At 37.8% G+C, this 125,199-nt stretch overlaps 1 protein-coding gene across 3 annotated transcripts; it reads right to left on the reverse strand.

Annotated features, from left to right (window-relative positions):
- Positions 1–23,756: 23,756 nt before the first annotated feature.
- FAT1 (FAT atypical cadherin 1) lies at positions 23,757–119,843 on the reverse strand. Of its 3 annotated transcripts, XM_009864642.1 has the most exons (28): positions 116,576–119,843; positions 89,452–89,766; positions 75,150–75,211; positions 69,313–69,642; positions 68,575–68,785; positions 64,276–64,415; positions 57,760–58,035; positions 57,330–57,540; positions 50,733–54,800; positions 49,904–50,100; positions 48,331–48,484; positions 46,538–46,771; positions 44,827–45,216; positions 43,798–44,012; positions 43,249–43,386; positions 42,813–42,956; positions 40,488–40,685; positions 35,405–36,206; positions 34,543–34,674; positions 34,271–34,428; positions 33,221–33,683; positions 32,579–32,732; positions 32,224–32,334; positions 31,384–32,024; positions 31,003–31,134; positions 28,917–28,976; positions 26,177–26,212; positions 23,757–25,238 (listed from the first exon to the last, which is right to left on the reverse strand). In XM_009864642.1, exons 1-28 carry the CDS (start codon positions 119,841–119,843, stop codon positions 24,613–24,615), a joined length of 13,866 nt encoding a protein of 4,621 aa, XP_009862944.1. In that variant the 3' UTR covers positions 23,757–24,612. The 3 variants fall into 3 exon arrangements, with proteins under 3 accessions (XP_009862944.1, XP_009862959.1, XP_009862951.1); XM_009864657.1 differs by lacking the exons at positions 26,177–26,212; positions 28,917–28,976 and having other exon boundaries at positions 31,003–31,140; positions 31,393–32,024; XM_009864649.1 differs by lacking the exons at positions 26,177–26,212; positions 28,917–28,976 and having other exon boundaries at positions 31,003–31,140; positions 31,393–32,024; positions 34,271–34,434.
- Positions 119,844–125,199: the final 5,356 nt, after the last annotated feature.

Consider the following 125,199-nt stretch of genomic DNA (forward strand, 5'->3'; position numbering starts at 1 on the left):
TGTTATTTGTTTTGAATAGCAAAGTCTTTCATGATATTTCTATGTACATTTATTTATAATCTCTACCAGCATCTTGCAGTGCTGTTAACCAGCCCTTCTGTTATTGTCTGGCAGTTTTCAGGTGCTGTGGTGGATTTTTTTGTGAGAAAATGGACTGACAGGTTGACCTGCCATACAGAAATATATCTGTCACTGCTGCCTGGCTTATAGTTTTGTTACTTATGAAGAACATGCTCTCCTAGCATACAAGATGAGTTGTTTGTTTGTATCTCTTGCTTTGATTCTTTTCAGAATTTGGCATTCAAGCCCTGGTCTCAGCGGTATTACTTGGAATCAGCCTGTGCTTTATGATGACTTTTGTTGTCTCAGAGTTCCCGGATAAGAAAATGAACAAAAAAAATAAGTCTGTTGTAATTACCTCTAGCTGTCAGTAGAGAGAAAAGTAACTGTCAGTATAGAGAGAAGATCCATAGTTATTAAAACGATGCTCTCTTTTTTGTCTTATTGTTTGACACGCTGAAATAAATTATTACCAATTGAAGGTACCAATTTTTTCTGTATATATTCTTGCTAAGATACAACAACATCCACTGAGTTAGGGGCCGAGATTTTTCTGTTATTTATTAATGTGCCTTAATTTGGTATAGCTCTGTGGCATCCAAATAAAACAAGTGTCAGCCTTAGTTCACTGTGCATTTGTCTTACGCGCTGTTAGTAATCTTTTTGTCAGTGCTACTAAGGTCTCAGGAATCACTAAGAAAATTTGCTGTATAGCACTGAGATATCTTAGCATAGAAACTGTAAGATCTTGTGATATTTAGAACTTTTTAAGGAGTAAAACAATGAAACAGTGGAAAAAGAGTTGTAATTTGGATGAGAGACTCAAAATCCTTGTGGATTTTGGCACAGTTACAGATACATTGGCTAAATAAGTGTATGTTTTTTGAGTGATTATGGGTATATTGAGAGTAGCAGAAAATTAAATGCAGTTGGTGTTGCAGTGTTATTCTTATTTAAATCATTTTTGTAATCTACAATTTGATTTGTTCAGACGAAAATTTCTTTCCAGATTTTGCTGTCACCCTTTCAGTGGCTACTGGAATCATTTTCAGATGTATCTTTCCCGTTGTCATGCTTTTACTTACAGACAGATAAAACTGGAGGCAGTAGTGGAAGAAAGGAGGACATTCTTATTTAAATATTCTTGAATCTGGAAGCTTCAGGTAAACTTAATCTCCATTTCCAATCTCGTGAAGTCTGCACATAAAATACCAATAAATCTGATGGAATTGGTCACTGTGTCACAGAACTGGGGCTAAAATATGGGTGGTTCTTGAGGGAGAGTGGAGACTTTTTCCTCCACCACCTTCTCCGTGCAGTTTCTGGCAGCAGTGGCAATCATGAAGTGTAAGGTGTCCTGCTATGCAGAAAGAGCAAATGGAAAACTCTTGAAACGACAGTTAGGGCAAAATTGCTATATCTTCCTCATAGATATACCCATTACTAGTAAGTCCATGGCGTATCCAAAGAGATAGCCTAGATTTAGGGGAACATCTAGGGATGTCATGAGCATATTTTCCCAGTATCCTTAGGTGTATTCTAATGCTTCTTGTTGAAGTTCCACCCTTGAAAAGGAAAAGTTAGTTTTTCTCAGAGTCACCAGCTGTTTAATGTCTCTCCTCTGTGTGACTGTTCAGATTCACCTGTATTTGCATGACCATATTGGGTGTATATGTGTCATTGCCTTTAATGAGTGTGCATTGTATGCTCTAGTTGCACAATTGGCTTATTTCAGGGACAAGTTGGAGGAAGCAGCCCAGAAAATGTTGTCACTGAAGCGTAAGGTGAACTTCAGTGTAGCGGAATCAAAACTTATAATGAAGATGATAATACGTATTTCCAGTCTGTTGAGAAAAATAAGGAATACGTAACATACTGTCTGCAATGGGTAATACAGAAGGCTGGGGGAGGAAGGGATTTTTATTGTTTTGTATATGGTTGTTTTCTCCACATTCCACTCTGAATTTATTCAAAAAGCCTACCGCATACAACTGAGTATTGGATGTATATGTAGACTTGCAAGCAGAAGGGAACCCCAGGATTGTGCAGAGCAGGATATGGAGCCTGGCCTTTGGAGACCTGGGTAGGAGGAGTTATTGTGGGAAAGGAGGTGAGAAGATGCGGGACTGTGCAAAATGAACTTCTTACTCTGTGCACTAGAAATGGATGAAACAATACAGGTGCAATGGGTTGCACCTACTGCTGTTTTTCCTTTCTTTTTGTCTCACCATATATATGCTATCTTGTTTTCTGCTATTGACTTCGGAACCTGTTCTGCTCTTCTTCTCACTATATATACTCTGATTAGTTTTTTTTTCTCCTGTCTTCATTTATTTCTCATCATCGATGTTCTCATGGTAATTTAATTTGGTTTGAAAAGATTGATATATTTTCTTTTCCTTTTTTCTTCAATATATCCCCATACTTCAGAATTACACATTTCTTCTCTACAGCCAGTGAATTTACCCACTTCTTATTTAGTACTGTATTGCTCTTTACCTCCAAAACTGGAAACTCTTCACCCTTCCTTTCTTTCTCTTCCCAGCTTCTTGGAAATATTGCTATGGAGATGTTTTTCAAGGGTAACACTTTTTTTTTTTTTGGTTTGTTTTTTTTTTTGGTATAAACCTCAAAGGGAAGACATGGCATCAGAACTGTCATTTTGGAGATCCAGCAACATAAATGCACAGTATCTTCTTTTTGGCATTGCAGGTGAGAACTGAGTACTGTGTATTGAGTGTAACAGAATGTATAGAGAATAGTAAATGAGATTTGAAAACACATGTTGGGTATTAGTCTCTAAATCTTACTATGGGGGAAAAAAGGAAAATAACTTATACATAGAGCCAAGAGTTTCTTGCTTTCCATCTCAAAATCTTAACAATCCAGTCAAAACACGATGAGGATATTATTAGTCCAATAATAATAGCATTATCAGAATAATGGTGAACTCTGACTACTTTATTCCAGAAAGGTCTCATTAATAATAATTTATGCTAGAAAACTTACTAATACTAGCCCCTTTTCTCTGGTGGTGTGTTCATCCTTGCAATGAAACTTTGTGTCCTACAGTTGATGGTGCCAGTAACTTTGAAGTAGAGAGGGTGGGTATGTCAAAGCAAATCATCTTTGCTGAAGTTCATTGTCTCAAGGAAAAGTTTGACATGGGATGTGGGGAATTATTTCCTCCTGAGTCTTGGAGTCTGCTGGGGTTCTCAGGCCTTTGGCACATGGGGTTCTCAAGCCAAAATGGGTCAGGCAACAGTCACTGACCAATGCAAAACTGTTAAACCTAGTTACAACCACCTCTGGTCAAGGCACAGACAATCCTGAGACTCTGCGCTTGCAGGTTAGTGTAAAGCTTGACACCTGCCCTGAGTAATGGGGAAAATTGTGCTTATGGGGATACCTACGGAAGTTGTGGGATTGCATGGGGATTCTGTAAGACCCTGAAGTCCACAATCCCATCCTTGCTGTGATGGGTGGCTCAGGGCCTGTACTGAACCCAAAGCCTCCCCATTCTATGTAGGGATATCTGAGTTCAGTGTTAAGATTTTGTGAGCAGTGCATGGTTTTGCTCTTAAGAAATAAGTAAAATCTTTGGTGAAAGCAAAGAACCTGTATTTTGTGCTTCTGGGGAAGGTCTGTTCCTGTGGAAAACCTAGCTGCCAGAGCCTAGCAGTTTTGCTTGAGTCTTACTATTTTGCTGTATGAAGTTGCCTTGGTTGATGAGGACTGGATTAGGGATCAGTTAGGCAATCTGAACATCTGCAAATCCACGGGCTCTGATGGGATGCACCTGTGGGTGCTAAGGGAGATGGTGGAAGTCGTTGCTAGGTGGTTCTGCATCATTTTTGGTAAGTCATGGGCAATAGGAGAGCTGCTGGAGGAAAGCAAATGTCACTCCAGTCTTCAAAAAAAGCAAGAAGGAGGACCCAGGTAACTATGGACCAGTCAGCCTCACCTGGAAAGGTGATGGCACAACTTACCCTTGGTGGTGTCTCTGGGCATATCAAAGATAAGAGGGTCGGCATGGCTTTGCAAAGGGGAAGTCATGTTTGACCAACCTGATAGCCTTTTATGAGGACATAACCAGGTAGATAGGTGATGGCAGTGCAGTGTCCATGGTTTATCTGGATTTCCATAAAGCATTTGATACCTTCTCCCACAGAATTCTTGTAGCTAAACTGAGGAAGTGTGGTCTGGATGACTGAGTAGTGAGGTGGATTGTGAACTGGTTGAAGGGAAGAAATCAGAGAGTTGTGGTCAATGAGACAGAGTCTAGTTGGAGGCCTGTGTCTAGTGGAGTCCCTCAGGGGTCAGTACTGGGGCCAGTGCTGTTCAATATATTCATCAGTGACTTGGACGAGGGATTAGAGAGCAGTCAGCAAATTTGCTGATGACACAAAACTGGGAGGAGTGGTTGACACATCAGAAGGCTGTGCTGCCATTCAGAGAGACCTAGACAGGCTGGAGGGCTGGGTGGGGAGAAATCTTATGAAATACAGCAAGGGGAAGTGTAGAGTCTTGCACCTGGGAAAAAACCAAGGCCTTGTACCAGTATAGGTTGGGGACTGACCTGTTGGAGAGCAGTGTAGGGGAAAGGGACCTGGGGGTCCTGGTGGACAGCAGGATGACCATGAACCAGCACTGTGCCCTTGTGGCCAAGAAGGCCAATGGCATCCTGGGGTGTATTAGAAGAGGGGTAGCTGGTATGTCGAGAGAGGTCCTCCTGCTCCTCTACTGTGCCCTGGTGAGGCCACATCTGGAATATTGTGTCCAGTTCTGGGCTCCTCAGTTCAAGAAGGATGGAAAGAGTCGGGCACAGAGCCCTAAAGATGATGAAGGGAGTGGAACATCTCCCTTATGAGGAAAGGCTGAAGGAGCTGGGTCTCTTTAGCTTGGAGAAGAGGAGGCTGAGGGGTGACCTAATTAATTTTTATAAAGATGTAAAGGATGAGTGTCAGGAGGTCAGAGCCAGGCTCTTCTTAGCGATGTCCAATGATAGGACAAGGAGCAATGGGTGCAAGCTGTAGCACAGGAGGTTCCATAAAAATGTTAGCAACAACTTTTTCACTGTGAGGGTGATGGAGCACTGGAACAGGCTGCCTAGAGAGGTTGTGGAGTTTCTTTCTCTGGAGACATTCAAAACCCACCTGGGCACATTCCTGTGTGGCTGCCCTAGGGGATCCTGCTCTGGCAGGGGGGCTGGACTAGATGAACTTTCGAGGTCCCTTCCAACATCTGACATTCTGTAATCCTGTAAATCTTTGATTTATGATTCTGTGTGACGGATGAAGTAGCTCAGGTGAGGCATGTTCTCTTTTTTTAAGATTCTTTCTTTTTGTCTGGAGTCTGTCTGGAGTGGCAGATTGAAAAATCTGGAAAAGCTTTCTTCTCACATGTTCCTTGTCCTTTATCATGTGTCTTTTGTCTCCATTTGAAATCACTTTGACATACAGTAATTTTCTTTTGAGAGACACCTTTTCAAATGTGTGAGGAAAAGACAGTGCTCAATCACTTAACAAACTCCTTTGTCAGTGGCTGGACAAGATCCACCTCTCTTTTCCTTCCCTGTCTTACTCATTTCTGATTACTGCAGCATCTTTAGCCTTAGCAACTGTGGTGTTTGTTGCTGCTGTGCTTGAATGAGCTCTACATATGCGTGTAAAGCTATGCTCAATAAAAGCAGGTACAAAACCCCAAGAAGTAAGATGATTTAGGTGACTGGACTTTAAGGTGACTTTTCTGTGGTCATTACTGCTGGGAGGACCTGCTCTAGAGGGAAAGGGGCCAGATCTACCCTTGGAAACGTGCAGTTCCTGTCATGCTGCAAAAGGTAGGATCTGCTTGATTGGAAGAGATCTGCGAGACCCCAGCACAACTCCGTCAGGAGATCTATTGTATTGACGTGAACGTTGCAAAGGAAGAAGTGCAATGAGGTAGAAGAAGAGAGTTAAGCCCTGGATAGGTGTCATGTCCTTTTTGGTGTTTATGCCTCTTCTGTCACATTGTTCCAAACACCTATCCTGTTGCTTTTCTTAATAGCAAATGGAGTAGTGATACAGTTAATAGTTAATCTTCTATGTGGAAATTTATGGTTTTAATAGCAATAAAAAGGTCTTGTTAGCAGTAAGAGTCTTATTATGGCTCTTCCTCAGAGGGCTATTTATGTCCTGCTTTTGACTAGAAGGAAGGATTCTTCAAATGAATTTTAGATGTGTGGCATGTGGATGCTCTGGGACCATGCAACTTGCACTCCTCTAAAGCCCCTCTTGCACCATGGGAACTGAAAATCAAAGAGGTGGTTATCTGAGTTGGAAAAGAATATCCTGTGCTGTATGAAAGGCAGTTTAAATACCAGAGATGTTTATGCATCTAGCTCTGGACAGCTATTGTATTTAGACATTTCTTAAGTCCTGGGAAAATAAAAAATAAAGTGGATGAATCGAGGAAAGCTGCTTAAACTCAAGTAAACAGTAAAATCAGGGAGATTAAGCTGGTATAAAGATATGTATTTAATTAATAAGACAGGCTTTTCCCATTTCTTATTACTCTGTATGTTATTAGCCTTGTATTTTCCTCCAGGACTCCAGAGGAAATGTTAAAGTAAACAAAATGAACCTTAAAACTTAGATCAATATGCTTAAGAAAAATCTTTCAGCTTTAACTTTATTGTGACGAGTACTAGAAGAAACACTGTTTCTGTTGGAAAGATTGTTTGTATGTTTCTCTTAAAATGCATTTTGTGTAATATGATGGATAATATTATAGGCTACCTGTTAACATGAATACTTTGTGGTCATAGGTATATTATGAATTGGACTATGCCAGCACACTTTTATTTTCAGTCTGCTTGTAGAACAAATGCAGCCTCAACATTTATGAATGACAGCTTGTAGTTATAAGAAGACAAGTAAGACCTTAGTTTTTAAATCCTGTTATCAGGGAAATAAGATTTTGTCCTCTGGTGAATGCTCTTGCCACAAAATAAACAGCTCTCAGAACACAAAAGAAGAAAAATCATCCTAAATATTTATAAAACATTGTACTATTTAATTTATCTTGTAAAACAGAGTTCCTTATGATACCTTCCAGAATTTGTAGCTCTCTGCAAAGCAGATGTAAGCCAATGTGAATTTACAATGAGAGGTGTTAACGTCCAGGTAGCAGAGCGGTAGTGAGTCTTAGGAGGGAAGGGTATCCAGGTCAGGTGCTTCTCGGTCAGAAGTATTAAATGCAGCCAGTACACACCTGAGTCCTGAGGGGTCAATGTGGTTATTGTAACTGCTGCCCAGGTGGAGGATCCATATGTCTAAGAAGATGGGCTAAGTGGGCAGTAGTAGCGGTGGAAGGAGCTTGGTGAGGAAGAAAAGGCTGTGCATGGGCATGCCTGTGTGCTGCAAGGAAAGAGGCCTGTAGGAAGCATCCAGGCTATTTGTGTAGAGTGCCCTAATGTCTTACTATAGTTAAGTTTCTGCATTAATGGAGCCTCATGTCACAGGAGAGGCATCTGTTAGCTTTCAAAGAGAGTTTAGGTGAAGTCAGGTTTGACCATGATTAAGCAACTCCTGATTTGCAGCTGTTGTGTTCAAGGAGGAAGAGGTTATCTTCTTCCACAGTAGAAAAGGCCTCTCATGAGTTACAAGGAGTGTTTCACATAGTGTAAGATGGAGAAGAGCATGTATCTCTACTGATTAGACACCTATTAAAGGTAGGATAAATGCTTCTAAAATCTTTGTGAGTTACAGGATGATAGTAATGCCTCACTGGTTGAGAGACTACCACAAAAACAATTATGTTCTTTATAAGAAAAAAGGAGAATTCACTTCTTGTCCTCTGAACATGCGTGTTCTTTTAGCCCTGTCTATCCCTCTGCAGCTAACTATCAAACTGGCTTAGAAAACAGAGTACTTTTTGTTGTTGTTAAGTTCAATTGCTGTCTCACATGAACTTCTTGGTTTGGTTTGATGCAACGCTGAAGGCTGTGCAAGCACAAGGCAGTAGAGAGATGGGGAGTTGGATTTAGTGTGGGAGGTGAGGGGAAGTTCAGGAGAGACAGTTTGTTCTGGCTGGGACTGGCTGTGGTGCTCTAGCTGAGAATGTTTGGTGGTGGTGTTCTTGTTTGCATCTTCTGACCACATCCAGAGTTGGATTTGTCTTTTTTTTTTTTTTTAATGAGATTTTCTTGGTGGCTTTGAGGTGTCTCTGAAAATTTAGTATCCAGGTATCTTGTGAGATTGTCTCAGGAAGCTTTCCTAGCATAGGTCTGTGTCCTTTCTCATAGAGAAAGCTTGTTAGGCACGATTTAACTGCGAAAAAGTTACATAATAGCCAAAAGTTTTAGAAAAGGACTCTTTTCCCCTAATTGATGCAGTTGTCTGTTTCAACTACATGTTATCAAGAGTTAGACCTCTAGAAATGTTACCCCTTTTTTCTCTTACTCATTTAATTTTCTTCTTAGGAGATTCTCTTATTACTGCAGCCTTTGCTCCACCTCCATCTTTATATTTGCTCTTCAAGGTAATATCCTCTCTCTAAACATGTATTCTCTGTGCACCCTTAAGGGTCCTATTACAATACAGTAAACAGTTTTCCTTCATGATGGTGCAGAATACTAACAATTACAGCAAAGGGCCAATGAAAGCCTGAGATGCCTTTCACCTCTCATGAGCAATGCAGCAAGTTTAAAAACAAAACATGGACAAGGAAGCTATTACAGACCAAAGAAATGGCATTATACACAAAATACGTACTTATGGGCAGGGAAAAAAACCCCCAGAGTGCATATTGTACAAATACTAGGTTGTTTACAACTGTTAGATTGCTATTTCAGGAAAACTGTTCTACATTTGGTGTCATGTGGAACTGTGCAACATATCTAGTGTGAAAGGAAATGTGTTGTTAAAACCAATGAACTGTATGTTTTAGAAGCTGAATCAGTCACAAGGGGGTTGATGTCGAGATTTCTGAGGCTTATTTGCTGGCTGACAGAACGGGAAAATAGTGAACTTTCAACCTGATCAGTTGAGTCAATATATATGGTGATGAGTAAATAAGGACAAATACGAATAATTTAAGAAAGGAAATTCTAAACAAACAAACATATGTGTAATTTGAAAAATGTTGTTATTGTTGACCTCAATTCATATGAAGTAAATCTAGAAAGAGATTTTTTTTGTTTTTAAGAATCTAGATGAGCCTAATCAGGGGGAAGAGGATGAATCTTTAAGGACAATGTGTTTCTGCTTGTTGTGCTGTGAAGGCTGCAAATACACAAGGGCAAGAAGCATGTTTTCAACCTGGATATTAGACAAAGTGAGAATTTGAACAGTGGGATAGTGGTTGAAGGAAAAACATAGAGGCTTTAGGCAAACTGCAGCACATATGTTTGGAAGGGACTTAATCTGTTCCATTCTGACATCAACTTCTGTCTGTTTAGGTGACTAATAAAGCAGAGGACTACACTTTAAGCTGGAAGTTGCTTCTGTGCTGCTTGTGAACCATCCTAATAGTAAAATGCCTGTTACTTCTTCACTTTTAGACCTTTGTAACTCAAGCTGCAAAACCCTGAAGTCTTGTTTGTCTCCTCCCTAACCCCCAGCCCTCATTGCCATGTGGACTTACTTCAGATCCCTGCTGAAAACTTTCTTCTATGAAGCTTTGCATTAAATGCTGCATGTTGGTATGAAGGGCTTAAAAGGAGTGGGTGTCCTCAGTGCCCTGGGCTGCACCTGAGTGTTGGGTAGGATTAAGGCTATGAGACACAGGTGTGGAGAAGGTTGGCAGCTTTCATTTGGAGGAGAGAAGTTTTGCTGGGGTTAACTCTTCCAGCAGAGGTGAGCTGCAAAAGGACTGCTTGTCTTGCTGGAGTTGTGTGGGAAATGGGAGTCCTGCACAGAGCTGAGCTGCTTTGGGGGCTAACTTGAAGAAGGGTGAGGTGAACCAGCAGCTACAGGCACCTTGAGAGGCCAGACAGACAAAAGGGGTGAAATTTCTGTGTTTTCTAGTTCATTTTTCTGAAGAGGATGTGCAGAAGGATGTGTGTGTAAGCATGGTGAAGGAATGGATATCAGTCCACATTTCTCAGTGCCACTTGCTCTTATTACTGTCCAGAAGAAGATATGTCATAATGTTTAGTGATATTTAATGAAGCAGATTCTGAACAGGCTACTGTTCCTTCTAACACCCACCTCCCATCAGTCTATGCGGCAGTCAGAACTGTGTGTGGCAGTTTTATGGCAAGCCTTTATAAATTTGTTTTCCTGTTTAAAACCTTGTTATGTCAATGGAATACGGTGGTCACTGTTTCACCCTTACCAACACCTGATTCTCAAATGGGAGGAGGGACCCCTCTCTGCAGCTGGACCAACATTTTAGTGGTGTGTGAGCAGCTACACGCACTGAAGTTCAAAGAGAGCGTTGTTCTCTAATTCTAGCTTTAATTAGTGTGTTGCTCCTACTGAAGCACACATGAGAGCACAATGAGACTTATATTCTAAAAGGCTGAGTGTAGCTCCTTCAGCCTAAGAGGCTGTCAACTCAGCTGGACTGGTTCCTAACTTGATGGTAAAAACAAACTAGTAGAGCTATCTTTGAATTGATACTTTAAGCAAAAGGAAACAGTCTGGTGTTGTGATCACAAGCTGAAGGAGAAATTGCAGTCACTTTGAAACTATTCATATATTAATTCTCAGTAGGAATAAACACTTTTTAAATGCTTCTGAGAATGTTTATGATTTGGCTTCAGACTGCAGTTCCCTTCTGTCATGCTGCTTTGGTAAGATAAACAATCATAAAGGTAGAATCACTCAAGGTGTGTCAGACCAGCTATATGCACTGCTGGGTGGTGAGTTCTCAGCTGTGCAGTCCCAAGATCTCAAACACAGTGGGCCCTTGGGTGTCTTTCATCTGTCCGGTGCCATTCAGTGTCAGTTTCTGTGGTTTTTTATCTATGACTGCAACTCTTATGCACATTACTTCTTGTTTTAAGTCTTTATGTGTTTGTTTTCCCCGGGGAAGAGTTTTCCTTGCTAATTTGTGTACCAGGCAACCAGGACAGTCTTGCTGTATAACATCCAGTTTCACTAATGCAGGCTGGCATGCCATCTGCACTATCTAAAGGTCAGTTCAAATGTTACTTGTAATTTTGTGGTTTCTTAATAAGCAGCATAGTAGTGGTACACTGATTCTTGTTCCCTGATAACAGTAGCAGTAATCCAAATCCTGTGCCAAAAAAAAAGAAATAAAAATGCACCTTTCGCCTGTAAAAAATCTGCATGTCTTGTAGCTCAGGAGCTCCTACTGCATTTCTGAACACTCAATTTCATTGCTCTGATCTTATGAATTCTGCTTGATGTTGACGCATCCAGTGCTTTCCAAAGCCTCTGGCCATGATTATAACAGCAGCGGCCTCTTGTGATCGCAAAAGCTTTTGGCATTCGGGGTTTCCTTATAAGCAGCACTGAGTAAACCATCTCTTGAGCTGCTGCTGCTGCTGAATGGAAGATGGCTCTGCAAAGGAAGATAGAAGAAAGAATGGAAGGAAGATGGCTCAAAAACTCTGGGACATGGCTCGGCTTTCTACCTACGAGATCTACAGCTGCATTAGGCGCACCAGCATTAGTCAGAGTCAACAGTGGAAGGGATGAAAGGAGTAACTACAGAGGGAATCTCAGAAATCTCTCTGGCTGCAATGCCAGACCACTGGCATCTCCCCTGCATGCTGAGCTCCTGCTGGGATGTACCCTAGAAAAGACCCTAAAGGCAGAGGGAAGTGAAGTACCTAAATGAGAGACAGAACTGGGCTTCTGGAGGAGAGAAATATGAGCTGTTATCTAGTCTCATAAAGAGAAATGGTTGAGAAAGAAAGCGACGGGCCAGCAGTGAGTGCTGCTTTGGGGCACTGGCATCTCCCAGAGTGTGCATGTTAGGTGTCAGAACTAGACCTGAACCCTTGAAAAATTACCAAAATTCCTGGTTTTTTGTTGTTTAATTGGTCCAGTGGTATACTTTGAAGGAGGGGCTCTGCGTAGTGGTGAGGTCTAACTTACTATCAAAGGAAGATGATGTTTGAGAAATGTCCCATCTCAGCAAGTGTAATAAATATTTCCACACGCTATGACGGTGCCTGTCCATTTTGGGCTGTATGAGTTGATTGAGATTCTCAGGAGGAAGCACCAGCAGTAGATCATGAAAGAAGTGGAATCTGAAAAGTTTGGAAGGTCTTTGGGCTTGAGTGTCAGTGTCGTTGTTGCCAGCATTTTCCAGACCTGTGGTGTCAGTACTGTTTCATTGCCCTGTGTTGCTGTTGGGTGCTGATCTGTATCTGTCACATCTTTCCTTTGAATAAATGTGGAGTGAAATGTAAAAATATTGGTGGATTAAATCTTGTCAAGTCTTAATTGTATCTAACATAATATTTATTATTAGCTGAATATATATTTGGCTTTGCAAATCCTAATGAAAAGTCACTTCACTGAGTTTGGATTAATTTCTACTGTATAGTAATCCAAATGCTTAGAAGGAATATTAGGTGGAAGCAAATGCTTCCTTTAAACTATTATGTTCCCTGAAAGGGAAAACAACTATAATTCAGTCATATTTTATGGGTTCTTAAAGACTATATACTTTGAGATGCTGCATTACTACCTTCAGGCTATAGAGTTTGATATCATCCTTACTTGTTTTATTGGCCTTCGTAATGGTTTATATTTAAAGTTAGCTGAAGGATGGATAGAAGAAGGGATGATTGGAGTTAATGGCTGAAATGGAAACAGGTTTTAAATTACAGCTGCTACTTTGCCTGTGACTTTTATCTTTTAAGATTTGAAACTGCAAATGAATATATTGATAGAACTATGCAAGAGTGTTCCTGTAGCAGTGATTTTGGCAAAGCTTTATTTCTAGTGGAGGAAATAACATTTCTTCAGTGTCGTGTTGCTTTAGGAAAGCATAGAAGGAACCCCATTGTAGGACATAGCTGACACTGCTGCCATACAGTAACAGATTGTCATGTGTTTGAGTATGGTGGGTTTTTTTGTAAAAGCGGGGGTAGACTTATGTGAAACTTTGAGCCTCCCCCACCCCTAGGTAGGAGTTGGACCTGCCTCTGTCCAGGACCAGGCTAATCAGTGCCTCTGCCACCAAGGTATTTAAGAGGCGACCCCAGTATTCTTTCCCTCTCTCCTGGTTTTGTCTTATTTTGAGTTGTCCTGCCTTCAGTGTTGGGGAGTTTTTCTGTTGGAGGAGGGGGGAGGTGAGAGGAGAACAAAGGAACATTGCCATGAGAAGAAAGAGGGGGGCAAGAATCCCAGAGGAGGAGGAGATGGAGAAGGCTGCTGGAGCAGGACCTTTCCATGAAGCCCTGTGGTGGGCTGAGATGGCAGGAAGGTGACTGCCTGCCAGCTGAGGAACTGACGGCGGAAAAAACATCCAGGATGTGTTGGTACGTGCAGAGTCCCATACCAGAGGGGAGAGAGACTGAGCATCAGCAGAGGGCTCTGCCAAAGTGACCCATGGCCCTGAGGGACTCACAGGGGGGAAGAGGATTGCCTCCTGTGAGGTGGACACCACGCAGCAGGAAGGAGAGACTGCGAGGAGCCCTCTTTCTCCAGGAGGATGGAGTAATGAGTAATGGAGGATGGATGATGAGTAATTCCCAGATGGACTGCATCCCCCTGCCCCCCTTGCACTGATGGGGAGAAGGAGGTAGCTGGGAAGATGGGAGGGGTGGGTGTGAAGTGTATTTAAGATCAGATCATATTTATCGATGTATTCCTCTCACTATCCTACTTCATAAATGGTGGTGGTGGTGAATTAAATCCATGTTTTTCTTACCAAGTCGCTTTGGTTCTTTACCTGTCATCTTAAATGGTAGATTATTACTCTCCCTATCTTTAATATCAAACCTTTGAGTCTCTTCTAAGTGAACTAAGTGAATTATCTATCTACACATCTCTGTTGAAATGGGGGTGGAGGGAGGAGTGAGCTAGAGAACGTGTGGTTCCTTGTCCCAGTTGGCTTGAACTGCAACACAGATATGAAAAGCAATTTCTGAAACAGGGCAGTAAAAATAACTTCTCCCTGGTTCAGACACCAGAATGAAAACTTCATTCAGTATGGCTGTATTTAAGCTCCTGTATCTTGCTGAAGTAAATGTTAAAAAAAAATCCTAAAACACCCTTTGGCCAAGTGAGCCTTCGGTTCGTCTTGAGAGGAAAGAATGTTATTTCTTTTATTTCACAAAAATGCGAAGGAACAGAACTGAAATAACTCTCAAATTGGGAGAAGGCACTAGTGCATGGGACGCTTCTACACCTTTATTCACTGCCCCAAACTGCTGAAAGAGTTGTCTGTTTTGTGGGAAACCTTCATAAAAATGCTGCGTTACATAAAAGACTCTGGGGTTTTTTTCCACTTTGAAGTTTCAAAGTCAGAGCTGACTGCATTAATATATATTTCAGGAAATACTCATCTGGTTATCTTTGGTTAGTAATTCTAACTAATATTTTTATGTGAACATGAATTTCTGTCTTTGTCCTGTAGTTATCTGAGTGAAAGCAGAAATGTGTAGCTCTTGGCCCTTGATGTTGACTCTGCTCTTAATGTCACAGTGCCCATGTGTGATCTGGTTTTGCATTAGATAAGACTAAACTGTTTGGATGAATGTCTTTGATAATGGTCGTGTTGGCAAGTGGTCTTTTGTCTCTTGAGTACATGAGAAAAAGAACACATGAAAGGATCGTACAGAGAATCAGCATGTGCCCAGGCTGGCGCTATGTGATTTGAGTCTGTTCTTGTTTCACGAGCAGTGGACCAGACTGTCTGGTTTGACAATCTCCATTTACTGGTTTGCTGCTGCTGTTAATATTTACATTCATTCTCTAATGCTGCATCCATGGTGAGCTGATACTTGGTTCATCTTGCTTGGTGTCCTGTCTTTGTCAGTGGCTAGTCTTGTGGTCCTGAGGTGGATTTAGCTGGTTCTGCACCAGATAACATGGGCCTCTGATCTGTAAGGACTTTTGAAGCGTTGAGTCAATGCCATATTGTCTTTGATGCCATTTATTCTCATTCATTAATACCCTTTTATAGTGTGATTTTTCATGGTAAGACATTGGAAAGCAGTGAAACTTTTCCCACAGTGGATACTGATGTACTGGGGAAAATATCTACTAGTCTTGAATGCTCAAAGGTTCCTATTACACTGTTATCTGCTAGTTTTATATTTATAGATTCTCCCAGAAATTTTCTGCTTTTAATGTGTTTTAAAACAAACTTTAATTTTTGATGTCTCCAAAATTTTCCTCAAACATTTCTGGATAATCTTATTCTGCACTGTACTTGCCAAAGTTTATTTCTTCTTATTTTCCTCACTTCTGTACAATTTCAACCTCCTTCAACAAGTTCATAGACTTCCTTGATTTACTGTTATGCCACGCCAGTCTCCTTTTTGTCTTTCAATTCAAGTCGTGTTGAGATAAAAGGTACAAGCTTGCCAATACAACAACTTTGTGCAATCTGTGCTCCATGCTAAGAATTGCCTTTTAGCTGCCTCTCTTAGCTCTCTTTAAAAAAACTTGCTCGCTTCTATGGTTGAATGTTTTTGATCATGGTACTAAGAAGTTTTGGCTTTTGATGCTTCTGCAAAGTTTTAAAATTAAGCTATTCTGTTAAATACTATGTTTTCAACAGTATTATTACTTCTCATTGGGTACTATGTATTGCAAAGGCCAAGTTCAAGATCTGCTTTTGCTCTTAGGGGCTCATGGTGTGTTTTGTGCAGTGAAGGAGTCACTAACAGGACTGAGGTTGAAAGATGCTGTACATTGTGCAGGTGCACAGGAGGTGCCAACACAAATGGGGATCAGGAAGAGAATGAGTACCCTACCTATCTTGGAGCAAGATACTGTAGAGTTAACATTGTGGTAAATGAACAGTACGTTAGAAACATGGGTAATTAAGACATGAATTGTGAATTAATCTGAAATGCTCTGTTCAAGAGAGGTTTCCTTCTTAAATTTTTTGCTCCCCTTTGACAACTTGTAGGGGGTTTTTTTAATGGCAAAGCCCACTGTCTTGGTTTGAGCATTCCAGGATAAAAATTTTCCAGGTGTGCCTAGCACATGTGGCAGTTACAGTAGGGGGCAATCATAGAATGGTAAAGGTTGGAAGGGACCTGAAAATCATCTAGTTCCAACTCCCCTGCTGTGGGCAGGGACACCTCTCTACCACTAAACCAGGCTACTCAAAGCCCCTTCCAGCCTGGCCTTGAACACTTCCAGTGATAGGACATCTACAGTCTCTTTGAGCAACCTCTTCCAGTGCTTCACGACTCTTGTGGTGAAATCTAAATCTACCCTCTTGCAGTCTCAGGCCATTGCCCTTTGTCCTATCACTACAGGCCCTTGTAAAAACCCCTTCTGCAGCTTTCCTGTAGGCCCCTTTCATGTATTGGAAGGCCGCTGTTAGGTCACTCTGGAGCCTTCTCTTCTCTAAGCTGAATAACCCCCCAGCCTGTCCTCATAGCAGAGGTGCTCCAGCCCTTTAATTGTCTTTGTGGCCCTCCTCTAGACTTGCTCTGGCAGATCCATGTCCTTTTTGTACTATGGGCTCAAGAACTGGACGCAGTACTCCAGGTGGGACCTCACCAGAGCGGAGTAGAGGGGGAGAATTACCTACCTCAACCTGCTGGTCACACTCCTCTTGATGCAGCCCAGGACACAGTTCGCTTTTTGGGCTGTAAGTGCACACCACTGGCTCATGTTGAGCCTCTTGTCAACTAACACACCCAAGTCCTCCTCAGGGCTGCTCCCAATCTGCTCAGCCTGTATTTGTCCTTGGGATTGCCTGGACCCAGGTGCAGGACCTTAGACTTGGCCTTGTAGGAGGAGGGCTAGCTGTGCCTTTGGGGAGGACAGGATGGGTCAAATGGACCAATCACAGTATTCCTTCCCATGGTGCTCAGTATAAAAAAGTCCCTCAGAAGAGCCCAGTGGCTTTTGGTGGTTGGTGTATTGGATGGATTGCCATCTGCTGTTTGTCATATTTCCCAGCGTTGCTGGTGTTCCTGCCTCCTATGTACATGCTATAGAGGAGCATCACGAGTGCGTCGAGACAGGTTGCCGTCCTCTGCTTCCCTGGGTGGGAGTGGTGCAGCTGCTCCAATGTTGGTTTGTTTTTTGTGGACTATCGTCAGGACTCTGGGCTCAAGTGCTGAGTTCAGTCTGGGACTTCTTTGGCCAGGACCTAGTTGCTATCTGGAAGGCATGGGTTCTGTATTAGCATACTCAGTTTTATCTTTGAATATATTTATGTACTGGTAAATATCTGTATATAACATCTTTATTGTTATCGTTAGTATTATTTTCTGTTTCATTAAACAGGTTCGAGTTGTTTTTTCCAACTTTAAAGTCTCTCTCCCTGGTTCCCCTGTTATCTCACCTGGGAGGGTGGTGAGGGGATTAAAGAGAGCATCTGTCAGAGTTTAGAGACTGACCCAGCCCTAAACCTGAACACCTACGTAAGCACAGTATAGACACATTTTCAGCCTTGTACACTAGTCCCAGAACATGGACTGAACTGTTCTATATACTCTCCATACTTAGAGCATCCTCTTTTACTGACTCTGGAGAGAGAGAGAGAGAGAAAACTTGCTTGTACAAGCTTTCCTTAAAACTCTAACCCTGTTGTGAGAGATCAGCCAAGCTGGACGCTTGTGAGTTTTGTTGTGGGATTTGTGTTTTTTAGTTTGTTTGTTTGCTTTGTGTAACTGAAGACCTTTATTTTTTTTTCTATGGGGTCCTAAAATGGATTGATTTAAAGAAGTTTCTGGCAGAGTGGTTAAATTGAATATGGGGGAATATATTTCTGCCTTTTCCCATGAAAACTTACAAGTTTACAGCCAAAAAGAAAAAAAAAAAACCAAAACCAAAACCCAACCTTAAGATCAAAGCGGCTTAAAATAACGTTTCACTCCAGATAGAGGGAAATAATCTCTGGCATTTAAAGTACAGCATAACTGTACATTTTGCTTGTTTGAGGGTTGACTCAGTAATATCTGAATCCAGATGCAGTCTGAGCTGAATGTCAGTCCCTTAACACAAGAACTTTTCTTCACTTGTTTTAACAGTAAGTGTGAATGCCTTAACCTTCTGGGAATATAAATTCAGCCCTCCCTCCTGCGAAGTTAAGAGGGGAGTGACTTTAGCTGATCTGCAAAGTAGCTGTAGACTGTTTAGCAGGGGTTTGGCAACAGGATTTATTAACCTCAACTAGAACTGAGGAAGTAGAGAGGAAATGAACTGCTGTCCCCATGGGATAGGGGAGGCTTAATCTTCAGCTTGCCTCCCTTCCTCATAATGTTAAAATACCAATTGTGGCATTTTTAGGGTGGGCAATGGGAAAGTCATGCCAGCAATTCAGTGATACATGTGGATTCTAGTAGTCCTGTTAAGAGGAAATTCTTTTCCTCCTTAGGAAGGCTATCAAGGGCAGCCCAGAAAGGTTTGTTATCCCCAAAGTAAGATGGGACTTGAAGGATGTAACTGCATCTAGCTCTCAGAAAGCTTGCACACTGAGCAAGAATTAGCTCACATTAAATCAGAAGAAGCGTCTACAAATGTGTGTAAAATACTGAAGACATGGCCTGCTAAAATACTTTGAAACTGTCATTAGGACATGCTTGCTCGGACTTAAAGGAAAACCTTCATCTGCCTCAGCTGCTCTCAACTTTCAGTAGCTGTCTTTCTCTGACTTTCAAAATTCCTCACATTTTGCTTCTGTGCATGCCTAGCTCTGAGCTGATAGGTTTGGGGTTTTGCTGTTGTTGTTGGATGCGTGCGTGGGTTGGTGATTATTATTTTTTTTTTGTCTTTTCCGTCACCCTTGTTTTGTTTCTTGTTTTCTTGGGACACAAGCTGCATCTCTTGTCTATATCTTCTTGTTGCCCAGATTATGTGGCATTTTGGCTTCCTCTGCAGGAGCTCTCTGGATAGTCGTTGGGAAATGTGGGTTTAAACATTTTAATTGTCTAACTTGAGCAAAGTAAGCTTTGTTCTCCTGTTTTCTAGGTGTTTCTGAACAGCTACACTGAGGTTTTTGGAGGTGAATTCTGTGTAATTTCAGTGGAACAGAATGGTGTTTGGCTTTAATACAAAAAAACCTCAATACATAAAATCAAGCTCAAGTTACCAGGCTAATCATATTTTTATTCTTTTTCTCTCAAAGTTGATATCTTCCCCTCACCCCAGTGAAACTCAGAGCAGAAGTTCCTATTATTTATATGGCTGTTGTAAAGTTTTAGTTGTTTAAACAGAATGTATTTGGGCTTTTATGCTATAAATTACTCTCAGTGCTCTAGAAAAAGATATAAAATTAGAAACCAGAAACTTTTTGATGCAGCAGTACAAGCTTTTGCTATGTATTTCTTCAAAGTTAAATGCAAGCTCTGAAAGCAATTCATCCGGCTTAGCGTGTTTTCCAGTTGGTACTCTGGGGATTAATGCTAGTATGACTCATTCACATAATTGGGCTTCTTGGTGCATTTCCTCACACTGGAGGTTTCTATTCCAAATGTATAAGAAACTGAGAAATGATTGTCTGCAGCAAAAAGTTTAGAAAGGCGTATGGCTCAGGTTTGATAACTTTAAATGAAACCATTTCCTCTTGTAACAATCATAAGGTCACGTTCTTACTAGTAGCCTTGGCTCCTGTGTGACTGCTGCAAATGCTCGTTTTGTGTGTGAAGTTTCTAAATTTGTGCTATGTTTGGAATGCATCCATGGATCAGATTTAGCAATGGACATGGGTAATCAATAAGCTTTTGATTATCAGCGAGTTCAGAAATTTATTTGCCTTACATGAAAGAAAAATAATTCTAATAAGTTTTCTCTTAAACTTCTGTCTCCAAGATCAAAGAGCTCATTTTCTTGCTTTGCAGCTGTACTGTGTATTGCACTGTCCTCTAGTTTTTCTCCCTCACTCCAGCTGTGGCAGAATGAGAAATACAGCCAAAATTTAGGTCTGCTTCAGTGTGCTTGGTTTAATGGGGACTTCATCTTTTTAGTATTTTTACGAAGACTTGCATGGGCTTGAAAGCCGTTTCATGTTAAAAATTGGCAAGAGCTGACAAGAGGCTGAGGCACCCACCTCTTGGCTGTCTGACTTCTGTGTGTGGAGTGTGTGCAGAGCTTTGCTGTGAAGCTCTTTGGAGGCTTTGGGAACTGTGGCATGGCCGAGTTTTGGTGTGCAGGGCTGTGATCTGGACAGAACTGGTGAACACAAAGTCAGGAGTCAGCCTGGGCACTTCGGTGAACTGCACCTATTCCACAACAGTCTCTGCAGATGGGTGTCAGCCATAACCCCTGACAGAGCATGGACTAATCCTCACAACCGTCTTCAAGGGCTTTACAGGTATATTCAAGGCAGAGGTGGTGCATTCTTTCTTCCTCTTACTCCCCAATAAAAGTGTAGATCTTGTGTCTTGCAGTTAGAGACTGATTTAACACCTCGTTTGGCTTGAGTGGATTCAGATTTGTATACCTTGGACAGTGCAGGAGGTCTCCTTAGACTTGGTTGTTGGGACAGTACTTGTTCCATGGAGGCAATGGATAGAGCAGGGAACAGTGGAGAAACAATCTGAGTAAATATCTTGGGGAAGGGGCCAAATCCTGGTACTCTCTGGCCATGTTTTTTTTACTGCGAGTGTATGCCTCTATCTTGGAGTCTTCAAGTGTGAGTGTTTTAAATATTGACTGAAATAAATTTTACAGGACTGTCTGTTGTTTCTACTTCAAACACTATTAATCAGGTAGAATTGCAGTTTGTTCTTTGCTCCAAGGCAAAATGACATTTTATGCACTCCACATAAAATGTAGGTTGGACAGAACAGTGATGAATTTGACTCAAATTGCTCAATAAAACTTTGAATTCTACCAGCTCGTACATATTTTAAAACAGAAAAAAAGTCATTTCCACATTCTGCTGTACAAGAAAGACAGAGTTAGCTAGAGTCCAGCAAAGAGTCAGTTGAGCATAGCGCTAACAATGCTAAGGTCGCGGGTTCGATTCCCGTTCGGTCCCCATGTGTTGCCTGATCTAGTCGAGAGGTGGTGTCCCTGGCAACAGGGAGGCTGGATTAAAATGATCTCTGAGGTCCCTTCCAGCTTAGGCCATTCTATGTATTATAATTAAGATGAGTATTATAATTAAGATGATTAAGGGACTGGAGCCTCTTTCATGTGAGAGGCTAAGAGAATCGAGACTGTTCAGTCCAGAAAAGAAAAGCTCAGTGGGGGAATTTAGTAATGTTTATAAATGCCTGATGAGAAGATGTAAAGAAAACAGAGAGAGGCTCTTCAGTGGTGCCCTGCACCAGGACAACAAGCAATGGGCACAAAATGAAACACATGAAACCACATCTGAACATAAAACTCTTACTGTGAGGACAGGTGAACGCTGGAATATGTTGTCTGGACAGGTTTTAGTCTCCATCCTTGGAGATGGTCACGAGATGCCTTCCAACCTCAACTATTCTGTGATTATGGGTGTTGCTTTAAAACTGTGTTAATGCACGTGCCAACTACCCCAAAACTGAGAGATGAAGTCTTTAGACACTTAATCTGCATAAGGAGTTAGGTAAAACATATTTAACAGGAACTATCAGAACTTGTATGTATGAATTCACTGAAAATCCCTATTTTAAAGTGTTTAACTCCTAAAATAAATCACCTGGCTAATGCTTTTGAATGTCTTGGACTACTATTGAGTCAGAGAGCATTGTTCTGCTGTATCAGTGTTATAACTAGGTTAAAAACGTCACCAGCTTGGTCTTGTATATTGTTGTAGCTCTGTGTGGGGTAACAGGTTTAATTGCACTTACTGGACTTGAATTAGATACTTCCACAAAGGGAGCATTTGTTTAACATGGTCTTGCTTTATTCGCCAGCTGCAAAGTTGTTGTGGAGTTGAACTGCCTGTATTTCCACAAGTGACAGCTGCTGTCTTCTGCTGTGAAGTATAACCTGGGTGTTGCATGTTGCCTAGCAGCATAGCTCTTGAGAAAAAAAAAAAAGGATATTCTGATACTTTCAACATTAGGTTTTCTTAAGCTGGCTTAGAGAGTTTTTGCAGAGTAATAAGACAGTGTTCCTTTTTAGCATGATGTTCCACATTACCCTGTAGTTCATAGCACTATGAATAAAAGGCTACGCAAATATTGATATTCCTGTTCTTGACACTTTTCAGTTTAAAAAATCTGTTTACAGACCTTTCTGCTGTAAACGATTAACTTAAGAAAAGGTATTGGTAGGGCAGGCTTTCACCTTTATGAGGAGTCCTTATCAACTGAGAAATTATGCAAGTCTGTGTAGTGTCTTCCTCTCGCTGACTTTTGAAGTTCATTCCTACTGAGAAGCAGATATTAAGAAATCTTGAGCAGAACTGCCACTAAGCTTAACCTTTGTAGCTCAAGATGGGCCTCAAGCAGTGATCCTAACTACTGCAGAGTGCATGTGATACTCTTCACTCACAGTTCTGTAAGATTCTATTAAAGCTATCGAGTAAGAAAATGCTAATGCTGGGCCTAATGTAAAAAACCCTTTTAATTATCAGGGTTAATATTGCAGCTTACAGCTAGAATGTGCTTTCAAACCCCTGAATTTTTAGCCTTTTTACGTATGAGGTTCTTAACTGCACCTGAGCAAGTTAGCACTGAGGACCGTCTGTGCTGGCTCTGTCCTGTAATCCCTCCACTTCTGCTATACAGCTGCCAGGCTGGAAGTTGTGCCATTCTGTGCATAAACCACACTGCCAAATCAAAATTTAGTTCCCTGTACCCCCAGATGGTGGAAGATCTAGGCTTAGCTCTCATCCCTGAGAGAACCTAATATTGTACCTACAGAATTTTATGAGACAGTAGGGAAAAAAAATGGAAGTGGAACAATTCGAGGCTGTATTAAAAATTCATTAATGCACTAGGGAATCTATTCTGAACTTAAGTGTCTCTCATGCAAGAGGCAGAGAAGATGGTTATCTTATTCTTTAGCTTACCAGCAGAGCAAATTTTATACTGGAGAACTGTTAAAGGGATTTTTTTTCTTTTCTAGTCAGAACAGCAGCTGGATAATATACTGGCAAACTTTATCCTGTCTTAACTTGAAGGTAAACTTCTAGTGTGAACTGAACGCAAGAAACTGCACTTGAAATGTAACTGCATAAAAACTCCAATGTATTTATCAAAGACTTGGGAAGTCGTGCAGAAATTTCAGCATGAAAGTGCACCATCAAGGGACAGCTGGTCATGAAAGTAACTATTCAGGTGATTAAGAAAGAAAGAAACTGCTTTAAATAGCTTGGGTTTTTTCTGTATATATTTTTGGGACTTCAGAAAAAATACTCAGTAATTTACATAGCTGGTATTATATGTTTAAAGAAAAATGCAAACTACCGAGAAGGCTACTGAAGTTTGATACCCATCAATCTTTATTCATACTGGCCCAATTACTTTTTTGAACACCATTAAGTAGACACACACTGCCATCTAGTTGAGCATCTCTAACATAGCTGCAGCTTGATTTTTGGAGGAAAAATGTGTTGCTTGGAGCAAGTAACTTAATACAGTACAAAACATATACAGAAAAATGCTGCACCGAATGCTTTGTCAATTGTATATTATATAATAGAGATACACAGAGCAAAGCTAAAGTATTTTATTAATAATTTATTGTCAGTAAGAAAGACTGGCTAATGGTAACTTTCAGTAAAAACCTTTACAAGACCATTGGATCACAAATATACAGACACTATAAAAACTGTGTCATGGTGGTTTTGGTTCTAAACTGGTATGTAGAGGGTCCCCAACACACTTTTGAAGGAGGGAAAAAATGTATATGGTTCTAAAATACAGCAACCCATTTAAGACATTTCCATGTAGCTGACCCAGAAAAATATCAGACCTAACCTATGTACAATCAGAACTGTGGTGAATATGTTGATTTTTATTTTTTTAATAATGAAATGTCAAACCTTAGTTTTTGGGGGAATACATACAGTGATGCCCTGACTATAAGAAGTCAAGGTGCTAGTTTTTAATGGCACACTAACACCACTAGTTTCAGTGGAAAACAAATTCACAAAATATCTACAAAATCTAGTTAAAACTATTAAAATCAAAACTGTACATAAAATTTACAAAAAGTAGGAGAAAATTAATTGCATTAGAACTATATAAATATATGCATCATGCTAACATGGAGAAGTGGTATGTGATTTTTTTTAACATAGACAATGTAAGTACAAAAAGGATGTTCAGAAATGGCACAGCCAATGGAAATCTTGAAACTGTCCAAATACAGTAGGTCAGGAAATGGAAACAGGCTGATTTAGTGAAATGAACTGCATGATCCAATGCTGCCATGCCAGTTTAGCTCGCTGAGGAAAAAAAAAAAAAGCATTTGCTGTGGCAGGGAAAAAGAAAACAAAAAAAGCTCTTGAAAGTTCTTCTAGAATTGATAAAAGTTTGTTGGAGTCCAGGCACTTTTGTTGAGCGTGTCAGACTTCTGTATGTTGCTGGGAATCAAGCGGAGGAATCTTCACGTCTTCAAAATGACCATCATCTCCACTCTCGTAGTCACTCATCATGACTTCAGACTCCATTTCACAGCACGCTGACACATCAGAGCATGAAGCTGTGGAAGCATACACAGACATGGACATGTTGTCTACAGTGGGTGCTTCAAAGTCTCTGTTGTACCCTAATGTGTAAGGAGCATAAGGTTCTCTGTAACTGCCGTTGACACCACTGCTTGTGGTCTGAGGTTCTGACATGTCTGCAGGATAGTGATGGGGAAGGTACTGATTCAGGTTAAATCTCTGCCTGCTTCTTGTAGAAGAACCCAAGCTACCTACGGCTGGCATGTCTCTGGGTGGCTGTATCGATTCAAACTGGTCGCTGTATTCTGGTGGCAACGGTGGAAGCTCATCAGGTGCAGGGAAGTCATCAGGTGGAGGTGGAAAATCACTTTCTATGTCATAACCGCCAGGGTAATAGTCTGTGTCGATGGCATTTGGATCTGTGTAGAGGGGAGCTGGCTCCTCAACCACTTCGTAATTTGGATACTCTTGGATACCTGGCAACTGAACGCTTGGCATCCAGTCTGATGTATCCCAGTGATAACCTGGAAAGTGAATTTTTTAAAAGAAGTAGTATTAGTATCTTGTCTTCAAGTCAGTCTGAACTGAGAAGTCAACACATGTATTAAGACAATGCAATCACTGTGATTAGGATGCTATTTGTTAATTAGAGAGCAGTTTGCCCCCGTTCCACAGAAGACATTCAACACAACTTTATGTTATGCCATGCATTAGATACTGCATCATTCACACTTAAATGTTTATGTTTTCTTAGACATCTCATCTAATGTGGGAAGAGCTGTAGGTCACCTATGGAATGTGCTGTCACAATAGATAATGGTACAGAATTGTTCACCAGATAGCAGAGAACCCACAGCCTCCCTGGTGCAGCTAAATTCTTGATCAGTCACTGCTGAGTAGTCACAATTAGGGTGGCAACAGCTGCCTGCTTTTCTTAAGAATATATTTAGCTTATGTACAGCATGCTTTTCTTACATAAAATATGTAATTTCTAATTAGTAAAGTATCCAGATGACTTAAACCGACTCTACCCCTTAACTGAATTGTAAAGTTAATTTCACAAAGTGCTGTTAGTTCTACAGTAAATGCCACAGCTCTGATAAAAAAAGTCTTTGACTATTAGTGAAGACATTCCACATTCAAATACAAGAATGAAACAGGAAAATCAAGCTTAATCATGCATAAATGACCAAACTTGATGCTCTCTTGCAAACTCCCCTTGAGTAAGTTTGTATTTGTCTGGTGGAAACTAGATGTAAGCCTAATATCATTAAAAAAAAATAATTTTTCTCATCTGAACACCAAAAAGGTAAACAATACAGAATTGCGTAAAGTGCAAATCTAGTAAAGAGTAATCACTGCAGACAAATGCACAGCAAGCAACTGGTATTAAGTCTGTGTTAAAACCAAATATTAACAGAAATATTTTGGTGAACATCAATGAACTGCATGCAGAAGTCACCTCTTGAATTGCTGAGGTCAGGAACAGCAAAAGATTCTTTAGGTGGCAGAATGAGAAGAAAAAGGAGAAAACATCTGTAGTTAGGAATCAAACAGTAGAACCAATGTGAAGAAAAAAACCGACTGTCACTATGATGTTTATGCTGCTTTTGCCCAGTTTACTTAGCAGAACTAAAGTTGGCTTTTTTTCCCCTCTCTTGGGTGCCTTCGTTTTTAGACATGAACTGTAGAATAGCTACGGAGTTACTGCACAGCCCACCTGGGCCATGGTTGTGTAGTGCCAAAAATCTGCAATCTCCAGTCTGCTTGAAGTCCTCCTAGTAGTAGATTTAGGACTTCTGCTACTAAGGGTAATAAGACTTGGCCTGATTTTTTTTTTTCTTTCCTTGTATCCCCTCCTCATTTTCTGATAGAGGGCTGCATCTATACTTACACTTGGGATTTATACTTCGAAGTATCTCATGCAGAGATGGTAACTCTCTCTTTAGTATCTGGCTTCTTTACCTTGTGCACTGGGAGACTGGTTTCTCTTTGTACAGCAACACCAGCAACCCACGCTCAGCAGAAAGCTGTCTTGCATTACCTAACAAATTTTAAACTTTTCTCTCTTCAGGAATTTCTATTTCTCATTTAAGTCTGTAAGGACGAGCAATACCTCTCAATGCTTAGAAGAAGATTCTTGTATTAAAACTTTTATCTATTCTTGGAAGACTGAAGGGATGGTGGCTGAATCTCAAGGGTGTCAGATTCCCTCTCCTTTTTTTTCTTTTTTTTTAGCTTACCTTGCCCAGACAAGAAAAATACTGTCTACAATAGAGGTGCTATCAGTCTGAGATCTTGAAACTATTTCTGGCCTTATCTCCAGGAGAAGGATGTGACCACTAGCCTAATTAGAAGATGACACTCTTCTTTTTTTTTGAAAAAAAAACTAAGCTGATAGGCAGACCATGGCCTTAGGATTCAGAGCAAGTATTATAGAGGAAGGGGAAGAGCTCAGTTCTCTCCTCTTCTGAGGCAAAGAGCCTTTAACACCAAACACAGAAACACAAACTAGAACCTGTTGTGCCCACCTTTCTACATGACAATCTGCTAGACTGGAGCTGTATTTCCTCTTGCACTCAGCATGGTTAATTTGCACAGAGCTACAACCTTCCCCAAGGAGGAGTGCAGAGAATGCAGGCCTACAACTGCCCTAAGAATGAGACTAGCTACAGTTCATGATTACAGGATACCTTTTGGATAGAACCACTTAGGGAGGCTAAAGGAAAAAAGGATCATCTGTCCTAGAACTTGACCTTGCTGAAGGCTTGAGCAAGGATTGCTGCTGCTCAAACTGGCACCTACCGAGAGTGGTCAAAAGCAGAAGTCTACCTAAGATGCTTTGAAAGAAGGAATGCTTATTAAAACTTCCAAGTGTTAAGAAGTAGCTGAGCAGGACATCTTTAATCTCTTTATGAATATCCTATGATGCATAAAATACTTGTATTTATCTTACAGTTGATACTAAACCACCAAGCAATACCTTTCAACTTTGATGTAGAACTACATCCATCATTTATAGTCTTTACCAATTAAAATCTCAGAGAAAATCTGAAAAGCTATGAAATACCTCCCACGTAAGATTTTGGCTCTTCTAGTCTTTCTAATTCCCCCTTTTGTTAAGCACTGCGTATGACATTTTTCTTTTTTTTAGCTCTAAGAAATATGATCTATAGGTACACATTAATGAAATACTCTCATATAATTAAGTCTTTACATCTGTCTACTTTTTTGTATGTCTGCATACATTAGACAGGTTCTACTTAAAAGTAACAAACTAAAGAGAATCTTACTATAATTTACATTGTTTCCTTGTCTGTATTAAGAAATAGGAAACACACACTGTGGCTGTTGTTTCAGAAGTAACCTCTGCAGACTCCTGGTCATGGAGTGAATTACTTGCACATTACTTGAACTTTAAGGATAAAGTAAATTAAAACGTTGGTTAGGATTTGTATAGACTCACTGGTACCTTTATTACCACTATTATTTTGTAAAGAGTTTGTGTTTTCCAGAGTGGTCAGTTCTTAAATGGTAGCAGAAAATAGTAAATTTTCATGGAAAACTTTTACTTCACCTCTTTCTAACTTGTAACAAATATGTGTGTGTGTGACAGGCCAAATATACTTTTTAAATAATGATGTAAGGCTGGACAATAAGTGTAACTACAGAAACTGATAGAGATGTGTATGCCTACATACCTCAACTGCATAATATTTTTTTTTTTTCCTGTTAAAGAGAGAGATTGATCTGAAGACCAGGGAAGCGAGCACTGGTATCAGACTACTCCCGTGCTGCTCAGCTGGACAAGGTGCCAACAACTGTGGGTAGGAAAAGAAAACGAACCAGGAGCTGCCAGTTTTTCATCTACAGTAGCGTATGTAACTGCCTTTGATGCTGTCTCAATTCTGTTCGGTGCTTTAGTGTGAATATTTGCAGAACAGAGTAACCACCGAGACGATCTTATGCCAAAACTTTCCCCTCGCCCCAAGAAATCACACTTTGAAACCTGTCCACAGGGTAGCTACAGCACACACATGAATATATGAACAGATACATAACAGAAACACATTATTTGCTAAAACTGATCAGAAAGTCCAAGTAATATTTTATAACTCCCATCTGCTAGGGATACATTACTAGAAAGACAAACGTGCATTATTCTGCCAAAGCAGTAAGTAAATATGAAAACATGTATATACCTTCTTTTTCCACCGAGTCAACAACAGCATTGACAAGGTGTATTACAGTCACTACGGAAGCTTGTAAAAGGTATAAAAGGAGCAAATTAAAACAAACCTATAGTTAGTATCACTTTAAACAGCATACAAATATACAAAAAACCCACTATAATACTACCGTTCATTACTATTTTATAGAGCAAGATCATTAGTGTACATATACACTTACTTTTTATCTAGAAAGCAGTTCTATGTAATACATAAAACAAATCTCTAAACCTGAATTTTATTCTTGATAAACATGGAAAAGTCTATTTGCAACTACTCCTGAAACAAATTCTGCATGATACAAAGCTGCTTTAGTTGTGTTAGAATTTCAGAAATGTTGCTTTAACATACCATTTGCATAATACCTCACCTAGATCACAAGGAAGCAGCCTTTTCTAAAGGTTTGGGTGAATTAAGGAGTATTGCACTAGGCTTCCCCTTTTAGACTGCAAAGTACATTCCCCCCTGCCCCCCATGGAAGACCAAGGGAAGAAATTTTTATATTCTAGCATTTTAGTTCATGTCAGTAGAAGAGAAAAATATAACTTCTGTTACTGAGCTAAAGTTGTGGGTGAAGAGTGGCATCCCAGTAGGAATGCCAAATTTAGGTTGTGATATTCTTATTTAAAAACCCCCACAATGAATGCATTTTTCATGTCTTCCCTTTCCCAAGATACTTTTGGAAGAGAGGATTTACTCTTGCAGGGTAGGATGAGGTAAGCGCATGCAATTTAGTTGCATGGCTTGGAGATTAAGTTTCATACTATTAAATTCAGAATCACACCAAAAAAGAAGGAAGGAAAAATATCTGTGATGCTACAGCTATTTCTCTTAAAATGATTGTTAACGAGTAACCAATACATGACAAGAAATGTAAGACTATATGAAATAAATGGGATGGGAAGGAGGGGAGACCAACATGTACCGCACAACACTTAATACCACATGAAAAAAGTTGAAAGTTGATATCAGGTCTACTGATAAAATGATGAGTACTGTAAGCATACTATTTTACTTTCACCAATCATTAACACAGATGTTTCTTTTCATGCTGTTAAGAACAATGCACTCTACTTTGTTCAGAAGCAGAATGTTCTTTATTCCTAAGCTAAAGGAATTTCAAATTCGTTTTACCATACAGAGACAAAAGCAGAAATTGGAATCAAGTCAAAACACCTTAACTTAGAGAATTAAGTTATGAGACTACTGCGGCTTTGTCCAATCAGTCTGAAATGTTTCTGAACACACAGATGCATTCATATCGACTATAAAAGCATCTGTCATCACAATGGAGAAGTAAAAGACTTCCAATTAAAAATAATAAAACTCACAAGTACATATGCTGTTTATATTTTGATAGATTGGAGTTGTGATCAAAATATTTATATATTTATGTTGGCTTTTTTCAAGGTATGAAAATTTTTAATGAATTTGTTTCAATCATGGTGAAAGCCAAATATACTGTTCTACTATAACAAAATTCCTTTTTTATGCGGTTTCCTTCATTACTAAAGTAATCAAACTTACAAGCAGTCCCTTAAACTCTGCTCTCACTCAGAACTGATCTGATCCATATGGGAGCTAAGGTTGCAGCGAGAAAAAGAGAAGGAAACAAATGAAACTGTAACACCAGAAAGCTGTTTACTGAGCTGAACGTCAAAGTGAAAGTCACATTTGTGCAGAGGCCATTTTTAAATTCACTGTATTCTTCCATAAGGTGACAACTAATGATTACCTAGAAGAGTTTCTCAAATGCGAACACGCTTTTAACACCTTTTAAAGTCAAGGCTCCGAACACCTTGTGCTGCATTTTCACTGTTAACACTCTAACAGCAAAATGATCATATTTTAAGGTAATTTAACACGAGGTGCAAGATAGGCAAAATATTTTTTAACAATTTATGTGTCCAGTATTAACGTAAGTAAATACAGATATATATTAAATAAGCTATTATTTAATATATGTTTGATAAATGTGAGCCCTATACTAAGAGATATAGATGCAAAGACAGAACAAATGAACGTCAGCAGCAGTACAGAAGGATTGTAATTTACGTACCATTGTCATCACATGATTCAGACTGAAAAGAGCTGAGAGACTGGACCTCAGACATGCTTTCTCTAGCACTATAAGGATGGGAGCTCTTTTCATCCAGAGGCTTTTTGGAAAGGCAGGGGTCAAGATCTACTACTTTAGCTGAAAGAAAACGTTTCAAGTGAGACAGTTAGTAGATTCTAGATAAAAGAGTCAATAAAATTTAGGGGTGAAATCTACACGTTTTTATAAAACTTAACAGAGCATGAAGCCCCATCAGATTCAAAACCCAGTAAAGTCATAATGTCTTTTACACCCTAACAGGCATAGATGGAGACCTTGCACTCATATTAAAATTATACCAGCATACAACTTTAACAGAAAAGTAATAATAAAAAAAAGAACATTTCTTACTGTCATAGTCAAAATCCCAGCTGGGTTTCTGTATTGAATCACTGTCTGAAGGTGAGTTGGAAGGAGGCGGAGGTGGCAAATTTGGTGCTACACTGCAAACAGCTACAGCTTTCCGGTGACCATGTACAGAATCTGGGTTAAAAGTACTAAACTCTGGGTGCTCGGGGATTGCGGACCCCTCAAAGGAATTCCTGTCAAGATTGTTCCTGGAGTCACTTGGAATGCTCGGAGTGTATGAAATGGGACGAACAGGAACCTGCGGTGGGATGTCAGAATAGATGTTCTTATTCAACTTAGCATCAAAATAAGGTCTTTGCAAGAAAGCTGTTGTAGCTCCCAGTTGCTTGTCTTCAGGTTCTGGCTGGTGCTTTTTCTTTCTACTAACCACTTTACGGCAAACAACAAAAATCACAACTAGCAAGAATATTCCTGCGATGAAAACAATAATCCCAATCACTTCCGCTAAGCTAATGTTCCAAGATGTTGAAACATATTTGTTAAGAACGATGTCTGTGCAGTGTTTTCCTCCAAATCCACGACTACAATTGCAGTGATATGAACCATAAGTATTCTCACAAAGGGCACCATTCAGACACGGGTTTTCTATGCATTCATCAACATCAGTCAGGCACCTAACAGAAAGAGAGCAGAGGAATGATGGAGAGGAATGATGGTTAATTTACATCAGTTGTCTTTGTTCTCAAATCTTCTAGCCATGTTTAATCTACAGTACTACACTACCTGGCAAACTGCTGTTTTAACAACATTCCAGATTTCAACCAGTTTGAACTGCTAAGTAATACTGTTAAAAATATGTGGAACACCACCCACCTTTCTCCACGAAAGCCTGCTTCACACTCACAAACAGGTCCATCCAAACTGTCAATACACTTGCCGCTATTTTTACAAGGATTATCTTTGCAATATGGACCCAGCTGGCACCTGCAACAACAAAAAAGAAAAAAAAAAAGAAAAATAAGAAAAGCCTGAATGAACCATTACTGTACTGCAAATGAGTATATGGTGTGGGATTTGGGGCTGTAACATGGGAACTGGTATTAACTCCTGTGAGTTTCAAAGCTTGAGCTTTAAGTAGGAAACAGCTAAAAAAGAGAACAGAAGCAGTGTTACATTTACAGCCTATTCTCTAAGGGGTTTATTGGCACAACAAACCGTACAAACATACCTTTGGCCTGTGTATTGTCCTCGGCACTGGCAAATAAAATCATCACTGACCGGGATGCAAGTACCACCATAAAGGCAAGGGTTGGAAGCACATGGATTGACGCTTACATCGCAATGAGTTCCCATAAACAAAGGTGCACACTTGCAGTAGTAACCTGAAATCAAATACAGTCTTTCTGAAAGACACACATAACTATACTGGATTTAAGACAAAATCCTCCCAGCCCACCTACCTGTTCAAAGAGAGAGAGGATGGGAAGAAATAGAAATCTTTTTATTGATAGATGAAGTCTAACAGTAAGGTTTTCTTGAATATGATTGCAAGTTCCATTTCTCTCATAAAACTCAACCTTGTCACAATGATTTCAGATTTTTTAAAGGAAGAATCTAAAGTAGGCAGTTAACAGGAAGGATCTCAGGTGTTGACACTGAAGATTAAATCCCCACTTTGACGGACTCTGTCTAGTTCACACTGCAAGAAACTGATTCTAGAATGCAGGCAGACACAGCCTTCTGACCCACTCAAGCCTCCCACAGTTCTCTGGGAAAACATGGATTATTCACAAATGTTTTGTCCCTCAAGGTAGGGAAGTGGAAAAGCAGTTTTGAAAACTTAACAGCAGAGGACTATAGCACAGCTTACCTCCATTTGACAGCGCGTTGCAGATGCCTCCATTCTGACACGGGCTGCTCAAACAACCTTCCGTGGTAGTCATTAAGCATCCAGGAGTCACATCTACAGATTCTTCCATGTGTACATAATTTCGTGGCTTGCTGTTGAGGGGCAGCTCTTGGCCATTAAGTACAATAGAATCCATACAGCCCCTGAAACCATTGCTAACCTGAGGACTCTGACCATGTCTTGTACCTTGCTGCCGAATATGACCACCAAAAAACACGTGATTATCTAGGTTTAGTGTCCTAAGCGTACCAGGAGCAGTACCAGATGCAGTATGCACCCTATCCAGAACGAGCCGTGCGTAATTTCCATCCACTTCAAGAGATACCGAATGCCACTGGCCGTCGTTAATCTGAATGCTCTGAACAGAGACAATCCCAGGTCCGCTGCCACAATCAAATTTATATTGCAGCCTTCCATGGTGAATCTGTGAAGGAAAGCCACAGCATCAACAAATGGTCTGCGCACTTCGGGAGCGTAAAATATTGATGCCTATAAAAGTTTATGGTTGCTGGAGAGACAGGATAATGGTGGTGTTCATAAAAGGCAGTTTAATAATGTAGTACTCCAAACAGTCGCAGTGATTGCAATTTGTTCTATATGGTTCTTTTAAATTAAAATACTTTGTATTTTTCTCTAGTAAAGTCACAGATCATCCAAAGATTACAATACTTAAAGACCTTTCATCCTGTGCCTAAAGAGACTTTTTCTGTATGGACTTAATTAGTACTATAAGCAAATAAATTTAAAGTTGCTATTTAAAATAGATAATTTGGTTGTGGTTTCTTTTTTTAAATGTTTTTAAAATAATACAAAACTGAAAGAAAACTAATTCCTTTTACACATAAAAAAAATTCTGTACAAGTTTGTCACCTGGCTGTATAACACATTCTGCCTCGAGGGCTGTTCTCAATCATAAGAATCCCATGGAGATGTCGCGATTTTAATTTGGTACAAAAACTAGTAAGAAGATGGTAAAGAGGAGGAGATATGCACTAGGAGATTTTATTATACCTCTAAGATACTGTAGTCTGTTCCTCGAGCATACATAACAACTGCATGAGCAGAGTAAGTTCTAAGTCTCATTGTCAGCTTCATTTCCTCTTTGTTCTCATTTTCCATGAGGCGGTATTTCACATAGCTGCTCCCAGTAAATGTCACAGCAGATCCAGCTGATGCTTAGGAATACAAAAAAGCATAAATTGTGTTAACACGGGGCTGAAATAAAATTTGTAGTTGGAAGGTAATACAGTTTTACACAGAGATTTTTAGTGGTAATTTCTTACCAGGGCACTGTCCAGTTTTGCTGTCTTGGCAAACACAGATGTATTTTCCTTCCTTTGGATCTCCTAAGCATTCGGTACCTTCAGGGCATGGGTTTCCTTCACACACGTTGTTCACCAGGGGGCATTTCCCTTCTGTAAAACGAAATACATTATTTCTCTTCAGTTGGAGGTAATAGTATTTTGTGAAAAGGGACACTCAAGTACAGTAGCTGAAAGCTACACCATAAAACCCAACATATAGATACATGGTTAGAGTGGGTTGAGGAGAGCAGGAGAAGTGTGTATTTTCTGAAACAGAAATGGCCTTTAAATATTTACTTAAGGTGTGCAAGTTCACAGAGAAACATTGTCAAGATTTTAAAAAGCAATGTTGTTTTTCACAGAGCTAAAGACAAATTCTTCTGTTATAAATCTGTAATCTACATGTATCAATGAATATTTATTTCCTGGTTCACCCTGTTAGTCCCAGCCAAGTCTGGAAGCTGTGTAGGCTACTGCTCCTCTAAGTAGAAACCAGTAAGTACTCAGGTACTTGGCAAGAACTTACCTTCGGACATACAGGACTGAAAACGGCTGGTAATTTAGAATAGGCAACAATAAAAAGGAACTTCTTTCATAAAATGGAAAATGAAGGTGTAACTATAAACAAAAAATCCACTCCCATAAGCTTATATTATGTAAACTCTTAAAATGAGGTAATGAGACAAGAGAGAATTACTCTTTAACTCTGAATAAAATTACGCAAATGTTCCAGTGAGGGTTACAGGAAATTCTTAATCTTGCCCTGTAATATAGATTTTCCTCTGTGGATTACAGCTGTTCAAAACCAGAGCAGTATTTTCAAGGATACCATTTTTCTTACCTTTACAAAGACAAACGGCTGTTCTGTGATGACGGGGAGTGACAAAACTCAATCTAGCTGTGCTGTGGGTTGACATGATGTTCTCATCCAACGTTACTTTTTCTTCACAAAATTTCAAAGGACAATCTAGGCCTGCACAAAGCTTATGGAAAACATCAATTATCCGGACACCTAAAATCTCCTCTAGGTCAGGCACAGAAGAGTTTATCTTGTGGAGCAAAATTCTCATTGGGTGCTGAGAGCTACCAGACTTTTCAATATTCAGGAGGACATCAAGATTTGAAGGAGGATCGGAAGGCTGCAAGCTAACAATCTGGATGTCATTTCTCCTCACGCCCAAGATGTTTCTTAAAGCTCTCTGGAAATTGCGCCAGTAATCACCGATGAATTCTTCAGGGGCAAGGTTTGCAAAGCGTATTGCAATGCTGTGATTTAGTAAATCTTGTGTGATTTGTCTGATGTGTACAGTGATATCAGCTGCAGTTGTAAATTTTCCATCTGTAACGGTGACATTTAGGAGGTACTGTCCTACATCTAACCTTTTATGCGCTATTAGTTTGCCACCAGTACTGGAGACGGAGAACAAGGATTCCATTTTGGGGTCCAGACTGTATGTCAGAGTATCATAAACATCTTGATCAGTTGCATGAATTTTTCCAATGACACCACCTGAATATTCTTCCCCAAAGGCTGTGATAAAGATTTCTAGAGGTAGAATTGCTGGAGAATAAATGCTTTCCTCAATAACTCTAATATCAATGTAAGTCAAAGATGACAGCGGCGGTTTTCCATTATCTGCCACCTAAAGGAAGATGAGGATAGAGTTAGATTTTTATCTCAAATTCTACTGTAGATATTCCTACTTTAAACAGCATTGATATTTTTCCACCAAAAAAAAGTTCCTAAAGGAAAATGCTTTATGTAAATTTCATAACACAGATCCTGACATAAGAGTTAATATTTAAAAGCTTATATAAGCAGGCACAAACACATTTTTGCTTCTTCCAAGATTAAAAGGCTACAGTGTTCTTAATCCGTGGAAATCCCAGGAAGCTACTAACACTTCTGGTGCTTTTAGAGGAAGTGCTGTCTGATTTCAGACAGCAGATGGTGCTTGAAGCTTTTTTATTTCAAGCATGGGAACACATTATAAGCTTCAAATGAGTCATGCACTAGAAATTTACAACATGCTTCACCACAGTTATTAGGTAGTGGTCTAAAGAAAATTAAATGCAGTATTGCTAAACACTAGTTCCAAAGGAAAACAATACGTGTAGAAAGTTACAATTAATTATGTTGTCTTTCATGATTTTGATCACACAGAGAAAAACAACATCTTTAACGGTATTTACTTCAGACAATTAAACTAATTGTCTTTAACTGAATCTGCCTAATTCAATTTTAAAGCATTTTAAAACACCACGTCCCCTGTCCTCCACCCCTTTTTGACAAAAGCATACACTGTTATTGTATGATGAGGGGACTAAAAAGAGAAGAAAAATGAGAAAAGAGCATTCCCTTGTTTTGTTTAGGCTTTTTTCCCTGTTTCTCTGTTATTGTTTTCCATCTACTTGTTTTCCCAGAGCCCTCTCCCAGTTACTGAAAGTGAGGCTAAAATGTGCAAAAAAAGAATTAGAGAGGTGTGAAGTGGCAGAGAGGATACACAGGGCTCAGAAGGCAGAAGACATGCTGCACTGTTCAAAAGATTCTACAATAATTTTACAGTGACTACAGGTAGTTGGCACGCTTAGAAGAGCTATGCAGAGAAGCTGCTTTTGATTTTTCATACAAATTTAAGCCAAAGAGGAAAAACTTCAGACACAAGGTAATCTGTGGATGTGCACATAATCGTGGCATTTTTAAAAAGTAATGCACGTCTCCTAGAACTATGTGTCTTCATCTGCTAACTCTACAAGACAGGCATGACTAGAAACTTGCCCTCTAGTTACCCAAACATAAATAAGGGAAGAGAGAGAGAGCTCAAGTTGGCGAAGTTTTGTTTTGCCTAGATTTCTGCCTGGAAACAAGACAAGGCAGGCAGTTTACCTACAGGAGAAAAGCGCAAGGGAAACAAGATAGGGTTTAAAATAAACAGGCAAGTAAAATTATAACAAATGGACAGCAAGTAGGAAAGAAGAGTCCCAGGAGAAATGATTTTTCAACAGTGCAGATATGTAAAAATCTGCTGTGGTTTTAAACTAAAGACTTCAGAGAGTGGCACAAAGGACTATATGACTCACAGCTGAAGATTTCACACACTAATGCTGTGAGACATTTGTTAATGGATAATCTATTTCCTTTAGAGAAAGGGAAAGCAAATGTGAGTGGCATACACGTGTAGGTGGCTGTTTGGGACAACAAATATAAATCCTTATTTCTATTAAAACCAGAAATGTGAAGTAATAAAAAGGCTCACGTTAAGTTTTTTGGTGGCAGTGGGTGCATGGGGTATGTTTAGAAGAGGTTGTTTGTGGGTTTTGTTGTGTTTTTTGCTTTGTTTTTGCCTTTTAATGAAAACATGCCTGTAATGTAAGAAGACCTCTGTCTCAGCAATTCGTTCTGAAACCGACTAAGGTGAAGGCTGTCAATACTGAAAAGCACACCAGTGAAGGTCAGTTAAAAAATGAAAAACAAGTAACAAGAGATCATACACGGCCATTAATTTCTGAGCTGCAAGATGAAAGTGCAGGAATTAAACATAGCATAAACTTGAGAAGATGCCTTCCTACAGCCTTTGAAAAAAAAAAAAACAACTTTCTTTTAAATGAACAGAGGAAAAATAGTTTTCCACAAAAGTCATGTATCTATTTTTGTGTATCGCTGGAACTGAAGTCTTGTGCTACTGAAATGGTAACTTTAGATGCCTTCGTACTCATGTATAGTGACTCACTAAGGAGAAGATAATAACAAATTATAGCACTGTGTCTATTTAAAAACAGCTATCGTAGTATAAGATGACAAATGGCAATTAAAAGACAGTGACATAGTTCCAGAATCCAGGCAAGGAATTTAACTTGTACATCAAGGGATTAGATAGGTCCACAATACTGTGACTGGGTAGTACAGCATAGGGAAAAAAAAAAAAAAAAAGGAATATTAGTATAGTTTGCTTTAATGATTTACATTCCCTGAGAAGCCTTTGTTCTAAATGACTCCATTTGTTTCAAGATACTTGTTTAAGCTACTGGATGCCGTTAAAATGGCCTTTATTCATTCCCTAGAAAAAAGGCACTTTTCAAGTACTATGTCGAAGAGAAGACAGCTGAATTACCAACAGGCTGTTTACAAGCATCCCACAGCCTAATAAGTGGCTTGGAAATAAAAAAATTTCACAATTTCAACCAGAGAAAGGTGACAGATACAGGCCTCATGCTTAAGAAAAGATAGGCACATTAGGAAATGCCAAAAGTTGAGCTCAATCATGAAACTTGACAAAAATAGTGTAAGTCTACGCAAAACAGATGTGATTGTGCATACGTTCATATGAATAGGTTTTAGAAGCAAAATAGATAAATAGCACTTAGTTACTGCTTAGGGAAAATATAAAATAAAAACATATGAAGCTTTTAATACATCAATTGCACACACAAGAAGAAACATTGCTGGTTCATCTTCCCTAAACAAAATGGTGACTTTGGGGGATCGGTATAGAACTTGGAAAGTTTATTAGGCAAGTGTGACAAAGCCCAGCTCTACTGCTCTTTCGAGTTCATGTAGCCTAGAAAGGCCAACAGAGCCATTACTTAAGTATTTCGAAAGCTAATCTGTCCCACCACTATTTAGCAGATTACTACTGAGGAAAAAAAATGGCTAACAGAGAAATGATATATACCTCCCTGCTCCCGTTTTAATCTCAATTCTCAAACCCTAAACTAAACTACATTTAAATAGAGCCTTTATCTATGCTGGTTCTTACACTGATGGCTCCTGATAACACGTTTTAGCAACTCAACCAGCAAATGACAGTACTCGTAGGAATTTTTTTCCCTCTTCAAAGAGAAGAGAGCCTGTGTAAATACATCACAATTATTATCCCAATGTGGACAGAATTCAGTACACACTAATGCAGACAATACTTCTCTAAAACTCAGGAAACAGGTTTATCAGTAATTGTCTGCAATATTACATATGAGAATAATTTTGATATTGACATAAAGTCCTCATGTAAAAAGTAAAAATTTTTCTTAAAACACAAATCTAGAAATGAAGTTTAAGAATTAAGGCAGCTGTTTTTAGACTACCAATTTTAAGTCTCCTGTTCACAGCTCCTTAATTTATAACTAAACTAAAAAGAACTGAATAAGATTTAAAAAATTAATTTAAACTTTCCTTATACTAAGTTACAATAAAAGTATTTTAGAGAATTTAGCTATGTTAATGTAACCTTGATTTTTGGACACCCTCTTGTCTTTTTGTACAACAGTGGCAAACATAGGCATATATTATAGCATTTCAGCGTAATTTTTGAGTTTTATCCATGTTTTCCACTGCAAGATTCCAAGATCACCATGTACTGTGCTGCAAGTTTCAATGCCATGACAAAGTCCACTGACCTGGTTTTCTAAACTTAAAAAAAGAAAAAAAAAAAAAAGGTGTTTTCAATTGCCGTTGGAAAAAGGATGTGGCACTATCGAAGAATGTTTCAGTATTGTTGTGATGTGCAATTTTCAAGACACTTGTTTCCAGCCCAGCTCACAGTTTCAAGGGTCAAAGCAAGAGTGGCAAGAGGAAGGCTGCAGTCAATGGTAGGTGGCTCATGGGACCTGTCCCTGCTGGCTTCTCCAGCATTCCATGTGAAAAGCAAAGGGCTTATCAAGACCCCTCACCCAAGTAATGTTTCACTCACACCTTACACATACCGTGAGTTTAATTAAGTTTACTGTAGATTTCCATTTAAAACCAATAGATTTTGTCTCTAAGGTGTTATGTCAAGGGACATACCTCAAACGACTACGTGGGATGTCAGGATCTTGTAAAAGAAAGGCAAGAGGTAGGGAGGAAAGTGTGGTGGATTTGGCCAGAGTGGGAAAAAGTTAACTAAATACTTAGACTAATTATGCAAAACAGAGGTAGCACATCCTACCTTAACATGAAGTAAATAGTGATCTCGCACTTTGCGATTCAGTGCAGCAGTTGTGGTCAGTACTCCCTGCTGGTTAACCTGAAAAGAGTTCTCTTCATTTCCACTCAGGATGGTGAAGAGAAAAGGAGGGCCGTTGTGAGACGAATCCTTGTCTGTCACCACCAGCTGGAGCACACTAAATCCAACAGGCTTATTTTCCTATAAACACATAACAAAGTTAGATTGGTTTTGTTATAATTGAAGCTGTAGCCTGACGTTGATTCCTTTTTCACAAAACAAAAACAACAAACTAATCACTATCAAAACAGTTAATCGGTATAGGAAAAATCAAAATGACAATATTGCTTAAGTAAAAATACTACTCTCTGAGAATAATGATGACAACAGTAAAAGCAGAAAGGCAGTGCACATTTTTTAACTTTGTTTCTTTTTTAAAACCTTGTATTGTATTTTTAGGTAGCTTATCCCTGAAACTTAATAGTTTCCATTTTTGGTCTGAATTAAGATTACTGTAGGTTAATTACCAAGTCATTAAAGATTTCAAATTTAGCTAAAACACCTGCTAAGAATACTCCAGTGCTTTTGCTGGGAGGACTAGAAAAACACTCCTCCATCTGACCCCTTGTGTCCCTAATTAGTGTGGACTGCAGTTGTGGTTGCTACAGCCACAGTCCAGTTACAATATTAAATACAGGGTTTAAAATTTGCATCATGTGGAAGCCTGAAGTTTCACAGACACTTCACATACTTTGGTTTATTGTGTATCTGATACACACACAACCCTACCTAAGGCTTATAACAACTCTCCCAGAATATTCATGTTATACTGTATTGACTTAATTTTATATATATTTTTTTCTTTTTAAATGGAAAAAAAAGCAGAAGTGTTATTGTGAAGCAAAACAATAACCAAATGCTATCCTTTCACAGTTGCAAAAACTCCTAATAACATGCATATTCTTTGTTCTTAGAGAGCAAGTTAATTATCAGATATTGCAGCTGATGCTTTTTTACCTCCTCAGCAAAATAGACAAGGACCATCATTTTAGAATGCAAATATTTACATTTTGACATCTAAAGTAACACTTTTAAAGTAAGCAGATTTCCAACTAGGTCCAAATATTTCCATCTCCAATATCTAAGTAATGCACACCAGCATTCCTGGGCAACTCCTCCAGCTTTTTCTCAGCTACCCTCATACTGGGACAGGCTAATATGAACGAACTATAAAACACAAGGTCTTTCTTTTTAATTGAGGAAAACATTATAGACATTGGCTATACTGTCTACAGTTTTAGGGAATTCATTCATTAACGTTCACTTCAAGAACCATTGTGACTGTGGAAAGCAAAATACCTCTGACAACAAACACACAAATCCATTGCTTTTTAAAAAAAAAAAAAAGAAAAAAGCAAGACCCAGGACATCTTGCTTGCATGCGCTGTGTACACCGAGTAGAGATGAATCACTTTGTCCTCTTTTGGAAAGCCACCTTTACAAGTCATGTACACTTACTCAAACACAAGCAGTATGTTGGGATGGCACAGCGCACCAGATAACATTGCCTGATCCCCATTTATTTGCTGTACAAGGCCGGACACCAGCAACAGCAAAAAGACCCAAGGGACTGAGCTCAATTACATTACCAGTATAAAGGTCTTTGTTCTCCACTGAATTCAGGAAGACAAGAAGCACAGATGCTGCCTCTGCTACCTTTGCCTTAGCAGAGCGTCTTCTGAATGACACAAGTACACACCAGCCATTGGAGAATCTGCCCCACTGCCACCATCCTAAGGTGCCAAATCAGCCAAGGGATCAGTACACAGGAATATAAGATACTACTCCTGTTTTACCTGCTCCTGATCCCAGAGAAGATTGATAGGAATTAAGTCTTGGCCTACGTGCCACAGTGCACCACACGTGCTTCACTGTAACAGGTACCTAAAGTATCTTTTTCTAAGCAGCAACTCTAAGATTAAAAGGAAATTAAAAATTATTATGTATTTTAACCTATCTGTATAATGCTAAAAAAGTTAAAAACAAATGCAAAAATATTTACATATATATATACACACACATATACCTGTACACACATGAAAAAAGAACATGCTAAATTTGCAACATAAATTTCCAAACAGATTGCACAATATGAATTTTGCAACCCTTAACACTTACTCAGGTAAGCAGTCTCACTGAAAACCTTAAATAATCAAAAATATAGAAAAATAAAACTAGAGCATTAGGTTTATCGTATCTTACAGAATTTCTCAAGTCACAAGTTAACACTCCAATAACATTATTGACTACTTCACTATCTGTATTTACCTGGATGATAACACTATAGTTTCCTTTTGAGAATACTGGAGGATTGTCATTTACATCAGAAACATCAATATTAACTGTGGTTGTGTTAACTTTAGGTGGGCTTCCATTATCTGAAGCTTGAACTGTCAAGGTATATCCTGAAATCTAAGAAATAATAAAAAAAATTTAAAGCATTCACGAAGAAAAAAAAAGTAACAAACTCATACTTTTGTTGGGTTTTTTAAGGAGGAAATATTTTAGTGCAAACTCCCCAGAAAGCCTGCCTTCATATATTTAATCCTTTCTCTTCCTCCCGACCCTCAAAAAGCACTGACATAAATACAGCTATGTTACATTTTGTAACATGAAATGATAATTTATGAATTTTAAAAACAGTGGTCCTCAATTATGCATAGCTAAATTAATCCCAACTGCTCAAAAAACATCAAAAACTTACCTTTTCTCTGTCTAGAAGTTTAGTGACTTTTATTTCACCCCTGGTAGGGTCAATTGTAAAAGGATTTCCCTGGTTGCCATCTATAATTGTGTAGTGAATGCGGTTGTTTGAAGGTCCATCAGCATCATCGGCCATAACCTAAGGGATATCACAGTCTCATTTAAAACAGGCTGAAATAGACTCTATAACCTTTCAGATAAACTCACCCTGAAGAGGAGTACAGCTGTTTTGGTCTAACACATTTCATAGTTCTCAGGAGAAATGCCATCCAAACAGAACATACCAACACCACTTAATTTCCTGAACTACTTCTGAAAATTAAGTCATGTTCTCTTGAGGAGAACACAAATATACCACAAAATATCACCTGCTTTTCCATAGCATCTCAAGTCTCTGGTTCTGCAACTTCTTCAAAAATAAATTTTCAATTCACTCAGTGGCAAATCTATCTGTTCACTTATATCCATCTTCAATATTTACTCCTCCAAGACTGAGAATATGATTGTCAAGACAGAGCATTTCAAAGGAAGAAAAACCAACACCACGTACTGTAATCACTGACTGTTCAAGCACGGCATCTTCACTGATTACTGCGGTGTACGTGTCCTGGCTAAACACCGGAGTATTGTCATTGATATCCGTTACATTAATGTTCACTGTTACTACATCACTTAGCGAAGGTGTGCCTCCATCTGTAGCTTCCACTGTCAAGTAGTACTCATGGGAACTTTCATAATCCAGGCTCTCAATGATAAAAATGGCTCCTAGGGAAGAAAAAAACACAAACAGAAAACCAAAAAACCACCTTAGACAAACTGTTCTATTACTGCACTATTATATTATGAGGTTTTTATTTTGGTTTGACAAATAGCTTATTAAATAAATCAAACTGCACCAGAAATTAACTTTAGAAAAAGAACTACATTAGAAAACAAGGCTAAAATTGAGGTGTACATTGATTTTTATTTTTTATTTTTTAAAATTGTCATTAATAAGGAAAAATTCTCAGGAAGCATTTAGGTTCTGTGGAGACTAAATCTGACTAATATGCAAGCCTAAAATCTTCACTCTCATGCTGGTTACATGACTGAACAGAATATTCTGACCTCTCATGCCACTTCAGACTCCTGCAGGATTACTGTCTTTGTGGACTAGTGACTAATTTTCCCCAACCAATTTTATTTCCGATCTTTCTTTCACCAACTCTAGCCACTCTTTCTGATTATATAGGTCTTGTGAGAAGACTATTATGCCTCTATCATTACAGATTTATGTCTTTCCAACCTCTCTGCCCCCAGGGCTGTGAGTATTCCAGCTAGGAAATCCTTACTCTTGTCAGCTAAATAAATCTAACTCCACCAACAATGAACAGCAGCAACAAATGAAGCTCCTACTCTACATTTTGCTGTGCTCCTCTAGTAAGCACGCTGGCAAAATGGGGGAACAGACAGCAGTGCTGGCTTCACAATCAGGACGATGCACAGATTATATATCACCTATTCGCTTGAATTACTGTAGAACACTATATGGCATCGTGCTTGGTTAGCCTAAAGTACACACATAGTTGTAATCTGTTACCTGTTGTTGAATCAATGCTGAATTTTCCGTGTTCATTCCCACTGACTATCGAGTATGTGATTTCGGCATTGGCTTCAATGTCCCTGCTTGCAGCATAGATCTGGAGAACTTCAGTTCCAACCAAAATGTCCTCTGATACACTTGCACTGTATTCTCTATGCTCAAATACAGGTGGATTATCATTTATATCTAGAACAGAAACTATAAGACTACTTGTTGAAGACAGTCTTCTAGGTAAACCTTCATCTGTAGCCTTCAAAGTTAGAGTGTACACAGCTTGTAGTTCTCGATCCAAAGGCTTCTCCAAACGAATGATTCCAGAGTATTCATCAATAGAGAACTGGCCCTCTGCAGAATTCACCAGTGAATAATGGATTTTACGGTTCATCCCTGCATTTTGAAAACAATTTCAGAGTATGAAGAAGCCGTTAAAATGCACCAACATGATAACAGATACACCAACACATGATAACAGATAGACACACATGATAATAGATAGACGACAAATACACCAACATGATAACAGATCTGATAGCTACAGAAATAAGACATGTAAACTACATGTTATCATTCGTGTTCCGTTTCAGCAAGAGTTAAAAAGCTCTTGTGAAGGGCAGAATGATTTTCAAAAGATGTAATCTGATTCAAAAAAATTAAGCTAACTCTTTGCTGCACCGATTTTCTGTCACACAAAACCCATGAAGCATGGTTCTGCTTCAGTCACAGTACTAATATGAAACAATTAGTCATATAAATCCAATTACAACTTCAGAACAGCAGCATCACTTTAGCAGACTTATAAATAGCATGGGAGGATACGGCACAGTTAGGCTGCATCAAACAACTAGACTCAATACCAGTAAGTTTCTTTAAGAATCGCATCCCAAAATTAACCGGAACATAATTTCTGGTAACTCTTCTGTATAAAATAAACAAAAAAAATAGCATGTTTTGGGGCCAAGTAGTTTGCTCTTCCTGAGCCTCACAGACTAGTGAAGTGTGAAAACATCTGTCTCGTTACCTTCCAATTCCAACCTAGCTTTATCATAACCCAAAGAAGGGTGATTGTCTCATGAGACTGAGACAACTATTCATTAACATTATTTAACAAACTGATGAAATAAGGAAATCATACACCTTATGCCCTTTTATTCCTTACAGCAAAGCTTAAGAACATGCTCTTTCTAATGGTACTTCCAGTTCATGTCTGCTTAAATACTTGTAACTAAACGGTGAAGATAAACGTCAAAATCTTAACCGAGTAACATACATAGAAAGCTACAAATCGACCACGGTCCTCTTTATGGTACGATCATCGATAATCAGCCTGAGAAGCACAAATTCACATGCGAATGTACACATACGTGAACAGACATGACTTGACATTCCTTTTACTTATACCAGAAGGATGGACCTAACCCATCATAACATTAATAGCTTATTGCAACAAAAATATCCCTTATTTCATCATCTCTCCCTCCTATTCTGTTTTGAAAAGACACAGAAGTGATGTCTTCCAAGCTACTCACACATAGAAGTCAGGTGTTACATGATTTAGTAGACCTAAATATATCTTTCAGGAGTCTAATCCTGAGCGGTATTGAACATCTGTCAGTTCTAGTGAAAGACTTAACACCTCTCAGGATAAGACTAAATAAACATTACTCTAACTTTGAGACCACGACAGAAATAACAGTCAAAGAATGCATACCTGCATCTGCATCTGTTGCCTGCACTCTTGTCAAAAGGGTTTTCGGCTCTGTGTTTTCAAACACTGTAATAGAGTAAGGATCAGCTGTAAACTCTGGGGCATTATCATTCACATCTTCTAAAGTCAGAATAATGTTAGCTTGGCAGAATCTTCCTCCTCCATCAGTGGCTTTCACTAGAAGATAGTAAACGGCTTGCTGCTCACGATCAAGAGGCATTAATGTTTTCAGTTCACCTGCAAAAAGAACAATATACATAAGTTGATGAGAGTTACAAGATTTAAGTATTGTTAACATATTTTCCTCTAAAATATTTATACTCAGAAGAACTAAACAACAGTTTTCTTTTTGACAGTAATTTCATCAGTGGCTAAATCAACAGCTGTACTGCACTAAGGAGCTCCACTTTGGGCCAAACGTGTCAGTGGCTTGCCTTTTCAGCTTTGAAGGATTGAACACTAAAATCCTCTGCCTTTTCTTCAAATGCTTCTGGAACAGAAGTTAGCTAAAATAAAGGTACCTGACGGTGCAGAAAGAGAGAACGTATATTTATATACAAAAATGCATGAGTTTTTGTGTAAAGAAAATTAAAATATTTGAACTTTGGCTTTAAAAAAAATGCAAGCTAAAATCCACATATGGTTTTCCTGGGCTATTTAGTTGTGTTGCTTCCACAGCTCAAGCTGACTCTCCTCCTCTAACATTCAATGAATGAACAGAGCTATTCACACTATCAAATATAACTCAGTGCTTCAGATAAACCTCAACATGTGTAACACACTTTCTTTTCAACGTGACAGAAAACATGACAGGCACAATGTATAGTCATTGTCTCCTCTTAAGCAACTCAAAAATGTATTCTGAAATACTGTTTATGAGTATTCTAGCCCCACCAATTCTGAATTTATGCATTAACAAGCTAGCACAGCACACAGGTGGCATTCAAAGTAAAAAAAACAAAAGCGAAATAAACACTCAACACCCTTGAAGTAAGATCCTTCTCATTTATTTTGCCACTGAAGTATTCTAATCCTCCATATTTCTACTATATATTTATATTTTTAAAGTTTTTCTATTGTTTAGTACTTCCTTTCGTTCTGCATGTCTACTGCAGACTGCAGAGCACAGATTTTTGGCATTAGCTTTGACCTGTATTACAGTCCAGAATACACAAATGCCCTGAAAACCAAAGTCAGGCAAGTTAAAAGATGATCTCATTCACATAAAGCTTCCAACAAAACACCAAAAGTGCCTCCGGTTTACGATGGAAAGGAAATTTGATGCTCCATCTAACCTCATCCCATTTAATATGCCAAACCAAATGAAGCAACAAAACCGGAGGCACTTTTGGTGTTTACGATGGAAAGGAAATTTGATGCTCCATCTAACCTCATCCCATTTAATATGCCAAACCAAATGAAGGCAAAGAGAATCTGAATGAAGATATTTTCAGTTGTAAACCATTATTGCTACTACTACAACGAACATAAAAAGTACAAATTTTCTAGCATACTTTTACTCCAGTCACTCCAGCACAGAAGTTCCTGGCTTTGGAGCAATTGCCCTATTTAGTCCTTAGTTCCTCATATACTAAAACACTTGCCTTTTCCACAATTTCTATTCCACATATCATCAGTATTTATGTAGCAGAAACTCACATTTTAAACAGTTATATAATAAGCCCTTATTGAAAACTTTAAGTATGGACATTTACGTATGTCTTAATGTAACAGTAAAACATTTAATAAAATGGGGTGATGACTCGAGTTTTGTACAGTTAAAAAAATATAATTACCTGTATCTGGAGTGAGTTTGAATTTTTCAGCTCCTGCGCCATGCAACGTGTAAGTAATTTCTGCATTGGAACAAATATCTGCATCTGTAGCAGACACCTGCATTATCAGTTTGCCAGGAAGGGCATCCTCAGGAACAGAATCAGTGTATAAAGCCTGCAAGATTTTAAAGTTACGTTGAAAGACTAAATATATAAAGTAAATACAATTTAAAAACAGGAGAGGAAGAAGGAAGAATGACAGATGAGATAATATACTGTTTGAGTGTCTGGTAATATATGAAGTCAACCAGAGGAAGCAATACCTGAAAATGAAAAGAACTTATGATGTGCTAATTAATTACCTTACATTTATCAGATTATTCAGTAAGGTAATTAATACTGCAACCGTAGGGACTCTTGAGTATCAGTGCATAGCTAAAAATTCTGAATACTTGTAAGTGACTAACTGAAAATTAAATGCATTCTCAAAATAGGGAGTTATAAATTGTTGGTAATTTCACTTTTTCCTCTTTTGGCAAATTATCTTTTCTATGTCTGACTCAGTCTAGAAGAAATTGATACATGTCTTTTTTGTAATGGCATGAAATAAAAGCTTCCTGTTTAAATAAAAACTAAGAAAAGGACACTCAGTAAGCACTCTTAACAGCTCTTCCATGTCAGGGATGTGCATTAAATTAGAAGGACTGAGCCAATATTAACAGAGGGGAAAAAAGCTAAGCACACTGACTTATGGGTCTGTATGCAACTGCAATCACTTATATAGAACTTACATATAAACACCGATTAGAAAGAGACTATGAAAACCTCGGGCTTTCTCGTAAGGCAATGGTATGCACTGCCCAGAGAAGTGGTGCAATCACTGTCCCTAGAGGTGTTTATGGAGAGGCTGGATGTGGCATTTAGTGCCATGGTCTAGCCGACATGGTGGTGTTGGGTCACAGGCTAGTCTTGATGACGTTTTTTTCCAGCCTCAATAATTCTGTGATTCTGTGATGTGTCTTGCAGGGTCCACCTTTTGTTTTTTTTTCCCCATTCTTTATTTTTCATGTCCAGTTTTGCAGACCCTCTGGTAAGAGGATGGCTTTGCAACAAGGAAACATTTATGGATTACAGATTTTGGTGCTGTTGAGTGCAGGATAATATTGCAGTTTTTTCAACTCCTTTATTAAAGGAAATGCACAAATACATCAGCTAAGTGATGGTATATAGCCTTCTTTGAGACTTGGCTTCCTCATAAAATTGAGCATATAAACTATCACGGCTGTAGCTTAAAAGAATTCCTTTCATAAAAGTATGCATTAACACAGGAGAAATGTCCTACAATTCTTCTTATACTCTTCAAAAGCCATTAAGTGTTAAAATTACATCAACGTACAGTCTCTGGATTTTTATTTAAGAAACGTGTCCATGAAATGACTTTTCTTTGATGGCATTCTATCTTAATAGGCCAAGTTTCTGTCACAAACAGAAAAAGAATACCTAATTTGTCAGTCTCCTGAGAAGTGATTCCACAGAAAATTTAGATTTTATGTATGGAAGCAGCTGGACACAGAAGATATAAGATTATTCCTACCTTTTCACAAACAGGGCTATTATCATTAGCATCAAGGACTTTAACCTCCACCACAGCTTTAGTTGCAAAGGTCCCATCAGTAGCTGTGATATTTAGAAGGTAATTATCCTTTTCTTCCCTGTCCAAAGGCTTTTTGACATAGACCTTCCATTCATTCTGTATATTTTCAATAGCAAACTGTCCCAAGGGATCACCTCCTGAGATACAAAAAGAGACATTAATTAAAAGACAGGAGAGAGATTGCTAGTATTATTCTATCAACATTAAGTTACATCTGAAGAGAAAAAAAAATAAATGCAAATAAGCAGCCACTCTTTGTGGCTTTCTAGAAAAACAGCACCATTTTCCAGGTAGAAATAGTCAGTAGATGCTCATAAAACAAATTTAACTGCAGCCAACAGAATCTATAAAAATCAGTGTAGAAATTCATGCAACGTTATAGACAACACAGTATCAAGACAAGTGCTAAATAACAAAAACAAAATACTACACTGGAAATTAAATAGTCTATTATTTTGTGAAATTCTGCTTGTTCATTGCTTAACTCCATCACTAATTTAAGTATATTTTAAAAATAAAATCAGATATTTGAATGTCATACAACAAATGTAGGAAAGCATTTTAAGCAAGGCATACATGAAATGGGAAGTCGAAGATGTGTTTTTAAAACTAATATTTTTTCCCCTGAAGTTTTTAATATTAAGATACACGCATTCTTTGTTTGAAGCTCTGTGGTTTCAAATACTTCTCAATACTTTGAAAGATATATATATGACAGGATTCCAGCAACACTCAAATGGTTATTTTGACGTTACTCAAAAAGATTTACCTGTAATGTAATAAAAGATTTGTCTATTGGCTTCTTCTGTATCAGCATCAGTTGTACTCAAGATGGCAATTATCCCACCCGGAGGGTCATCCTCACTGACTGTTCCTTTATATATCTCTGCAGTAAAGCGTGGAGGATTGTCATTCACATCTGTAACAGTAACTTCAACCACAGCCATAGAAGACAGCTGATATTTTTCACCCCGATCAGATGCGACCACTGTGATTTTATATTTGTCTCGTTCCTCATGGTCGAGTTCTTTAAGAGTAGTAATCCAGCCTGTTTCCAAGTTTATGGCAAAAGACTCTATAACGTCTAGTTCTTGAGAGGGATCCAAGCTGTAAGTAACCTGCCCGTTGAGTCCTGAATCTAAATCAGTTCCTTTAACTTGAATGACTCTTGTCCCAGCTGGCATGTTTTCTACGATGAATGCTTCATACGGATTGGACTCCAAAACTGGTTTGTTATCATTTGCATCTTTTACCTGAATGCTTACCTCTACTGAGGAAACAACATTATAATCTTCATTTGCATACTGTGCTTGAACTGAGAACTGGTACCATTTAGTTGTTTCATGATCAAGATTCTTCTCAAGTTTCAATGCTCCAGTCTGGCGGTCAATCATAAAAAAATCATCTCTATTGCTTTCAGGAGTGTTCCCTTTAATCAGACTATATACTAACGTCTGATTATGCTCTGCTTTGATAATATCTATCTCAGTCCCAACTGGAATGTCCTCAGAAACTGCGTAAGAGTAAAATGGCTCTGAAAATTTTGGAAGAGGCACTTCTGGTGGGAGTATTCTAGCATAGACAGGGACAACTGACCCTTTTCCGGGGGATCCACCATCGACTGCTCTAACAAAGAAGGTCAGAAACTCATTTTCTAAACCAATTAAGCTTTCTTTTGTAGTAATTATACCAGACAATGAATCAATTTCTAAATTCTCTTTAACATTTTCAGACTCCGCTTCAATAGCATATGTGATGTCTGCGTTTGTACCCTCGTCAGCATCAGATGCCCAGACTCTAATGACAGAAGTACCTCGTGGAACATCAGATCCAATATTTACTTCATACTCTGTTGCTCGGAATTGCGGAGCGTTATCATTGTCATCTGTAAGTATTACATTAACAGTACAGAAAGCAACTTTTCCTCCTGAATCTTTAGCCATTAAACTAATGGCAATTACTTTTTCTGCTTGTGTTTCACGGTCAAGCTTCTCAGAGGTAAATATCTGCCCTCTCTCGTTTGTATAAAACCTGTCTTTGGCAAAGTCATTCACAATGTGGTAAGTGATGTGGCCGTATGTACCAGTATCTTCATCTGTTGCTTTAACTTGAGTCACCAAAGTATTCAATGGCGCATTTTCAGCTAGTTCAACCTCGTATTCATTCTGGCTGAAAACAGGACTGTGCATGTTGGCACTGGTTACAGTTACATGGACTTGGGCCGAGCTTCTGAAAACCCCATCAGAAACAGACACATTAAGACTATATTGTGACTTCAGTGTCTGTCTGCGTAGGTTTGAGATGGTAATAATGCCAGTTTTACTATTAATTACAAAATTCTTTTCGTCATTGCCCGTCAGAATGGAGTACTCCAGCTTGTCAACGTCTGAACTATCTGCATCTGAGGCTTGCACACATGTCACAAAATGCCCTCGGGGAGCCAGTTCACTAATTTTAGCTTCATAAAGCAACTGGTTAAAAAGAGGGGGGTTATCATTGAGATCGGTTACCTCAACAGTTACAATAGCATCACTGCTCAAGGGCAGCATGCCACCATCTATGGCCCTTATTAGTAACTTGTGTTGTTTTATTTGTTCGTAGTCCAAAGCTCTCGCTGTAAGAATGAGTCCAGTGTTGCCATCTATGTGGAAATAGTCATGACTTTCACTATTATCCTCAACCAAGTGGTAGGAAATCCCCCTGTTTGTTCCAGAATCGGCATCTGTAGCGGTCACTTGTACAACAGATGTTCCAACAACAGATGCCTCAGAAAGGGTTACAGTGTAAGATTGCTCTGTAAACACAGGAGGATTATCATTGATGTCTTCAACTATTATGTCTACAAACACATCAGCATGTGCCCCAGTTAAAGAGTCTGTTGCTCGAATACTCAGTTTGTAGGCTGGATGAGACTCAAAGTCAAGAGGGGCAACAACATTTATAACTCCAGTGTTGAAGTTGATAGTGAACTGGCTGAAAGGATCTCCATCCGTGATGCTGTAAAACACCTTAAGTCCTTCTGGGCTGTTTGCCTGTACATGTACTACAGGGCTATGGAGCTGAATGTTTTCTGGTATCTCTGCGCTGTAGAAAGGCTTTTCAAAAACTGGCATAGCTTTACTCATAACTGTAATTGGGACTATAACTTCAGCAGAAAAAGCCGGGTCTCCTCCATCTTTTGCCACTACTGTGACCAGATACTCCTTATTCAGTGTGTCAGGTTCAAACCTTTTCTTCAGTGATATTTCACCAGTGGGATCAATCTGGAAATGCTCATGATGTTCTTTGAGATAGTAATGCACCTCTCCATTTCTACCAGTATCTTTATCTACTGCAGTGACACGTCGAATGACATGGCCTACTTCAGAGTCTACTTTAACAACAGCATAATATGGAAGGTTGACAAAAAATGGAGCATTATCATTTACATCTTCCACTGTGACTTTAACTACAATGTGTGCAACAACTGATGGTTTATATTCCTCTGTCACTTCTACGACCACATCAAAAGATTCTTGCTGTTCACGATCAAACGGTATTCCTGTTGTTGAAAGGACTCCTGAAGTCTGGCTTATTTTAAATCTGACGTCTGGATTTAGAATATGGTAAAACAAAGGCTCATTTATTTGATTCCCTATAGCAGTAATAACAGCTATTGTTTTTGCCTCCGTGGAATTCTCCTGCACTGTTGCAGAGTAAGAGCTCTGTGTGAACTTCAGCTGGCTTGCTTTGCTTTCTTTCACATTAATTTTTACCGATGCAGTGCTTGCAAATCTGCCATCAGATGCTCTCACTGTTAATTCATATCTGCTTCGTAACTGAGTTGTGTTTTGTACTGTTATATCTCCAGTCTTAGGGTTTATTGAAAATTTTTCGCCGATGTTGCCTTCAATAATGGAATAAAGTAATTGTGAAAAAACGCCTGAATCAGCATCAGTGGCATTTACGCTGATGACTTTCACGCCTTTATAGGTTGGAACCAAAACAGATGTCTCGTATAACTCTCTTGAAAACACAGGAGGGCAATCATTGATGTCAATTACATAAATAGTAACATTAGCTGCATATTCTGCGTATAATCGTGGTATCCCCATATCATGCACTTGCACTGAAAAGTGGAAAATATTTGTCTCCTCATAGTCCAGACTCATTACCGTCCGAATGGCACCAGTGCTTGAATCAATGGCAAAATACTTGCGGACAGATGGTTCAACAATTTGATAAACAAGTAAAGCATTAGATTCTTTATCAGCATCTGTAGCTCGAATTACTAATGGGATATTCTTGTCAGTCAGAACCACACTGTTAATTGAAGCTGATTCACTGATGAGTCCCGTATATTCAGCTTGCATAAAAATTGGCATATTGTCATTCTCATCCTGAAGATGTACAAAAACGGTTGCATTTGTGGACAAGCCAGCCATGTTTGTTCCTTGCACAGTCAGAGTGTAAAAAGGCATAGTTTCAAAATCAAGTATCTTCTGAGAAATAATGACACCTGAGTTGGGATTGATAGCAAAGGCATCACCTATATTACCGTCTTTTATTTCATAAACCACAGAAGACTGACTGTATGCCGTAACCATTCCAACAAAACTGCCAATGCTGGCACTCTCGCTGATTTCTGCAGAGTACTCTTTGGCTGTGAATTTCGGCGAGGCATTATCAGAAACTGTAACAAATATATGCGCAGAGGTCACTTCGCTCATCGGAGGATCTCCTTTGTCTGCGGCTTTTACCATCAGGTTGTATTCCTCCTGGTTACTACGATCCAATTCCTTTGCAATTTTGATCATACCCAAAACGGGATCTATAAAGAAGGAATTTCCAATATTCCCTGTGGAGAAAAAGAAACGTAATTAAGAAATGGGTATAGAGAACTTAGAGGATGATTGCTTATTTAGCTATAAACTAAAAGAGATCACATAGTGATAACAAAGAATATTAAAGTGTCTTAGTTTTGTTTAACAAACATTTGTTAGTCTCTCTGGAAAGTTTTCTATAATCAAGAGTTAGCACTAATTCTAGGTTTACTTGTGGAAACATTGCATAAAAAATAGTTAGCAGAGCCACTCAAGCCTTGAAAGTAAATGAAAAAAAAATTGTTTCTTTTTCCATTAAAAACCTTAAAAAGATAACAAGTATTTTGCAAGTTTCAACATTATAAATTATGTATTTTCTTCCAATTATCTTTGTCATTGGGTTCATGTCTAAGCCAACTTAAATGTCTACCCAAGCTGAAAGAAAATTATATTCAGAAATTAACATTAGTAGAATACAAGTTACATTTTATGATCTAAAGTAACTCGGCTGCCTTGAAAAAAAAGTAGCTTAATGAATTCATACTTGTGCATCTTAATTGTTTATGCAAGTATTTTTAAAATTGCTTCAAATTTAATCTTCATGAATTGAACCAATAGTTATCTCTCTCCTAACTTCCTATTAATACACAGGCAAGTGGCATTAGGAAAAAAATACTACCTGCTGAGATTTACCAGCTGTCATTTCATAACCATTTGTTTTCTTTACATTTTCAAATATACAGCTGAACAACACTGTATATAACATTCAGCTCATGCACTAGATATGGTAAGATCTAACTTCCTTGAAACATTACATTACTAAAGCCATGTTCTCAGCATGGAAAAAATTCATTAAGAACTTCTGAATTATGCACACAAGTAGGCAAGAGGGAGTTTTTTGTGGTTTTTTGTTTGGGTTTTCTTTCTTCTAGTGGAGGCTCTAAACACAGTGACATTCTTAGAATATTCCATTACACATCTAAGCAGTCATTACAAACATTCAAGGAATGTTCCCTCCATATGCTTAGGGCATCAATTATAAGACTTAACCTCCCAGTAGATCACAGTCCTGTAAAACAAACTTAAAGTCTTATGCTTAATTCTACAAAAAGCTAGAAGAAAGCAAGAGAACAGGGTGTAACTTCACTGTAAGCAGCATGCACAGATTTTTTTTTTTTTTTTTACTTGCCATACTTTGGCATTTATAAAACAAGCACTTCCAAAACAGGAAAGACAAGAGAACGGCCTCATGGACATTAGTGTCCTGCTTAGTAAAAAGGTCAAATTCCTACAAATAACAAAACTCAAACATATATTTGAAGCAACTTACAAGACATTTAAAATACATTCTTCCTCTTTAGAGTATCACAATTGCATCTTTCTTTTAATACAGTATGTCAAAGTATATTTTCATATCAAAACAACACTTTTGGGGAAGAAAAGGATAATATTTGCAGTAAACAACTGCTATGCTTGACAAAGCAACTTACGTCAAATAAAAAAAAAGCATTTGCACATATCACCTTGCATGCAGCAGTAAGTGAACAAATTTTCACCTACTGTTCTCTTCAACATATAATTTCTCATGCTTTTTACTGAGATTTTTATTTTAAATTACTTTCTACCTTGAAAGTAGTACTGCATATGGGTAATGAAATTTTAAAACCTTATGTTTTTTCCCCCAGTCACAGTGCCTAAATAGTTCAGGGCCTTAGTAATATCAGGTTTGTATCTAGGTTTACTGGACTGAACCAAAATTCACTTCAGTCTGTAAAAGAACTCTGTCAATGTCATCTTGTGTTCACACTATTCGAAACTGCCATCATTTGAATTGTTTTGTTACAGGCAGGTTCAGAAAGACACCCTGATGCTAAAAACAAGCAGCAGCATCTAACACTCTTCTCTGGCCTGCAATCTGAAAAGAACCTTAGTGTCAAATTCACCAGCTATTAAAGAATTTCTTATATATTATTGAGCTATAATAGCAGTCCTACTATAAAAAAATCAGCCAGGGGGAACCATGCAAAGCAATCTCTTCCTTGTTACACCTATCAGAACCTTTAACTTAACAACTTAATGGTCCCAGTTTTTAAGTATATGGATACAAGTTATTTTTGAGCTCCTTCCTTTCACATTGTGCTAAACACAAAAGCACTTGTCTTGGGTTCTCACTCTTTTCATCAAATCCTTGCTTTGCCTATGCCACATAAGATCACTTATACTATCAAAAAAGAATGGTAGGGGGTTGTTTCAGACCTGAATTTAATGCTTCTGCAATTTCTAAGGAGCACACCCCTCTTAAGGGTTTAAAAGTAACTTCTTCTACTAGCACTGCTACTAAAATGTTCAAATGTATCTCAAGGATAATACAAATAGCTAACGGAGGGAAGTGAGTATATGTTATTGCAATTTACTTTTAAACGCTCTTAAATGCATTTCACAGAATACGACACATACACCTGAACTGCTCTCTTTTCATAGCTATATTTTTACATGTCTCCAGTTGAAACAAAGTATCAGCAAGCAGTGCTTCAAAATAAACTGAAGATGTAAGGTCAAAATACCTGATTCAATAGAGTACACAATTTCTGCATTTTTTCCTTTATCCTTATCTAATGCTGTAACCTGGAGTACTGCTGATCCAACAGCTGCTGACTCATACACCCGTCCTTCATAGGAAGAGCTGGTGAACCACGGAGCGTGATCGTTTGTGTCACTAACATTAATGATGATTCTAGCATAGTTGCGCTTTACAGGAACATCTTGATCTCGAACCTGAAACAGTTAGCATATTATTAGTAATTAGCACTGTTATTCCAGTAGTTCATCAAATATTAGTTGTAACTCAACATTCAATCTGTACCAGTCATCAAGACAAAGACTGCATGCAAATTAACCACATAAGTAAATGTTTGAATTAAGAGGGCAAATGAAAAAGACATTAAAGAAGATCTGTTTGTTATTGATTACAGAAGAAATTTTCTGTTTATTTACCATTACTGTGAGAATATGCTGGTTCATTGTCTCATGATCCAGTTTCTCTGAAGTATAAAGAGAGCCAGTTGCAGGGTCCAGACGAAATTTTTTAAGGCTGATGGGATCAGTGCTGCCTTGCATTGTATAAATCAGTTTATTCTTCTCATCTCTGTCCGTGGCACTGATTTGCAGAATTTCTGTCTCTGGTGCAGTGTCTTCAGGTATAACAACTTCATATTTTGAAGCAGAAAACTGAGGCCTGTGATTATTTGTGTCTATAACTTTGATGTACACCTGAAATGATACAATGGGAAGGGGGAAGGCATTGATGATATTTGAGAAACAGAGATAAAAAGAGGGTATTTCATTAAAAATCAGATCATAATACTGAAATAATTCCAGCCTAAGATATTTTAGTTTTCACGGAGGGGGAGAGATCTAAGAGGTGTAGGGAAAAGGGAAGAAGAATCTTACTAAGCACAAATCTGCCTCACCTGCCCAAGTCAAACCAGAAATCTATATGGTTACTCTACATAGAGGCAAACTGATTAATGGAAGTGAGATCCTGAGAATAAAAAGGACTTGAGATAACTGTATTGTAACACACAGAAGTCCTCCCAAAAACTGGGATATTGCCCTCTCTGGCAGGTGAAATTACTGTCACCAGAAAGAATATTTTCATGGAAAATTTCACTTGGATAATAAAGAAAAATAAAAAAATAGGAAATAAGCTAATTATTTGGCATATTGATAAAATCCCTTGTGAGATGTTGCTACAGAAACTAAGGAGTTTGTTTCTTCCAGAGATTAGAAACTGATTAAAGAAAGGAAACAAAGAGCTGGAATAAATATTAAGAAAAAGTGTCAAATTTGATGAATTTAAATAAAAATTGCTGTTTAAGTTCATGTCTTCCCCTCTGCCAAAATGAGGAAATATAGAAACGTAGGTCAAAATCAGAAGTGAGAGGGTATGCGATTCCCGAGCAACTATGTTAGATAAATCTTCGGAGCAGAAGACGTGGCCATCAATGCTGCCAGTGCTACACAAAACAAGCACAGGAAAACAGCATTTTGCGGAGCACCATAGAAAAAAATGAGCAAAGTAGTAAGCTAAATGCCAGGAATGTAGTGTCTGTGAAATCACCATTGACACCTGCAAGACTAACCGCACAGACAACAAACCAGCTTAGCTGATCTGTTGATCACACCATCAGAAGGACTCGGTATCAGCTTCCCCTGGTATTGGCTAGTGCGGCAGTCAAAACGACCTTACTGCTAAACACATAAGGAGACATCCTTCCAAAAAGTACTGTCAAGGTAAGCAGATAAGGAGAGAGCTCCTTAAAATGCAGACCACTATTAAATATGAATTATTAAAAAACATATCACTATGGTATAAACATAATGACTCAGTCACTACAAGTGGATGCTGAGGTATTCCATTACTTGTCAAATTTCTTGTGCAGGTATGCAGTTTTTCTCCACACTGGTAAACAAATATAAATACAGAATACAAATACACAATTTGATCTATTAGTGCAATCATTTTGACTATACCTCAAATCCAAAGTTTATTTCAGATTCAAGTGAAAGGTGTTTTATCTATATAGTTTAGGATTCATTTCTCACTCACCGATGCTGTTACTCTATGGCCCTCCACAGATTCTGGTGGACAAGAGTAACATGAATCAACAGGTACCATTTTGGTAACCTGGATAACTGCGTGCTGGGTTGCTTTAATATGGGGAGTAGAGGACTGGGAAAAAGAAACTATTCCCCTCTATTTGACACTTGCTGGTGGGACTGTAGATCCACTACAGTTTTGGGCCCTGCAGTCTCAGAGAGATCGTGACAAACTGCAATGAACCCAGTGAAGGAATGTTAAAACCAGCGGGGCTCTAGAAGCCCTCCATCTATCATGTGAAGGGAGGGCTGCAGGAAAGAGAGCCAGACTCTACTCACAGACGCCCAGTGAAAGCACAAGACTTGACACTCGTAAGCTCCAGTAAGGGAAACTACAATCAGATGTAAGAAAAAATATTTTCAAGGAGAGTTGCTAAACATTGTGATAAAAGCCTGTCATCTCAGGCACTTAGAACCTGACAAGTCCCTCAATGGCTTGATTCAACTTTGCAGTTTGCTCTACTCTGAGCAGGAGTTTTAACCAGATGAACTCCAGGGACTCCTTTCAATCTAAACTATTAAATAAATGTCCTAAGGAATCCTTCCTTTCAAGACAGGGCTTTTTACTGATGCTGAGTGACAGGTTCTAGATGTGCAATTTCCTTTTATATGTAAGAGGACCAACTTTTCAGGTAAACTCTTACAGCCTTCAAATCGAACAAAAAAGACCTAAAGTAATAACTGTGAGCAATTTTAAAGACTCCTATAGAAAAATACAGGTTTGTGTGAACAAAATTAATGAAGAGCTTGTGTTATTCTAAAGTAATACGTATAACAATAAAAAGAGCTACAGAGCATTTCTCAATGAAATTATAAGATTAAATTCAAATGAAATATGCAACTTCTTTATTAAGAGATAATATTAGTATGTTAAAGATGCACACTATAGCAAAGTTGGACGTTAACAGACCATAATGTGACCTCTGAAACAAAATTGTCTGCAACTAAAGAAACCTGACTTATTTTGCAAGGCTATGCAAGGGCTGTATTGCACAACTGCCCTCTACTCAGAGATGTCACTGTGAGTGATGCAACCTGGTTATGCAGAAAGAACAAAACAGCCCAGGATTATTTAGGGGAAGGACTTGGAATCTATTAATTATTTGACAGGTGAAACCTAAATTTGCATAGGAAAGCATTCATTACTAGTAAGTTATAGAGAAGGTATGTTCCATTGACAAAACAAACTCAGTGTGCAATATTTAAACACGATGTTCCTTTGGATTCTTTTAATCTGACTATTCATTTGCCAATTCTCTGTGGAGTTTAAAAATTTCCCTCCCTCTCCATTCATAGCTACATGATAGGTACATTGATGTGTTTATAATCGTTTTCATAAACAAAAAGTTGTATTATCCAGAGATAATTTAACTGCATTCCAGTTCTAAAATGTCTCTGTGCAGCAGTGTGATCACGAGCAAAAATGCACATTTAATCAATGAAGAATACTCTTTCATTCCCAAAGCATAATATCCATATAAATTTTATATAACCTAAGATTAAATATTCTGCAATTACATAGCAATAAGTAAAATGCTGCAATTAGCTTTAAACCATCTTAAGTATTACTTGCAACGAAAAAAATTGGACTCAGCAATGACTGCAAGTGGCTATACTTGGGAACAGGGTTATTTTCTCTTCTTTTTGTTTCCTCCCTAAATAGTTTATATATTGCTACTTACAGCTTGTGAATAAACTTTTATATTTCAGGGCAAAACATTATAAAACAAAAACATAAGTACATTGTTTTGTTTTTCTAATGATACTCCTTTCTCAATGTGTGACACTAGTCATCTCTAACATCATCTATCACTCATCGCTACTGTAGGCCTGGAATTTGTTTGTCCTTGTTTTGCCTCATGCATTTGGCATTTAGATGCATGCAAAATTCTAACAGCCTCCCCGCCTACTCCTGCTGTATTTTTCAAAAAAGCTATTTAACTGAAGTCTTAAAAAGATTCAAATGCTCTACAGATGTTAATGGGCTGAGGCCAGCAAACGCCTTCTAGTTTAAAATCAGATTCTATACACTGCTTTTACATAATAAGATTTTCATTTCTTGTCCCCTTCCCCAACGTCTTGAAATGTCATTTTCGTTTTCCAATTAAACATAAAATTACTTAATCTGCTGTTAATCAAGGTCTGTTAAATTGTTTGCTGTATTTCCAATGTTTACAGAAATTACTCTGTAATCCAAAAGCTGTGTATGGCATATTGCTATTCCTAATATATACATTCAGTACTCAGAATTTCTTTTGACTTGTGCTCCATTTTAACTGTTTATCAGCTCTTAGAAGAATCCAACACCACATCAACACTCAAATCATTATTTTTAATCATCATTATTTCAGCAGTGATTAATGGAATTTACACACTGGCAGCCACAAATCACACCTTCGACTTCGATTTCATATCAACATGTTTAATTCCCCTGAAGTTGAACCTCATCTGAAATGCATCTTTTTTTTGTCATGGTCCCAAGGACTGCCTTAACAGATCAGTCCATTTGGGTGGGCCAGGAGTTACAGTGTGAGATAAAAGAATTAGTTAAAAATCAGGAGCTTGTTCATGCACCAACAGATACAGAGTTTGAACTAATACATGCTCCTCAGTCTATAAACCACAGTAACATGAGACTCAAATGGCAACAGCATAACTTGTGCTGATTCCAGAAGCAGGGGAAAAGGAAAGACACTGCAAAGGAAGTCTTTGTGCTTGCTTGTAACAGAAACCACAACCCCTGCTCCTGCCAATTCTGGCTGAGAGGGGAAAGGCACCAAAGAAAATCATACAAAGAGCCATCACAGAAATGAGGCGATAAATTTGAGACTACTACTCCAATTCTTCTGCTGAAGAATGGTTATATCATTCACTCAGCTTTACAAAATGATAAAATAACAAATTCCTTTAAAGTAATTGGACAAAAGCTATGATACGCACTTCTGAGGACTAACTAAATCGCATAACCCAGAGGAAGAGAAGGGGTGAAGTGTTAAAGTGTTTTTGTGACCTTCCAATTCCCGGTTGTCCCAGAAGACTAAGCAGATTACGGTTCAATTGTGACAGCTCAGGACATCTATGTAAATGCAGCTATAAAAGCAGCAGTGCTGGATAGCATATCTGCAGTCTTCGAGACCACATATTCACTCTTTACTAGTCCCCAGGCTACCCCAACAGTCTCTGCATGGTGGCATTTTTTACTGCATTCTTGGGAGTGGGCTGAAGTGTGTGTGGAGAGCTGCTTGCAGTCTTTCTGACTTTACTGGCAAAGGGAATTCTTTTTTTAGCTGGCTTTGGGTTTCATAGAATGGCCTTAGCTGGACGAGACCTTAGAGATTTTTCTTCTATTTCTTTTCAAACTAATTCATACCTTCTACAGAGCATTCTGTGATTGGTAAAAATGAATGTGATACCACTATGCGATAATTTTTACAGCAAAATTCCCCAAACCTTTTATAGTGGTTACCAGCACCAGAAGCAATGGCACCATAGCTACGATAGCAGCAAGTTCTGTCTGGGGGACATGCTGTTGTGTTTGGAGATTCATGGTCTAGAATAACACCTCATTGTCATCATTAAAAGAAAAGGCAGCTTTCCAAGGAAACTGCTAACTGTGCCATCTTCTACTATCGAATTTAGTCTATCTGACCTATCAAGCCTCCAGACGTGCAGTCAGCTCAGTAAAGAGTCTGTTTTTAAATCCTACACATTGACAAGAAATATTCTTCCCTCTGGTCAAAAGGAGAAAGACAACATATAAGACATTAGAAAAGACAACAGAAAAACAGATGTACTGCACAGAAGCTGAGCAAGAACCTGTGTTCATAACACAGATTTCCACATACAGAAAAGACAGCAACAACCCACTTAGTCCTCATGAGCTCAAAGAATAGTAAGTAACACAGACACATCACTGTCCCAAGTCTTAAATCACTAAATAAGTGCTTTCCTTTCTATATGGAAGAAAAGTGGACCTCCTCTGTGTTCATGGCTCCATTCAGAACAACCTCAGCTAAATCTTACTTCCGAAGATATTCAGGTTCTGGGCTGGGGAAAGAAACTAGTTGGGAAAACCATAAGGGATATTTATTATAACCTACTTTACTATGAGTTGTTTTTCTAGTAGTATCACAAAAGTCTTCTGCCTTGCGAACTTCTTAGTCCAACTGCAAAGAACTGCCACCACCATGGAGACTTAGTAGAGAGGTATTTTTAAAAAAATTTGTCTGAGATTAATGCTCTTTGGAAAGTTCTTGGCAATCTGTACCTCCACTGAAGGTAAAAGAAAATGCTATCATCAAAACCTTGTTTCTATCTGTAAAACATGCAGGATGAACACCTCAGTTTCATAAAACCAAAACTTGGACATGGTACAATTTGTCATCCACAGATCTTCACGGAGCTGGGTGGGGAGACAGACAGACACACCAAACAACCTTACAATGGCAGTCTTTTAAATCTCGAGCAAAGTAATCACATTATTTGGTGATTTCGAGGGAGCTGGATAAAGAGGGGTAATTCAGATAAGTATTAATCCTTTTCTTGTGAGTAAATCATGCATGGACGGGCTTAGTTTATGCTTTCATTTATTCAGCTAATGTAGGAACATGATATAACTTAAAAGCTGCTTATTCTGACTATAGTGTAGTAACGTACAACCTTCCACCTGGACTACCAAACAACATGGCTCTACAAATACCAAAATCCAACACTTAGGCAGAGGCTCTAATTTATATAAACCATATGCATCATTCAGGATGAAAAAAATGGTAAAGAGAAAATGCAACACTGTCCCCATCCCCTAGCTAAAAATTTCTTCTTCTAGAAGCGCTTCATTAGAAAGTCCATTACCTGAGTGCTGATAGATCTGGTTCCATCTGTTGCCTCTACTGTCAAGTTGTAATTTGATTTCTGCTCTGCATCAAGAGGTCTAGCGACAATGATAGTTCCAGTGCCCTTGTCCACATCAAATCGACTGTCATAGTTGCCACCTTGTTTAGGAAATTGGGAGAGGGAGAAGTTTGTAAAACTTTTTCATTGTTCATAAAAACAGTTTGTAAAACTGTTTCATTGTTTTCATGTATGAACATGTTCTGTCTTCAGATGTTTAATGAAGGTGGAGCTGTATACACATACACTTATTTTTGTGTATGTGTGTGTATATATATACATATACACACACACACACACTTACTTTAAACCCTTTCCTTTTTTTCCTGGTAATGCAATATGCTGCTACCTACAGATATTTAAAACTGACTAGTTTTGGACAAAGCTGATTTGTCTGGCTCATGGAAAGCTGGCAGGTAGATTCTTAACAAGATTCTCTAATTTTAAAGCAGAATTTAAAGATTCCAAATAGCAGGAAACTGAGAACTAGCAGGTGAAATACAATAGTTTATTTTGTGCAGACTGTCAGACTGATTAGTAAAAACACACTTTGTATCAAAATAAATGAAAATCCCAAAACAGACAGCCAAATTTGCGTCTTTTGGATCAGCGTACAAACTAATACACTTGTAAATTACTATAAATAGGGTTGAAAAATCTACAGTACTGAGCATCTAAAGAACTCACTAATTGCTAAAGATGAGGAGGACTCAGAAAAGTGCTAAATACTTAAATGCCCAATGTCTAAATATGGCCAAGCTCCTTTTCTGAAGCAAATCATCCTCCCCTGTGAAACTTTCACATTACCCTTTGAAATATAGCTAATAACTATGCAGATCAATAGCTACAGTTAGTCATTTAAATATATAATTGATCATCATCACACTACCCCAAGCAGATTGTCATGAGAATACAATGTCCATTAAGTCCAACTATTGTTAGCGATGATAAAATACTGCCATTTAATTACAATTGCTTTAGACCTCTCAATAAACTGCCTAAAATAGAGGAATCAATTTTTCATTTCGGTCAAGCCAGTGCTAAATATGGCAAACCAATTTCTCCTAATTATGTGCATGTTTTTTTCTAATTATATTTTACAAGGATAGCATTCAGATATCATGAATGCCTTTTTTTTTTTTTTAAAGACTTTTTAAATGGTATGTTTTAGAAATCACTAAATGCCTCTTATAAAAAGCCAAGGCTAGAAGCGAGAGGATGATGTTCCGAAAGTTGCAAATTGATACTTAATGCAAGAAAGAACAACAAATATTGATACGGGCCCCCATTCACATGTAAAAAGAATTTCATCTTTAGAAGGTTCCATTGCACAACAGACATATCAGTTTCGGAAAGATGGGCTGTATTCTGCTTCACTGGATTTTAGGTATTTGATAATGACAAAGACAATGTAATTTTTCTAGTTTCACTGAAAGCCAACTCCTCTTACTGGCCCAGCGGCAGTTTCTGAATCACACAAATGGATATAACCTGGACAGCAGGAAAGGCAGCATCTTTTAACAGGCATACTTGAAGTTTTTTTAACAGGTTTTGTGCAAGATCTCACCTTCAGAAAGTGAGTCTCTAGCTTTCTTTCACAGCTGGCATTCAATAACATTTTCTTGGATGGCTCAGTAAAGTCATCTCCATTTGAAGGGAAGGCAGGGTGAACAGGTATGAATCTGTTCATTCAGTTTCTGATTCAAGGGCGAACTCGCTAATTGGGTTTTTTTTCTTCCTTATCAAGCAATACACAAAGGGCTTGCCTAATATGGTGGTATCTGGTAATCCACTGAAGCAGAACTTGACCCAAACTTGTGCATCCGGTACACTGAAAGTGTAACAGCAACAATTTTGGCCAAAGCCAAAACTGGATGCTCTGAATTGATGCTGTACAAATGTAATGATGACAAAACGAAACAAAAACGAACCTGTCACAAATGCAACTGTGAGCACTTTGATTTCCGAAGGGTTAATAAAATAAATATTTTATAAATGTACGCTTTCATTTCAGATCTCATAATCTGGTAATAAATTATGTGATCTCAGCAGATACCTTCTGCTGTACAGTTCAGGTCACAAGCCATCTGTAAGATGTAAAATACTTCACTAGCAAGCTTGTCTCCTGGCTCAGCCAAAAAGAAAGAAAGCATGGAAAGCAAGCACAGAACACAAAGGAAAGCCGTCAATCAAATTAATTCATGCTATTAGAAACAGTCAAAGAGGGCAGTAAAGTGACCACCTGTAAGAGCACCCAATAACTTCCCAACATGATCACATAGAAAATTTTCCAAAATACTTTTACTGAGAAACAGTCAAAATAGAATGGCTTATTTTACAGCGCATGGACAAGTTCTGCTCCCTTCCCTTGGATTTTTCTGTATATATCTTTCTAAAAATAGCAGGAAAAGATCATCTGTTTTCTGTGTTAAGCATACAGTGGAAAGTCTATAAACTGTGCTGCATGCTTGGAAGGAGCAAATCAACACTATCATCAGAATCCTCTTCAGATGTACACACTACTCAAGATTGCACAGCAGTTGAAGCAAACTAAAAAGAGCAATAGAAAAGCATATCCCAAATCTAATGAACAAATTTTGCTAATAAAAGACCCCAGGAAACACCACTGCTGTACTCTGTGGAGATTCTCCGAGGCTCCTTCTATCTACTTTTTCTTTCATCTCCATGAACCATTCAGCTTTTCCTGACAATATCCCTCTCTTAATCTTTACTTTAATGGACTCCTCCTGGTCTATGGATGTTTCTGTTTGCTGTTGACTGGATAACCCTGTTTGAATGGGAGAACACGGAACCTTCTCCTCTCTCCTGCTCACTTAAATTATATTTGCTGCTTTTCTACTTCCATGTCTACGTGTGCATATGCTTGGGAGACCAGAAAAAGAGCAGGCTCGATTCCAAAATGCCTCTAATGCAGAGTTTTGCCCCTATGAGAATGCAAGAAGACATCTTGAACTCTTCATTCCCTCTAAACAGCTGTATGGATATCTAAACCCTTGGTTTGTCTAAATGCAAACACTTTTTATTCAACTATGATATATATTTGGACAAGAACTAATTTTTTTTATTTCCCAGAATATATTAGAAAGAACCATTAAAAAATTCTGTGTAAATATTTAATACATTAGCAATGACTATATCACCACAGGTTGTTCAAGCACGAAGCTCAACTTTAGGGAAGAGTTGTGTCTGCTCCCATGTGCTTGGAAGTTTTCTGAGAACACTCTTAAGTTTTTTGGCATTTATATATTCCTGCTACATACATCACTTTTACAATCTTTGGTTTTAACTGTTGTTCTCAGAATCTCTTAGGAAATACGAAGGAGCAAAACAGACCTTTAAAATAACTAACTTTTTTAAGAAATAACACAAAAAAATGCTCTCCCCAACTTAACACTGTAATCGTGGCTAAAATTTTCAGTAGTAATCAAGCTGGAAAAGATCCTTCTTTCTTTTGTGGATGTGGTGGAAAACCCCCAAACTGACAGCATTATCTGAATCCTGGAAACAGTTTACTAGGAGATACCTCTCCTGAAATAAGGTTGTGCTATTCTCCTTGATTCCAAAGCACATGACAGAACTTGTTTTTAGTATTGGCTATATAGTGAACATTGTGTACCCTGGTACTCATAGATCTAGCAAATAAGTCTAAAATTAAAAAGAACTGCTGATTAAAAAGTATTGCTGTCACCACAGCACCAACAAAGAGCCATATTACTTTTCAGAATTCCCCTTTCAATGGTAGAGGCCAAGGTATAATATAATAGGAGGAATATGCACAGGGAGAAGTTTGCTAGGGTTAGGAACATTGCAAGCTTTATTTTTAGTACTGAATCAAGCGACAACAAACTGAGAAGCAGCCCAGAGGACAAGAAATCAATGTGAACACGATAACCTCTCTTTCTTTTGCAGAAAACTGACATTTTGGTTTTTTCCCCTACCCTACAGTCTATGAGATTGATTTGATTAGTTTTAATTGCACTGACAGAATATTCATAAGTCCTTCTCAAAACTGCAACACAGCAGGTATTTTGCAATTTATTTTTTTGATATACAGTGGCACTGATAAAAAATTAAGTTATTTTGATTTATAACAAAATACGAGAAAAAGTACAGCTAAAGAATGCCAAAACTTTGCATCACTTAGAATAGCGATTAAGAAACCAAGCTGCAATGAGCCCTCCAGTATCTCAAACTCCACGCATTTGTTTCTAATAATAAAAGCCTGTAAGGCATCCTTACCCGTTATGTCAAACCAAAGTGGTGTTCCAAGAGGTTCAACAGCTATTACACCAATCATGTGAGCAACCGGGTCACTTTCCATCACCGTAAAAGAAAAAAATGCTTCCTCAAAATAAATGGGCTCTGTGGGTGGGACAGGTTTTGGAATCCATTCTATGTGAAGCCGTGTAGTCGACGATTTTTGCGGACGACCATTATCTACAGCTTTAATCTGTGAAACAGACACATCTTTTAGGCTACAGGACCACATAAATCACTATGTCACATAAATGGAAAAGCAGTAATAAGCTCCAAGCATGTTTGCTTGTGTGAGATATATCCAAAAAGGTTAAGTGTCTCTCAAAGTGCCACTTGCCCTTCATTATCTGGGCAGCAAATAGAAAAAAAGTATGCAGCACCTGATAAAAGCACGAACTGTTACCATAAATTCACTTTTATTTTGCTTTCACCCTGTAAGAGTCAAACTGATTGTTTATGTTTCCTCATCATGTTCATTATCTGTCATGTTCTGGAAAAGAACACAGCAGCTTCTTGATTCACTTTCTCAATATAAACATCCAAAATCATCCTTTAAAAATAAACCAAACCAAACACACGCATAAAATAGTATTTCTGTATTTGTTGAAGTTTTCTTACTTCAGACACTGCAGTCACCTGTCAGCTACTGAACAAGAAGTGATGAGAATACAGAAAAGAGAACACTTCACGTCATTCACGATATGCAAGATTTTGACTCACTGAAAGGATATCATAGTCCCTTGCTGCAGAAACCTTCTTTGATGAAACCACTCCAGTTTTCGGTTCAATAAAGAATTTGCCATGTTCATCACCATCTTCAATGCTGTAAGAGATCTCTGCATTGGGGCCTTCATCTTTATCCGCAGCAATAACTCGATAGATTGGGTCTCTCCGAGCAGTTCTCTCTCGTTCTGGCTTAACACGCTCTGGAAGGCGAATTTTGTAGAACTTCTGCAAGAACTGAGGCTTATTGTCGTTCTCATCTAAGACTTTCACAATCACCCGTGCAATTGTTGATTTTGCAGGAATACCATTGTCTGTCACTGTTACCTGGTTTTATTAAAAACGATATAGTTAGCATTCCAAACACAGTCCTTCCCCAACACTGCTCTTTTTAAATCAGATTTTCCCACAACTGCCTGTGACAACTGTGAAGTAATTCCCTAACTTCAGTTACTTAAAGACCACTGTATTAAGCTATTTAGTGAATATTTACAAAAGACACCACAGAAGTTTACTCAGCTATCTAATATTTTGACACAATGTAGGAGTTGATATATGTATACTAAATCTATTTCACTATTTTGCAGAATTGTAACCGAAATATTGAGTAAAGGAACAGCACACAAGTTCAGTATCTCTGATAATAGCTAATAATATCTTCATAAAAGTAATAATATCTTCATATAGTTTCAGCCTAGTGTTTCTTTTCCATTTAATAATTTGGTTTTACACCTCAAAAGATGCAATTCCTAAGAATACAGACAGGCCTATTACTAAAAATACCTTATATTTTAAGAAAAAAAGTTACTATCTTGTTTGAAAGAAGCTTAAAAAACTCCTGCTTTTTAAGAAAAACATGTAACAATCTATTTCCAAGGACTAAACAAAATGGGACTTTAAAACAAGTCTGTTCTTCCAGCAATAGTCAAAATTTCTACTAAAAAGCCAGGAAATGAGTACAAAATCTTCTACAACATTAATTCTAGGACTGATCTTATGTTAGTTATTAGCATCTGCAGTGAAGAAAAATATTACAGAAGTAAGAGCTATGTTAATCTGAAGTTAGAAAACAGAGGAAAAAAAAAATCCTTATCTACTGGAGAAGGGTCAAACTGATGGAAAACCTTACTTCATTTATAGAACCTTATTACCTTAAATCTTACTGGTTAATAAGGGGAAATATGAGCATACGTAAATTACTTTAGCACCTCTTTCAAAGAAGAAAAAGATGGGGAGTGGTTATATTCCCACTTCCTGCAACAGCTCGATTAGTAGCAGAATTACAAAATCAGACCCATCATTTTTCTGGCCACACCCTGACATCCACATACAACCTAATGGGCTCAGACATACATCAGGCACTGTCAAGGGAAAGTTTTGCTGCTATCACATAAAGCATTTAAAACAAATACAAATTCCTCACAGTTTTACCTGACTTCTAGCAATTTAGTGAAATCCTACTTCCTGAAAGGGACGTTTTAAAAAAAATTGGCATTAAGGAATAATGATAGGTTTTGTGGCTGGTTGGTTGTTGTTTTTTTTCTCCTTTGCCAATCTTTCATGTTCTTTTTCTTATTTTCTCTCTACTGTTGGGTTGTGTTTGGTTTTAGCTGTAAAATTTTCATCTTTGTGTCTCTCATCTTAAGAACAATTTTATGACTTTTCCATCCCTGGAAAAGTGATGGAGCAACTTATATTTGGTGCTGTCTCTAGGCACATCAAGGATAAGAAGGTCATTAGGAGCAGTCAGCATAGCTTTGCCAAGGGACAGCCACATTTGACCAACCTGATAGTCTTTTCTGAAACATAACCAGGTGGATGGATGGTGGCCATGCAGTGGATGTGGTCTATCTGGATTTCAGTAAAGCATTTGACACTGTTTCCCACAGCAACCTCATAGGTAAACTGAGGACATGTGGTCTGGATGACCGAGTACTGAGGTGGATTGTAAACTGGTTGAAGGGAAGAAGTCAGAGAGTTGTGGCCAATGGGACGGAGGCCTGTATCTAGTGGAGTCACTCAGGCGTCAGTACTGGGACCAGTGCTATTCCACATATTCATCAATGACCTGGATGAGGGATTAGGGTTGGACTAGATGATCTTTTGAGGTCCCTTCCAATCCCTAACATTCCTGATTCTGTGATCTGGTGTAGCACTCTTCCTCAGCCTTTCTATGGTCTTGCCTTCATCTTCTTTTTCTCACTATTTTTTTGAACTCTTTTAAAATCATCTTCCTTGACTTATCTTCATTATTACACAGAAATATAGAGGGATGTCTAAGGGTCATCTATGCCAGCTCTGCTACAATAAGAAGGAATTGATAAATGAAGAAAAAAAAATCAAACGCTCAATGTTTCTAACAAATTCTATGGGAAATGTGTTGCATTCTGCAGTTTCGTTTTGGTTTTGGGTTTGCGAGGAAGATGGGGACAAAGCTGGGAGAAAGCTCCATACAGAAGTCAGTTACTACAGCAGGACTGGGAAAACATTATAGGGAAGATACTGTTGGACTTGATGATCTTAAAGGTCCTTTCTGACCTAAATGATTCTATGATCCTAAGATCAGTGATGTGGAGAGTGTCACAAACAATGTCCTTAACCCCAGCAAAAAACCCTATGCACTGATATAGGATATTCCAGTTCCAAGAAGCTCACCCTAATTTGGGGAGAATAAGTGTTTTTCTTCAAGAATGTGGGTGGTGATTTCTCACTGTTTCTTAGGATGCCCTGGGAAATATGACTATGGAAAAAACATATGGACTCAAGTATAATATGGGATATAAAATAATGAAATGAATACTACTGGAAGACTAAAATTGAATTCCTGATGAAAAAATTAATTTACACTGACATGAATGAGGACATGATCAGACCTATCTTAAAAGAGAAGATTCCAAGCAGTAAAGAACAACTTGTCAGTTAACATAAAATGAACATTGTCCTGAGCCAAGCAGGAAAAATATGGCAAATTTAAGGAAAAACTAGTTTGAGTGCAATATCAGCTTTGAAGGCATTACTGACACAAACAGGATACTAAGATATGAGAGAATAACATGAAGCTAGCATAAAATAATTGCATTTAAAAAGTGCCAGTTGGCACTCAAAAAATAGTTATAAGTTAGAAAAAAAAGAATGGGGCATATTAATTACTATTATGGAAGCAGGAGTGCAATCAAGGATCAAATTTAATAGATAACAAGGAATAAACCTATGAACGCATCTGGTCAACATTTCAGTGCTCAATTAATTAGCCAGATGCTCAGCACTTGGCTAATAACGCTGCCCACCATTCTGTGCATTCCTGGGTTTCCTTTCAACATAAAACTAACAAATGGGAAAACTGCTACTTTGGGCCATGCTGTCTGTCAGTACAGCTCTGTCGTTAAAGAGTTCCTCCACTGGATATTTTGCAGACTTTTATTTAAAACTTTAACAGCCAGCTGGGATACAAAATGAAGGAAGAATGAAGAGTTGCATACGATACCAGCAGGCAATAACCAATATTCCAAACTACAGAGCAATTGGCTTAATTATCTTTACAGAGAATGCTGAAACCAGGAGGATTTACATACCATTGTGTGATACTGCAACCTTAAAAATACTTTTTCCAAGTTCTGTGCATGTTATCTTATTGTAACTTAGAAACTAATAAGCATGTACTGCCCATAACATTACACTGCCTAAAGTTTTGGCCCAGAACAAGTAGCCCACTCTCACACATTCCCTAGCCGTAGCCTAGACAATTCACACAATTCAGATACCATTCTAGTAGGCTAGTAGGTCAAGAAAGGTTCTCTTCTAGGGCCTGGTAGGTCAAGGGATTCTCCTCCCCCTCTACTCTGCCCTGGTGAGGCCACTTCTGGAACGTTGCGTATAGTTCTGGGCTCCTCAACTCAAGAAGGACAGGAAACTGCTTGAAAGGGTCCAGCACAGAGCCACAAAGATGATGAAGGGAGTGGAACATCTCCCTTATGAGGAAAGGCTGAAGGAGTTGGGTCTCTTTAGCTTGGAGAAGAGGAGACTGAGGAGTGGCCTCATTAACGTGTACAAATAAGTAAAGGGGGAGTGTCAGGAGGATAGAGCCAGGCTCTTCTCAGTGATGTACAATGATAGGACAAGGGGCAACAGGTAAAAGCTGGAGCATAAGAGGTTCCACAAAAACAAGAAGAAAAACTTTTTCACTGAGAGGGTGAGAGCACTGGAACAGGCTGCCCAGGGAGGTTGTGGAGTCTTCTCTGGAGACATTCAAAACCTGCCTAGATGCATTCCATCCTGCATATCCTACTGTAGGTGATCCTGCTCTGGCAGGGGGGTTTGGACTAGATGATCTTTTGAGGTCCCTTCCAACACCTAATATTCTGTGATTCTCAACAGGCACCTTGAACATGGCCACCCTGTTCTGAGGATAAGGTATAAGCTATCAAAGCCATGCTGTGCCAGGTGGCTTCAGGGTCAGAGAATGATTCACAGCCCATTTATTGTATATAAATCAGTAAAAAAAAAGACAAAAAAAAAACCCCAAAACCAAACCAGCACAAGATGCATACAAGTCACAATATACCAATTTCACAACCAATATACATAGCAGTGGACAAGAAATAAGATATAATTGACAAAGTGCTCCAGATTTATGGAGGTAATTTAAAAATAAAAATATAGTGACTTTAAAATTTACAGGAATAACCTATCTAGTACTAAATCACTCAATTAACATTGCTACTACTACTCCTAGAACACTCTGCAGTGGTAATTCCAGCCTATTGCTACTTAGGCGCAAAGAATTCTGTCCAAATATACAGAAATGAAAATAATGATAAAAATCCACTCCAAGAGCTGCATTAAACCTGCTTGCAATGCCCCAAACGGACAGCAATGGGCCACAAAGACTTTGTCAGAAGGATAGTTTGTGCTGTCAAGGAATACATTCACCTCCAAGTCTAGGCAGTCCTCGCATTCCTATTAGAAAACCCTTTTAGAGATTTTACATGTTTTGAGTAAGTCCAGACTTGTTTCTCTAGCTTTAATGTTACTTTTGCCAACTTACATTGCAGTCTTTTATCTATCATCCACAGGAGAGGCACAACAAAGGTTTCATATAAAACGTAGTATGTAAGTATCACTGTGACTATTAGGCCTTCATTGCAGATCAAATACAATGCTGTCACACTGCATGACAACACTGTGAAACTGGAATACTCACAGTTGTCTTTCTGTTTGTTTTCTTTCCCCCCCCCCCCAGTTTTTGACAGAGAATGAGAATAGCTATTACATAGATTTGAGGCAGTCAACTAAATGTAGCCAAATAACAGAATTGTATTATGAATTTCATGCTCTTGGACTTTGACTCTATAATGCATCTTTTGCAACTCATCTACTTATGTGATTGAAAAATGCTATGTAGACAAAAGGTATACTCACAGTTTGTATTCTCAATGCTAAAAAAAACCCTGCAGTTTTTCAGAGGTCTATAATTCAGCAAGATGCGGGCTGAAATAGCTATTCCAATAATTACACAATATAAAAAAAAACAGAATCACACTCGTCCTTTTAACAATCATGCCGTTATACTGTTTGAAAGAAAATCTCTGTTTACAGATACGAAATAAAAAATTGCCTCCTATCTGTATCTTAATGCTTTTCTTATGAAGAGGTCCCAACACAATGTTTTTATAAGATTGGTAGTTTTCTGCATTGCAATATAAAGAACACAGAAGTAAATTACTTCTGAAATTCAGTTTCCACATTCTTCATATAGTAATCAAGTATGGTAAACTCAGCTCTGTAAAAGGGCAATGAACTTACTGTTTTTTCAGAAAACTAAGGAAATTGTTTACCTCCAGTATGTGCTCTGGCTGCTGCTCTCGATCTAATTTTCTAGACGTGGTTGTAATTAGACCTGTAAATATAAAAGAATAATTAATCAGATCCTTCAAGAAAATAATCTGAATGAAGGTTAGGTGAGGCCAGTAGCTACTGATATACCCAATCTTAATTTCTTTTTAGGCATTCACTCCTATTTTTGCAGAACTTAGGCTTTCACTAAGAGAAAGGGTGAGCAGTTTCCAATGCTTATGGGCTGTGAAAATAGTGTTTGCAATCTGAAAGCTAGCCTGTTGTAGCCCTTAATACACAGCTCAATTTTCCAATGTATCTGTGCATGTCACGTTTCTATAATTTGCTCGCATTAAGTCTTGTCTTCAGAGGGTGTTCATATGCCTTATTCAAAGGGTGTTTACATTATCTGAATAATCACCAATCTCTTCAGAAGAAACATCTATTTTTATTTTTAGTGATAACAGCAGAAGAAAGATGACCTGGAGAGATGCACTAATGGTGGAAACCAGAACAATTTGTGTATGTTGCCTTGATTTTGCAATGACAGAGTCAAACACTTTCTGTTGACAACTGCAGAGAATGCGCACAAGTTTTCGATACACGATGTAGATTTTGTTCCAAGATTTTGATACAACTGTGATGCAAGATTAGGAATGTATGATGAGTTTTGCTTTAAAAGAAAGTCAAAGAGTAAGAGGTGACAAAAAGACAGTGAAATCTAAATGCAAAAGGATTTTACTTGAATTAGTTCTCCCTAACACAAAGTTAAAAATTTTAACCACTGAGTTTCGTGAAAAGTAAACTCATTCAATTCTCAGTTCTAGTTGAATGGCTTGCTATGGCGTGGGTTAGCCATGACATGGATGCAGACACAAGAAACAATTCAGTTCCTCCGCTACACAAAAGTCATTAATGAGCCTGCAGGTATAACTTGGCCCGAGAAACACCATTGCTGTGTTCACGTGGCACTGAGTCTCTGCTAGTAAATCCTGCTAGATACAACTTGGCTTTTCACAAAGCAAACATAAAGATTTGAATTCCCCCAACTCCAGCCACTGCTGGCCAAAGCAGCCCATAATGTCTACAGCAAGATTCCAGCATATAGATACAGAAGATGCTGCAATGTCATGAGACCTTTTACCCAACTATCTAAGCTTTTTACAGTGACAGGAAAGCACTGCCATCTTGATTCTTAATTGTCAAACTGAAAAACAGGGACGCAGTTATCCAATTAAGGATAAAATAGAGATCAAAATACAAGCCACATATATCATGCTCCTTTTTCTAACTATAGCAGAACTTCTTACAAGCAAAATTAAAATACAAAATTATAAGCAAAACTAAAATACAATGTCAAGCAATAACAATTCTCTATTTACCTCCTTGAGGTAATATCTTCCCATAGGGATTACAGAGCTGTTAACAATGACGACTGAAAATATTTACTGTCACATATTCTAAACAAAGATTTCTCCTAATTTCCTGGCTGAGGCTGGTCAAGCCACACCTTATCTTTTCATGGGCTCTCTGGGGAACAGCACAGAACTGTTAATTGGAAATGAACAAATGGCAGAACTGACATGTCATCTGCTTCCCTCAAGCAAAGGGGCTTTTAAGTGACTTCAGGAAACACAAGCTTTCCTAAATACCTGTTTCTATTGAGTACCTCTGGAGAAAGCCAGCACAAGCCCTCCCATGAAGCATTAATACCCTGAGACTCACCACGGTTGCAAGGGAAAAGTGTACATTTAAGCACAGTCAGTAAAGGAACTGGCTCTTCAATAGCTGGGATGGGGAGGATCTCAAAAAGTACAGAAACAATAAAGTTATTCCAGCAGAAATTTCATTATACATTTATCTGAATGTCCAATATTCAGTCCACATCTTCTGACAATATTAGATTCTATCTCTCACAGTAGCAGCAAGCAGAGAATTCCTAACACATGAGCAGAAACATGACACCTTCCAACAATTTTCTATCTGCTCTTTTCCCTGTGGAGAGCTATTAAGACTGGAGTCACAACTAATAAATGACAATACTAACGATAATACTTCAGGGGACCAAAAAAAAAAAAAATGTTGTAGGCACTTCAGACAGAATTCTACCATGTGCCACTACCCCACATATTACAGTTTGTTAAAAAAAGTCTAGTTCCAGATATAATTTCTGTTAACAAAGCTGGTCAATCCAATTCAAACATGTAAGCAGAAAGATATCCAGTAAGAACAAAATATATATGCTTTGAACTGTTAAAACTTCCAGTCTTTTCAACCATGCATGTCATGCTTCTGTTAAAACACTTCAGACCAGTAACACAACGGTTTAGCCCTCACCATATATATCCTGTATATTCAGCAGAAATTAATGCCAACAAAGGAAATGTAACACTTCTGGATTTAGAATCACATACACATGCATGACATTCTTTTTCTTTAACTCTTTACTGCTAGCCACTTTCCTAAGTGAAAATTTAGCTCCAGTGAAGTGTTTCACTACAGCTTATGACTGTAAAAGGTTTGATTACGGCAACCACTCAATTCCTCCATTTTTCCCAAGTTTTTCTATATTATAACATGCTTAATACTGCACGGGCAGTTTTATCAGTTGAATAGTTCTTCCTTAATTAAGGCCACGATAATAAGGTTGAGTGTCCCTACATAGTGTGGCTTTTGTGACTGCCCATTAAGAAGTTTGAAGGAAATCTCTGGACCTAATAGACAGAAACCTACAATAATATCTAACAGATACAGATAGCTCCCTGCAACAGCTGCTACCACTCTGCTCCTTTTACTGAAAACAAAAGTTCTCAAAGTTTTTAGATTAAGCTCCTTCTCTTTTCTCTAAGAGTTTGGAGATCTCCTTGCTGTGTCCCTTTCTCTACACAAATAGATGAGTAATCACAGCCTGGTATAGACCACATTCCCACAGAAGTGACAAATAAAAGATGATTTCAATTGATCTCTAAAGAAGTCAGTAACATAATCAGTTTTGAAATCCACATTATGAAGCTGGAGAATCTGTTCACTGCTGAATGACAGCATTGACAGCATGTGTGAGAAACAAGATCACTGTGACAAACCATTCCTTTTCAAAGCAAAACACTCACAGAGCATTGTTTTGCAGTCGTATTTTCCCGTTTTCCTTCTGCCTCCCAACTCAGGCCTCCTGCCTTCCCAACCCAGCAAGAACAATGAGCTCCAGTAATTCCCACCACTGACTGTTACTCCACCTGGAAATCAATGCACACTATGGCAAGATGGGTCAAGCATCCTTCAGAAAACACAAGTTTATAACAAACATTTCAAAGATAATGATAAGCAAATGTTATCTCTAGCAAATCGGTGTAATTTATTCTGCAATATTTCAAAATTCACCTCTTATCAGAAACATTTTCCTAACAGCAGCTTAATAATTTAGAGAGACTTTGGATAAACCACACCTGTCTCACTAAGCGAAGAGGTACTACAATGAACTGAAACTAACTGTAATATTAAATCAGACAAAAAAATGAAATGACAGTATTCAGTTACATAAATATAAATAAAACTGCTACATTTGGAACAAAAATAGCACAAGGGAGCTGATATTATCAGGGATTTATTTTATCCCATGTAAGCTTTCATATCAGTGCCCAGTAATATCACGTTACCTTTGTACGTGAAAAACTGCACTCAACAACTTAGAATCAATGCCGAAATGGCAATCTCTAGCTTTTTAAAAAGGAGCATTAGCTGGGGACCACATTAAGAATTCCATTCTATCAGCCTTCTTTATGGCACGGATGATCTCACTCATGAAGGAAGTAGCATCAGAAAGAGTGATCTTTGCAAGGGAAGGAGGAAGGCTCGTGTTTTTTTTTGTCTTGCTATGTATACATCATCCATTCCCTGCTACAGGTATACCTACAAATGCATCCATTTGCGGTTTCACAAATTTACACAGACTTTCCAATGACACATTCAGCTTGAGGTGATGGAAGGTTCTGGAACTAGATGGGAGTTTGGCTGTTAGCCATGGCTAATCCACCACAATCCAAAAGACTAAAACAGAGTAGATTCTACAAGTCTACTAAGCTGCCTCCAGTGGATTTGAACCAACAGGCTTGATCTGAATGGAGTATAACACTATTTGAATTTCGCTGTATGAAAAGAAATAGAGTTTCTCTGATCCTTGAATGCATTGACAGTGAAGGTTTAAATACAGAAATACGGAGAGCAGCAACAACAGTTTTTATCACTAACCTCAGCAGATATAAAACACTGGAATTAAATACAAAGGTTGCATTGTGTTAATGAGATTTTTGTCTTTTGTGTTGAATGCAAACCATAGCCAGTCAATAGAAATGGTTTCTCGGGACTGCATTAGTGCAACTCATCATAGAATGGTCTAAGCTGGAAGGGACCTTAGAGATCATTTTAATCCAGCCTCCCTGCCGCCAGGGACGCCACCTCTCGACTAGATCAGGCAACACATGGGGACTGAATGGGAATCGAACCCGCGACCTTAGTGTTGTTAGCACTACGCTCGACTGACTGAGCTAACCGGCCCTTTAACTTTAAATCAGTTTACTTATAATATATTACTATTTAAGCTCTCGTTCTCCCATTTCAACCTAAAACACAGACAAATTATTAATGAATGTTAAAAATTGTTACCTTGGTACTTTCTTTACAAGTTCTTAATATATAAGTCAGTGTAAGAGTTGAAGGAAATTCACAAGTGGCTGTAATGATAATCCAGCTCGACTACTGCACAACACAGCCCTAAAGCACTGGGCAAACTGTGGTACACATTCTCTAATTCGAAGACCAATTACGTATCTTCAAGGGAGAATGATGCTGTCACACCTCAAGGCAGGATTTTCTACTAATCATCTTCATTTAAGAAATGGTGTATTATATCCAATTCAAGACAGCTTTCCCTTCTAGACAGAGGAATATATTTTTCTTCTGTCTGATAGACTAAGAAGTCCACTGGAATCAGCAATTTCATCCCCACGAAAATACTTAGTGTGATCAACTCATGTCTTAGACATCTCTAATACAGTGAGCATCGAGACATTGTTTTAAACTGCTTCTAGTATCTCAGCACTTCCTGAAATACAGAAAAAATGACTGCTAATCACAATAATCCATGACTGTTTCATCACTTCCATGGAAGGATGACTATTTTTACCAGTGGTCTTTCCCTCATTTGATTTCAAGTTAACTATGATTTGCATCTAACTTACTTTACAGTGAACATCAGAAAAGGGCCACCACGTTTCTTTCCTAAAGATGCTCAGAGAATTTCAGCAAGACTATAGTCAAATCTTGTCTTCTATGTAAGTCAAGATAAGGCTTCACAACCAAAGTAAACAAACAGGTTAATAAAACCAGGTCAAAGAAAAGTAAGAGCAGAGGGACGTAGGAATAGATTTCATCTTTGCAGCTGAAAAAACATAAACTCCATGTCTTGCCCTTCATGTATAAATCATTATAAGCTAGACAGTGTGTCACCATGAGTTAAAAAGCAAACGAGACCATAGTCCTAACCAGCTATCATACTGGAGAAAGCATACCATAAAGGAACTGAACAGCCTTTGCTTACATAGTCATAAAGATAGTTCCTTAGCAATTTAACTTGTTTTCATTCCTAAACTCTTGTCCTAATCACCTTAACAGCTCGCAATAAAACCAGCAACAGAACAGTCACCAGTAATTTTTAAGCGCCAAAAACATGATTGTAAACATATAGTCTCAAAATAAACTAGCAATACCATTTACAAGCACATTAAATGGCTGCAAATGACTCTTCTGATCAAGTAAAATATTTAAAAGCAATCATTTCTGTTTTTTCAGTAAAGACTGCAAAAATGATACCACTTCTCAAGAGAAACAGAGAGCCCAGGTTCCTCTTTCCACTCTTTTAGCTGAGCCCTCTTACTCATTATCTACAGAGTTATGTCGTTGCTTGCTTGTTCTCTCTTGCCTCTTGAATCTTACCTTCTGCTATACAGTTGTTTAGGTAGAACAAAGATCAGTTCTGCCTAGCACAGTCTGTGGCTTCATAGACTTTTCTAGGACTTGTAAATGCACTTTAGAGGCTAAAGGAGTAGTTATCTGCCTCACGTATGAACTTTCTGATCAGGGTATTTTATAAAAATTAGTTATGTTACCCTATAAATAGACAGAAAAATTAAAAGGAAGACTTTAGACTGTGCTAAACTCAGTGGTCCCTTTGTGTTAAGTACAGCATGACTGGACTCAACTAGTGCAGTTTTCTGCAGCTTTGGTGCCATTCCTCTTTGAATTCCCATCTGCAGCAGTTCAAGCAAAAGACAGCAGAACATTCCCACAGTGTACAGGCACCTAGATAATCTCCAGACCAGATCATCTATAGCACTTTATAGAACTACACTATTTGCTCTTCAGATCACTTTTTATTTAGGTACTTCTATATTCCTGTCTCAGATGCTGATGTATATGCTCTGGATTTCATACACAAAAAAAATTTTTGGCACATTTATCCCAGTTGAATAAATGTCTTGTCCTCTGAATGGTACTCAGTGAAAAGTAAAGTAATAACTGAGATCTCAGTCTTACCTAAATTAGGATTGCATCAAATAAGGGATAACCAGCTCAGATCATAGGGGTGTGCTTGTGTCAGCAAATTAGACATTTATTGAAGTATGATAATACTAGTGTTTATAAGTTTGTTACCTGTTGCCAAGACAAATCATAAGCTTTGTATACGGGGGCAAAAAGTAAGTTACCTAATCCTACGGCTGGTATTTCATAACACCAGTCACCACATTATATCAGTAATCAGGCAATTTAATGACTCAATCCTACTACTACAACGTATAAGTGCAAGGTGCACATCTGACGTTAAAAGTCACTTCCCTGAACTGTTTTAACAGCAGACAGATATAAAGACTCAGAATTTGCTGATCAGAGCATTCATCATTTTAGTAATTGCAAGCAGTGATGAAAGACAGGCAACCCACTGCAGATTATTATTATTATTGCATAAACAACTAAGTCATCTAATCCAACAAACCAAATTAATAAATGAATCGATACTAAGGCATGGTGTTACATACACAAACTCCATTAAGTTATGGCACTCAGAGAGCCTATCAAGAAAAGACTGCTATTGTTGAAAGCCTGTGTGAGGGTGGTTCTATGCAAGTGACTCATAACAGTATCTGATCACTGGCTAGAATTACAGTTTTGCATGTTATATATTCCAGATCAAAAGAACACACAATATAGAGGGAGTCTGCCTCCATCACTATTTCTGCAACAGAATATGGGAAAATTGAAAGAAAACTTCACTTTCTTTTAAACTCCTACTTTATAACAGAAGATGCACAGTATGATCTTAAGTTTTTGTACAGTTCCAGAGACAGAAAAAGGGGGGAGGGAAGAACTGCTGTGCTTCCTGTTTATTTTTCCAGCTCCTACCATTTTTCTTTTTCCAAAGAAATGTAATAAAGCATTTTTAAAAATCCCCAACACCATCACTTAAAATTTCTCTACATAAACGATCATAAATATTTTTAAAACAGCTGCTTACATTATAGCAAATTTTCTCTCAAGTGCTAAATTGCTAAATATTGTTGAGTGAGTGGATGTGAAGGTGGTAATAGAAATTTCACCAATATGAAGTTATTTTCCTAGTTCCAGAAAGGACCAGGTTCTTGAAAGCCAGTAGTCTAATAGCACTTGAAGTGCTTTAAATAATATTTTAAAAGGGAAATGAGTAACTTTTTGCAGAATCAAACTCTCTTTCCAAACGTATCTCTATATAAAATTTTTTCTATTCATGTAATCATCTCTGGTTGCTAGAGTTTAACAAACATTTGGGTTAATTCTGGTCACATTTTCATTAAACAACAACAACAACAAATCTGTTCTCGAGACAGTGTAATCAAATGCTTCTTTTCTCTGTGTGTGACAGGTGTAAGCAGTTGGGCACGTGGAGGCTGCTACGCACACTTCAAGCTGTGTGACATGAATGAACAATAAATAATTGAGCCTGGCATTGCTTGCCAGATACAGAAGTAACAAAAACATTTTCAGTGTTTGAGTCTTTCTTTACCTTTAAAATCACATTAGTGTGCAATGTAGTAATACTGGCTTTATCGAAGTTCTAAAATATTAGGTCAATTGGTATTAAACTGCACAAGTAGTTAAACAACAAAGATTTCCTTTGTTAAAATGAAGCCAACACTACTGTGCGGTCACTGGCCCTTCATTTCCTCACTAAGTAATTCTCCAGTGTTATCGGAAGCCCAAGGAAGTTGTTTGCAGCTGTACCCACTTCCTATTTCACTTCAGTTGGTCCCCTCATTAGACACACACAGAGGTACTCCCTGAAATGTTACAAACAGTGCAAAATGATAAAATCCTGTGAGGTAGATGGTCTGCTCATGGGCTATTAGCATTTTATAGCATCACAAAGCTATAATGATTACTAGAGACTAACAGACAGTAAAAGCCACAGGCTCAGTGTTAGCAAAATCTAAATGCCATTGTTTGATATAACAAACTTTTTGTATTAAAATAGCAGGCTGTTTTGGGTTTGCATATATAAAAATGTCTTTAAATCAGCACTTAATTTGAAGGTTGATGTTATCTTTGTAACACGTGTTTTGAGTTGTGGTAAATTTATGAAACAAAAACTGTCGCAATTCTAAATTGCCACAGGATCAATTTAATGTAAGTTCTTTCAAAAACTTGAGATAGTAAAGAGTATAGAAAAAAGAAAAATGAGCAAAAGTTATGTCAAGCAATATTAAATCCTTATCTTCAGACTTAGGCACTCAAACTAAGAAATCTCAGAGACAAGACTGCCACATCATCTTAATTTAATATAAGTATGCATTAAGATGCACAGACTCAGGTCTCACTGGGAGCACAGGATACAGTATGTTCTGAAATGGGTAATTACTCAATGCTTCTGCTGGAATTCCCCATGTAAGAAAGGCCTTATCTAAATGGCCTAGCTCCTACACCACAGGATTACTAATTTCCTCAAAGGAATGTCCATGGCATTCTCATGATAATACCCATGTGCCTCATGAATATGAATGTATATATCTTCACAACACTTCCAAGCAATTAGGTCATGCAATTATTCTTATTTTATACCTGCAAAACTGAAGTACGGGGAAATTAACACTCAAAATCAATTCTGTCATTCTCCTGTCCAGGTTATGAACCCAAGTCTAGTTTTGGGAAGTGTCCATGATTTTCACAGCAAGTTGTATTAAAGGCACAGAAAGCAATTACCTTTGCAATCAGCATTTCTGCAAATCTGACTCAAGGTTGTTACACAGAGCAACATCAAGTACCTCCTTGCCTCATTTGGTATTATTTTAAATTTCTAATATAAAGCATGGCTTCTGGAGAAAGAGTTATTTGTTACCTAAACCTGATCTTTCCCCAAGCCAAATCTAGTCAGTAAAATAAACATAACAGAAACCCTGTGGGAGTGGAAATAAGCATATCAATTTGGCAAAAGGCAGAAATTACTTCTTGCCTCAATTCACTGCAAGATAATCCAAAAGAAAGCAAAAGAGTCTTCCCTCAACCTATATGGATACCTGGTTAGAATTCCAGTTTCTTGCTCAGTAATACTAAGGAGAACTGGAATTCCTTTCACTATGCAAATGCAGTTTTTGTCATTCTAACACCCATACTGCGACTCACAAGGTAGTACAAGCTTCTTTCAGGCACCTTAAATTAGCAGTCTTTTAGATATTAATTATACAAAGCCTGTATCACTGAGTAGCAGCCATATTTTAAAATCGTGGTGTGGCAAAACTACTTCATCCATATGGAAACAGATACAGAGCCTAAGGAAATTCAGGGAGCAAATTTTGTTTAAAGAGTTCAGTCTAATGGCTCTAGTTCTGCAGCAACTAAGGATGTTCTTAACTTGCTCAATTGAAAGTGAACACCTTTATTCTAGTTTCAGATGAAGTCTGCAATCCCACAATTTAAAGAATAAAAATAGAAGAAAACTACAAAATACAGGAAACTGTCAGTGTCACTCTGTGGAATTGTATGTACCCATTCTAAATGGAGAGCTAGTTTGCATACTACCCTTATAATTCTTACTGGGTACAACAAACAGCTGTTTATTAATGCATGTCCCAGTCTCATCTCACACAGAAATTTCATGTTTGAAAGCTCTTAGTAAAATGAATACATTGAATATACTGAATTGGCATCAACAGATCCACCTCTAAATGGTTAATCCAACAAAGAATAGAAATTATATAAACATAAACAGCTCATAAATGTACACTTATATACATGGTATTATCAGTCACTACTAGTAGATGCCATACTAAGTCCCTGTGCCAGTCGCTCTAATTACTGCAATCTTGTTATTAACTGTCATGCTTCCAACACTACTCCTCAAAAGCAGTAAAGCAAGTTAAGATATTATAATACAAAAGAATTAAAGATGGAAACAAAAATATAAAATTGCCCAGTCAACATGTTGTGCTCCTGTAAAAATAAGAAACATAATGGAGTAACTCAAGCAAATTAACCACAACCAGAAGAAACAGAAAAATGTAACTAAACCACATTCTATTATGGACACCATAAAAACCATTATACATTGTGAGCTCCAAAGCACAAATCCCAGAATAACACAATCCTTTGCTTTACATGAGTGTTGCTAAAAGAGCAAATCTTTTCTGATCCTCAGTGCAATAGCTCTAGGGTTAGGTGGTGAGACACAAGAGTCCCAGAACGTGTGTTCTGAATAGCTATCAAATCCTGCCAACTCAACTCCTTCCATCTGAACATGTTAAAATGCCTTGGAACTCTACCACTTTGTCTATTATTTCTGTATGTACTCACAAGCTATTTTGCAAGGAGCTATGGCAACTACTTTATATCTACTTAACTTACATATTTGTCTACAGTTGTGTTCAGGCTGAGCATGGAAGTTGCTCAATTAAGTCTTTGCTCTAATTCTTTCCTTCAAATAATATTATGATAATTATTTTTATTCCAGCTCATTTGTACAGCAGCTGTTTTTCATTACACAGAAACTCCAAAACTAAGGAAAATGATACTTCATTTGCCTTAATGAAAGACCAGGTGTATCTGAAAAGACCACAAAATGTCCTGAAATGTACTGTTATACATCCTGCTCCAGAAAGTGAAACAGCATTTCTGTATGCAAAGAAAAATTTAGCAATGTTTTTTTAACTAAGTTTTTTTATAATTACTTAAAATAAGAAAGATATTTTTAAATGCCAGAGAAGGTTTATGGAATTGGATACTGAGAAACTGATGTAAGAAGCATACAGGTACAACTTCAGCTAGTAGCATTTTTGAGAAACAGATCAGTCAATAAACCTTCACTCTTCAGCTAAGCTCTATTTTAATCAATTGAGGGAGATACAGTGTTATAACTAAAACAACAATCAGTGTCTTTTGAAGTGACTTTTCAACTCCTCAACAACCAAGTCCTTAGTTAAAGAGCTTTCATCCCAAATAAGACTTATTCAGGTTAAACGTATTTGATTTCCAACTGACAGAAGAGAGACCTGGAAAGTTACAAACCTGATAATCTCAAACAAAACTGATTTTGATCACTATGTATTGTCCACTGCAGACTGACAGTTTTAAACCAAATACATGCAGAAAAAAAGCAGATGGCCTAATAGACAGCATGAAATTTAGTGTCCTCCATAAAAGGAAGACAACATACATAAGCTAGCTATTTAATATCCATTTAACCTATTTAAGCGCATACTGGGAATACAACAACAAAACCAGCCAGAGTCTTCTCTTCTCTGAGCACATCTCCTGCCCTCCTATTATGTCTATCTAGCCTTACAACTTTAACAGTAATAGACATTAATATATTTGCCTTTCCCTGTGATTTTAACTATGTATTTTTTAAAACTGTTCTGCTGAACGTAAACCAGAGGGACAGTCTTTTTTTCTCAGTGCTTGTATTCTGAAATATTAGTTATTTCAATTTGTGGCAGTTTGGTTTGTGTTTTTTTTTTTCCTTTAATATGAAGCTGAGAAGCACTCTGAATCACATCACTTGCTTCTACAGGACACATGCTACAATAAAGGCAGGTAAGAAACTCTCCTGACAGAAAATCTTTATTAGCTTTCCATTAAATGTTCCTTATCACTTCACCATCTAGTGTGTTGAGCACCCTCAAGCTCCCTTTCTAACACAAATGAGATCAGCAGTAAGCTACTGATGTGGAAAACTACAAACTCTGTCTGAAGACAACTCACAATCTCCTGCTATCCTAATTTTTGTGTCAATTAAATAGAAATAAAGATGTTTCTGCATGTAGAAACTAAGTAAAGGAAGGCATGCAAGTGCCTTTTTTAAAATAAAGTTTGGAAAATGCTGCATGATACAGAATGCAAAGGAGAGGAGTAGGAAAGGGCTGGAAGAAAGATAAATGAGTTACAAAAAAAATAACAACCAAAAATAGTCAACCAATTATATAGCAAAGCCTAAATCAATGTAGGTAGAGTTTATGTTCACTTGCAATATGAGCAGAGCAATCTCACTGGCAATTTTATTCCAATTTATATCGATATCACTGATTGAGATGACAACAAATACAAAAGTAACAAGCAAGCGGTACTTTTCAAAAACAGAAAGGGCGAGGAAGTAGACAGAAGAGAGGAAAATTTTTCCTTTTGCATCATGTTTAAGCAGAGAAAGAAAGACAGAAATAAACTGCATAGAGAATTCCTGCATCCACTTCAGAAGACTGTGGCTTAGTTTTCCTCATTTTACTTCTTACGCTGCCTTTGTTCTAAAACCAGTGCTTCTGTAAATATAGTACTTAGATACAGGGTTTAACTATGCTAAAGATTGTCTGTTAAAATAGCTATTTCATACGTCCCTCTTGGCAATGTCTTCACAAGCAGATGTAGAGCATGCTGACAAAGAAGCTATTGTCCAAAATAACCCAAATAACATACCTGTGTTTGCACTCAGAGCTTTGCTGGCACAGCAATTACAGCTGATACAGCACTCAAGTCTTTCATACCCTGAACTGAAACAACTACGAAACAGAATGAAGGCCACAGTGTCAAATCCAGCCTTCAAAACGTATTTTTCACCCAGTTTTTCCTCCCTTAAATCCCCTAAAAGTCCCTCCACGAATGAGCAACAGCTAAATGAGTAAGGTTTCTGTCGCTCCCTCCTACTTACTGAGTTTGCTACTGATTAAAGTCTAACACCTGTAATCTAAAAAATCTCTGGATTGTGAGAAGAAATTTCTGGCTGAGTGAATCAAAAGCATCTCCCTGTAATTTGTACTGTGAAATAGTACCTAAACTCAACATATGAAAAGCTAAGTTGCACATAACTCAGCAAAATATTATTTAATTAAAATCAAACCCTCCTTTACCATTAGGAAAAATCTGTGAAATAAAATACTCAGTACACGTATTATTTTCTTTAAATTCACTCAGAAGCAATGTGCGGTAGGCAATCTTTACAGTTTTCCAAACTGTTGTGTAGCTTCAGTTAAAATTGATTATTTTAGGTTTCCTGTCTCTCTGTCCAACATACATTTCAGTATTTGTAATTCACAGTTACTAAAAGGTCACTTGTTTCTTCTATTTGTACTTTCCTCTTAAAATGTTTAAAGCTTTAAAAGAATGTGGTGGTTTTTTTCCTGAAGCTTTCCAAACAACCACTGAAGTCAGATTTTCCTTTCATTATACAACAACTACACCTGCAAATTATCTTCCAGATTTTGTATTTCTTAAAACAGCAACAGCTACTTGCAAAGACAGTCCCTTTTGACTGTGGGACAAGTGAGCGTGCAGTTAATGGTTTGCATTGCTTAGGCTAACACTATCGGTGGGAAGAAAAAAAAAATAAAAAAAAACCAGAAAAGGTCAAACAATCTATGTGTGAAAATTGGAAGACTGACACTGCTAGTAACAGCTTGGATGAAACCAAGCTAAAATGTGTATTTTTCTGTATATTTACTGCACTACAAAAGCAAATGAGAGCTGACCACTCTAGAGTGGAACTACTCTAAAGTAAAACTTTCCAAAACGTGCAAGATGTGGGTGTCAAGTACTTTGACCCAACTGCCGCACTCTCAAACCCTCTTCTACTTGTTTGCATAAAACTTACTAATATTGACACAGCCTGTGATGCCAGGTTAACTGTATCGAGAAAGTATAGTTATAATGAGAACCCAAACATCTCAATTTTCCCTGGTTTATATATTTACTTAAATATGTTGATTCATTCCTATGTAAAATAAAATACTGTACTGTACTCACCAGTTTTGGGGTTTATTGAAAAGAATCCCTGTGGATTTCCACTTGTGATCTTGTAAGTTAGTTTTTCACTTGAGCTAGAATCTGGATCAAATGCCTCAATCTGAATGACGGATACATCTTTAGGTGAGTTTTCCATGACCTCTGGGTAATAAACTGGTTCTGTGGTCTGAGGAGCATTATCATTAACATCCCCTACTTCTATGTAGATTTCAATGAAGGATGATAAAGGCACTACGCCTTGGTCTGTTGCATAAACAGTTAACCAGTAATGAGAAGTAGTCTCACGATCCAGGTGCTCTGCAGTCTCAATAATACCTGTCGAACAGGAAGAAAGATAAAAAGATAATGCTCAATAAACATGCAGAGTGTAAAACCTAAGTAAGCAACAAACTTAAAGAAATGAATTAATAAAAATTAATACAAGTTCGAAACAACTGACAGTGATTCTACAATCTGTGTTACATACAGATAAATATAAAGAGGCTAACCTGAAGCCACAAAAATAAAATTACTACAACAGTTTTCAGCAATTATGCGTTACGGATATTAAAACAATACATTATTTAATTTCCTTTCCAGCATCCTTTGAGATTTATCAGCTCAATTAGAACTATTCATAAAAGCTATTTTGCCTAAGAGATTAAGTGTAATGAGTAATTCATAGTCTTCTGGGACTTGAATGACCCTCTTTATTCATCATTGATTATAGTGAATTTTATACTATATTAAATGATCTGATTTAGATGACAAACTCTTGAACTGTTTACCATTATTCATATTAATGAGCAGCTACTAAAAGGTGAAACATTCCTATCTGTCTGCCCAAATGAATTATTTAACTGAATTTTCTTAATGTGCTTATTTGGGTTCACGCAGAAATTTCACAGAAAACATAAGTTATATCTAAAGCTAACCCATGTCACATTAGGACCAACCAAAGGCTGCCATTACTGTGGCAATGGAAAGCAGTGTTTAGCTCAATGTCACACACACACAATGAATTACCAACTAAGTAACAGCTACACAATTCATAAACTTAGTAACAATCTGTCTGCTGAGTCAACAGAAGTTTGTCCAAGCCAGAACTAAATAAAGAATGACGGACTCAAGATTTTATCCACTGTGAGGGAAAGGCAGATCTACTTTTATAAGCAGTTTATTCTACAGGTACAGTCACAACATGCATGTGTCAAAAGGGTACATGACGTGGTGTAACCCATATGGTGGGGGATGAATATTAAATGGATTCATGAAGCCACAGCACAATACAAGTATTTTTTTATATACAATAAAAGCTGTTTTTTAAACAGAACTTAAAATGAACCTGATACATATCAGTGTGAGGGAGAAAGCCAGGACTTGCAACTCTTTCTGTGGAAATCTGAAGAGCTCTGTCATGGCTCTTCTTGTTTGTTTTACTGACACTCACCATCAGGACTAGAGACAAAATGAGTCAAACTATCATCGTGACAGCAGGTTCTGGACTCTGGACACAGCCACACAGTGTGACTATGCGTGATGTGGCCCTTCTTCCGAGTCTATTTACTCCACACATCACATATACATACATATATATTTATATATACACACACACACACCATCAGTAAAACAGGATGTCGATAAAACTATGCCACTGCGCTTTTACAGGACTTTTTCAGGAACGGAATCAACTCCAAGTACCATTTCCTTCACACACTCCAGACACTTTTTGAATACATTATACCAGCTGGGCAAAATGGGACAAATATTGAGGAATTACTCGATTATTCATTACTTTCTTTGCCTTGGGGGAAACTGGACAAAGGTCTGATGATGGCCATTTGAAACTTTAGGATGTCAATAAAATCACCTCAGAAGGGCTGGAGGGGATAATCTCTAGTGCTTAGACCTGCAAAATACCCATATACAGCATTTCAAGCAACAAAGCATTTCAGAATTACCACCAGATGTCAGTGTGGAAATTGGTTTTATATTGTGTCAAAGGCTTCAGAACAGGGACAAAAAGGAGGGGCACTGCAATTTGAAAATACACATGGATTACATACAGTCTATAAAAGTGTTCTGGAAAGCAAACTAGTGGCTTTACTAATTTGCTTTTCCTCAGAGGAATATCATCAAAAACTAAGATGTTAATTTGCAGGATACTGTTGTTTTGCAGTTCCTGTCTCTTCATGTCTGTGTTCATATTTTGTTTGATGGCAGTTTTATTACTAAAATAATAATCCTACATAATCATTGGATTTGTGCTCTGGTTACCTGCATAGTTTCTGATTGTTACTATACATAGCTTTGCTCTTAAAAATGGACATGGAGCCTTGAGTGCACAGTTCCCTGGATTCTATTTCTGTAATTCAATATATACCTTTTGCAACTCTACTTCAGTGGGGAGACTTGCTCAAGAGTAATCGAATTTGTTAATTACTCTGGCCTCACTTTTAAACCTAAATCCTGGACGTGGCATGCAAGCACTTCATCTTAAGTATGGGTAGACTCTCATACCCCATGAACTGGAAAATTTTTTAAAACCTCCATGTCCTACCAAACTAAACTACACTGTATGAATTCTCCTTTAGCAAGGCTTCCAGCAATGCTGCTCTGTTGCCTGTGATGCGCGCAGAACACAGTGGGCAGGCTTAAGCCTGAATTGAGTAATCATTATCATTTTACAACTGTCTTGCTTTCTTAACAGTAGCTACATCAGAAGTGGCAGATGAATAAAGACAGCCTTGCCTGATTTTAAAGAAACATAAAAGGAGATTTGTGGTAATGGAACTGTCCCTCCTGCAATCTGCTCACCTAGCATTTGCAAATTCTATCATCTTCATTATTCTACCTGAAGAAAAAAAAAAAAAAAAAGACTCATTTTGTTTTTGTGGTCTATCACTTCTCAAGTATCCATTCTCCTAAGTCACAAGGGACAATGGAGTAAAGAAAAACAACAACAAAAAAAAACCCAACCACAAAAAAACCCAACAAAATCAGTAACAGTAATCTTTTTCCATTTTTTTTGAGATATAGGGAAAGTGACTAACAACAGTATGATACAGCACAGACAGACAACTTTATTTTTGTTTTGTTAATTTTTAACTTCAAATTAGATCTTCATAGATGATGTTATTTCTGTCTACTCCAAACTGACTTTTACAGAAATGTTCAATGAAAGGCTTGTAATCTGTCTGAACATCTGACCACTGCACACATCATTCAACACAGATGTTTACCAAACAGGGTAGCTCTGCTTTTCAGAATGTCTCCAATTTTCTACAGGGTCTAAGTGTGCATTAGTCAAAGTAAGATGAAATTTCATTCACAAAAATTATTTTTCCATTTTTCTCATGTTTATTACCCAACATCCTGAATTGCTGGGTGAACACTTTTTCTGCATGTGCTGTTTATAGTTCCAAATTGAAATAGAAAGCATCTAGGAAAGTGGTTTTATGATCGGTCAGATATACAAGAATTTTTATCTGTTTAACACTAATCAACAGATTATTTCCTGAATGATCATTTCCTAGAGGCACAAAGGGTACTTAAATCTTCATGTACCCCACTTACAGTTTAAAATAGATGGAATAGACAGGTGTGTATGCAAGCTGAAAAACTGAGAGACGGGTGTCATACATAAGTGGATTACTTTTACAATAGTAAAAATGAAGACTCAAAGTAACATTCTTTAAGTATAAAAACCATGAAAAAGGAGAACAAGAAGATGGAGAGCAAAAATTTCCCTTCATCTCTCACACACAGAGGGGGGTTGGAGGAGAGGCAGCCACACCTAGTTCTCCTTCATCACCCAAAGCTGCAGGCACTGCAAGGAAAGGGATGACTGGGCTACTAATATGACTCAGCTTTTCTTCCTGTTGTTTCCACCCAGCAATAAAAGGGAACAAATACTGATCCAGCACATGCCTGGGGGTGGGGATAAGCTCTGACTACCAAAACCTGAATTTCTCTTGGTTCTGCATCAGCACTTAATGTCACAAAACACAATGAACATTAAATGCACACAACCACACAAAGTACTTGGGTTTTTTTCCTCTTTTAATGCTACTGTACAATCCAACCTTACATCAGTAGTTACAAAACATCACCCTTTTCTCATTACTCTAGTTCAAATTGTTCCTGAAACTTTAACATTAAATCTTTTCTGGTTTTGACTTCATCTTTAACTTCTGTGCAGCAATAATAAATAGAAATGTACGTAAACTTCAGTCTACCAAATCTTCTAAAAAACAAAAGCCCAGTAAAGAATTTAACTAAGACAAGACTTTTTGTTTGTTTGTTAGAAAGATAACGCTAGCTCTCCTACTAAATCCCAGGTCTTGAAATAGTCCATAAGATATCACTGCTTGGTGTGTTACTTTTCTGCTTTTGCAGACTCTAGTAGTCTATTTTACATATTAGAACACTGTACGCTGTCTGAAAGCCAGCACTTGCGGAGTTCACGAATTCACTGGCTTTCAGTCCCAGAGGTTCTCAAGACAGCAGAGAGAAAAAGGATGTGAACTCATATATCAAAGAGAAGTAATAAAACAATCTAAGTAAGAGTTAATTTCTTTTAAACTTGCAATCTGCTAGATCCATTAAGCATCAGTAAGATGTTGATCAGTATCATCAGTTTCAATGGCATATTTTGGCTCCTAGAAAGTATTTTCACTTCTTTCTTCAAGTGGTGCAAAACACATTTAGGGGGTATATCACAAGTGCTCCTGTTACATCTTCAATGCTGTAAAAGCTTCATCTCTGCTCTAACTCTCCAATTCACAGAAAAATTTTTAATCAGCGAACTTCCCATCCGTTCTCTATGCTGAGGCAATCTGCTAACTTTAATTTTTACATACCATTTGTTTTTTATGTAGCAAGACAAGTAGAGCAATCTACATAGAACCACTAAGGAATTTTTAGCATGTATGGTAATCCCAAAGATTTGTAAATATTATTACTCAAAAAATATGGTGAAGTAACGATTCCAAAAGCGTTTTTCACTTGGCTGGATATGCAATTTTGAAGGCTTTCAGGTGGTCAGGATAAAAAGAAATTAATATTCAGTCACTAGCCACCAGAGGAGCGTACATCAGAGCTCTGATGAAATGTTTCTCAGTCATCTGTAAGAGGACATCAGAGACAATTTTACAATATTCATATGTCTTAAATTATAGACTAGATATTGTTCCCACCTCATGAAATAGGATTTTTCTATCAATTTCATTAAGAGAAGGCAAAAGTCCTAAGTGAATACTACAGAACAGAACTTGGACAGAATTCAGTATGAAGGCACATGCAGGTTTATGAATACAGCAACCAAGGAAAAATCAGAATGATAAACCCCACTCCTGACAAGAACGAACATCACTTTCAGTTTAAATGCCACAGTCCAAGTCACTACAACCAAAGTCATTCTCAAAACAAAAATAAACACAGAAATCCACCTCAAATCTGACAGTTTTACATATGCCAATTCTATCTAATTAACAAACGCTCAAACTATAATACTCCCAATTCCCAGGGATGATCCTCCTTAAGTGTGCTTATCCATGAGAACTCTCATTAACAATATTAATGATTCTGTAATGGAAATCAAAACCTGCAATCATTTCTCAGCAAAGCATGAAAATGCAGTTTAGCAGAATTTGCCCTGGGAGTGACGTCTGAAACAAACTAAGAGAAATCCCTGGCCTGGAACATGTTGCTTGAAATCTGATTACAAAATTAATCTAAATTCTAATAAGCTGGGCAAATCAAAAAGCTTCTTCAGCTCCTTTAAAAACCATCTCTGGAGGAAAAAAGACTGTATTTTAAGAATTGTAAAAACAAAGGCTTTTATCAAATGTCACCTCCAATGAACAACCAATCCAAATCAAAATCTTAAAAATGAGTGGCTTAAGCCTGTTATAAACACAGAAGCATGTTGTCTCTCAATGGCACTAGTCTGCCAACACATCAACACAGACTGGAACTTTGCCTTGAATTCTAAACAAACGGCCAAATTCCTGGCCAAACTTCTGCTTTAAATTTTGTTGAACTTTACTTAGTTGTTATTAAAACTAAGAAAGAGTCACATCAGGTCCATTGGGTAGCAGATTGAGTGGCTTGGTTTTTAAGCAAAAATCTCACTGAGTATAATACTATCATACTTTGGCTGCTAATATCAAGTATTTAAGGACAGTTTTCAGGTTGTTACTAAAATCTCCACACTTGTACAACCAGAGTACGATAGAAAAACAAAACCATTTTAAAATGCTGGTATCTTCCACTGTAACTTCTGATTTCTGCCCTAGGACATCTTATTTAAAAGAACATCTCTTCTAACCTGTACTTTGCCTTTCAGTGCAAGTCGGTGACAGCAAAGATCTTCAACATTATTATCCAGATCAAACCTAGATGAACGCAGACAACTTTCTTGGCAGACTTCTTGTCCTTTTGTTCCTATTTGTCTTTTCTTCTATGTTCTATTTTTGCCTTTCCTGCAATACACCTCTCTTTTGCAGATTATTACCTGCCATAACATGATAAGCATTTTCCTGAGCTGTATAAATGCAGAGGCTATAATACAGCTGACAGGACAGGAAAAAAAAAAAGGAAAAAAACCCCACACTCCACAGAAAAGAGCATCTGGCATTGGAGAAGACGCAGTGCTTCTCCACTTCTCAGCAGTCCCCAGAGAGGGACACATCCATACTCTTCCGTCCTCTCTTTCCCCTTGAGTAACTTCTAGAGGCACAGTCAAATCAGGACATTTGGCAAGCACAATCCTGTGTGTTATGCATATTTTTTTCTCTACCTTATGCTCCTTTTCAGACACAGTAAGAGAAAGCAAGGTGACTTGGAAGAAAAAGCAAATGTATTAATAGTTATGGCATCCACTCGTACGAGATAAAAACAGGCTACAGCAAACTGGAGTGCACTATTTACAAGTACTAGACTCATCTCTAGTACTCAGTATAAACTGCGATTCTATTACTAATTCTGAATAGTGTCAGAGCTCAGATTCTTTCCATTTTTAGATCTATTTAAAAGAAAAATTCTCTAGCCAATTTATCTGTATTTCTGTTAACTTCTTAAGTTCTTTCTGGTAACTTCTGACCACCACTTTACTTTGACATTGGGAAATGCTTTAAGCAGCAGCCAAGCATAGCCATAATCCTTCACGCCATAAAGAGTTCTATAAAGTGAATGTTTTAAAACATGTAACCCATTGAATTTCCAAGAAAAAAATTCTTCTCTGAGGCTGCTGTGCTACTAACTCAGGCTGCTACCAAGCACCAGTGTGTCAGGGGCAATCAAGCCTTAAGCCTACAGCTCTTCTAAAATAGCATCCAACATTAATTTCAACAAAATTTAATATAATTTGAGCCATCAGGTAATAATCACTCAGTAAAACCAAAACAAAGGTAGTATGATATCACAACATTCTTTATTCTACACAAAACAACTATCCTTAAGCACTGAAGATTTTCACATACGTTCTGCCACAGAGACAAGGACTTCTTCAGTCCTTAAAACGTCAGTTGAAAAGACCAAGATCTCCATCCTGTGAACTCCCTGAAACAGTCTCCTTCTAAAGAAGGAATGGAATGAGATTCTTTTCACAGAAGTGAAATGTCAGTTCGTCCACTCTATAAACAGGGCAGGATGCCAAGAGAGGCACTACACTCTCACTCTTGAAATACTAAGACCTGCAGCAGGCAGTGTAAACTTTTAAAAAGCATATACAATCTCTCTTTTAAGAGAAGTAATACTCTTGATAAATAAACTGAGCTGGAAAAGTGCTAGCCTTCCTTACTTGTATCACAAAAGCACTTCCAACAGGAAGCTGTTAAGTGTTTACACCTCTACAGGACAAAGTGCAACAGCCACCCACAAAAATATGATTTGGTCTTCAACTCCAGAGCAATTTAAAGCTTGTCACTGACAACACAAGCTATTCACATATCACCTCTTGCATCTGAAGACTCACACAGACTAAACCATACTGTTTCAGAACATAAATAATCCTTGGCTGCAGCCCTAAAGATGAGCACAAAGTTTTAGCAACTATTGCTTGCCTTCAAATCACACATGAACAAGAAATGTTCACTGCTCTTCTCCAGGAGCATTAATTAGATGGTAACCTAGTAACAAACCTTCAATACGATACTGCACTTTGCATAACTCACGAAGAATTCAGATTCCTTGTTTGCAAACAAGTCTGAGAAATATGAATATGCATAACTAATAATTCAATTTAGTTTGAAATAGTTCCATTGTTTCTTTTTGGCCACTCAACAATTCTTACACTTTATCAGAGTAAAGCTGTATCTTTAAATTTACACATTCTGGTTTATTTTTTAAATAATCTGTTGGCTTTACCTTTTACATGCATCCCAGTTAACTGTACGTTAAGGTTAAAAAAACCCCCAAACAACAAAACCACATCCCACAGAACACAATCACCCTTAAAAAATATGCAAGAAATTACGTTTGCAGACTACAGAGTTAACTACACCAGAGTTAAGATTTTCACATGTACCCTAAAAGTCCTTCAATAAAATCATCTAACATCTGTCATCAATATAAATGTTCCTGCTAATAGTTACAGCTTGTAACGTATTTAGATTTTATGCATTTATTTCATTATTCAGTAATTTTCTATATATTGGTCTTAATCCAGTTTTTAATATGTAATGTTTCTTCTTTACAAATACTGAAGAAAGGCAATATAAAACCCTAAACTTTACAAATTCTGCTTCAGAGAATGCTCTGTAAAAATTCTCCTAGGAGAAGCTAGGAAAAAAGTACCGAAAATAGGTGGAAATAACATATTAGAATTACAAATCCTGTGACAGTTTTCATAAAGGCAGGTTCCTAGAAAATTGAATTTTTTTTTATAGCTCTTTGAAACAGAAAGCAGTATACACTTCCAGTTGTGTCTTGTGTACCACCAGCTTGGTACTTGGAGAGGACTGTCAAATGGAAAGCAACTCTTGTTGCTGTTTCAAGGACAAATTGCTCATTTTCTAACAAATCAAAGCTTAGAAAGCCTAGAGTTACCTATCACTAGCAGTACCAGCATCATCACCATCAGGTGACGAAACTGTAGTCCATTTGCAAAAGTTCTTTAACTGGTAAAAATAAAATCATGACCTATTTTATATCTCAAATCTTACTTCACTGAACTGTCCAGATGTAATGAAATATATAGCCAAACCATTTTGTTCCAATACGTTAAATAAATCTAAGTACCAGCTTTCAAAACCACTCAAATTCCATTAAATAACCTAATGGTTTTGAAACTAAATAAATTTCTGCACATGACACTAGTGGAACAACAGAGACAACAGTTGGTGAAACAGTCAGACACTATCAGTGTCCAGTCAAACGTGGCAGACTCGCTTTTGTAAATGCACAGAAATTCCTAATGCATGGTAAAACATGAGTTTGGGGCAAAAACTTGGCATGCAGAGCCTCCTTGCATGTGGTCAAATCCAGATCTCAACAGAAAACTTAAAACACAGAACCGTTTATACATCGCTTCTGTGCTATGAACAGATAGCAGTAATTTGAATTGTGTTTGAGCAGGGTGAGAGGGTCACTATTGATCTCCACTACATGCAGCTTATAAACAAGGTAGAGAGATTTGAAGAAATACAGAATTATACCAGTTAAGAGCAGCTATCACTTAAATAAGCATCTAGAGATAGTATAAAGACTTAGAAGCACAGACGTGTGTAGTTGAAGCTCTGCACTGAATGCAGACTCTATTTAAAAACGTTGAGGACACAGGTTTTGAACACTTAAGTTAAATGCATCAAGTATAACAAAACACAGGGCAAAATAAAGAATTGTAAAATCATTACACCTAGTAACATTTTGACTCCTAGATCCTGCCACGTTACTTTCTGCACACTTGTACAAAACCAAGTCAAACAAATGGAAAACACAGTGTTCAGATCACTTACAAAAGGAAAAAGTTCTGAAAACATGTTCTTAAAATTATCTACTTAAATGATTAGGCCCAGAAATTATGATTCCATACTAGGTAGCCTAGGCTAAAAGTAACGTAACTGCTAAGGTCCACAAAGATTGTGAACTTGCTTTCAGGAAGTCAGGGGGTGGCTAGGGGGAATTTTTGCAATTAGAAGATCCCTGACAGGATTGCCTTAGAACTCAACTGATTACTTCCAGTTCAGAAAATCTTTTGGGACAATGGCAGACAGCTCCTATTGTCAGACTCATTTACAGTTATTTTAATAGCTCCAGCTTATTTCTGTCAGCTAGGCTGCTTGTATGTCAAGCTTTCGGACAGGCAATATAATTGCTATACAGAGGAACACTAGCACGTTGCTACAGCTTGATATGGAGAGACATAAAAACCCCCTGATGAGCACACATTAGGGAAATGAAATGTTAATTCCTATGCCAATAGGAAAAATTATTGTAATACAACCACATACGAACTACATTTCTTTGAAGAGAGAGCAAGTAACGCAAGCTTTTCTCTTAACATGAGCAGTCATTCATGAATTGAGAGAAAGCATGCTGAAGAAATATGACTGCACTACCACATCAGCATTAAAGCAGGTTTATAAAATATTAGTGAAAACGGAATAAACTGCCAGCAGATTCTGGGCCAAGCACATGTGATCTCAGTACCCACAAAAGCAGCTTCTCTTACTGTGTTACACAAGCAAGGTTTGCAGGATCTGATGGAAATGATCCACCCCCTTATACAGGACAGATTTTGTTTTCAGGTAAAGAAGGTTTCTATGTCCTAAGAATACAATTACACAGTATCATAAAACTACATTTAAGCAAAAATACTTTGGGATAATATCACTATGTTATTCAGTTACCTTTAAATTCTGCTCTATTACTAGTTTATAACCAACAGAACTTCTACTGAAATGCAGATAATTCAGAAATAAGCAAAGAGTTCTATAGGTCTAGTGTTTGTTTACTTATGAACATCAAAGACAAAGAAGGAAATGTATTTAAACAAATTTTTAGAATGTATGTGTACTTGCATGTAAAATGCAATGGATCAATTTCTATGTTCTTTTTTAAAGTATACGAGAATCTCTTACACACACAAACGAACACATCCATGCTGTTTGAAAATCTGGCTTCACCCGGCTGTCAGTCTTCCAAGGACTAAGGAACTGTTGAAATGTGAGTGGTTATATTACTACTCTAATAATTTAACTGGGAAATGGGGAAGCCTCTGAAGGGGAAATTCCTCTGCAAAGGGCCCCAGGAATTTCAAAACTAACTGGAGTTGACAGATTAACCTAGGTCCCCCTTAGGCAGAAGAAGAGGCTACAAGGAAAATAATGAGACGCATGGGAAGCCAATTATGCACAAGAGCAACACATTTAATTGTACAGAAACTGCTTTGTTGATCCAGAAGGATATGGCTGTTTGGACATCTGCAAACTACTAAAATACCTGGACAACTCTGCAACAAGTATACTCAGTTCTTTGTAAACTTCAAAATTTAATGACCATCTTAAGTAAGAAAAAATGTTCCACGTATCACAAGAATCTTTTTCCTGCATACATAGCAGTTCTCTCAGATTGCGTTTTTGGTTGCACTTTGAGCAATTGCAGCTTACCTTGTCATACTTCCACAAAACTAACTTTGAAGGCCCAGCAACTTTAACAGAGCAGTCCTATTCTTTAGTAAGAAGCAGTTATAGCTGTGCTCCACAGCAACACCAGTTCATGACTACCCTGCATGCAAATAATTGACACTTAGCACACGTATGTTATTTATTCTGTGTTTGTCTTTCGGACTGCTGCAATTTTGCTTCAAGCTCTCAGTCTCCAGACTATTTTCAGTTGCAGAAACTACTGGTTAACAATGACAGTTCCCAGACCAGCTCTGAGCAAGAAAAGATACCGATAACTATCAAAACGCAAGTAGCATGTTAAGGACTACTGGAAATCAGGCTATTACTGCTGATCACACTACTGCACCAGGCAGCTATATACACACACCATGGCGCTTAATTACCATCACAACAAATGCTCCTCCCAAGCAGATTTGTGTGTACACAGAAGAGCTGATGTACCTGTGGGCATGCGAGTGTTAGGAGAACAAAGCAAATCAACAAAGACATGAGATTAAAGCATCTCCCATCCAGTGGCATCAAAAGACATTTTCATCCTTGCTCTGACAAAGTCAGATTTATTAACCTACAAAGTTATCAGTTTATTTATTCAGACTTTATTTCAACTCATGTATCTAGAGGGGATTCCATAATAATCAGTTCCTGCTATAATGACTTTTTTTTATTTGCCTTTGCAGGTCAATCAAAATAAACAAAAGGCCAAAGAAATGTTTCTGAAATTGTATTTTTCTGTGTAGAAACTTCAGGACAGGAGGGTCATGAAGGCAACGAATTTTGTGATTAAAAAAAAAAAAAAATGTTCACTCTCTTTGGTTAAGGTTATCATATGAAGTAAATGAGAAACTCTCCATTTGTAAGCAAATTCTTACATGCACGCTGAAGAATCAACAGTTGACACCTAAAAGGGATACTTGCAACTAGGAATGCAGAAATTGCTTAGAAATAAATATGCTTGACATCTAATAAGAGCTCTGGATGCTTGTTGGGAGATAGGTTCAGTTGTTTTCACATAAATAATGGATAATTGCCTGCATGGTTTTAACCAACATTTTCCAGAAGAGAAAAAATGACTAAAGATAGCAGAAATTAACACAAGGTAACAAAAAAAAAATAATCTATAAATTTAATTCACTCTGTATGTATTGCTTAACAGTAGAACTTGCAAGCATTTGGATAAACAGATCACAGAGTTTCTCTGTCAGAACTTCTGTGGGAAACCCCTCAATTATTCCCCACAGAAACATTTTTTTTCTGAAGATAACTGCACCTTTAGTAACAATTCCAGAGAAAATGAGCAACGTGAGTAATGCTCCGCCAAACAAGTTTACTTGTCACAGAGCCAGGATAAAAGTAGATCAACTCTGTCTACACAAGTACACTCAATGTAAATGAAAGAATACTACAATACTGTAGGTTACTAGTAGACCATTTAGCTACAAACGTATTTTGCTCCTAAATCACTGAAGTTTTTTTCCCTTCACACAGAATGTCAGAGGTTGGAAGGGACCTCAGAAGATCATCTAGTCCAGCCCCCTTGCCAGACCAGGATCACCTACAGCAGATCACACAAGTACTCATTCAGGCGGATTTTGAATGTCTCTGAAGAAGGAGACTCCACAACCTCCCTGGGCAGCCTGTTCCAGTGCTCTGTCACCCTCACACTGAAAAAGTTTTTTCTAATATTTTTATGGAAACTCCTATGTTCCAGCTTGTACCCATTACTCCTTGTCCTGTCATAGGAATCCACTGAAAAGAGCCTGGCTCCGTCCTGACAATCCCCCTTTGCATATTTATGAACATTAATGAGGTCATCCCTCAGCCTCCTCTTCTCCAAGCTAAAGAGACCCAGCTCCTTCAGCCTTTCCTCATAAGGGAGATGTTCCACTCCCTTCATCTTTGTGGCTCTGCGCTGGACTCTCTCAAGCAGTTCCCTGTCTCTCTTGAGCTGAGGAGCACAGAACTGGACACAATATTCCAGATGTGGCCTCCTCAGGGCCAGAATCTGCAGTGACTAAAGTTGCCCCAGGTGATCTTCTCAAATCTCCATATCAGTGAATGACTGTTCTCAACAATATATCTCAAATGCTGCCATTCTTATGTTTGACTAGACAGAACAAATCAATTTCCAAAGGATTTCTTGATCTTGCCTGGAATTACAGCATGGCATATATTTCTTACTCCGTTTCCTGCTATCATCACAAGCTGGATCAATATTCATTCCCAATTTAATCCACATAATCTGTAGTAATCTTGTTCTCACTGTAATCATCACTCCCTTAACTTGTACTAAACAATGCACATGAGAACTGACATGTCACTTGAGTCAATGACAACTTGACAACTCATCTTTCGCTAACAGTTTTTGAACCTTCTCACACTCTCTTCCTCTACCTTATCCGTATCTGGAAGGATTCAACTCGGTCAAAAATTTTTCTACAAAATTTCATCATTCAGCATGAACATTTTAAGCAAGCCAAAAGCTAACTGAAAAGCGGAATTTCTAAGATTTTTTCGTATTTTTTAGGTTTGAAAGCAGTCCTTGATCTCTGGGCTTAACACACATTTAGAAAGCTGATTAGACATGGTGTGAAAGTGAGGACTGTGAACTGCTTAGTTTTTTATTTTAGCCTTTTTTTTTTTTGATTCATGTTTTCTCTTTAACCTTGTACAAAGTAATCCGCTTCTTAACAAACTATCATTTCTTCATAGACATTTTTTATTTTAAAATGGTCTGGACAAATCCAGGCAACTCAAAGTATTACCATACTAACTAGCAGCACACCTATGGAAGCACATGCAGATAACCAGACATCAAAGAGACAGGCGTAGATTATTTTACCATTTCTGATTAATCTGCTAAAATTGGTACTGTAATACTCAAACTACCTTCAAAGTGAACCAGACTTCTTATGCAAAGGCATAGTCACCTTTCCCTCCCTCTCCTAAGTAATTAACATTCCTTGCACAGGCAGCTGGACATTTGCTAATCATTAACTGTTTGTGTAATAAAGACAGGGCGAGAAGCTGTTAGCCATTCCTCACAATGGTACATCAAAAAAAAAAATTCAAGACAGAAGATTTAGTGAATACTGTAAACTTATTTACAGTAACAAAAAAACTGTTGTATAGCACATGGAATATTTTGCTGACAATACTTGTTTTTGTGAGCAAGACTTTCCATGTTCAAACCTAAGTAATTAACTTGGGGATTTAATCAATTTAAAAAATCAGTACTTCAAACAAAAAAAGAAAGAGGTGTCTTTTAAAACTAGGAACTATGCTGTTAATCTCTTGAGTAGTAAAATAATACATATGGCCATTGCAACACCAAATATAATAGAGGCATAACCAATGCACACATTCCAATCTTATCTAGAATCACTTTGATTCACTCTACCTTGCTTTCATTACAGGAAGGGCACAGCAAGGGCATTCCACTCAGATCAAACAGAAAATTCCACAGACAGAAGTTTCCACATGTCTGATTCGTTGCAGATTAAATCCTTATCGTTAGACAGCAATCGCTAATTTTCATAGAGACAGGATATACCCTGTCATGGTAAATCTACAAGCAAAAAGTGGGGGGGAGCAATAGGAAAAAAAAAAAAAATCTATAGAACAGAGATGTATTCCCCACAAAAGAACTATGCATGTCACCCACATAACTTTGCAAAAATGGAAGGAAGAAGGTACTAGCATTAAAGATTAGACACATAACTCCATTCATATATTCCATCATAAACTTCTGTGTACTCCAAGTCTGCCATGCTGAGCTATCAAACACCCTCTGTGCATAAATACAACCCAGACTACACTAACACACAGGACGAGAAGTCTGTATTCATTTTTAGCACATTATGTTAGCAAAATCTTAATTTCTTTACTCACAAGATTGAAACAGTTCTGTAGTGCTCATGTACATTTACCAATTACTCTAAAATCAGAAGGCTATTCTGTGACTATACTTCTCACATTTTGAAATTTTTAATATCATAATCTTTAAATCCTTAAGTCCTGTACAAAATATGAGTAAGCACACTACGATCAGCAACTTCAAATGTAGAAATCAAGCATTTTCACTTTTTAGTGTATAGAGGAGGTCTCAGGCTTATTGCATCAGCAAAACAAAAATGACCTTTTGTATAAGCCCCCAAAATGATTTAAGAAACATGCAGACTTTGGAAGCAATTCATGTCAGTGAGCATTATTTTAAGTAGATCGAGCAATAAACCAATGCACCTACTGAATTTTCTGTCTGCATCCCTCCCCGCCATATAGGCAGATATTCAGTTCTGGTCTCAGTGATGCCACTCTGATAAGTCTACACAGATGCAGAAACTGAGCTGAAAGAACTATTAATGATTGTCACTACTGCTAGGTCAAGACAATTTATATCCACTAGCTCAGCATTTTGCTCTTTAACCCTAATGCCTTCCAAAATAATGCAACTCTTTAAGAACCATGAACATATTGATTTATCCTTGTTCACAAATAATTGAAAATTAAATAGAGTTTGGGGAAAGTTAATTGCTGAATAAAGAAACTATCTATTGTAATCCTGTTGCCAGAGGATTTTGACATGCCTATTTTCCAAAAAATCCCTCTTTGATGACACTGGAATGCCAGAGATTTTCTTTTGTTGAGCCACATGGAGACTGATGAATTGAAAATACGTTTCTGGTCACATTCAGATCACACAGATTACAAAATAGACCTGCAAACCACAGCTTCAGCAAGGCCCAAAGTATTTTTAAATCCAAGTCCTAAAGCTGCAACTACTGCATATTATAAATTGCATAAGTTTGCCAAATACTCCTGTAGGTTTGTCCTTTGTTAAATATATCCAAATGCTGTATGATTAAAGTTTAAAATCTTCAAAGAAAAGAATAAACATTACACAATTATTTCAAGCTCCCCTCCTTTGACCTTAATATGTACTTCAAAAGCTAAGCAGATGCTTAGTAGGAAATAAATCTCCAACTCAACAGATGTACCAACAGTGATATGGCAAGATGCACCTTCCATAGCTTTTGGCAACCTTTCCCTTTTATTATTCCGCTGCTCACAAGTACTTTTCAAGTCAAAGAGAGGCCTAAGCAAGTTAATAGGCCCTTAATATATACTCTGCTGCCTGAATTGATTGCTGTTTATAAGGTAATCTTCAGGACCACATGTGGCTCAGCCTCACTTCATCTCCTACAGAGACACAGCCCCCAGGCAGCTGTTTTCATCAGACTAAGTTGTAACCCAATCAACACCTTTCACAACAAAACAATCCCTTACTTTCAGCATCCCTGCAGAAAGGGAGGGGAGCCCCAGCTTTTGTGTGGGATCTCTATTTGGCAGCTAAGGTGATATTTTACTCAGCAGGATACCTAAGAAAACTCTCAAACTGCTTTGGAAGATCCCCCTGCCAACAGCAAAACACAAGATAAATATGTTTGTCTAAAACTAATTCAGCTTCTTGCAAATTCTATAAGCTACATTAACAACCTAATAGCACTCTGCAGTTCTCACCATCACAAATGCAAATTATATAGTTTCCTTCTAGCCCAGGAAAGAAAGGTAATCAGCTAGCTTCAGGCTCCTCAGGACTTTGGTCCAAACCTGGGCCTCTTTAACCTCTGCCAAACTGAAACTCAATGTTAGCTCTAAATGCCAGGCTTAGCTCTAGCACGTTTGATGCACCTGAAAGAAACCTGAATGCAACAGCATCACCCCACAGGTAAATTCAGCAGCACCACCAGTTTCAGAGCTTAGCCTGAAGGTAAAGCACAGTGCAAAGCTGAAAACTGTAGTGGAGACCAGATGGCCCCTCACAGGGTAACCAGTAACCTCTTCTGAACTTGAGTACTTGTATGCACATGACTAAATTCAGGTGTCAGGCAGCCAGGCTATCAGTACCAGCAAGAAAGGAAAACAACGGCACCCCCCTAACGTCATCTCCTATGAAGAAGCTTTCTGGATTGTTTTTTTGGATAGCAGCAAAATTAGAACTTGCCCTCAGTCTAAGTGATAGTGGGTCTCTGGCTCTTAGCTTTATTTCTTTAAGCAGAAATGAATTGTTCTGAAGTGGGTCTACACTTCTTAAAAAAGTTTTTAAATTTCTTAAAGTACTAGAGGGGATCTAAAGATACAACAGTTATTCCTAGTAAGCTGCTGTTACAGCTATTTGTACTGTCTCATAAAAGAGAATCTATGTGCCAAATGCCTCATTTTTAAGACCATAGCAAATTGGTGGAAAATACATTTTAGTTGCATGAAATTTTAAGCAAATGTTTTTTAAACTCAACGTATTACTCAATTTAGGTACAGTTAAAAAAAAAAAAACGAACATAACTAATTTTTCTCGCAAAGTGACCTAAGTTTGGCTTAATGCCACTGAAGAAAAATGCCATAAAAACAGAATGAAATCATACAGATCTTCCTTTGCCAACTCCATTCTTGTTTTCAAGATCATACTGAATACACTCAAACCTACTAGGTACCATTAACTAGAAATCAGAAAATAAGATAATATCCTATTTTTAAAATAGTCTACACAACAAGTTTCTAAATATCTGTAATCAACTATCATAAATATGCCTCCTCATTTTAAGTGTCCCACACAGATACAAATACCTCTCTTATCTTGCAGACCAAGCTAAGATTTCAGCTCTGCTCTGTGCATTGCATACTTTGCTGCCACTGAAAATACTGCTACAGAAGTCATCAAAATATGGGCTAAATGCTTTAAAAAGCAGGTTATTGTGTTTGGGTGGGCATGGTACTGTAAGTGGCTTGATTATTTATTGTCATCAGAGCACCTTTCTTCTACTGAGCTCTTGAGAAGTTTGATAATAATTATCCTGCAAAGGATTCACAAGACTGCTGGTGGGAGAGTTGACATGGGTAGATCTTGGCTCTCAGTCACATCAATTCAAGTTGTTTCCATGCTGCTTTCTCAATTCAATACCAAAGGGAGGGAATACGCAGGCACAGCACAAAATAAATATGCCACTAGAAAAAAAACACTGAATGTATATCAGCATTAAAATCTCTTTCCAGAGCAGTTAACTACCAAATTAACCTTCACTTCCCCATCCCCCCTCGTTTTTTTTAATACTGTATTATACATACTAAGCTCTCCTGACAAAGAAAGCTAAGGGAATGACTATTTCTGCATATCTGACCTAAACTACTTCCTGTTTCCATAATAAGAACAGATGTATTTATTATTATTATTATTTAGCAGAGATGAACAGATATTTCTTGAACAGACACGTTCCCAACATTTCTCAAAAAGCCCAAGAAAACCCAACACAAACTTCTATCCTGATACACACAAAGAATCTGCCTCTTAACCTCAGAAAGTGTTACCTGAACTCCTTTAAAAGTTTTAATTATACAGTTTGTGCAAATAGAAAATGTTTGCCCTTGTACTATTTTCCAAATAAATAAGTTTAACAGTTTGCACTTGAATTCCAGGTATTGACCTGTAATTCTTTTCCAGATGTTAGCGTGGCAACTGACCAGCCAATTCTAGATTCCAAGTCCTTTGATTAAGAAAAAAAATCTCTTCTCTGCTGACTAGTAGTTCATCCAAATCTCCAGCACAGATATTAGAATCAGGTTTTAGCTCTCTTAACCGCTAATTGAAGTACTGATGCATCCCTTCACTTAAAAGATTAACCTTCCAAATTAACATTCACAGGCTGAACTCTAATACAGAACCTAGTAATCGTTCTACAAGGGTGTTTTTTTCTTTTTGTTTTTGGTTGTTGATTTTTTTGCATTTGTTTTGGGTTTTTAAATTTTTATTTTTATTAATAACATCAGAATAATTTTAGGAATTCTTACTGTAGCACATTTATACCTCAGCCACTGAAGAAAGTTCACTACTACAGCTATATGGGCAAATCATCCCCATGTGTTGCCTGATCTAGTCGAGAGGTGGCGTCCCTGGCGGCAGGGAGGCTGGATTAAAATGATCTCTAAGGTCCCTTCCAGCTTAGGCCATTCTATGATTCTATTACTAACTTCAGTATAATGTAATGTAGCGATACAGAATTCAGAGTATGGTGGAAAAAAACAAAAAACAAAAAACAACCCCAAACTTGTCTGAAAAGCTAACGAGATATCTGGGAGATTAATCTGTGCTCTGAGCTTCACTCATGTCTGTACTAGCTAGGGTAAAAAATTCTTGTGCAAAAAGCACTTCGTATTCTACAGAAACAGAGCACTTTCTAATCCAGCTCTCTTCAGAAGTACTGGTAAAGAACTACTGTGCTTTGCAAAAAGAAAACACTATGTGAAGAAGGAGGGAGTCTTCTCATTTACTCTTCATTTTTAACTGCTCAAATTACACACTTAAGGAATTTTAATGCTAAAAAAACTATGTCCCAATAAGATTGTATCTGTGGACAGAAGCTAAGCAGGAAATGTCATTGTCATAACCTGAAAAACACCTTTTGTCTAAATCTTAGAGCATCTCTTCCTCACAAACCATCAGGAATATTCTTAGAATCGTAGAATGTTAAGGATTGGAAGGGAGCTCTAGAGATCATCTAGTCCAGCCCCCCCGGACATAGTATTCCAAGTATGGCCTCACCAGGGCAAGGTCTCCTCTAGGGGGAGGGGAACTTCTCTAGACCTGCTGGACACACTTTTCTTAATGCACCCCAGGATCCCATTGGCTCTCTTGGCCACAAGGGCACATCGCTGTCCCATGGACAACTGACTGTCCACTGGGACTCCACAATCTTTCTCCACGGGGCTGCTTTCCAGCAGGGCGACCCCTCATCTGTACTGGTGCCTGGTGTTATTCCTCCTCAGACACAGGACTCTACACTTGTCCTGATTGAACTTCATGAGGTTCACCTTCACTCAGCTCTCCAGCCTGTCCAGATCTCATTGGATAGCAGCACAGCCTTCTACTATTCCAGCCACCCCAACAGTTTCATATCATCAGCAAACTTGCTGAGGGTGCATTCTATCCCCTCATTCAGGTCACTGATGAAGATATTGAACAAAACTGGACCCAGTACTGATCCCTGGGGAACACCACTGGCCACAGGCCTCCAACTTGACTCTGTGCTGCTAACCACAACCCTCTGAACTCTGTTGTTTAGCCAGTCAACAATCCATCTCACAGCCCAATCACCTATTCCACATTTCTTGAGTTTTCCTACGCATACACACACAAAAAAAATCTTCCTATCAACATCATCTAATCGATTACAACTCTAAATTTAATGTTTAAGAGCTTTCTTGCAAAAAGATTTTCCCATTTTTTCTGCTAGCAGTTTTCAGTGACCTACAACCTATTTGGCAGATCTGCAAGGACTTGAAATAAACACAGCACACAGCTGCCATATGGGTTTGACAGAGCACATTTGGAATATGTATAGTAGAAAAATGGAAATTAATAACTTTTTGGTTTCTTGCTGTTTGTTTTAAATTTAAACTGAGGGAAAATAACTTCTTGTGTATTCAGGTGTTTATACTCCTGACTTATACAAAGGAGGTAACAAACTAAAATATATGGAAGGTGCAATTTCAACATAAAGCATTCACTGAAAGACTGCGAACAAAGTCCTCTATCTGTAAGACTACTTAACTACAGTTAACTTAAATCATACTAGTCTCAGTTTTGATTTAAAACGCAACCTCTGCCTCAAAGTCATTTATGGCTGTATCAATACAACAGACAGAAAACATTCTTGGGCACTGGACCTTGATTGTCTACGTTGCTAAACTTTTTTTGGCCTGTATGAGCTACCACTGTTCCAAAGAACACTGGGACACAGACAGAAGTCAAAATGCAGCAGATAACATTCCCAACAATCTGTGAGTGCCATCACCCTGACTAAAGGTACAAGACTCATTAGGACATATGTAAGCCAGTTGACTTCTGCTCCAGACAGTGCTGCTGGTTTAATAGCTATCCAACTTAAGTACCATAAGTGTTCTGCTCCACTGATGATGATAGTATTTAATCTTTGCTAATGCCCGTCTTAACTCAAAATCCAACAACAGCAAGTGGTGGAATGATTTGAAAAGCTCAAAAGCCAAAGATCATGGAAGAAACAGAACCTCAAGCTACTCCTTATGTATAAATGTTAATTATACCCTGCAATTGCAAGAACACTACAAAGAAATGCTAACATGCTTATGACATGTTAGCAACGCTCTGTACCTTTTAAGAGTGTAATTCAGTGCTTGGCTTTACATAGTTAAAATCCTATTCATTCTCCTTAACAATTACTAGCTGCCCAGCTGGAAATGGTTCTGGTAATATTAAACAGTGTCTCACAGCCATGAAGCTTTATTGATGGTATTTTATACACACAGAGATAGTGCAATAAAGTTAACTTTTCTTCTATATGCTCCTGTTACTTGTTTTTTAGTTGCTCCTTTAAAATCTTTTACCAAAGCAAATCAGCTTTTCTTATCATGGTAGCAAGGTTACACTTTACTATTACATGGTTCCAAGGAAAGACCGCACAAGATAAATCCACTAAAGGTTACAAAGCACATCTGACTCAAAAGCTCCCTAAACAAAAAATAATCACAGATTGTGAAAGTATTAGAAGAAAGTATCATCTGCCTGCTCGGCTCTTACTCTTCCTTATGCTACCAAAGATAGCATATCAAGCTACACAGATCTTGGTTCTAATAAAGCACAGTCATACTTAATGTCTTTTAAAGTCAGAAAATCAGTTTAATCACTCTAAACTTTGTTGTTATTGTTGGAACAGAATTAATGTTATTCTCTAACACTCACAGCCTAATAACTTATACTCAAGTTACTGAAAGAACAGGAAGATTCCTGGTAACAAATAACTGTATTACTGGATTAAACACAAATAATAACATTATCATGCATGAAGTTCAGACTGTCACATCATCCCTTAACACTGTTCTGGAACTGGGTTAAATGCTAGGAAATAACCTCAATTGCAGAAGTTTTCTAAATCCCTGCTGTAGGCTTGCAAGTTGAACTAGCCAGGAAATTTCCGGCAACAAGGTACTTGCAATTTTGCAAGTTGTTGAATTTTCAACAAGGTTTAATAAAGTTGTTCAAACAAACCGTCATCAGGGGAAACCTTACATGTAGGCCCTATAGAGTAACACCCTGTGTCTGGGTACACCAGGGTGGCAAATCCAACTGCTCTAGGACATAACAGATCATAGACACAACCAGACACCAAGGAATTCATCACTCTCGACACTTTTGCTTCAGAGCATCAGCTTCCAGGATGGGCTCCTATCTTCTATAAACACTGCAATGAGATCCTTCTTTGCCTAAATGACCCAGGACATCTACATTTCCAGAGTCTGCTGGCTGCCTCAGCTATCTAAATTTTGAGCACAAGAAAGAAAATCAAAACAAGACAAACCTTGAAACAAGATGAAAACAAGCTCTCAGTAACACACTAGAAGCCCCGATATTTCAAGGAAAGGACCTGCCTGCTTGGCAAAAATTCTTTGGAGAATGTCAGATACTGAGAAAAACTAACAACAGTTCTCATTTTTATAGCTGAAAATCAGTGTGGAAATTTGCTCACCATGTGCTAGTGCTCCCATGACAGTGTCACATCCAGCCCAGCGGAGAGCACTGAATGCCCTTGTTTACCTGTACAAGTAGAACTAGTACTTGGAGCTCTTGCCGATACCATTCTTATATATCAGAGGTTCCCATCTTTCATTTCACCTTTGAGGCATCTAAACACTTAATGGAAATGCTCTCTCCTTATATTTGACAACCAAAAAGTAAACAGGAAGACTTTCTCCTTTTCCCTGCTTGCCTGCTGGGATGAGAACTGGGACAAGGAAGGAAGAGGTTTCAGTATTGCCTTGGTCCCACATAGCTTTTGCTCAGCAATTGCTGCTATCATTCCTTAGAGCTTTTCTAAATGGCAATAGCAGCACGGTATTGACATGATTTATCTCACTTTTATTGCTCAGTGCTAATGGGATTTAGATGGTGTGTGGGTTTGGGTTTTTTTGGTGGCACACTGGGATCTGTATCAACACAATGCATTCTATTATTAATACATCCAAATCTGGTCAACTCCTTATCAAATTCTTTGGGAAAATATTTTACAGCTGCTTTAGTAGGCAATTTATATAGGCAGTTGATCATCTCAATTTGCAGGCTTCAGTCTAGCTCAGACATAAAAAGCTATCTTAAATTCCAAATTCTGAACAAACATACCTAAAGGATAAAAAAAAACCTGCTGTGCTGTATAAATTCACTACACAGAAATTTTGGTTTAACCTTTTCCCCTCGTATTGCTATAATACACCCAGTCTCAATTTATTGTGTAATTTTAATTTTATCTCTGTACAGTAACAATCACAATGCACTTTTATATTTCTGAATCATTATACTTTCAGCAATGATCTCTGACCTCCTTCCTGTATCCACTTGGCTTCCAGTTAACTATTTAGGAGCTGGAGATAGCATGAGGCGGAACCTCAAAATAATCTCATTAGTATCATTTATGTTCTTTAGTCATACTTTCGATGTCTATAACTTCCTGGGGAAATGAGTTTCATGACTTTATAATACCACACGTGAAAAATCCTTCCTTTTAAGTCAGTTACCTGTTAACTGTGTGTGCCCTATTCCTTTCATTGCAAAAAACCGATAGTGATAATAGGAAGGTGGAAAAGAAATTACTCCAGTTTTATAGACTATCACCTTGCTGTCCTCCTTTCCTGGCCATTATTGCCTTTTCACACTAAAGAATACTTACATGAAAGCTAAAATGTAACTGACTACCAAATTTACCACCCCCCACAATGTATCTTCTGTGTCTTCTTGAAAAGCATCAGAGCAATTAGGTAACAAAGTTATCAAAGAAACTCCTGAGTTTGGGATTAAGGGTATATTAGGGCTCCCTGTTAAGAGACTTCTAATGCTGCATATAGGACTATAGAAAACACAACCTGTGAAAAATATCTGAACTAAAACAAAGGTAAGCCTTAGAAAAAAAGTACACAAGAGTTAATGGCAACAATATATTAAATTCTCCTGTGAAAACTCCAGAACTACAGGTACAAATACCAAATGCTAATACAACTTCCTACCTTTTGAAATGTAAAATTACAAACCCCATTAACATGGTAAAGATAACCTGAAGGCCAGAAAAAATGCCATGCATGGAGCTAACTATTTGCTGCTTCATTCATCATCAGTCATCCTTCTTTTTGCAAATGTGATTGTTGTCCTTGATTCCTAAGAAGCAAGGCACAAAAAGTTTCCTCTTAGCCACCGAATAGTTAAGTGTTGACTCCCAATAACTTCCTAAATCCAGTTTATCCATCTTCAAACTGAAAATGTAGTATAATGATTTCAAAGACATCAGGAAGATACATGCATCTCAAGGGTGAAGTCAGAAGAGCCCTTTAGCAAGCTGAAAAAATTGCGGAGTTGCTTGTCAGATCTCCTCTTTCACAAATTCTTTAATGTGGTTTCTTGGCTAACTATCAGTCTGCTCCCCATAACAAGGTCAGTTCATTTTGAAAAAAAAATAACAACTACTCAGACACTGCAGCATAAAGAGTTCCTTCTGTAACAATTCTGATGGCTTCTCAGAAAAAAAAAAAACAACCACAAAACAACAAAATATCAAGACAAAATTTAAGTTACATTGTCAAGCTTGTAGATACTCCATGTTCTTGCCCCAGTTCCTTTAACTCAACATCTGACTGAAAAAACACAGCACATAAAAATACACATATTCTTCCTCACGCCAGTGTCTTAAGTGGAATTTATTCAGTAAGATTAAAACTAGCAGCCTCCATTCACCACCACCCTCTCCCACCCAAATCCCTCTACTTTCACCCCTGAAGAAATGCAAACACTAGATACTAATACGGACAATACAGAGCCTGAAAATACAGAGCCACTGTCCTGGACAAGATTATTAAATAGAAGCTGGGTTTGCCCCAAGTTCTGCCAACTTTGTAAACCTGGTAGATAAAAAGGAACTTACTTAAACTCACAACAATTCTTCAGTAAAACAAACTAGCCTTGTGCCAAAAGAGTAAAGAGGCAACACATGCAGACAACCAATTCTGCCACAGTAGTACTGTCACAAAAATATATGTATCTGTCCACATAGACATAAACAGGTATATGTGTACATACTGGTGTCAAAAATACTTCTTCACTCTTCCATTCTCATTACTGTTATCTAACACTTGGACGATAAATTAGCAAACTTGGACTTACTCTGTGGGACAACAAGACACTTCTCTAAGATACTATAATGCACAGTAAACTTAAATGTGGTTATGTCAAAAGCAAGGCACAACAATACACAAATGAATAGTCTGCACACATATCAAAAACACAGAAGTGAAACTACTAACTTGGAAAGCACTCCATTTTTAGAAAATCTGCTCCACAGTCTTAATCATGTGCTTTGTTAAAAGCAAAGAGTAGCATTTCAAGATCTAGAATTGTTTCTTTAGTCACAAACTGTGTAATTTAATTAACGACTTTCTATAGAAGAAAAATATTGCCAGCAACAGTTTCTTCACCCAAAACTTGAAGAGCAAAGTGGCTTTGAGTCTGCAACATCCACATTCACAATTGTGGGAAGCTTACAGAACACACAGAAGGGCTACAGGATTAATCAGATATGACTGTCATTTTTTATTCCCACTTACAAGGGTTTTTTTTTCTGTAAGGCATTCATTGGGCATGTCATAATTTACCTACATGTAACCTGTAGCCGAATTCCGCACAAGATTCCTCTGCAATTTATCTGAAGGTGCTTAATAGTACTATAGCAATGCTTTATCAGACATAAGTAAACAATGCCAATGGCCAACCAAAATGTTCTAAGTCAGCACTAGAATTTTACTGAAACCATAATTATGTTTCTTCTGAATACATGGCATTGGAATAATTCTCACACTTGTTCATCAAGTTATGTATTATTAATGAAAAAAGTCAACAGTTCAGTCTGCCTCATTTATAAAAGTTTTTCTAAAGGCTGCATCTACACTTTCTTTGACAAAAGCCTTTCGATGAAGAAGGCACTGCTTACTAACTTACAGATGGATATCTGTAACAGCTCTGAAAGATAAGTATCAAAATCACACCCATGCATACCTCCAGTAAATGAAGCAACAGAGATGACACTTAAGACCAAAAAGTGGGAAAATCCCTGCAGAAAGCAGTTTGCTGCCTTAGCTTCACAGTCGCACTGTCCACAAGCATTCACACAAGGCAAACCATTTTATATCAATAGCATTCTTATTTTTGCCAGGTGGCATAGATTTCAAGATCTAAGAATGACTTTAGGTAGACTGGATAGGAATAAGGACAACAGAGGAAAGTTACTCATGAAATGTTTACATACAATTTCACTAAAGCGGCAGACAGAACTATATACATTATTGGCAATATCTTTTTGTCTGAACAAGAACATCTATGTCAATTGCAACCAATGCTGCTTCTCTTTGCTGGCATACGATTTCATTTGGAATAGAAAAATAACAGAAAGCCACCTTACCTTTTTCTTCATCTATTCGAAAAACTCCTATACCAGTTCCATCTCTGATGGAGTATCTAATCTCCCCATCTCGTCCTGCATCCTCATCATAAGCAGATACTGTCATTACTGAGGAGCCAACAGGGGCATCTTCTTTTATAAAGCCTTTATCTGCAAATACAGAGAACCGTGGAGGGTGCAAGTTTTCATTCACATCAACTATCTCAACCTCAACGTAACATGTAGAGGATAAAGACACGGGCTTTCCTTTGTCCTTAGCCCGCACAGTCAAGTTATAAAGTTGTTTCTTTTCATAATCCAGTCTTTGTACAATACGTATTGCTCCACTTAGTTTGTCAACATCAAAAGTGCCATCTCCACTGTCCAGAAGACTGTATCGTACTTGACTTGATTGACCTAAATCAGGATCATAGGCTTCTAGCCACGTAATAATAGTTCCCTCGGGAAGATCTTCTCTAATTTTCACATGATAATTTGAAGGAATAAACTTGGGAGGATTGTCATTAACATCTTCTACAGACACTTTCAAAATAACCGTTGCAAATAATTGAGGCTCTTCAGTAGGTTGGTCCCTAGCCTCTATTTTCAAGAAATAAACATGCTGTTCTTCACGATCCAGAACCCCTACAAGTTTCACAACTCCTGTCACAACATTAATAGCAAACTTGTCTGTATCCGTAAGAAGAGAATATTTTACTTCTCCATTAGTCCCCAAATCTTTATCAGTAGCTTCAATTTGAATTATTTCACTGTTTGGCTCTTTGTTTTCACTCACTTCAACAAAATAACTATCTTGCAGGAACTCCGGTGGGTTGTCATTAGCATCCAAAATTGTTATATCTAAAAGGTGCCAGGCAGACTTCTGTGGTATTCCAAGATCATAGACAGTAATATTTAGAGTATATTTATCTTTAACTTCTCGGTCAAGGGGAGATAAAATTTTCAGCACTCCTCTTTCCATATCAACAATGAAACAACTATCTTCATTACCTCCAGAAATAACATACACTAGCTTTCCATTGAAGCCAGTATCAAGATCAGTAGCATTCATAAATATTATGCTGGAGCCCACAGGTTTGTCTTCTCTGATCTCAATGCTACTGGGGAGAGTATTTCTAAATTGAGGGGCATGCTGATTCAGAGAGTGAGTGTCAAAGAACACATCCTCAACTTCTCCACGACTGTGCAATTTATTTGCTTGTAAGAGTTTCTCTGCGAGCATTTTGGCAACACCAGTTTCTTCGCATTGCAAGTTGACCGGTTTGCGACTAGTAGCTACAGTTATGTTGATATACAATGGTTTTGCAAAGTTTTCTCCATCTGTAGCTGTAATTTTCAAACTGTGAAAGGACATTTTAGCACCTAGGCCATCTGTTAGTGGCTGTTTGAGTGAGAGTACTCCAGAATTTGGATTTAGGCTGAATAAATCCAGTTCGTTTCCAGACTCAATTTGGTATCTCACCAACTGGAGCTCATCAGCATCAATAGCAGATACAGTTGTTATTTGTTCTCCAACACCAAGATCCCTGGGGATTGTTCCCTCACAATTTATTTTCTCAAACAGAGGTACATTGTCATTGAGGTTATTTAAAATAATGGTAACAGGAACTTCAACCTCTCTACGATATGGCATACCCCAATCAGAAGCTCGAATCCTTAAATTGTAAACCCTTGGCATCAACTCATAATCCAAGTCTTCTGAGGTACTAATAACCCCACTGAAATGGTTAATCACAAATGGCAAAGGATTTAGGTTTGCAATGCTATAGGTCACATAACCATTCTCCCCTTCATCAGGGTCTTTTGCACTTACTCTCATGACACTCGTACCTACTGGCACATTCTCGTCGAAGGAGGCTTTATAGGATGTCTGAGTAAATTCAGGAGGATTGCTGTTCATGCCTAGTACCTTAATTAATACTTTTGTAGAAGCTCTTCTGTCACTTGTCACAACTTCAAGTTCAAAATGGGATGCATATTGTGCTTTTATGGGTTCTAAAGTGGTAATAAGACCAGTGTGAGTGTTTAAATTGAATTTTACTTTGCCTGGTGTATTTTTAAACAGGTATTTTAAACGTGGGTAACTAGGCAGAGCTTTCACCATTATCACAGGTGTGATTGGAGGGGCAAACTCACTTATTTCAGCTCTATATATCTCTTTTTCAAATCTGACAGGACCAAAACTAAATTGTGGTGACATCACATGAACAACTTTTACCGAAGAAAACTGTGGGGGATTTCCTTTATCTTTAGCTTGAAGTGTAAGGTTGTATCCAAAAGGGTGGGTCTCCCAATCAACATGACCAATGGCTTTTATTCTGTATTCTTTACCTCCTGGAACAGACCTCACTGTTTTAAACTGTTGAAGCGGATCACCGGCAACAATGTTTAATGATGCTATTTCCCCATTTGAACCCTGATCATTGTCCTCTACAGTTACAATTGCATAAGTTGGGTCTTTGTCCAATTCTGATGGAGTCAATGTAACAGCAGTAATAACAGGAGCATATTCGTTTGCTTGCTCTACGTAAACAGTTAGTTTTGCCATACTGCTTATGCCACTGCTACCATACAGCTTCAGCCCACGGTCCACTGCAAGAATTTCCATCTCATAACGCTTAGTGTCCAAGTAGTCAAGCCTACCAGTTAGAACTACCACCCCACTAGTTGGATGTATAGCAAACACATCTGTTCTTTCTTTGAAGCTATAGTAGAATTCTCCATTTGTTCCTATATCTGCATCTGTTGCGCTGACCCTTGCGATGCTGGTCCTTATTGCTGTGTTTTCAGGCAAAGAAACACTGTAAGATGTTGGAGAAAACAAAGGCCGCAAGTCGTTTGTGTCCAGTACCTGTATCCTGACCTTTGTGCGTGTTTCAGCATTTGTGTTTTTTTCAACTGCTTTAACAGTCAGCATGTAATGGTCTTTTACCTCTCTGTTAAGGATAGCTGTGTTTCCTCCCTTGGTCCGTATTCTCAAAAAGCAAAAGTTTCCAAGAACATACTCTTCAGCTTTAAACAAGTTCTCATTGTCACCAGAAATAATTTTGTATCTTAGGTCCCATAATGGATTTGTAATGTAAATGCCCATTTTCACTGGATGGCCAACATAAGTCTTGGCTGCAGAATTCTCATACACAGTGGCATTATACTGTAGTTGTGTAAATTGCATTGATGGAGCGTGATGTGGCCTTTGATTTCCTTCACAGTTTCCGAAGTGCTGCACCAGCAGCATCAGCAGCAACAGCATAGTCAAGTATCTTCCCATGGCAGCAATTATAAAGAAACCCTGAAAGAAGAGAGAGAAGTGTTAAGACTTACAACTATTACATTACTCAACTGACTTTGATGTTTAGTTTATAATTCTTGCTTGAAAGAAAACTAGACGTTATACATCTAGGTTATATCCTCTCATAAAAGTTTTCAACACAATTTACAGTAATAGAAAAGCAGATAAATTAAAACTCCTAAAAAAATGCCAAGAATCCACAAGACCCGAAGTATAAGAATTACTACCATGACACGAGATGAACACACAGAGTAAACTTCAAATGAACAACTCCATGACACCACAAATTAAAAGAAATATGCCAATGCAGTCTGCTGTGAGCAAACTAGACCCAAGCTAATCTGGAGCAGTGAATGCTCACTCCAGCCTTCTACTTCATATGTGACACTTCACTTAGATTGTAAAATATGATGTCCAGCTATGTGGAAGTAAGCTGCAGGAGTTCATTTGAAACTACCATGAATTCTTCAAAGTATCCTACAAGCACCTAATCCAAGAATTACCAAAAATATAAATGAGATTATGGATGTATTGTATTCATTCCAGCTCTGAATACCCTTGTAAGAGTAGCGAATAGCAATGCATATCACAAGAAACATTTTTATCAAGCATCACTAAGTTGCAAACCCAATAAAGAATGAGACGTATATTCCTGAAACAAATCAGTACCAAGACTTATCAGAAGACGAACCTATCAAAATAACTGGAGCAACTATTAAAACATGTTTCTCAAACACACTCCAGAAATGACAGGGAAAAGCAATACAGACATGGAGACACACCTTCTCTGGCTTGTCTTTTTGAAGAAGTCAGGATATTGTTGCCAATACCTAAACCCCAAGCAAGACTGCAGTAGGAAGAAAGGCAGAAACCTGAAGCACAAGACCTTTGGGATCACATTCTTCATCTGCGTTTGGAGCCATGGTCTCTACTCAACAAAGTCGCTGCAGCAGGTAGAAAGCAATATAAGTTTGACTTGACTAAGTAGTACTCATTCTTTTCTTTGACCTTTCCCTATTTATCCTAAATATTTTTCACCTAACTTTCCTTTAAGCACCTTCTTCCTTGGCTAGTCTGTTATACAACTCATACTAATTCTTAATCATACTAATGCTTACTCATATCCTTCTTTCATTCTTCCTGACATTTTCTCCCACATTTCAGCTGCAGTCTGCCTTCACTTTATCTTGGGGTGTCAACCCTTCCTGTGTGCCTATCCTCATACTGGTTCCGTTAAGTCTTGGCTCAAATATTGCATTATGTTGTCTCCTCACATTTTCTCTTCAAGTTCCTTCTCTCTCCCCTAATTCCTACCTACATGAAAGATCTCATTGGCTGTAATCCCATGGACTGTCTCTATTCACTAGAAAGCATTAGAGCAAACTAATCTGCAGTTCACTCCAAAACCTTAGAAGAAGCTAGTTCAGTCATGGCCATTAGTATGTCAATAATTTTGAGAAGAATTTAAGACTCAGATATAGACAAACTATAGGAACTGGAGAGGAATAATGAAAACTTTGGTAGTATCATTTTAGAGGAAAAAAAAACCAAAATAAAACATACCAAAGCGCATAGGAAACAATAAAAAGTGAATAAGCTTTTAAAATTAAGTCACTAGCTGAAACGACCACTTACAAGGTCTTAATGTCAGATGAAGGAGAGGTTGGGAGAGCAAATGAGAGTGAGGTTGGAACTGCCACCATTTCAATGTGTTAACAATATTATTCCTCCCCTATCTACTCTTCCTCCTAGGCTATAAGTTGTCCTGGCAACAGACACTTGGGTCTCCAAGGCCTCATTCCCTAACAAACTGCCAAATACACAAACATTTTCATACCAAAAAACAAACAAATGAACTAACCTACACACTAAAAGCTCAACAAAAAAAAAAAACCAAACAATCAAAACACTGCAACAAACTGGTATCAATACTTTCTAAACTCCAAGTCATCAGACTGTCCTGAAAAACAGGAATTACATAATTTTGAATTAATCGACAGAAACAGGTTCTCTTACTCCATCTTGCTGAAATTTTGGAAGCCATCTGTTATCAAAGACTATTTAATTATCAGATCTTTCCCTCTTTTCTCCTTCAGTTACACTATTTAATTCCAAAACTCAGCTTCACCTCTAAGGCTATGATATCCCGTAACTCATGCTTGGCAACAAGTTCTCTGAAGTGGTGTATTTATTATGCAAAACATCGTACCTGTCTGTATCTTTTATCACTTGTTGCTCGTATCTCAGGCACATCAGACACAACGTGCACCACACTATAATGCATCAGACTGCATTCACCATTAAAATTCGAAGTTGAACATGTAAAAGTTTTACTACTACTGTAAATATTTTTTCTGTGTGTTTTTTGCTGCTTTTCTGCAATAACTTCAAGTGGAGTCCACTCAGCACTGGCAAAAGGCAGACTATTGCACATGATGATGCAACTACCAGTAAGAGAATCCATTTCTCAGCAGCACCTTCCAAGGTTTGCTGTGTCACAATCAAGAGCTGAAAACAATCTCTCAACTGAACAGTTAACCATGTTAAATAAAACCAAGTTAGTCACTTCTGTTACATAACAGTCATAATTTAGAGCTACCAGAAAGTAAAAAAAAAGTTGATCCAGGATTATTCAAAATTCAACATAATATAATCTTGGTAAATATCTACAGTATTAACTCTCCTTACAACCGGTATTGTTTAACTACTAAGGGAAAGTATTAAAGTGTCAAGATAAAGTGATAACATGTTAGATATAAACTCAGATGGCTCATTACAGTGAGACAGAATGATTGAATTTCAGAAACATTTTAGCCAACGGCTACACTTTGAACACCTCAAATTTTTATTATCTTTGGAATATGACCAGTTTAGGATTTTCTGCACCCATTTTCGACACATAAAGCAACTGTTTGCTTAACAAAACATCACAGCCCTAAGTTTGTAAGAAGTGCATGCCATATTTATTCTGAAAAGCCACTTTCAAACAAATGTTGGCTTCCTATTTGTAAATTATTATTCAAAATATTTTTATATCTAGGTATTTTTTATTTACATGTATATTCAGTGTTGGGATACATAAGATAGTCTCACTACTACACTACAATGTTAAAAAACCCACATCAACACCATTAACATTATTTGTACGTGGGAAAAATACTAACAGAATGTATAAATGTGAACTATCTTCACATTAAAGGTATAAGAACAAGCAAAATTTTGGGATTAGCTGACCTCAAACCAGTAACTTACAGATAATGATGATTCAAGTAAGATAGCAATCATATAAGAGGCTGTTCTTAGCAGTATGTCTACAGTATCCAGACTTCAAAATTCATAGTTTGAGATTTAAAAGTTTTAAGTATAAAATACAAAATTCAGTAAATGGCAATATCAACGCCAAGCAAGCCAACCAACAAACAAAAAGCCCAACACACAGACAAAACAAATTTATCTTCTAGATAATGTATCAACAGGCAGAGATTTACTTCCCCAGCAATCAAATAAAAGTTGCAGGTAGATAAAGAGCCTAAACCAGGCCACATAGCCCAAGTTACAGCGAGTGTTAGTCCCACTGCTATACCTTTGCTCCATGCAAGATTTGCCAGCTACGTCCATAAGGACCTGCTGTAAGCATAAGCTACGTGGTTCACATTAGCAGAATGAGACTGTGAGCCTGGCCTGTTACACCGCTCCACAGACACATCAGAGAGCATTTCTGAGGTCTGAAAGACGTTCTTTAGTGCTGTTTCTACAACACTTGTCTACTGAAATTTTTCACTAACTTCTAACAAATGTAATGTGGGGAAACTCCCACATGTGCATCAGCTTTGATTTGTAATGTTATTAACGCTAAAAGGTCTCCACCAATCAAAACATCATCTATTTACTTTAGAGGCCAATTTTGACCAGCATACACAACTAATGTCATTTGACACAAATGCATGGTGAAAAGTTATTACTGCAGCAACTAAACTACCATGACAGGGTTCCTATTGTGGAAGTCTTTGAGAGATTGTGTGGCTTGGTGTAGTTACACTTTCAGTTGTTTAAAAGTAATTATTTATGTAGTCTGATCCCAGGAAAAAAATATAAAAAGGTTTCGCTGTTTCAACTTGCTCAAGTTTCAAACCAAAAAAACCCAAACCCTTAACTGCCTTTTGCTTTTCTGGGAAGGTGGATATCCATCTGTTTTGGTATTCAGAAAATTAACACATGATGAAAGCGTATGGTAACGTTACTTTTGTAAAGCTGGTAAGTTATTCAAAAAATGTACATTGTCGCAGAGATTAACACAACAGTTTCAACTTCTGACTAAAGTCCAGTAAGTTTTATGCTTGTATTCTCCACATTAGGAGTTAATCTCATGAGATACTTTGATTTACACTTCCAAAATCTTTGCAGTTAAGAGAAAAATGCAGCAGTTGTATTCAAACAGCAATCAAAGATTCTGAATCTGGAGTGAAACAAAGTTTCACAGAGAGAATTTTGACTATTTATCTGCAGGGCAGATACCTCCTAGTGTATCTAATACTGAACTCACCAGCTGTGCTAGGAAAAGCAGACCTCCAATCTCTGTAAATGAGAGTTTGATTGAAATTTAACATGGCACCTTAAAATTTCTGATGACAAAAATAGCTTTACTAAGCTTGAACTCAGTTTTAAACTTAAAAAAAAAAGTCTTAAGGGTTTAAAAGGATTTTATGTTTGCTTACTTGCACTGATAACTTAGTCATACAAAGTTCTTTCTTTCACATGCTAAATTATAAAAACTAGAAGACTATTCTACTACTAGGATGACTACTAAATCTTGCCTTCCAGTCTTTTAAAAGTGAGATTTTAAGATTTTACAAAGAACAAGCCAAAAACTTCAAAAATTAAATAGTTTTCAGCATTAAAGTAAGGTCTTTTACTCACTAAAGAGTTTAATATTTCCACGTGTTTAGACAAGTAAATAGGAAATACAGATCTATTATACAGAATTCTTTTATTTTACAGAAAGACAGCAAAAGTAGTGAAAGAACACAAGTAATATTTCCTGTGAGACTACCTAGGAACAACTTGCATTCAGGTAGTTTACACCGCAGGAAGACCTGCTGTTAGAAGGCAGTATTTTTTAACTTACTAATACATTTCCAAAGAAAAAAAAAGTTTACAATAGGATAATAAGGCACGCACCGTCTCTTGCTGACGCCAAGAGATTAAAAAGCGCACCTTTCAAACAAAGCTTGGGTTAGTTTCACTCGGAAGAAAAAGAAAAAAGAAAAAAAAAAACAAAACAAACAAAAGGGAAAAAAACCCACACCAGCAGAAGCCGGCTGATGCGTTCAGTCGG

This window comes from Apaloderma vittatum, unplaced genomic scaffold (genome assembly GCF_000703405.1).
Source record: "Apaloderma vittatum isolate BGI_N311 unplaced genomic scaffold, ASM70340v1 scaffold900, whole genome shotgun sequence".
In the NCBI taxonomy this organism is placed as follows: domain Eukaryota; kingdom Metazoa; phylum Chordata; class Aves; order Trogoniformes; family Trogonidae; genus Apaloderma; species Apaloderma vittatum.

Bases quoted from the DNA above. Each gene is read 5' to 3' on its own strand.
- FAT1 (XM_009864642.1), bottom strand. From the start codon at position 119,843: ATGGGAAGATACTTGACTATGCTGTTGCTGCTGATGCTGCTGGTGCAG. The intron at 32,733-33,220 runs GTAAGCTGTGCT...ATTTGATTTCAG, and splicing joins CAACGCGCTGTCAAATGGAG to GTTACTACTGCAAGTGTGCA. The intron at 31,135-31,383 runs GTTCTTTTTTTT...TTTCAGCTAAAG, and splicing joins TGACTATGACAGTAAGAAAT to TAGTAGATCTTGACCCCTGC.